The sequence below is a fragment of the Polyodon spathula genome, chromosome 17 (genome assembly GCF_017654505.1).
Source record: "Polyodon spathula isolate WHYD16114869_AA chromosome 17, ASM1765450v1, whole genome shotgun sequence".
NCBI lineage: Eukaryota > Metazoa > Chordata > Actinopteri > Acipenseriformes > Polyodontidae > Polyodon > Polyodon spathula.
Window position 1 is genome coordinate 33263613 of NC_054550.1, and position 126110 is coordinate 33389722.

The following is a 126110-nucleotide window of genomic DNA, read 5'->3' on the forward strand; positions in this document are numbered from 1 at the left end:
AATATTCCCTGGACTGCAATACTAAAGCGTTCCCATCTCCTGAGCAGCAGTGCTGAACTGTACCTGCAGCTCCTGGTACAGTTTCTTCAGCTCCAGTGCTGCGGCCCCCGTCACCTGCCCACTGAAGGACTGGAATCCGCTCAGCTTCCCTTTCCTGAGGTCCTCCAGCTGCTGGCTCAGCTGGTCCACCTTCAGCACGGCCGACTGCAGCTCGAGCTGCTTCTCCTGAAACATGGCGTGAATGTGCTCCACTTCTGCTGCTGTCAAAAACATCACAGAATTAGAATACAAAATGGAACAGCTAAAAACAAAAAAACAAAACTGGATTCTAGTGCTTCAGTAATCTAATGAATGTAATCCAATGAATATTGATAACTTTTTTTTTCAGTAAGAACAATGTTTCATCTTTCTGCAAAGGCCATTTAACTAAACACCTTTGAACGACAGCAGCTTGTTGTCATCATGGTTTGCACACTCAGGTTTCTATAGTGAATTCATACATTCCTACAAAAACTCTTGTTTTGGTTCGTGGGCACTTTCTAGCTGTAACCTGCCCAGCCCAATTCTCTGTGCAAATCCTGATCACCACTAACAAAACAAAGTATTGTGTCAAAAGGGTCGAAACACAATAGATACGAGATTGGGACCAAGCAGCTGACAAAACAAACATTTTAGGAGGGTAACAAGTTTAAAACTTTTATGTTCTATCCCTTAAAGCTGCAGAATCTCTATTAACAGACACTGTCTCTACAGATTTCCTTCAGTATCTAGTAGCATCGCCTTTTAAACAGCACCAGGCTTCCCTATAGCCAATACCTCCTAGCCGCATCCTGAACATAAATACCTTGATAACACTGCATTTTGGTTTTGAAAATACAACTCCCAGATATTTCTGGATGCATAAACCTTGCTACATAAAAGCTGCATGATCATTCAAGAACATTAGGCACAAACAATAACACACACACACACACACGCACACACGAGATGAAGAGTAGAACATGCCAAGATCTCATTAGCTGTGGCAGGAGGAAGGATCTGAATCAAAAGAAAACAACGAGCTGCAGGGATTGAGTAATGCTGGGGTTGCAATCAGCACAGCTGTAGCAACTCCCCTTTCCCCTTAAAGAGATCATGGGGAAAAAAAGAAATCACAAGCCCTTTTTATGAAACACTTATATGCTTCCCAGCACAGCTCGGCAAGCCATGCTGAAACTGTATCCAGTACTTTACTAGTTCAGTAATAAATACTATTCCATACCCTCTATTTGTCATTCTGCTTGATGTTTATGGCACTTTATAACCTGCTGGGATAGGAGGGATTTAAAACTGCAGCACACTCCCCTCCAGCAGTTGCGTTTCAATGTCTGCTCTTGAGATCACCAGTTTGCTAGCTAAGCTACCCCAGCAGAAGACATCATACCATCGCAAAACTACAGTCTGAAATCGCAAACTTTACCCCCACCCCCTCAAGATAAACAGCACATAGTTTGTCGTCCATGTCTAATGACTGAATTGTTTGTGTTCAAAAGAACAGTGTACGTACAGAGATTGCCATTCATGACTTTGCTATAATCCACTTGTCCTCTCATCGCTCTGATCTTCTTCAGTTTGGCCTCTTGGTTTTCTACTCTTTCTTTCAGCTTCTGCAGCTTCTCGCTCTCTGAAATGGACTGCTGCTGCCGCCGCTCCTGCTGTTTCAAGTATCGAAGACGTTGTTCCTGGAATATAAAAAGGGAGCCGAGTGATCCTGTGGATTGGTAATGTCATATTGCGTCTACAAGGTTCACAGTATTCCACTACGCAAACAAATTTCAGAAATAAACTCAAATTAAGCAAAATATCCATTTACCTCTGCTAATCCAAGATAGGTATAGGTATGTCAACGCAGAACCCAAAATACCAATGAACAAACTGGTCTCCTCCAATGTAAAATCAGACCAGTTAAAAAAACAAACAAAACAAAAAAACAACATGCTCTCTCCAAACCAAATATAAATCCAGGAAACGTACTTCATAAAAGTTCAGTCATTTTCCCTGCCAAACATTAAAACGCACAAAGCCCTACCAGAAAAAACAAAACAAAACAAAAAAAAACACCTTTATAAAAAGCTTTATGCTTACCCTTAGTGCTTCACGTACACACTTCAGACTGAGCCATTAGCTCTGAATACATCTACTCTACTTCCAGACAACCCAATTTCCTGCTGCTTGCAACCCTTTCCTGCCGTTGTAAAATGGATCCCAACCCTCCATGACTACATTTCCCAAAGAAAACAAAAACACTGGCAAGCACAGGGTTTAACCTTCCCATGATTAGAAAAAAAAGTCAGTGAACTAATAACAAGAATACATATCATAAGTGCTGGGATTAAATCAATCAAAACCAATAAAATAATTGGTTTGGATTTTAAGGTTAATGAAAAAGTGTCCAATGTTGAAGATGTAGTTTAATGATTTTTCATCCAAAACTTTCCAAAAGTCTGCACAAAGACAGCTAATAAACAAAATATGTCTCATCAAATCTAACAGCAGTAACTGAACTGAACAACAGTTATTAAATTCCTGTATTAACAAAATGAAACAAAATCATGCAGCAATGGGACACTGGAAGTAGTGTGTATCTGAATTTAAGGGAACACATTGTTCAGCTGTAGCATTGTCCCGGATCTGGAAGCCGGAAGCAGTTCCTTCGTCAGAGTCGTCATCTACTTAATATGATCACTGGGAACAGCTACACCCTCTCGAATCAAGAGATCCCACAATGTATCCCATGGGGTATTTAGTGTCTTCCAGGGAATGTTTTCTTAGGAAAAATGTGCTATATCTACAAATCACACATTACTGTCTTCTAAAAGTATTTCAATGGTGGTCTCTAAGAAAAGTAAACATTGACAGCCATGTTGCTGTGTGCTTTTGTGAGATTTCGCTCTAATTGTCAAGCAAGTAAAAATACCTTACAATTCACATATTCTTAAATTAAAGAAAGTGTACAATAAGACAATGGGGGGGCTGGTCCAAAACTGCCCTTCAAAAATCTCTTACAAAAAGGTATTGTTGATATTTCTTGCTCTAACAGTAATTGGATAAAGCAATATATACCGTTATTGCTTCCAGTTGTTTGCACTCTTGGCTCTGGTTTTAGCTGAGAAGACTCCCCAGAGTGATGAAAGCACTACATGAAGACTAGCAGGGTTTTAGACTGGCTTCAATTCAATTCTGAACCACTCCCTGATTTAATCCACCATCACAGTAATAACAGAGACACAAAAGCATCTCAACTGGGAAATACCTACAACACAAAATGAACATAGAAGTGAACTTCTATCTGCTGTCAAGCTACTATTATCCATGCCTGGTTCTTGATCCAAAATGATATTTTCTGTGTAAATAATTAATAATTAGACAACATACCTTAGCAACGAGCATCTGCTGCTGAGCCTCAATCTGCTGCTGTTGTCTTGTGGCCATTTCCTGTAGCTCTGAAAGAGTGAGCTCAGCACGAGGACTCCCAACCTGTGCACGGCAGAGAAGGCAAGACATGTCATTAACTACCAGGACTGCTGGAGATCTGAAGCCATTGGACTGGACCACTTTACCACAACACTGTGCTGTGCTGCACAGGGTCAGTGTCAATGTGGAAAGACACCAAACAAACCTGATAGACAGTAAGTGAGTAATTGATAGAATTAACTTCAATGACTCGTACTGAGCTAAATTCTTCTATAGCAGTTTATGCAAAGCAAGGATGAAATTGTTTTCTTTGCGCGTAGTTCGTTCTGTGCTAAAGCTCTTGTCACGCTGCCAAACAAAACTGCATTAAAAGTGTCAAGGTTTATCTATGATACAAAACCAAGATTTGAAGTATTTGTTTTAATCTGGTTTAGAATAGCTGGTAATGCTTATGCTTAAATATCACTTTGTGTAAACAAAACACCCAGAAACTTTTAAAAAAAGCTTCATTTTAGATTCCAAGGTAAAACTTGATTTATACATACATTTAACAAACAAATACATATCAAACAGAATAAAATTATGTTTTATCCCAAATCCTTAATATCAAGCAATATTTTGTATTGCATAATATAAATCCAGAAAAATGAATGTTGGTTCAGAGCATATGTCTTGTTTGGTATTCCGGTAAGTTTGATTCATAATAAACAAGTTAGCATGAAAATACCTCTCAATTCAATGACATCTGTCAGCAAAATTCCCCACGCTGTGGGAGTTAGAGACCAAAGGAATTCCAGAACTCAGCTATGCTGAACAGCAGTACAATCGCAAGGTTCAGTCTACCCAGCTACAGAACTCAAAAATGTTCTTACAGCATGTATGTAGGATCATTTGGCTCAAACATAAGGTATTTGTGCACCATGCAGTAGGTACCTGTAATACTTATTTTTTTGCATGAATGAAACAGCCCTCTACTTGAGATGTAGATCTCTGCGTGATGCCACTAAAGCACAGAGTACACTTTCATACCACTCCCCTGTAATAAAACATATCTATGCAAACAAACAATGACCTGGTTCAAAACACTCTTACCTTCAGCTGGATAACACATTGCTTTTCATTTTTAAATGACCCAGCTGTAGTGCAATACCAGATTTAATCACCAAGCTTACTGTACAATGGCTGGTAAACTCAGACGGCGATTGTCATTTGTATCCCTTTAACCTGGTCTTAAGAATGAAACTTCCAAAAAAGGATAAAGAAGAGAACTCACTTTGTAGTACTTCCTTTTATCCACATTGCATTCAAATTAGGCAATACGTCTACTTCCGAAAATCACAGAATAAACTTTCCCCAACAGCATGTAACAATTAAACCTTGTGGCGTGGGAGTACAGTATGTGATTTGCCAATGAGCCAAAACATTCAAAAAGTAGAGAAGTGGGACCATCTATGTTTGAAGGAACCCAGCAAAGCATACCATCCCCATTAAAACAATGAGGTACTATAGAATGAAGGGGAACTGATCTCCAACACTCTCTAGATGTGTTAAGAGTGCGTGGGATGTGGAAAGTGAAACGACAGGAGCTGCCTTTGACTGAAGACTTATTACTTTTGATCTGGTGACCACATTAGTTTTCTTTAGCTCCTCATTAACTTATCACCATGGCAACTGCTTTAAAAAAAAAAAAAAAACAGTTCAATATAAAGTCACTGGAGTATTACCTGCCAAACTCTAGAGTAATGAAATCCTCCTAATAATTACTGGGCAAACTCGCAAAGCAAAATATGACGTGTTATTCACATTGCTTTATTACCGTTTTATCACGGATGGGCTTGACATAAAATAAGCAACGAGGACGCATTATTGCTGTACAGTAAACAACATCACTCACAACCAACAGCAGCACTCGGAGGCACAAAGACGATTTTGTACATTCATCAGTTTAGGAATTGATATTTTTTATGTACAGAATGTTCGGGTGCTATAGTGATTTGTTACCAGACAGAAGCTGTCAGTAAGCATGCCTCATTGGCACAGTGATTGTTATAGTACTGAAAATGGGCGTGCACAAAACCATAAATACAAGAATAAAAAAAAAAACTGGATCCTAATTGTGGACAAACTGGGCAGATGAAGGAAGCAAAACCCAGTGGCAACGAATTGTAATGATTGCAACAATAATGTGTAACTGATCATCGAGAAAAATATCAAAACAGGTTCAGTTTAAGTTTCTGTTATATGGTTGGAGAAGTATAGTATAGCTAGAAGACATTATTAGACTTGGCATTTCTAACTCTGCTGGCATCCTTTGGTCTAAGCGCCATTTACCTCAGTACTATAACATTGGGGTTAGTCTTCTGCTTAAAACACTCCAGTAGTGCTTTGACCCTTGACCTCAGTCTTGAACCATACTGCTTCCCATTAGGGGGGAGGTTTCTGCTGCACAGTGCAGGGCTACAGGCAAGGGTTGGGGTAAAGCCCCCTGGGCTAATGTTTCTCATATCAGGTCACTCAGAACTTTGGGAAACAGCAGAAATGTAAAAGCAACAATAATGGTTTCTATAATAATCACCTTTCAGACACTGATCCAACAAACCCACATACTGTATCAAACTGAAGTGTTTCTGTGGGCGACAGTTACTCAGGAAAATGAACAGATGCAGCAAACTGACTCCTTAGGAATCAATACACTGGTAAACATAACAACGAGTGCTTCATTTAAAGCCCAGGTTTAGGTCTGTTTTGATATCATGCGGCTACACCAATTGTCACGTGAATACAAGAATAGCTAGTCTAGCATTTGTTATTATACATGTAAATCTGTCGGGGGTGATATCACAAGGGTCATGTTATCTTGAATATATTTATAAAAGTGATTATTAACAAACAACAGCTTTATGCCATTTTGATAAGTGCTAAACTCACTGCAGGGCTTCGTTTAAGATTGGAAAATGCATACCTACTTTTTTTATAGCCTAGAGCGTTGTTTTGCATTGCAGACGTTTTTTCACATATACTATAAAACTAAGTTCCCAACACACATCATACAACATACACTATACTTACATTACATACAGACACCATGTACAACTGCGCTCTTGTGCTGCAATGCATGGGTAACTCAGTGCCTACAGTTAAATGTGTTTACAGTTCATCTAATGGAGAAACGCTCTACTGTTTGTCTGGGCAAATCAATTATTTGGCCATCTTATTTTTCTGTGGTCTTAAGACCAAGTACAGCAAAACAATTGAAATTCAGTGCATGGTCACCCCACAGCACTTGTCTGATCAGCACGTTGTACTGATGACCCAATTTAAAAAAAAAAAAAAAAAAAAAAAAAAAAAAAAATGGTTTTAAAGTGTACTGCTTTACCTTATGTAACAAACAGTGCAACAGCACAGGAATATAATGGATCATTGTTTCGTTAGTTTTTTGTCTTGATAAGAATGGATGCTTGTTGAGCATAGAATGACACTTTTAGCAAAAGAGGAATACAAATTTTAGCTTTATGATTTCAATCAATTTGTTCAACATAAATATGTTGTTTACTTAGATTAAACTGCTGATTTAATATCTCCCACACTGCCAATCTTGTTGTAAACAGCTTATGCTGATAAATTTGCCAATTTCTAAACTGACATATAAACCATTTGAGACTAAATGCTACACTGCTTTAGCATGATCTGTCAAAACATCAGATGCATAAAGAGAGCACAACTAACTAGTTCTTAAAGTTACTTAAAAGATATTCGAAAGCTGCCAGCCTTTTGTATGGCTACTGCTCTTCACAAGTTTGACAGATAGTTATGCTGGCTGCACAATAAATTTCGATGACAAGAACACAATTCACTAGAGTGGCTCTTATCAAAACAGATCTATTACCTGCTGTGCATCTTCCCACGTAATTCTGCAGGATCGCACCTTCATTTTGCTGCACCGTCCTTCAGTCGTAAATTCCTGTACGGCCTCTACATGCTTCCACTCCATTTTCCCTTTTGCAGCTCCATTCAACTCGCAGCTGTTCATAGAGTTCTGATGAGCCAGGTCAGCCAATGTGTCCAAAGTAAATTACCATGGCATTTAAAATGAGGGCACTGCTCTATCCAAAACTTTTGCTTTGGTCTCGTGGCTAACGGCAGTACTCAATACGCTCTCCTGTAGGCCACACTCCTACTTACAACTAAATGCGTTTGTTTTCTTGTTCTTTCCACCCCCTGTCCTGTATCAATATGAAAAGCCATGCCTCTGCACTCATCAGCAATCAGTGACCAGAAAAGGCTAGTGGATTTCGCTGGCAGTCAGAGAGCTAATCAAAGTGAGACCAAGCCAGCTGTCAGCTCTAATCAGCTTGATGCACTGCACTTTTCAATTTCAGCACAAAAGGTTTATTGTAAAGTTTTGTACTTCCAAGTAAAGAATGCAGTTTAAAAAAAAAACAAAAAAAAAAACAACCATTTAAAGAGAGGTAATCTATATGAATAAAATTATATCTTAGTAAAAGCAACATAAAACAGAAAGCCTACTGAATGTTCAGTCCAATCCGACGCAGTTTCCATGAATTTAACTGAAATGCACCTCAGCCCAAACCCCACACACATGGTTTCTGTCATAAGTTCAGGCTGTGCTCAGCTGTGTGTGAAACCATTTGCTGTGGCTTAGGAACAGGTACCATTAATATGGGCCAGATGTAAATTCGGCTATTTAAATGTTTTAACATTTTATAGCTATTGTTAGAACCTCCACAGCTCTACTACATGAAACCTCTTAACCCCGTGCAGGTTTGTGGCTGAAATTGCTGTGCATTGTGCACCTCTCTGATTTTGCCCTTCGGTGCATTCCAATAACATGCCAAGCTAAATGTTTTCTCAGTAGATAAAATAAAACAAGCATTCTTCAGTAACCAGACTGCCAGCTGCATCTGTATGAAACAAACAACAATGGAAAAGCTATAGTGCAAACCAAGAGCAACATGAGAAATCGAATTCACAGTACATTACCTACTCTACAACTGTATTATAGCACACAGTGATGCCTATTCAATACAACAACTAAAACATATCTTCTTCTGGCACCACCCCCCAAACCAACACCCCCCAATGTATGCTATAAAGAAGTGACAGCTATTTTGTTCACTATTAACTATACAAAGCATTGGTAATCAATGTACATTATGACTCCCAGTATATCAGGCGTGACAAACTCCTTTAAAAATACAGCATTAGCTGTCCTTCAAATGCAGGCGTGCAGTTTACTGCCCCTAACCTTTACAGAGGACTCTGACCTTACCCACCTGGCTTCTACTAAACCAACACAGTTGAGCAAACAGTCTGGGTCAGATAGGGGGCATTACTGGGGAACTCATTACAGCCTCATTAGCACAAGTTCTTCCATTTCAGTATAAAAGTACACTCAAGATGTACTGTACAACTTTGAATCTTCAGGTATAAAAAGCGTGACGCATACACATTATACATAAAAATCTAATTTAAGAAAATTGGAAAGAAAGTACAAGCCTGAGGTAAGAACTCTGTTTCCATGGGGACAACAACTGATCTCACAATGCTGTGCACTTCAAGAAGTCAGGTGCAATTGAACTATAGATTAAAATGTGTGTAAACACAAGCTAAAGTACACAGCATTCCATTTCTCAACACATTCCATCACTGTCCGTAGATATCCTAGGAGCAAAACCCTAATCCTAACCGGCACATCTAATAAATGTGTTTAACTTCTGGTTTAATATAGCTCTTCAAAACCGTGTGTTATGTCTTATATGGCTTTAAACTTCTAATTCAGATCCTGCCACTGAATCTAGAATCCACCACTTAGTTATAATATCAGCACACAGTACAAGGTAATGGTTAGCCTACAGTTTGCTGCTCCCTTCCCGGTTTCACCCATTTTTGTTTCTGCACCAACAGCACTGAAACTCAAGTGTCAATTTAAAATAATCACCTACAACCATCTTTAACATTGTTTTTAAGATCCCAGGTATTTTCTCTCAAATAAATAAATTGATTAAAAAAAAAACAGCTACATACCAATTAAAAATTAAAGTTTATTCACATGGTGTGCATTTGGAAATAAATACATACAGTGTTTGCTCTTTATGCCATAGCCTGGATCCATCGAGAAGAGACTGTGCTATTTGTTCAGCCATATAATGAGAATGCAAGCACTAGTGGAATGGCATTACAGGACAAATGGAAGACCCAACCATATCTCATTCGAGCCAGTTCGGAGGTAGAATATTCAGCCTTATTTTAGTACTGTGATTAGTGTCTCCACTCCTTTGCTGCTTCTTTTTATGATTTAATTACTATACATAGAACAGTACCTAAAAATGTAAATGCAGGGGGCAAGAGTGGCTACTGGCCCTTCTGAGTCATTTGTGGATTTGCAAAATGTAGCCACGTGTTAGAACGGAATCCAAACAAGGTTTCTATTACAGAAATTCAGAAACCTATAATAGGCAATTGCAAAACACAGGGTGTGTGACCTGCTTAAACACCAAGGAGACAACCTCATTCCTACAAAACCTATAATTACCTACTCTACAAAGCGATTCATTCTCAGATTGCCAACAAAGATCCAATAATAAAATCTATGGTTCCTGTAAAGTTTCAAAGCAAAATACTGACTCATTGTATCAGTCTGTTTAGCTCCATTAGGAATGCATGGAAAAATTCACTAATAAAACTTTGGGAAGCTTGATATTTTACAATCTTGTTTCTTCATCTGCGTGCATTCTGTCTCAAACAAGGTTCTGTAAAAGTATCAGTTTTGAAAAGTAGAAACTCTCCTTCTAAGGACCAACAATTAAAATAATGACAGTGTTATATTGACAGGGATTTTCAACAACCTACAGCACAAAAAGCCCAACATGGTCTGACTGCAAAATAAATCAATACAGTACATGCTTATGCAGTCTCTTTGATGCGCTCCTGCTGTTGTGAGATGCTATTTTAATTGTAATCATGTAATAGTGGTTACTGATTAATTATGGTTTAACAAAGAAATGGCTGAATGAACATAAATAACTATACACACACTTTTTTGGAAACGTTATCCTCTAAAACAAAATGAGATATTCTTGAAAAACTAGTACATTTTTTCGGCAGGAAACAACTAATTTGATAATATTGAACATGCTACTCGCATAAACAAACACCCACAATATATTCATGTTTCAGTGATTTTTTCGTAGCGTAATTTGACTACGGCATACTGAATTGCCACAACAGTTTAGTATTCCATCATCCAATATCATTCCTACCATTATTTTAAAAAAGGGCAGTATTATCCAGCCAGGTACTGGTACAGTCATTTTAATAATAAACCAAAATACACTAACACAGTTGAGCACATAGTCAGCTGGGTCAGTTAGGGGGCAAACGCTGCACATATTTTGTAACTTACTGACTTAAGCTGTTCACATACATACATTAGTAAACATGAACATCCTTTAAAAATCATAATTCATTCAATTCTGCTGCTGACGTGTAACCACATACAGCATGTGTTTATTCAGATAGCTTGCTGGAACAGTAACAGCAATTACATGAAAGTATTTTATGTTAAATTGTAAAAAGACAATTTAAATCAAGCATACTTTTTTTTTTTTTTAGCTAACAAGGTTAAGTGTGAAATTCCTTTTTTATAGTCCTTCAGGCACACATTCCTGTCTCCGTGACTCTTACAGTAAAGAGCCCACATTGCCTAGAACAGGCGATTTCAGGAGCTTATTTATTCCCACGGTACAGGGTTTTGGAAGCACAAGTGAAACTTTGTTACAAATAACATGCTAATAAACCACATTCAGATAAAGATAATTGGTGACTTGGAAAGAATTGGAAAGCATTCATGTGATTCTTTCAAGAAAGATCAGAACAGACCACAACTTTCCCTTGAAAACATCAAAATGTAAAATACATAAAGCAGCATAATGCAACTGTGTTCACTTCAAAAGAAATGCAAATATAGCAACATTATTTGCAGAAGCACAAATAAATATAACATGCAGAAAAAAAAAAAAAAAAGAAAAACCTGCCTTGTTCTACAAACAGCAACAATATTACGCATTGCAACAGCAGACAAAATATTTCTATAGTTAGTATACTTACCTCTACTAGCAAACATTCTGATGGGTTACCCTTTATATTTTTGCCAGTGCTTCAAGCATGCTGTATGCCAAACATTTCCCCACATTCAAAGACTGCTAAATAATAATTGAACTGATGTGAAGTGCTGCCCTGCTCAAATGCCCTGTGTTGGCAAGTCACAGGACAATGAAGACTATAAGCTTCTTACTAGGTTATGTCACAAAATTGGTGTAATCCTCAAAATTATAGACCAATGCCAGGGCCGGATGACTAAGTGCTCTTTGGGTTAACCATACTATTTACTCATTAACTGGAGAAACAACAATAAAAATAGTATTATATTAGCAGTCAGAGCAACAGAAGATTATGTTGATATTGACATATCTGTTACCATACTGCTTCCAAGAGCCAGAAAGCTCCAAGCCTGCTGTATTGCAATAGGGCAAACATGCTAAAACAGTTGTCTCCTCTCCAGCAGATGGGATTAAGAGCAAAGTTCTACTGCTAGTTTTTCAAGCCTAGTTTTCACACCTAGAGATATCAACCTTCATTCAGGTCTCCAAGCAGCAGGTGCCCCAGAGTACAGTTCTAGATTTGCACAGACAAACCCTGGACCAATGAGCAAACAAAATCATAAAAGATGGCAAAGAGGGGCTGGGAAACGAATGGTCTGGGATAAAAAAGGGTCAAAGATATTGTGGATAATCAAATAAAAAGACACAAGTAGCATCAGACATCTGGCCCAGGAAAAAGACAACAGATGGATGACGAAAACAGGAATGGTGGCCTAGGCCTTGAAAATCAGAAACCCCCTAGAGATAAGACCAGGAGATGGTGTGCAAGTGCACTGGGAATGGTGGGTCATCAATTCGGGGGGAGATTTTTGTCCAACAACTTCATATGAATGCAACAGATTAAAAAGGGCCAGTACTTGCCTACTTTGGCCCAATTGGAAAGAGCTAAATTTTAAGCTTGCATATAATATACTGTTTATAATGTTGGATTATGAGAAGTACTTTTTGCAGAAATGGGCTAAAAGGTTTCATTAAAGTGTGATAATCTTATTGCCACAACTTAACAAGTATTTTTATTTTTATTTACAGATATTTATTATTAAAGTAAATAAAACCACAAAAATATATAATAGATATCTCGACAACCTTTCGCAGAAATAGCCGACGTGGTTAACAAATCGCTTGGAGCTGACCATATGAGTATTCATGTCTCACACCCCTGAAAGAAGAATTTCACAACCAGCATTGCAAAGCGAGGATGGATTTCAACACCGACCAATTTAAGACTTGACATGTCTATTTACTTCACCTAGTTAACATTAACAGGATTACATTTTTTAAAGAAAACCCATTCCTAAGAAAAAGGGGTTATGCATTCTTAAACATTATTAACAGCGTCCCGATTCCTGGCAAATTCTCTTAATTATAGCATACTTTGGAAAAACCCCAAAGGTAACTCTTGAATTAATGATCATTTCTCTTTGGAATATCAGATTGGAAAAACAGTTCTTAAACACATGTCCTCTGGAGGGGTGTGTGTGTGTCTTTAACAAGTCATTATTGTTCCCGAACACTCTGATACTAAGAGAGGTTTTTTTTCAGCAGATGGTACGAGAAGCAAAAACAGCAGCCATATGATTTTCTGACTAATTAGCGTATCATAGGACGCCCTGTCCTACAAATCATGGGTCCTAATTACTGTACTAAAATGATGTTTCCCACCAGGTTAAATTAGTAAAACTTGTTATTTTTGACCAGGTCACAGTGTGTGCATATATATATAAAAGAAAGAAAGTAGTTCTCCATAGCAGCTTCTCCGTAGGCTAGCACTTCTCTTTTGTAAGACCACAAACAAACAAATGGAGTGGCAATTCCAGTCACAGCTCCATAACCTTTTTATACACAATTCGAATTTGAGGGACTACAGTAACTTGCTTGTTCTTCACTGCAGTTGCTTTATTGTACTAAAAAATAACTGGTCATAGTGCACAATATTCTCATTCAATTGCATGCAGAGGTCAAACACCTTATTTATTATTTTAAAGAGTCTTAAGCCAATTTATAAATGTATATATATATAGCTCGGTGGTTTGTGTTATTCAGTAACTATTTTAAGAGTTGTTCAGTATCTATCTCCTTACGTAAACAAAACCCATGGGTCTTCTTACTTTTACTGTGATAAAAATGCAGCAATTTGTATATCATCTATAAAAGTTGTTTTCAGCAGACGGGACAGCTGTGGCTGCAGGCTTCCCATCACCTTGTTAACATTAACAGGATTACAGTTTTTAAAGAAAACCCAAGCATAGGGGATGCCCGGTCCACTACAACCTTAACACGTTACAAGAGAGCTGCAACTCGAACCCTACTTTTAGAACTGAGGAGGACTTCTTGAAATCTGGTTAAAAATCCTCCTTGATAAACCAGGTCTATTCAACTGAACACTCTAAAGTAAGGTTAGGGAAAGAGAGATATCGGACACATACAAGCTTTGTGTCTACAAAAACACAGTGAAACCCAAGGAGGTGATTCTACTTTAATTCATTCTTTAGAGATCATTGTGCTTAGATAATGCAGGCGGCAAAAAACATGTTATATTATTTCTGATTATTTTATCAAACCACATACACCTGCTTTTAGCTCTACCCTTTATTTTATTCTGAATGTTTGCTTGAAATTGTAACAAATACAATAAAATAATGTAAAGTGTTTTTTAGATTAACTGGTTTCTACTTTAAACCATTAAGTACCACATTATTTTTTCTTTGAAAAAATCCATAACACAAGTTGTATTTATGTCAATTCTAACAAAAAAAAAAACACCAACATTTCCTCATAATATAGTTAAAGATAAAATTAAAATAGCAGGTAGATGATGCCAGTTAATTATAAAAGTATCCTGTCCTCAAATGAAGACAATGGCACTTGGTGGGTTATGGGAGGGAGGATTTGTACAGCTGTTTGGATCAATGAAACAGACCCCAGTGTTGTGTGTGGGTGTGTGCTTCTCTTGATTTTTTACATACCCCGTTTTCACAGTGCTTGTCTGCAGGCATGTTAACTCCGTTTCTTCTGTTCAGTTGATCTTGCGCTTGTTGGCCACCTAAAAACAGTGACTAAGATTACAAATTCTAGCCTCTTAAAGCAGAACAGTTTGCATGAATAATAATAATATCTGTGGGATTTGATACAGCGGAACTAATTTTCTCCAGGGCTTTAAACTCCAGTTTAATATCACTGGAACTGTTACAGTCTTTTCATACATATGGTTGCATAAAGAACCACCTTTGTTGTTGCGCTTTGTTTGAGATGATCTCCAGGTTTGTAGATGGGAGTCACTGTGAAGGTGTTATCAAGATCCATCCATACTATAACCAACACAGTGAAAACCTCTTCTTGTAATCATGTTCTCCTTCATTTTGACTTTTTTTTTTTTTTTTTTTTTTTTTTAAATGAACCAGCGATTCTATTTAGAAAAGATCAAATTACTTTAAAATTAAATAAACAAGTTGGTTCACCAGTTGAGTGAGGTAAACATGTTGTTCACGTTTACTACCACTAGCAGAAAGCATGGAGTAATCCGATTATAGGACACTAACCTCCTTCAATTCGGAGCACTAGAACTTGCCATGCTTTTGGTATTACTTCATTAGTTTTGACAAATAAACAGTGATGTAATCCACGACAGCAACCCAAACCTCAGGATATGCAAACAATACATCTAGTTATAATGTACCTTATTCTTCATTACTTTCATCCGAGGTAAGGCTTGTGTTTAGCCACTTCTGTTTAGCTATAACAGATCTACTGACTTCTTGGGTGGTAAAAAGTGACTCGTGGGTAGAATGGTTAATTTAAAAACAGCTACAGGTTCCCATTTGAATTATTTTAGTTATTTTGGCAACAGGTATAATTATCACCTTTGGGACCATGTTTAAAATAGGATTATGGTCTTTTTACTTAAATTGTGCTAAGGGTGTAAAAATATCCTCGTTATCGGAGTCATCCTACCAGAAAAAAAAAAAAAGTGCTGTATAATTTAAGATCTGACGGTGTGAATTCAAACTGAATCTCCACAGACTATAATCATTTCCTGTCTGTTGAGCTTTTCTGACACCTCATACCAAGCATGAGGGGCACTGAATCCTTGACATCTTTAAAAACAGCACAGCTTGAACACACACAACAGCTTAGCCACCATACTCCAAACCAACAGCCTGAACAAGAAACATCTTTAACGAGGATGAGTTCAAAAACACCACCATGTGATTCGAGTAATGCAAGTCAGGACCTGATGATGTAAAAAAACTTCATTTTTGCTATAGCACCAGTCTATAAAAAGACTTGTATTTGATCCAAAAGTAAAAGGAGTGAGTTTATTCTCACAATTGGACAGACTGTTTTCTCAAACCGATCAACGTACTGCTGTCTCCTAGTAATTTAATTATACATTACAGTACATTCACACAGGATTAATTTCAAGAGCTCAATTTGTTTTATCAGATACAAAAGGAACCGGTTTGGTTTGCATTCTTTCAATATCAGCTTTTGCTGTCTCTCTCTAGCTTAAGTCACACAATTCTTTCAGGGTTCTACTTCTTGCAGCAAATGTTTTATTGTTTCAAAAATAAACTTTCAGTTGCACAGATAAAAACAGACATTTAATTTAGAAAATTCAATAGCGTTTCAACAAGCAGTAGCGTTTCTTTTTCAATCTTCTAGTGGAAATGGCTGCCATTGAATTTACACGAAAACATTTATTTATTCATTTTTTACACACATTTATACACTCTCTCAGACTGGGATCTAGGAGTCCCGCGAGGTTATTACCTAATTTCCAACAGCATAAGTTAACATACGTTAATGTAAGACGGGACCTTATGTCAAAACTGAAAGGGTTAAAAATTTGCTTAAAGAAAAATTTGCATGAATCCATCAAAGCCGCTGCTATCTCTATTATTCACCTACCCTGCTCACTGCTCTCTGCTGGAGACTCCTCATGACGCAGAAAAAACGTCACTTCTTGCCTCCGAGGGCCCCATTTCTGCAGATGTTCGTACATCATGTGATCGACAGGTATCGCTCGCTCTGCCAGGGAAAAGCCTACTGTTAGTTTGCCTTGTCTAACAATCTTGACAGTCTTTAGATGAAGAATTATAAAGCATGAATGAACAGTGGGGCTTTACGCAGGTTCTCTACTGCCCAACCTCCGTGCAAAATACATTCCTGTGTTTAGAAAACATTTCAAACCCATCCTGCACGAGAACTTGTACTACAAGCTGTAACAATCAAAAATACCACACACATACAAGTTATTTTGAAGGCATTTTAATAAAAAGCTGTTTGAAATGCAGAGCGCTGCAGTGCCATGGCAGGTTCCATTATAAACAGCTTTCTTTGCCGAGATGGCAATTTATTCTTAATATTAAAAGAGTGTAATGGAGCACATTAACGCTTTGGATCCCAGAATGCCTGCATCTCTTTCAACATAATTTGTTCTTAACATAGTTATTTTGATTGAATAAGAAATATTCACAATTTACAGTACTAGCTTTAAATATATACATTACAAAAAGCAGGTGTAATTTAACAGCAATACTTACCTACTTTTTGCTGTAATGCAGTAACCCCAGCAGCAGGAACTGCTTTCTCATTTCCGCACATCTACCACACTACAAAGCTTGAACAAACAACTTTTTCTGCGAAACAGGCAGGTTGTACTTAGAAGAGACCCTGCACTCACAAGTGTCGATCTTTGCGTTTAATCCCGTTAGTGGCAAACTAGACATTATCTCAGAGCACACCAGTGAGTCATTTCCTATTACTGTACTCCCAACAGCACAATGGTCAGGGGCTACAGAAACACCCACAAGAAACACCGGCATGGCACACAGTGAGATCACAGCATGATCTTTTATGGATACTCTCCTGCGGGCTCTAAAATAAGACAGGTGACTCATTTGACTGGGAAATGCTCTTGTTTTGAATTACATTTTTTTATACTTTACATGCAGAACTTTTACTATTAGAGTTCACTATTGGTGAACAGATTTATAGATCGGTTGTCAACTTAATAATTAGCAAGCTGGATAACCCACCCCAACCTCATGTAATAAACCCCAACCTCATGTAATTCCAACAGTGTGGTTTATTGATTGAAGAAACACCTCGAACTGACAGGACAGGATTACAATCGGAACATGAGATCAACCTCGTAAAAATAGCCTGTCCATCAAGTTCAGATTTAATATCTACAGCAGTCTTCACCAAAGTCTGGTTTAGACATTACAAAGTGAAATCGGCTATCACTGCTTCAAAAGAAAAGGATCCCCTTCTACAGATGGCCATAGAGTTACTGTACAGTCTGGTTTACAATAAATCTGCAACAAGTTAGAGATACAGCTTCCTTATTTACAAGAAAAGGAAGTGCTCAGCCAAACTGCTAAAGTATTCTTGGAAAGTTGCCCGACTTGAAAAGGACCCACTACTACACTAAAGGGCTTATGTTTTCCATTGGTTTAAGGGATTTGGAGGTCACCGTGAGAGCAGTCTGAAGCCAAGATGATTCACCTCAGACATGTCTACAATGAGTACTCCAGGGCAGGCTGGCTACCTACCCACAGAGGCGCTATACACTCTGCTCAACTAGAAAAACAAATGGATATTGGCTATTAGTCACTTAGCACTGTGCTATGTTAACTCTTTCAGCACTGTAGGAAAGACTAACTTATTTATTATGTACATCTATAGCGTGTCCGTTTTCTTTATTTGTCAGTATAATAAGACACTAACTATTTAACTGATTTTCATGGGGCTGTACTTCTATTGCAGAGGGGTATACTGTATCTGGCCAATTCCAGGATAAGATAGCGCTGGATTTTAGTCGATAGTTTCCCAGCACTAGGTTGCATCAACCAGTTATCCGTGGTTATCCCCAGATTAAGCCTAAAAATAGGTTGTGACATGATCCAGGGTGATTCACCAAGGCAGTAAAAAACTTTAGTAAAATCCAGGATTGGATTATCTCTGCAGGGTAAAGGATGATCAAATCGGTCCCTTGAGTTAAGTGCTCAATAAACTGTAGTAACAGTGTTGTAAATAAACTGTACAGTTTAGACCTGTACTGCCAAATTCACACATCGCCACTTACAGTATTAATCAACACACACACAAGTTTGGTGCAGCCAAAAGTAGAATGAAAGAGATATTTAAATACAAGGCTGTTACTTCATGAATTCAGAGGAGGTTCAGGATGCAAAAATGTCACATGTACCAGTATTATTATTAGAAAGGAAACGCTGCTTACAAAAGGAGTCTACAGGTTCCTGTACCTTACACTTCTGATAGAATGCTAAAATGTATACATGGAAATTGTAGTAAGTGAAAGCAATATCTAAGTTTCAGAAATATAACAAAAATGATTCTATTCAAATTGTCTGTTGCATATGATGCATTAAATTGGTCAACTGCGGCAGCCTTGAAAAACAAAAAAGAGTTCATGGTTAATGGACAATACCCACTAGAGCTAGAGAACCACACAGCACAAAATGCTGTTATCAGAAACCCAAATTGTGGGCAACCATATCAGGTCAAAGTGAAGGGTACCTTTATATTTTGTCCAAGGAATTCTGGATCTAAAACGATTTGTGGAAATATGCCTTAAATAAACAACAACAACATATAGCTTCCCTTTTAGCAATCCTATGTGATCTGGTCATCCCAATTGGAATTATGAATGGTTGGTGATGTTGACCAGTTTACACCAGACTACTCTGTGTCCAGTGGTCCGGTAACTGGAGGTTTTATTTCTTTTGCATATCTCGTGTTAAACCATGGGACTGACACAAATAAAGTGACCAACGTGGTGCTGGATTGGGTAGGCAAGGCTTACTGTTTTCGCATAGTCCTTGCCATACGGATAAAGGGCCCTTTTACTGGGTCACATCATTATAGCATGTGAGAACGGCACTGGCATGGCAGAGGGATTACAGGAACCATGAGGAACGATCATGCCATGACCCTGTTACTCACCTCAGGGAGAAATATATTCAGCACAGCAGCAATAGGAAAGAGTCGGACTGATCAATTGGAAAAGCACAGGGACGTGAGCAAAATTATACAGTTACAGGCTCTTAATTTGTTCACACCTCTTCTGAAAAAACAAACTATAAAAAGGCAGTATAATTATATAATAACATGGTGCTACACAACAGTATGCATGCAAAGAGCAGGTAGCAAGTTTAATAGCACACCTACCATTTCCTCGCCACACCTCTGCTAAATGGCAGCCTGTTTCTCCCGGCTCCTTGCAGAATTCAACCACATCACGACAAGATGTTTCTGGCGTTATGGGAACCTCTGTTAATACCTGCTCATTGTTGCTTAGGTACACGGTTAATATCATCTGTGGAAGAAAAAGGTTGGGAAAATGAAATATGTACTGTATAAACACAATTATCCTCACACATTGAAACAAGGATAATGCCTCTTTTCTCTAGACAATGTTAAAAAATGTAAATGCTGTACAGTGAAAGCAATTACAAATGCATTAGATACCATCTCTTATGAGATGATCAAAGCCAGGCACATCCCTTTCCCAGATGCTGTACTAAAAACACCAGATCTACACTGTATAAGAGCCCATATACTGGAAATTCTGATTCATCATTGCACATTGCCTTTCCCTTTTTAGACGTCCAGGTGCAACGCTGTTCATACTGTAGGGGTGGAGTGCGCTACTGAACTAATTAATTCAAGAGCAGCACAACAAGTTCACCAAAATAGCCCTCCTGTGTTTACACAGCAATAGTAGTTTAGATGTTGGTAAACCTGTTTATACCAGGCTTCACATTCTGACTAGCAAAAGGAAAACATCCCTAGTATTAAAGTGGCTGTGAATCACAGATCTGCTCATGTGACTTGAACAATGAAATAAACACCTGTCATATCCAGTGGCACTGGAACAATTTTTAAAGTGGGGGTGCTGAAAACCTCTGAACAAAACTGTAACCCCTGTGTATGATGGAAGCCAAGCAAAGCACCCCTAGTTTCAGCACCCCAGGTCATATCCGTGATGTCAGTGTGTAATAAACCCACAGGTCTGTGTGGGATGTACTGTGTGTCTCTCTCAATACTCTAGCTGCTTTAACAAACTCATTTCATTGCATGGTCAGATTTCACAGCATGTTTCATTTTGATTTATTTTAATGAAGGCAAAGCCACAGAGACATGCCTTCATTATGTGAAGGATTCTTGGTACAGTAGGACTTGTTTTTAAACAGTGTGTCTCCTTACCAATAGATTTTGTTTCATAGGGCATGCGTACATACAGGGTTTAGCAACGTACCACATTTACTAAAATTGTACAGTGAGCCTGAAAATGCATTTATTAAGTAACTACTATGTAAATACACAGTAAGTTAGAGATACTTAAAGTGTTACCAAATAATATATTCAGTACTCTCCATATATTCTGTAGCAAATCATACAGCAATTGTAACATTGAAAAAAGGCTGCTACACTAACCAAATTCAATTGTTTGCCTATTACAGGGCAAGGACACACTAACAAACGCTGGTCACACATGTAGTCCCAGGTGTACTACTGCACTGCAGCTATTAGGAAGCTAGCTTTGTTAACTGTTATATGGGCCCCTTAACTGCCAAACGTCACAGCAACTGACAAGAACAGTTAGGGGAATTAATGTTCATAACAATCACAACCTACTGGTTGACTAAACATAACAAACTAGCTCTATTTGTTATTGTCCTCATTGAACCCCCAAACACTTCAGAAATGTCAATTGTGAGACCCATATAGGCAGCCAGAAGAGTTCAATACGACGGATGCAAGTGTGGTGTACCTAGTACAGTTTTAATGATGATTTTATGATTTACAGATCATTAGGTTCCGTTGTTAATAAAGCAGATCGGACTCATATGCAAGGGGGCTTAAAGTAGACTGCAAATTCACAACGACTATTCCTGTCGCCACGTCCGTTACGGTTATCTCAGCATTCCTTTGCCCTCAGCTGTCATCCTGTGTGGTACAGCAGGGGTCACCCTGTACCAGACTCAGTGTTTGCGCTGGATCACAACAGCACACCCACTCTGCATCTGCATGGATAAGAAGCCATGCAAGAGCCCCATTACAGCCGAGGCTCTGCACAAGTGCAATTGCCATTCCTGGCAGACAAGACAATTACAGTTTCTCATTCCCCTCATAGTTTAAGTAGCGTCTCACCATGCAAAACGGAAAGTAAATAATGACAGGCCAGCTGAAGGATCCTCCTCCAGGCACACTCACACCAACTTACATTGAAGCATGTTATGAAACACCGATACTGCTTTTAAACGAAAAGCAAGTGCACTTATAAATTACTTGCGCTGGCAGTACCTTATTACAAATGTCTTCTATTTGTTTTTCTTAGTCACTCCTGAACACCAGATAACCTTTTCACCAATGGCAGCCGAATACCTGGGAAAGGTCAGGTAAACATTGCCAGGAAGGCTGATCTCAGCTGGCAGTCAGGGTCTTCTTTAGGCGCTGCGAGTCGATGCTTTGCAGCACTGCAAAATGGTCAACTGACTTTATAAAATCATCCTGTGCATAAACTCTCCACTAAGGGCAAGCACTGACCTGATTGACTCCATTGTTAAAGAGGCAGGGCCCCGTCTAGCTCACTAGAAAACTGGAAAATTGCCACTTCTTCAGGGTAGACTTGAGATCCCAGGCTGGCAGCATCAACAGCAGAGGACTAAAGCACCAACGCATTTGCTTTTCTTTCAGATATTTACAGTAGATCGCTGCCTTACCCCTAGTCAATAACAATACCCTTTCAACCTGTTTAGTCCTTTGTAACTTTAGGAGGATAAACTTAAGAAACAAAACTAAGGGAAAATAAACAAACATCCAGCATACTTTAGACTGCAGAGAAAAGTCGGCTATCTGTCTGTATTGACTGCTTCAAGTGCAATTTCTGTTTGAAGTTTTTTTTTTTTTTTTGCAGACATCAGGCATAAATCAGCACCTCAACAGAAAGGAATTTAAATGCCCTTATACAAGGTAAACCTACTATATCAAGTTTTTGCCCATTTAGACAATCTTTCAATAGCAGATAAAAAAGCGCAAACAGCCACAGAACACTTCATCCATCCTGCAGATGCTTCCTGAAACACTAAAAATCAAACTTCCTTTTAAATATGAAGTACAGTGCTCCCTCGCTTTGACGCATGTCAATGCACATACAGTGAAGCAAAAAAGTAACATTCTGTGAATTAACCACACAAAGCACCATGTAATGAATGCTTTTTTTTGTTTTTGTGAAAAAAAAAAAAAAAAAAAAAAAAGGTAATATTCCCACTCATGGATCATTTTAAGTTAGCAGTTTTTAAACTATAAATAGCCTGACTAACGGCGGTCTGGAGTTCACCTGAAAGCGACAAACAAGCAAACAAAGTGCGAGAAGGAGACCGGATCGGGAGAGGGAATGGGCTCGCCCCAGGCTCGTCTCCCAGAGAAAGCCGCAGCTCCTCTCGCAGGAAAAAAGTAAATACATTAGGAAAGATAACTATGTAATAGGCAGAGTATTTTTTTAGTTATGAAACGAACACTGAATAACATGGTTGTGTTATAAAGTGCCAGTGCACATTTTCTTCAGTTCAGATACTTGTTTCAAAAGGGAGAAACAGAAGTTATTTACAGTTTGAACACCGGTACTGTATTTAATGTAGAAATATTGTATGAATCACTAGTACAGGGAATGGGGGGGACATGCTGTAGGAGAGTTCTAACCAAGAGCCTATAGCAAGGGAGCACTTTATATCAAAATGCAATTGGACATCCATTCCCTTGCCTTCAATTTATCAGGTCAAAGTAATAATCTGATTACAAGAATGTGAATTTGTGTAAAGAGGGATTTGGAGAACATACACCCACAGGCTCTGCTCACAAAATCTAGTTCATGGGAGGTTTCTGTAGCCTGTGGAAAAGCAGGATAATCCCTGTAATCCTATCATTGGAGAGTTTCTAATACTGTAGCAAGCATCACATATACAGAAAAGAGAGTTACCGTACAGAGTAGACTAGCACCTTTAATCAGCTCATTAACAATAACCCAGTGTTATTAAACAGAGGGACTGGAACTCCTGCTGGTTTACCAAAGACTGTCCGTAACTGCAAACACGGATTTGAAAAAAAATCTTTTGGCAAACAAATGTTACAACAGATCGCAATTTTAAGCTTGGTTAGTTTATTATTAATTCATACCAATCTCTGATTTCTTTAACTATTAACTATTGTAGCTCACATTGTTTCTTTATACAGCTTAACAACATTTGCAAACACCCTTATTAATGACATTGCTCTCCCTCACCTCACACATCAGATGTTTAACTACTGGGCTATGAATTGCCACAGACTATAGAGTAAACGCATTACGATTTTAAAAACAGTTTACAAACGATGAAGCGTGCCATGTGAGAAGAGAGCACTTAAATCGTGGGTGTTTCAGATTTATCTCTGAAACCGATCATCATCTGCTATCTGTTATTAAGGAAGCAAAACAAATCTGTGATCATTTACCATCATGCAGGAACAAACACATTAAGATTGAACTGCTGTATTTTTTTGCTTCCAAGAAAATGCATTATTTTTTTAAACCTTGCCAGCCCTATAGGAAGGTACATCTAAAATATACTGCAGTATCATCATTAAGCTTGTATGAGGAATTACGGTAGGATATTACTGCTTTTACCGTTTTCATCTGATGTCAACCATTCAACCAAATATGTTGCATTATTGACCAATAAGGCTTGACAGTTTGAATTTGGGTTAGGGTAAACAGAAATAATATCGCTCCACTGTTCTGGCTGCAGATGTAGCCTGTTAGGTGGTCTGCACTTTGAATGATGATCATGCAGATCTTATGGGTCATTGAATGAAATCAGGGGGTCCTTATTTATAGCCACAGCGACAAACACTATCATATGGAAGAACTACTCTAGCAAAAGCTTTAAAAACACACACAAAAAAAAAAAAAAAACACACACACACATTGGGGACTAGAGTAGGATTCTAGGCTTGAGATTAAAATGAAATCTATTATAATTTTCGGATTTCCTTGACACCTCTTGTTTATCACATAGCCATGCATCTCACAGAACGCGATATCAATCAAAATCACTTGATTTCGGTTTGAAAAGGTTGAATTCAGAAGATTCAGGTGTTTCATTTGTATCTCTAAAAGTAACTGCATGATGACAAAACCAAGACATGGCAGCTTCATGGGTACACTATACTGTACATTTTCAAGAAGACTAGAGCAGTAACAAGGCGAAAACAGTCAAAGTCTTACAATAAATGTATTGGTACAGTAATACCTCATGTAGTGAAACTTGATTCTAATTCACAATTACAGGTCACGCAACCCATGCAAATTCTGTATCATTCTAATCCATTATAAGTATTATCCACAACACAATTTATTAAAAAAAAAGCATACATGCACGAGTTCCAGTAACAGAGAATTGTAAAACAAACAGGAAAAAATTCCTGTCAAGGGATGCAAATTATACATAAAAACCTCACCTTCTTCCATTTGAATGGTTTCCCTGGTTTTAATTCCTCTTTTTTCTTTACATGTGGCTTCTGCCCAACTTTTTGCACTAAACATGATTTGTCATTACTAATTAGACTCTGTATGACCATCATGAAAAACTTCTTCATTAAGCCACAGAAAAAGGAACTGCAGAGCGAGCGAGCGAGCAAGCAAGCAAGCAAGCAAGCAACCAAACTTGCACAGTATTCTTCCAGAAAGCAGTTTCTTCTCTTTGTGGAAGTATCGAGTCTAATCACTTCTTGCCAGTTTGAATACGTCAGTGGGCTGCGTTGGAATGAGAATCCCCAGACACACTAATGACTAGCCAAATGATAAGATGTACCTAATGAAAAAATACAGGCGCAGTTGGGACAACCAGATGATATGATAAATCAAGTGAGGGTAGATCATCCATATTTTCAAAGACAGCCTGGAATATTTTGCTGGCACCATCAAGGAAAAGATGACTCCCAATATAAAAAATAAAATAATTTAGACCTATATAATTTTTTTTTTATCTTTTGAAGAACAATAATATATTCTCAGCAAGTCACTGTCTTAACGTTATTGGCTTGTTCAAGGTGACCTGTTATAAATGTTCCCCAGGACAAAGTGTCATTATTTTTTCTTTCGCATAGCTGGAATGGGACACACCCTGTGTTCAAAGGGTGGATCTGTGAACACAACTTTCTACAGTCCTGTATTCCTACATCTGAAGCTTTGGTCCTGTGATTTACCAATCATATTAGCAATACATGGACTCTTAGAATTGTTCCTAACCAAAACTGGTTTTCAAAATGGCATGGTTTTGTTTTTAGGAGTGAAAATGTTTTTGTGTCTCTCATCATCACCCCACCTAACACAGCTGACAGACAAGAGAGCGCGCCTGCCAGGAAATGGACGCGAGCCATGTATATTATCTATAGAAGCTGGACTAGTAAATAAACAGTTACAATCCAGATTGTATTTTGAATAAGAAACATGTAAAAAACCTGAACCAGGAGCCACCTTTTTACACCAATAACCCTCACTGCCAGCTAAGGGCAAACATTTTAAAACAGTGTTCTTAGCTGTATTTAAATTTAACAAACCATCTCAAGATTTGTTTATTCAAGTCTTTAAGATATTTTCTAATCTAGGCACCAATAATTTGTAATTTGAGTAACATGGCATTTCAAGATAATGGCATACCCTTATTTTTCCCCACTAATGTGCCTGAATAAAGTATTCAAAGTTATATTGGTTCAATAATGTAGAGCTGGTTCAATAATGCATTGGGGTCACTCAGATTATGAAACTTCTCTACACAGCCACTGCACAGATTTCTAGCACAGTATAGCCTGTATACACTGCAATCAAATTGTGAACTCCTACTGTTCTACTGTATTGATTTTACAAAACAAATGGAAAAGGGGGTTTGGGGATTTTTGGGGAGTTCAAAAACATGCTCAAAGAAAGTCCTTAATTGCCTCAGAACAGAAAATACCCTGGTGCAAAAGGCCATTTGGATATAAAATGGAAAAGCAGGAAGCTGGTACACTATATGACGTTCCTCTAGAAAGGGATATAGTGAGTTGAACACAATACTGTAGATGGTCTGCACCTATTGGAGTCTTCCATGCTTTCTTCATGTTAGTACACTCAAAACAAATGCTGTGCCATCATGACTTACTGAAAATATAGTAGAAATTAACACAAGGGTTAAATATTTCTTCTAATAGGTACTGTATTGTACAGTAGGGATATTGTACTCCATCTAGCATAGACAGCAATCTGCTTCTGCACCAACAAGACAAGGGCCCATTCTTTAAAAAGATCAATTTTTGTGAAATAATGAATGTTTTATCAAGAGGAGAAGAAGATTCATAGTGTCATCATTTTAACCCAGCTGAATAGTAGAGAGCAGTAATATGCATGCCTCAACAACATAGCAAGCTTACTGAAACCTTGAAGCGTGCAGCAACAGTATATTTTATCATCTTTCAGCCCACGCAAACAAAAACCACACTGGTACCCCCAAGACCTAGTTAAGAGAAAAGTCTGTTTGTTTCCACCAGTCTCAGCGGCACTGTAGCAATAAAAGATGACAGTCAAATGAAATTAATGGACAAAAGTATTTCAAACAGTGGTTTAGTAATACCTGCTAATGATTAGCCAATTGGATAACCTGCAAGTGTAACATTCCAGATCAGCACAAACCTAAATGAATAGGTCAAGGTTTGAATGGATGGCTGAGAGTTTAGCTTTATTTAAAAAAAAAAAAAAAATGAACCTGCAGTAATTCTTCATAGCAATTCTTGGTTTGAATGCCAATAAAAAGCTGCAACAGTAAACTTTTACACTGTACTTCACATCAAGTTTTTGCAGTGACTTCATTCAGAACACTGTAGCAGTGTTTAGTGTAGAGTTAAATGTTTAAACAAGCCGCATACTAAAGCTGTTATTTTTGAAAGGATTAAAAACAGTGCCTCAACATCCATGAGATAATATGCGGTGAGATAGATGGTGGTGTCAGCCCTTTTTTGTCAGACACTGAAAACAACATAAGAGCAATTTCATAACAAAAACCTCACCAGCCACAACACAGACTGGAGCTATACATTTCTGACATGTGCTATAAATTCAATCTGCAAAACACAGTTCATTGTTCATTAATCCCTGGGATACAACCCTGGACCAGCTAGACAAACAGATAAGCCAGTCCACACTGCAGTGCCATGGGAACTTTATACTCTCATTCAAATGACTTCTGCAAATTCGAATGAATCACCGATTAATATGACCTAGAATGGACATTTTCTTCCTCTTATCTTACTTTTACGCGGCAAATGTTACAAGGGTGGAACATATGGGTGCCTCATTTCATTTTTAACATACTCATCAGCTGAACAGGATACACAGCACAGCAGACACCACCAGATTACACTTGCAGCATATTAAACAAAATGTAAAACAAAATTAAAATAGTAGCCATGGGGCTGAATGCAGCTCCAAAACTAGACGTGCCATTTAACAAGTTATTGATGCAACATGCACAGTGCAAATTGAATGGAGGACGTACATATCTAGCTAAGTAAACTGTCCTGCAAGATAAGCAAATAGCCATAAAAGCAATTATGTCAAGTACACCGTACATAAAACATTTGTAATACTTTTAGAATTGACTTTACTTCACTTCGAGGGTGTGGTATCCTTTATCCAGATTTTGGCGTACCCCCGGAAAGCTGATCATCAATATAGACTTTTCAAAAAATCGAAATCGTATCCCAAATCTCGCTAATAAAAAGGACAGTTTCATCCAAAAAAAAGAAAAAAATCTTCTGATCACAGACGCCTGTCCTCAGGGTTCAGACGTGTATTTGTCAGTAACGTTGATCATGGTTCTCCCTAGACTCTGGGAAGGATAGTGCTCCACACTTGGGTGTTTCATATAGTCTCATACCAAGTGTGGCTAATACAAATCACACTCCCCAGTGAATGGTCACACCTTTACTGCCATCACCCAAACCTGGAGTGCTCTACAGTGCTTCATAAAGAACCCTGGTTTGGTTTACTGTACAAAGATCATAGGAGTTCAACAAAGGACATCGAACATTAAGATTCTAAAGATCCGACACTGCATTAGGTTGGTAAGATTGCTGTGGCATGCAGAAATATTTAGAAGCAACGCCCCAAAAAACACATCAGAACATTCACCAGAGCAGTGAAGAAAGTTTCTGGCAAAGAGAAAACTTCCTGCTATGAGAATAAATTGCCGAGAACATGCAACATATCACAAATAATGTACATCTTATCTGTTAATCAGGCGAGTCGCTTGGCTTCTGACACTGCAAAAGATCCAATCTGTATTAAAGGGTCTGGTTCACTCACACTTCTGGAATATGCGATGTATGTACTGTACAGAACACCGAGGATACAGCAAGGACAGGAATGAAATCCTGCTGCCAGTGCACCTCTCTTACCTGATCTGACAGCACAGTGTAACCTTCAACATCTCAGACACATTTCCAAGCAATCGTGGCACAGTACAAATCAGTCACATTGCAAGCGATACAGTTACACAGTAAAACAGCAAGTAACGGCACTAATGCCGTTTCAGCAAAAAGCATCAAGTGCTATATTATATGGACCATGGAAAAGCGTATAAAATGTAAACAGAATTTAAAAAACATCCAGTGAAGGGGGTTGATGGAAAAATATGGCGTTTCAACAGATTCAATGCCATGTGAACGTATAGCACTGAAAAGCACACAGCCTCTAAACTGTAAGTCTGTGGCTTCAAACTCATTGCTACCCTGGGGTTTATCTCCTATAAGCTCACATACACTTGATCACTCTTTCTGAATGGTATTATTGCAATTGTATGTAAAAAAATGAAGACGATGATCATTAACATCAAATATGTTGTTTTTTTCTGGTTTGTTTCAGAAATCAAAACAGACAGCATAGAAATCTAATGTCATTTTTTTGTAATGTTTCATTTGAAAAAGTTATTTTAAAAGATGATTAATACCCAGAACACTGTTAGTTTGACTCTTCAGATTTAAAAAGTACACAAAACTCCAGGATTACAGAACTAAAACAAGCAGCCAGCATTTCTCTGTACAATTGTACCAAAAACATGAAAGTTTGACACACACAGTAAAATATGTGCAACCACATGTCAGTCAAGAACTCTGTTCCCAGGACTTTATTTTTTGAGGTTCTTTTTGCAACTGTTAGAAAATGCCAAGAAGCCGCACACACACTTTTAATGTTGAGTACTTTGATAAGATTAAGTTACAGTCAAATACTAACGAATCCCAATCTTTGTGAAAGGTACAGCAGAAACCCTCTCGATTGTCTGCTAGTTTATTCACTTTATACTGGACCCAGCCTTGCTGCCAGGCACCTGTTGGCAGTTCAGTGCTTTGAACCAAAAAGGATTTGGGTGTAGACACTCAATCACACTCAAAGTTCACAGCTCACTTCCTAGCTTCATTTCAGATTAATGTTTGCAGGTGCTTGGATTGCATTCATTATTTTTAATAGGCGTCTAAGAATTAAACATGCTTTATGAATAAGGGCCCTAGTTTCTATTTCTTCTGAGGATTTTTTTTTTTTTAATATTCAGTCGAGTTAATTAACACAAATTCTTCATGTTCCTGAAACAACGGGAACAAACAAAAAAAAAAACTTTAAAATTAAGCTTCCAAGGGTAAACAATGAATCAAGAAAACAAATCTGTCGTTTTGTGTATATCTGCTTAGATCCAGGGCAACAGGTGGAAAACTCAGACATCCACTCAGTGTTGAAGAGCAACCCCAGGGCTTTAAGATTCCTGTCTTATGATCAAAGTCTACAAAATGGCCCAATACCATCCATCCACACAACCCTGACTAGATGTATGATATCCCCAGCAAATTCTTAACAATCTTCATTTTTTAATTTCCTGAAGACATATTTTGCATGGAATTTAGCATTTAGTAATGTGCAGTAGCAAAACACACAGTAACAATGCTGGCTGACCCGGCAAAGCACTTTAACCTTAACTTTTATAAATAATCTGCTGGTGCCCCTTTATGTGAAGAAATATTGATCTATTTTCAGCATTTATCTAATTTCTCTGGCACCATGGATTAGCAAAACTATTCGCAACAAACCATAAATATGTCTTAAAAGGCAGTTGACTGACCCACCAAAACACTGGGCAAACACATTTTATACCAGCTTATTAATAAATTTGGTTAACCAAATTACTGTTTAAATAAACAGACCTGAACATGAATAGTCAACAATTGTTTTTTTAAATTGCTTGAAAAGTAACCTCAACAGCAGTTCTATGAAAACATCATGCAGAATTATGAATGCCTCAACCCCCTGTAATTTTGCCATGGTTACAAATAATTGCACCTCTCATTTAGGTTCTATATTAATAAGGCTGGAAATATCAATGCTGTATTTCCAATACTGACAGAGATGCAAGCAGGGTTCAAGAAGGGGGAATGTCCATATACATGAACTACCAAGAGACAATGTTTTCTGACAAGAGTGCAAAGCATGCTAAAACTACAGAAACATGTAGAAAACAAACACAAACAGACTTAATATTAAATAATATTTAGATTCAAGTCAACGTAATCAGATTGGTGCCAAGAGATAAAGATTAGCTAGAGGGAAAAAAAATCTGCAGTGCCCCAAACTGAGACTCTGTTTTGAAAGAATTTCTCAGTACAGTGATATCCACCAACTGCGAGTAGAGGGAAGTTCAGCAATGCATATTCTAAAATAGAGGAGGTCATTGTTGGTCTCTTTGATTTAAAAACATTCATCACAGCTAAATGTAAAGGGCTGATAGGTAAAGGCTGGCCATTATCAAGCTAGGTTAACAAACAGAGGTGTGCGCCAATAAAGGATTAAAACACACATTTCACAATTAAGACAAAAAGCCTGATTGTCATTGCAGCAGGACTGCATCCCCACTCCAGCTGCTGTACCACATGAAGGGAAATGTGTAGAAATTGTATGGGACAAATATTGATAGAGCTGTATTCACAGAGATTCAGCATGCTTGTAAACACATAGTGCTCATAACATAATACCAAATGAAGTATAGTTACGGAAAGAAATGTAAATGTGCCAGTTAACCATACGGTATTAACTTGAACTGAGTTTACTGGGCATTTGGTTTCTGTGATTTCACATTGCAAAATGAAATTGAAAAATCGATCAACAAAGTAAATGTATTACTTGTTAAACTATCACTCTGTTTGGCTATAAAAACAATCAGGCAGGCCGGGTTCAGCAAGTTTTGAGTTTCCAATATAATGTTTAGCATGTTTATTTTTTTCTTTTTCCACAACAGTAGCAATATCCATCACAACATTTATAACAAATTAAAACCTTGAAGTACTTTGGACACCCATGTGGTTCACAGCTTCCTGTTGGTTAGCCACACTTCAGTGAATAGCGTGTCCTGTGGTCATTCAGACTGTGACATTCCAGTTCATTCATTTTTAAGTACCCCCTCCCCTGTCAAAGCCTATTCAGTAGAACATAAACTACAATTTACAGGGCTTAGAGATTTTAGCAGTCAATAGTTTGCATACACTGCTGTATAAATAATAATAAAACACGTCCATTCCATAATTACCCTAAAACGCTAACTGTTAATTATCAAAATACTGCAATGATAGCTGTGGAAAAATACACAAAATATAGACTACTCAAATAACAGGGGATTTTATATACAATTACTTTATTTTGGGTTGGTTTGCTTGGTTTTATATTTATTATTCCAGGTCTCAATTTAGTACAAGTTTAGAGACACAACTGACAGACCCTTTTCTTACTGTCTATAGTGGAGAAGAATTATCCAGAGCGTTAATTATATGAAATAAATAAATAAACATTAGTAAGCCATTTTACAAATAGCAATACGTTAATATTCTACAAAATGTATATTATACTAGTTTTATGCAACCCAAAAATACATTATAATACAACACTATATGTATACGTGTATACAGAACCTTTAAGTTCCAATACATTGAGATATATTTTTTATCGCTATCCGAAAGATTTGTAGTTTAAATCCAACAATACAAGAAACACACATAGCGGGAGTCTAAGGGAGATTAAATATAACCGTCTTCTAATAATACTTTGAGTTGCTGTACAGTATTGTACATTATAAACTGGCTTACCGGCATCATATCTGAAATCGTTTCAGAGGAAGTCCGACATCAGAAAATGTCTTCCAGAAAGGCTTTATTCTTCTTCGGACCCGTTCAGCTTCACCGAGGAGGTGTGGGATACCCGGTTCACTGCTGCAGCAGGCCTCTCAAACAGAACAACGACGTGGGAAGATTTAATAAAGCTTGCCTCTTCTCTCTAGGCCAGACTGGGTCAGTGCTTGTACAGCACACAGGTTAAAAACAAACAAACACGCAGGCTCCACAACAAAGACACTTGCGGGTTTTGTGAACGGCGATTACAGTATCTCTCAGTGTGATGTATTCCCGAGGACTCGGTACTTCACACACACAGGGTAAGGCGTGATCACTTCTACTAGCCCGTTAAAGCCGCTTTTCCAGTCGAATCCCACTTCTTAATCTCTGACCTTGTTGTCTGGTTTGTTCTGTGATTGTACTTCAGTAGGAGAACGAGGCGTCCTCTAAAAACACCGGGTTGTGTAATACTATCAGGGCGCAAGAAGAAACCCACTGGTCACAGTCAATCGGGCACTTCTCTGTTATATTCCCCCTGTTGAAAGGGGCAGGGCCCCCACCTCCGCTCTCTCACAAGCACGCTCGAAATATTATTACACGCCAAACCCAAAACATCAGATATGAAATATTACAACAGCCTCAGTCAAGGCATTCTCATTTTCCGTTCCCCGCCGAAAGGAAGGCTTTGATTATGGGTAACCAGTTACTCGCACCTTCAACACAAACACCTATTTTAATGTAAATGCAGATTCTTCAGGTGTGATGTGATTGTTGTTATGACAGGTAGACTGGCGAATAGACAGCACGGCGATCAAAATGACGCTAGCAGTCGTAGGAGTGGTGACTAGAAAAATTAAAGCACCGTAATATCCGCTTGTATTTTTGGTTTGTTTTCCTTACAGCTCGCATTTACACTCCAGTGAAAACGTAAGTATATTTACAGCAACGGTCTGCGGTTAGAGACATATTTAATTGCTCCAGCGCAGGTAACGAGGAAGCAGTGACGCCACACGTTGACGCGGAATGCCAGGAATGTGCAGTTTAAAAGATACACCAACCCAGTTTCCCCCAAATCAGGTCATTCGCGAAACAAGCGGGTTAGGTGCAGCGATTTTTTTAAATCAGGAGCATTAGTACCAGGTGGCTCACTTGCTAATCGATCTCACGTACTTAGTTATATCCACATGCATTTGATTAAACTGAGCCCATACTAGGTGTTAATTGTTGTTTTCGCTAGTAGTAGTTGTTATCACGTTTTGGACAACATGTTTACAACCCGTTTCAATAAATCAAGTACAAGGTGATTACATTTATATGCTACTAGCTGATTTGTTTATTATATACACTGCAGTATTTGATATTTAAACGCGTCATCTATTTTAGACGCAGGTACTGTAATACATGTACTTTACTGCCACCTTGGTATATAATGCGAGAATTACAGCGCTGACTGTACCAGGAGATAAGAGCCTGCAGTTTGAACAAAATCCAAGAGTCAAGGATTCCATTCTAGCCTATTCATCATCACACTTGCTTACCCAAACTGTCCCTGTCCGTTTTCATCACGAGTTATAACATGATTTGGAATCACAATGAATGCCAATGGCACACGGAATACATATGCGTACATTCTACATGTTTAATTTGTATCACATTTCTTGAATGTGTTTTAGAATTAAATGTCTGCTTTTGAAAATACAATTATGCTACTGAAGCACAGCGGTTAAAGTTGCAAAGGATTCACCGTTAACTTTCCTCTGTATTTTTTTCCTCCCCAATGTATTTTCAAAGTTTGTTTGTGCAATGGATATTTGCAACCTACTGTGCTCTCCTGTTTGTTGAAATGACCCATGTACACATATATTATTAACACTAGTCTTACACATGCCTTCTACATTTAACATATGGTTAATATATAACCCCACCTTTTATGTTTGTCTTTACTGCTCCCAGTTTTCTTTAAATGCCAAGAATAGCACAGCAATAGAACAGAATTTCTGCATTGGCCCTTCTTCCATAGTATTAGTAAGTATGCCAACTATGTGTTTCACTGTGTTGGTTTGATGCATTGGCTACATTTTTATCTTACATGAGTCATTAACAGTAGCAGTATGATCACCATTTAAAATGGTAATAATATTGTATTGTATGGCACAACCATTGCATTGCGTTTGGAAGAACTGCAGGAGGATCTCAGAAAGAGGTACAACTCTAAACCTTATTTAGCCTGTGTGACAGGGTGAGGGACATGTCGTTGTGAAGTTTGGCCTCCCAACAGAGGTGCTAAAACCATTAACTTCCTACCCTTGCCAGGATGGAATAGATCACTGTCTGTGGCTGGTTTATGGTGGCCATCTTGGTAAGGTTAGCCACATAGATGCTTTCAGCCTTCCCTTGTCTAATAGAGATTAGTGATACATCTGCCAACTAGTGATAGGCGTATCAGTGATTGGAGAGCCGCAAAAGTATTTAAGGGGACTGTGATGGCTTGGGAGTCAGTGGTGTTTGGGAAGCATAGGAGGACCGCTGACTTGGCAGAGTAAGTAATTGTGTTTATACAAGCAGAACGATAGAGCCCACAATCCCACCTGTGACCCGGCGGCAGACCAACAAGGGAACCTCTGTGACCAGAATCCAGGCCCCTTGTAAGCATGGGGGAGAAAGGCCCTCTTCTCTACCCCAAAATTTTGTTTATTCTTTTTTTGTTGTTGTTGTTGTTGTTGTGTGTGAATACAACTTTTGGACACTGTAAATAATAATCACACCATTCTTCTGAACTTCTATTTCGGAGTTTGTTTTGTGTACCGTTCACTGTCACCCAACTTGAAAGAGAAATATAATAGCCAACCAATATCCGCTTTGAAGCCTGTATTTAGGGGATACAGCAGGTACATATCAGTTCAACTGTCAAACCCAAGAAATGGTTTTGGAAATCTTTTGTGTAACATGTAATAACCCCCAAGCATTATCCCTGTGTTTTTAAATCGTATGATTAGACAGTGCATCATAGATGGCAGCTCTGTGCATTTGCAAATGTTTCATATTGCGATGTGATAAGAAAACTTTGCAGCGATCTCCAGTTTTGTATTTAGATTCTCCTAATGAAAATATATCAAACAGTGACTCCAAATGAGCTTCTATCAATTTCCATTACAAGCTCATAGGTGAAAGTAAGGGCACAGTTACATTGTTTCCAGAATATTGAAGATAAGAAGTCTGCATCTCAAACAATTGATATATTAGCAGTATCAGATTTACAAAATAAATAAGTTACAGAAAACATGGAAAATGTCACAAGTTTGTATTGCACCACATACCATACATGCTGCTTTATGCAATGAACCAACTCCAACATTTTACAGTCCATTTTATTGTTTCCAAAGTACAGACAGGTACAGTACATACAGATGGTGGCTATTCAGATAGGTGACAAATAATCATGGGGGGGGGGGGTCAATGTCCAGGCAAGCTTCTTAAATTAATGATGTCCTGCAATAAAAAAGGAGGGGATTCAATTTGTGCTCCATAAAGTAATGTATGAACAGTAATACCAAGTTTATACATTTATTTTAAAATAAATACTTTGAAAATATTCAACATCTTAAATGTATCGTTTAAATTATTCTACAGGAAAATTATCATTATTGATCAACTTTATTTGACAGGGTTTGAATGAAAGTGTCTGCTTTTGAAAAATAGATACATGCATTCAAATGAATTAAATCAATAACCTAATATCAATTTAGAAAGAAAGGGAGGGGGAGAACAATCTGCATTTACATACAAACCACTAGGAAAAGAAGGATTCAATGAAGGGAACTGTTTAGCAAATTAAAAATACTTACTGTCTTTCACAGCTTTCTTTCCTAAAATACAAAGAAAGAGTTCAGATTCACAATTCATATTACAGAACGACAACCCTAAAAAATGCATCTACAGAAAATAACAACTTTCACAAAGTCAGAGACGAGCTTAGTTTACTGGTCTGCTGGTTTGGATGGTTTTGTATTTGCAAGAGCTGAATGTAGCTCTGCAGCGATCGAAATAACAGAAGTTTAGATTTAAAGTGTTTATATAAGAATTCAGAACCTCCTCATGATGAATATGCTTTCACAGATTTCTGGAAAATGTGACTATGTGAAAAAGAGGTTTGCCATGTGTCTTGTGAACTTGGTTCCTATCCCAGTTCACCAGGGTATAAGACTATCTGTGTTGAACATGGAACTGTATGTGGTGTCCAAAACCCTTCTTGGGAAGGAGCCTTTCAGAACCCTGCTTAAAAATCAGCACAGGTGCAGAAAGATAGGCCAGGCTTCTCAGCAAAGGGCCAAGCGAGAGAATCTGCATACCCAGCTCAAGATTTAAATCAGTTCCTAATTTGGGTTAGGACAACGGCTCAAAATGAACATTTCATGTGTTCAAAATATAGTACAGTTTTACATTGGCCTGACTTTCTGCACGTATGCCTTCATTTTTAACATGCCCAAACTGAGAGTGAGCGATCTGACTTACCACCGTATGACACTTTGTAGTACAGGTATGTCATAATGCCCACGCCAACCCACATCTCTTGGTATGCTTGAGTGTAGTATGGCCTCATCTTGGACCACCACGTTGCAAAAGCACGGCCTGCCATCTGCAAATACAAAAAAGAAAATCAGGTATCACTTTAAAAAGCACAGAACGCAGTACTGGGTTATACGAGTTCTAATAGGTCCAGTCACAACATCTGAATGTGTCTTGACACGCAAGTACTGCCTTTGTATTAGACTTTGCAGGACAGCAGCAGCCTGCAGTTCAGAGAATAATGTTTTTTTTTCAAGAAAATGTGCATTACCACTTGTTCTCTGAAATCCCTGAAAAGTGTAAATTATCTTCCTTCAAGGACTCACTGCTCAGGGAGGTATGTTGATGGCGCAAAAAAAAAAAAAAAAAGAAAAAAAAAAAGAGGTTTGCAGTACTGTCGAGTGTCAATCGCACTGTACATTTTCCTAACAGATTTAGTTATGCTTTCTGATTTTTTGTAAATCATACAGCATGCTCTCTTAATCTTACCATTCAGTGGCATGATCAAACAACACTTGATATGTTTCGTGGACATTCTTAATTAAGCGTCCTATACATTTACGTTGGTTACCCAGCGCGTTTTAAAAACAATCTTAGCATTTTACAAAGGGCGATTTTCAAATGAAATGCAAAGGTCGGTGCACAATATATTCTTATGTCATTTACCGGCCAAAAACGTACCAATGACTGCTCAGTAAAGTTTAAGTTAGCTATAGGCTAGGCCTAGAACCCAATACGGCATTGTGTATTATCTAAATAAACCGTTTAATTTCAAATTGAACAGCTCTTGCTATACCAATACATTACATATAAAGACTGCCATGTAATAAGTATTTGACAGGAGAAACGGTGCTGTTTCTATTTACTCACCTTGTGTATGTGATCTGTACTCTGCTGCTAACACCAGCAATCAATTCAGGAAGGTCACTGCCTGCTGCAGGAATTACCCTAGTGTTCTGCGGGAAGGATTTGGTAAGCTTTTAACGAAAGTAATTTTTAGCAGTGCCCTCTGCTGGGGAGGTCTTATACGACACTCTCCAAATCCTACATAAATGGTCAAGGGCTAGTTTCAGAGGCGTTCATTAGCTATAATGTTTAATGACTTTACCCAAATACTGTAAATAATAAATAGTCCAACATTACTGTTTACTGGTGGTCTGTGAAACTAGCCTCAAAGTTGTAAACGTTACACAGAAATCTAAATTAACGGCTTTCATCCGTTTATTTATTTATTTATTTTTAATGTACTGTGGGTTCAAATTATTAACATTTTTGAGGGAAAGCTGTGGAAAGTAAATATTTAAAGAGCCGCTTAAAGAAAGATCGTCTTCAGTCAAGATTTCATTTTTGTTTTCATTGTTTGTTATTGTTGTTTAAGATTCGGCATTTCAGTCTATATCAGATCAAATCTAAATCTGAGGGACATGGTAAAAGTATTTGACATGACAGTTTGTAGGTCTCCCAGGAGAGCCTTCAAACCAAGGCTTTCGAAAAAATTGAGATCCCTAAGTAGAAAAAGATCTCTCTCTTACTACGACTACGACTACTACTAATAATAATAATAATAATAATAAATTCATAAATCATCATGATTTTGAAATGTATTATTATTATTATTATTTATTATTATTATTATTATTATTATTTTCAAATACAGTTCGTTTTATTTAGGGCAGGACTCAAGGTGACCTCTTAATGACCACCAGATGGCGTACGTGGAAGGCCATTTCTATCGAATGTTGACAACCTCATAAAGCAAAATCATTCCATCGGACCCTTTCAACCTAGGAACAGCGCTAGTCTATTAACTGACTCTTTACACCTGTAACCACTGACTAGGAAAGCCTACTACTGGCCTTCAGATGGCCGTTGATTCCGACCATTCTGTTTTTGATATCAAGAATTCTAGTTTTGATATAAAAAATATTATTTAGAATTATTGATAGAAAAAAAAAAATCTACTTTTGATATCAAGAAAACATTACTGATATCAGTAATAGAATTGCTGATATCAGAAATGGCGGATTATGTATGAAGGGCTTGCCATAATTACTAGTATTTTCACACGAACTTGTAAGGTGACCATATGGCTCTGTGTTCAGCGGGACAGTTCAGGCTTTTCAACTCGCAACCCAATGCATTCTGGTAAGTGTAGTCCTGCTTCTCTTAAAGGTAAGATTGATACCTGAGACAGGTAAAACATACCAGAATGCATTCGGTTGCGAGTTAAAAAGCCTGAACTATCCCAAACTGTCCAGCTGAACACGGGGCCATATGGTCACCACATTATGGTTCCATTTCAAGCTTGACTTCGATGATCTGCTGCTCCGTACTAGTACTGTTAGGTTGTCCACATGTGTGGATCAGGTCCTATTGGGTCATGATGATTTTCTTCAGTCGAGAAACATTTATTGTTCATGTACAACCACTAATGCATACTAAGCAAAACAAACTCGCCCAAGCCAACAAATGCGTACAGTGTTACTAGCAGTTCGTTAACACGAGAGCAGAGTTGGAGGTTAGCAGTGGCGCTGCTGGAAAAGGTTGCACATGTTGCCTCGTTGATATCATTGGAAATTCAGTATAGCTAAACGGTCCCCATGAACCAAAATATCACAGCGGAACAAATCAAAGCATGGTTTACAGTTGGAACACAGTTTGCCAACATCAAGATAAAGGATGCTGCACCAGCGGGGGCCAAAGATAAAAGCGTTCACCTAGACGCGTCAAATAAGGAAAGGTGAGTTAAGTTATACTAATTAAAATAAGAGTAATGAAAATTAAACAGCATACATGCAACGGACTGTGTTGTATCGGTACAGCACATGCAGGCTATGTTCTTAAAAAATAAAAATAAAAATCTGTTTTTTTGTCAGCCCCAGCATGTTTTTTTTTTTTTTAAGTTGCAGGCCTGAGTGTAACTACTATGCAAAATAGTGTATGATTTACGTAGTTTTTAAAAAATGCATTTACAATAAGCAATAACATTTTTGTTAATGTGTGTTATTCGCTTGTAACTTAACTGTTTATTTTCGAGTTTAAATTTGGTGCAAAATTTAAGTTACGGTAAAAGAAAACAAACAAACAAACACAAAACCCACAAGCGTATGTGAAATATACATTTATTGTATTTGGGGTGCTAGCATTCCAGCATTTTGAATAACAAGATCTGTTTTCAGTCAGAAGGTTACAGTACGCTTACTTTACAAAGAAAACCACACCGAAGTCGAAGGAGATATGAGGCAAAGAGTAAAACGTTTTATTCTCGATTACAGAATCCGCAATGCACCCCATCTCTTACATGTATTATTAGTGTTCAGAAATGCAATCCAGTCGAGAAATCGGAAAAATTACAGCCCAGACATGAATATCCTCTTCCATTGCATGCAAAATGAAAAAAAAAAAAATCTTTGAAATGAAGTACCGGCTTGCTATTAAAGACAAACTTTGAAAATTGAAGTAAAGGTTGGAATGGGCCTGGCGATGAAACTCAAATTCAAGGGTGGTTGGTTCCATGCTGCTGGCTTTGTCTATGGAAAGGTGCTGGTTGTCCTTGGATTGAACATGATCATTCTTGAAGTTAGAGGCTCAGACAGATTCTGCTTGAATGTACCAGAATGTTGATGCAAACATATAAGATGGTATAATGAACTACTTCAGGGTCTGGATGAAAGTTGAATTGATTCAGTTAAACAATTTAGAACAGGGTTGGAACAAAGACCAAGTCTGGAAGGGTTAACAAAGGCCTCCGATGAAACTGTTAATGTTACAAAACCAGCCCCAAGAATCTTGCTGAATGGATATTTTCTAATCTACCAACAGATTATGGAGACAGAATGTATGTAGATTGAATTTAACAGCATTTTGTAGAGACATAACTTTACACAGGGATGGGGTTTATTGCAGAGTGACTTCTGTAGTCTTGCAGAAAACAGTTGCTATTATTAACCATGACTACAGTGAACTTGCTTTGAATGTTCTGCCAGGCTTGGAAGTCACCATTGCAGAGACCAGTTTTTGTGGGGGTTAAAGGAAGAACAAACACCCCATCAAGTCATTCCGCAAATAACACGATCATTGTAAAGCATGCCACTAACAAACTTCAGAACAGTACTGTAGAAAGCAAAAAATCAAACACTACACGAGTTCCATAGGGTCAGATTGTCTAGGAATTCTTTTGGTAACCTTTTAGCTAATGAATTTGTCTACAGTATGAAAGGGATGCATTATATTGTGGCACTGTATGCCTCCGAGCAGGTGCAGTGAGCGGGGTAGTAGTAAGGTAAATCCCAGATTCTTTCAACAAAATATGGACATTCACCTTGCATACTTTTGTCAACGTAGCTTGATATTGTGGGGATCTCCTCTTTGAAAGTTTCGCTGCAGTCAGGGACGGTGCGGGTAATGAACCCCAGTTTCGTTTGATGTCTGTTGGTCCAGGATTCCATCAGCCGTATTTGCTGCTTTTCTTCCTCATTTTGTGTTATAAAGTCCTTCAGGACCTGCTTGAATACGTAGACTAGCTCCCAAGGCAGAATGTCGTTTCCTGACAATATTTCTCGGAACCTGAAAATAAATAGACGGATGGGTAAATAAGCAAACTGCAGTTACCAGGCTTAAAAAAAACAAACAAAAAACAGATTAAGGTATTAACAATTAAGGTAATTTGTTGTACTGAAAGGTAATGCAGTCATTTTTTACTTTTATTTTAATGCTGGATGTTTGGTTGGGGGGTTTGTGATTGCCAATTCTGCAGTGTTTATTCATAGTAAATTAATTTTATAAAATAGCCTGTAAGAATAAAATACAGATGGAACCTGTTTTCTTTTTTGGCAGCTCCTCCTAAAATTGTTTGCTTTTGATGAACCCCATTATTGATAGAAGATCATATCGTTGTTTTTTAAAAAGGTAACCCTACTCTTGGATAAGAGCTCTTTGTGCATTACCGGGACAGCACGGAGGCAGTGTGGGAAGGCTGGATCTGGGAGCAGAGGTGCTCCAGCTGCCTGCGCTCTGACGGTGGGATAAGGAATTTCAGGCTTTGGTAGCTCTGCAGCCACTTGTATTCCATGCCGCTCTGCAAGACCCTCTGCTCCTTCACCATCTCCCGGATCAGACTCTTTCTCTCCTCCATGTGCCACAGCAGCTCCCTCATTAAAGTCTTGGTGGGCACCTTGCTATGCTTCTGGTCTGGACTGTCCACTTCGGGTTTAGACCACTTCATCCAGCCAAACAGAGGCATGTTTCAGGCTAGCTGTGGGTCAGATAAACACTGGTTTCACATGGTAACAGGTCTGACCTCGGTGCATTTATACAGTCACAGTTTTACAGAATGTACACTGAATGCTGTGACTGTCCAATAAGCCTTGCAATGAGTTGAAACTGTTTTTCAAGGAGAGTCTTGTGGGTTATCCTGTCAAAATATTTTTCCTTTTGCTTGCATCGTCTATAGCTATTAAACCCTGTAACGTATTTAGAAACATGTTTTGTCTTGCATATCAAAGGAAAGCTTTTTCCATGTTTGTTTCATCCAGAAGCATTAGCCTGGTAAATTAGTGAATGTCCAAGCTAGATTTTTCTTATCATACCTTTCGTTTGGTGCTTTTCATTTACATATTGGGGTACCTCTAAACAAGCATATTTAAAATGAACGCTGTGGGTAGGGGAGTCCTACATGGTTAGAAATCAGACTGGTAAAAGGGTATGGTTCCACTGTCTGGGAATAGTCTTCTGGTATTGCCTGTTGAATCTCTGTGCTGCTGAGTATAATATGTAGGGATATACAGCAAATCAACAAACATACATCTTCATATATTCCCATGACTATCTTATAAGCACAGGGGATGCTAGTTCCATGACAACAAACAGAAATATAAGTTCTTAAATTGCACGCAACAGAACAATAAATTACTTTTGTTTTTGTACTGGCGTGTAGTGATTTAAGTTTCTATGTGGTTGATTAGCATGGTAGCAGTTTGCTGCTGTGATATAACAATGGAATTTAATAAAAGCTTTAAAGACCGTACTCTAGAAACAGACAAGAAACAAGATAGATGAAATAGAAACAAACAACTTTTTACCAAGTAAAAGATCTACATATGTATTACACATCATCATTGACACATACCAGAACCCAAATCCAGATGCATATTTACTATCACATTTTCCAAAACGTTCCCCTCCAGTATAAAAGTCTGGTATACTTACATTTGAGATCTAGTCTTTTATGTCCGCTTCTAAATATTCTTCAGTCCGGAATGACATTCAGATCACTGTGACTGATTTTAAAGAGCGCGTTCTCCCATCGCTTTGCTCCATGTGTCATTTCCACAGAAAGTCATTTTGCCGCGGGTCTTAATCAGCCAAAAAATGTACTGCCTGAAAAAAATGGCTTTTGCCTTTTGATTAATATACCCAAAAGGTTGTTTTTTCCCCCGTCTTTGAAAGAAAGGAGGGGAAGTTGCTGTTGAGGTAATGTGCTGTTTCTGTAGTGACTAAACACCAAGTCCACTCTGAGCCGACTGTGTCCTTACCTCCAGTCAAAGTCTGCCTCTCTAATGCGATGTCTCGCTCTGCACAACCCTGGGGTGCGGGCTTTCTGCAGGAAGCAATGCGAGGCAGCGCTCGGTCGGGAGCACGCAGGAGTGAGACGTGTCCAGTGAGGAGGATAAAACAAAGAACATGCTTCTTCCTACAACACATTTTATCCAAAATAATTGAGAGCTGAAATAACTGTCCTTTGCATGCTAATACAGGGATGGAAATAAGACTCCCATTTGCATAGAAGTTTTACCCATTCCATCCAAAATAATTGAGAGCTGAAATAACTGTCCTTTGCATGCTAATACAGGGATGGAAATAAGACTCCCATTTGCATAGAAGTTTTACCCATTCCAGGGTTGAATACATGCTTGATAATCCAGAGTATAGGTAACAAGCCAGGTATGTCTTATTAAACTGTAAAATATACATACTGGTACATTATATATATAAAAAAGTGACGTGCTAGGGTTTGGTTTTGAAGTTCCTGTACAGTAGATTATAAATCGAGGTGACAGGGGGACACATTGAGTAATTTGTTTCTAGGCATTATAATCTTTAGAGTGCCTTTTTTTAATATGTTCTGCAGTAGCGGAGATACAGCACAGCACATGCTAATTATATCGATTTCACAGATCTGTTTGATCTGCAAATATGGTGTTAACAGCTTGCTTATCTGTAATTGTTGCATAATTGTTGATGCGAAGATAATACAATGTGACAGTGTTTTATTTTTTTCCCCAAAGACTGAGAATAAGCATTTTTTGTTAATATCCATGATTCTACTTCGATGAAAAATGAAAGTGCACACGTGTATTTTATGTATTTATTTACTCCTGTTCCATTTGCACTGACCGAATCTCAGGCCATTTAACGATAAGCGGGATATAACTGTTTAGACTGTGTTTCCAAAAAGACATTATAAAAAATATAGACTGTCACGTATTGTCAGTCTTAAGCCAAGCAATGCAGAATTTTAAGATGTATAATAAATGTTGTATGCTCTTCATATTGTACCCTAATGCTAAATGCACATATCCCAAATCAGCAAATTTTCTTAATCAAATGAATTTGGTTCCCTGCTGTCACTTCAATATGCAGGCTAGAGTGAAGTGTATTGCCACACTCTCTTCAGCAACATTACTGTACCCTGCTTTACACTGAAACGCAAGCGTTATTACTGTGTATTATTACCGCATGTGAAAACTAACATAAATATCCTGTTTGATTTCTTCTAATTTGAGGTCCTGCTGCCTCTATCTGTTTGTTCTGAAAAGCTGCAGACTCTGTTTGTTCTCTGTAGAATTGACAGTAACGTGTTGGAGGACAGGGGTTATGCGCAGAGCGCTTCGGTTGCCATAAAACATAAAGGAAGGCGTGTTGCTCTGATTAAAGTTGAAATCGCTTGTATGCTGAAAAATGAAGTTGTCAGGATTAATCAGCTTCCACTGAAGGCTTTTCACATTGGCTTTTATACAGCATTGTGAAAGATGGTAAGAACCTGGGCTGGTAGTGAAAGAGTTTTTCTCCAATCACTTAAAATTATAGGGCAGTTCCCTGTGGCTTGCAACAGCATGTAACCCTTGAGCAGATGGGATTATTACTTTGAGAGTTAAAGGGAAGATAATTATGGGAAAAAAAGCTTTGTACCCTTTCTGACTTGTAGCATTTGTTTGAATAGGTACTCTATAGCTGCCACAATTAAAAACAAATAATAAACAGATTGGTTTATTTGCAATATTTAATCATTTAAAAAATGCATTCTGACAGTAACTGGAATGTTATGAACTGTGCAGGAATCAAAAGCAAAGCTGCATACAGTAATATGAACAATGGTCACATTTTTCCTAAGGCAAAAACCTTCAGTTTAGCTCCCCCCCCCTCATAAAAAAGATTTTGTAACTAGAGGCTTTTTAAAAAAAAAAAAAAAAAAAAAAAAAAGGACTTTACTGTTGGCCTAGATAAGCCCCAGCATGTGTGGATATAGGCTAAGCTCAGTAAATTTGTGCCAGACCTGTAAAACATATATTCTTAATGTATGTTAATATACATTCCCAATGGATGTTAATATACCAGAGTGCCTCTTGTATAGGAAGGACACGCTGGAGTCTTTACAGTAGTTCTCGGAACATGCATGTACCATGGTCAGTCAAATACTGTGCTAGTCTGTTTGAGATGCACATGATTTTGATGTTTAGACATGTTAGGACATGCTCTTCTAAAGCATGTAATCTGCTCTGTGTGTATTTAAACCAAAACAACTGTGTGTGTGTGTGTGTGTGTGTGTGTGTGTGTGTGTGTGTGCGTAATAGGTATGTACCGAAGAGTTTCATAAGTATTCACCCCCTTGGACTTAATTAGGAGTTTTTGCCACTGATCAACACAAAAAAAGTCCATAATGTCAAAGTGAAAGAAATATATACAAATTGTTCTAAATTAATTACAAATATAAAACAGAAAATAATTGATTGCATAAGTATTCATCCCCTTTGCTATGACACACCTAAATAAGCTCTGGTGTCTTTAGAAGTCACAGAATTAGTTGAATGGAGTCCACCTGTGTGCAATTAAGGTGTTTCACATGATTTCAGGTTAAATACACCTGTCTCTGGGAGGTCCCACAGTTGGTTAGTACATTTCCTAACAAAAACTACATCATGAAGACGAAGGAACATTCAAAGCAAATCCGGAATAAGGCTCTTCAAAAGCACCAATCAGGTAGGATATAAGAACATTTCCAAGGCATTGAATATCCCCCGGAGCACAGTAAAGTCCATTATTAAGAAGTGGAGAGAATATGGCACAACTGTGAATCTGTCTAGAACAGGCCGTCCTCAAAAACTGAGTATCTGGGCGAGAAGGGCACTAGTCAGGGAGGCCACCAAGAGGCCTATGGCAACTCTAAAGGAGTTACAGTCTTCCACCGCTGAGCTGGGTGACACTGCATATGGCAACAATAGCCCGGGTGCTTCACAAAACTGGCCTTTATGGGATTGTGGCAAAAAGAAAACCATTGTTGAAAAAAACTTGCATCAAATCTCGGCTAGAATTTGCCGGAAGGCATGTGGGAGACTCTGAGACTAAGTAGAAGATGATTCTATGGTCTGATGAGACCACTCAGCTTCCCCAGTACATTCTGGATTACTACAGTGAGAAGGACATCCCATGCAATATTGTGGTGACCCAGCCCCGCAAAATAGGAGCCAGCAGCATGTCCCGCTGGGTGGCAAGGGAGCGCAAGTGCATGCTGGGAAGTGTGGTGGGGCATCAGGTAGGGGTCACAAAGAAGCTAATAGGATTGGAGTCAGTTTTGTACAGTTACAGTAGTCATAGTGAAGGATTCTGTGTTTATTTTTCATAAGCAGTGTTAAGGACATTTATTTGGGTCAACTCCCCTGGAGGAATGCATTCTTCTCCTGCCAGAGTCTATTGGAAAATGTAATTTGAAGTGCTGTCTACAGAAGGGGGAAAAATATAATTCTTTACATGCTTCACTGCTTTCAGATTGTGTTGTCTTTTAAAACTAAAATAACAAATGTCTGAGAATTGTGTACTGCTACTTTTAGAAGACATAGATCATAATGTCTATGAGCCTAGAGCAACATTTAAATTTAATAAATAAATTAACATTTAATAAATAAATAAATAAAATTTTCAGGATATGGGTGTTTGGTAACATCCATGACACTGATATTGTCATAATTGCTACACATGTAAAATTTAACCAACACTTTAATTTGGCTTGATCAGTGCTGCAGACCACATGCTTTGAAATGCTGGCTGTACAGTTGGTAGACAGCTCTCCTCTTCGAATCCAGTACTTTTGTCTATCTTTGTCACTTGCCCAACATTGATCATTTTCGATGGATTATTTGTTTCTGGGGGTGGACGAATGTAGACCTCGCTTTTCCAGAAATGTACTTGTCTTTCAGTCGATTTCCACACATCTATTTCAGTAACAGTTCTAACTTGACTGTTGACAGCGACCAGCTCTGTACCTGGATCTACTATAATCTGTGCCAGTAATATCACTTGTTTGGAAGGATGCTAAAAACAACCAGACAAGTACTCTTGTTCTTGGGCAAGTGTTTTAAATGCCCACAGCTTACAAGGCCCTGAATTTATTCCTCATCTGCAGAACATAATTTCTTAACAGCACACATGATCCTGGGGGCAGATAAATGAAGTGAATTCAGCTTCAGTACCACTTTAAAGCAGGTTTTTAACCAGTAACCTTTTGACCTGAAAGGTAAGTTGAGTGCTTTACTTACAGCACCCTCAGCATTTCCAGTGTTCCTTGGGGCTGTCTTGATGAAACACATTGGTGGTGGTAGTGGTGGGGGGTTTAAAAGGTTTCCTTTTATATTTGTTCTTTTGTAATATACATATACGTATAAAGCATGTGTATGGTTGCACCCCCTTTGTTAGGTTGGTTTAGAGAAAGTTGTGACCTAGCATACCAGGCTGATTATATGACAACAGGAGTGCTTCTTCAGAAGCTGGTCAGCGCCAAGAGTTTGACAGAGTTTTCACACATCTTCATTGATGAAGTAAGCATGTGAGCTGTTTGCTGTCCATTGAAGTGTTCTTTAGGAGCTCTTGTGGAAGTTGCACAAGCAGGTTAGATTTTTAGAAACTCTTTACAGTACATGTGGACAGCAGGACAGCAGGGCTTCTTGTCTGTTGCACCAATACATCCTGTGTGTTGTTGTTTTTTTTAGGTCCATGAGTGCACAGAGGAACTGGATTTCTTGTTGCTGGTAGTGCGTAAGTTCCTTTGCTCAAATTCATGATATGTGAAGGTAATTCACATTTACTTTAACAGCCCAGCTTGCTCTCCCCCCCCCCACCTCAGTTTAGGCTCAGTTTAATTCTGTATTGCAGCATTGCATTCTGCAGCGCTTTTCTGACTTATTCTGTTGCTGCTTCCCAGGTAATTCTCATGTCTGCAACGATAAACTGCAAGGAGTTTGCAGAGTACTTTGGGACCCCCATCCGAAACCAGATGAACCCTGCTTACATATTTGTAGTTGAAGGTGTGCTGTACACTGTAGATGAATATTACCTGGACGATTTGAAGCGCCTCATGCCTTTTAAAGTAAGGCTTTTACTGAGGACCTCCTTAGTCATTCTCAAACTATTTTGTCTTCACTATAAGAACGACTTCATAGCTGTGAGTGGTGTGTGTTTTTTTTTTTTTTTACTACTTTGTTTATCTGTTATTCTTTGCTTTAAGTTTTGTTTTTACATAAAATTGTCTAACGGATGTAGCAGTATAATGAGCTTTTGATTGAACAGAGGCAACTAGATGTTTTCATCTGTCAAATCCTTCATGAATTTGAGCAGCTAATAATGGTAAACCAGTCAGTTCAGTTTGGTTTTATTATTATTATTATTTATTATTATTTCTCAACGTATAAAATATAATGCTGTCTGGGACCAATTTGAGACCTAAAGACAAAATTAAAGAATTATTGGAATTGGCTAGTTTTGTAGAAATATTTGACCTAAAGCCTCGTTCTCATATAAAGTAGACACTGATAAGTGATAGAGCCATGTACAATGTCTATTGGATGGACATGACATCACTGTAGATTAGGGTTACTATTTATTCATTTGTATTTCTCTTTTTTTTTTAGTGAGTAGTATGTGTGTTTTATGCACAGTAAACAGTGTGTTTTGATGTACATTTCTTAGGTGTGGAATGTGGAAATGTACAATGTAGCAGTTCACCTCATTCAGGAGTTTGAGCTGGAAGCAAAAGAGCAAAGGTTTGAAACCATGAAGCATTGTGATGATTAAGAATATTAAGTAAGATTTCTTGTTACTATTAGATATGTATGCATATCTTGTTACAAAATAGTAATGATGATAATTACAATTAATTTCCACTATTGCAAGCGGAACATGACAGAAGACTACGTCTCTAGGTGGCCATGCTGAATGTCATTATGTAAATGTTGTTTGCTTAATTTTTGCTTTCTTTCTGCATGGCACAGCATAGCAAAATCAGGAATGGTGATTATTCTCTTTATTTAATGACATTTAACAGGTCTGGAAATGATGGATCTACATTTCTTACAGATCGTGGAAGTGTGTTGGTATTCCTTCCAGGTAGGCAGAGGTCATTGGCTAAATATTAGTTAAGTCCCTAAATTTTCCTTAGTAAGTTAACGCTGTACTTCAGGAGTTTACTAAGCTTACACTGTGTGTATACTATACTTCACCATTTTACCATACTTCTCTGATCAACACACTGCATTCTAGTCTTTGAATACTGTTATATCACACTTGCATTGGATACTGATAGCTCTCCCCCTCCCTTTTTTTTTTTTTACAGCAGTGAGTGAGAGATGTATACTGCACACTACTTTTTATATGCACTAGAAACCTCTTGATGTGGTCGTGTTTGTATACCGACATTGAATTGACAGCATTTTTTTTAAAACGAGCCAATAAGATCTGTTTTCTTCAGGTTTGGGAGAAGTAAACTACATGCAGGATTCCCTGGCTAAACTGGTCTGGATGAGGTAAATTCAATAAACACCTGGATGCTAGAAGGCAACACTGTCTTTGAATCTGGAGGTTTTAAATTGGCATACTATAAGCTTGGAAAGCATTCTATCGATTTTCTAATGAATTGGTTTCAGGGTTTTCTTCAGCTGTCAGAAACAATTAACATTCTGTCTTCAGGAAAGGTCAGTCATCATTAAGGTACCATTTTATATATATAATATATATTATAGATTATATATAATAATTATATATATATATTATATATATTATAATATTTTATATCGATATATATCTTTTAGCGCAAAGTAATTTTACAGTCCTATGATACATACAAATTAAATCGTTTCAGTGGTCTTAAAAATATTTGAAAATGGGCATACCTAGTACCTAGCAGTCCCTGTTCAGACAGTGTGGCCAAGTGAAGTCTATCTCGTTTGACGGCTCGAGGTAAGCAGGGTTGTAAGACAAGCTTACAGTATCATTTGGGATCTGCTGAAGCATTTGGTTACACACAGGACAGTTTTGTGTATTTTTCTTTTTTCCTCTTCACTTGTCCTGTACAGAGCCTATGTAGAGTTCCTTCAAAACATCGTCAAGACGGCAGGAATCCTCCTGGAGGTGGACCTGGCCTTGAGGATGGCATATTTTTGCCTGCCCCTGGAGCTGTTTTGTGCACCCAGTAGAGGAAATCGAAGCGAAGGCAGGAGAAAGCGCAGTCTCTGCCCTGAGATACGCAAGGTATTCCTTTACAGGTCTGCCGGGGGGGGGGGGGGGGGGTAGGTAATGAGTCCTTCGATGCCGAGCTGGCCTTTTGTGTTTCAATTGTGAGGTCATGAGTTTGAGCTGCAGTTGACTTGAGCCTAAAATGTAAATATAAGTGCAGTAATTTCACGAAAAGTGACATGGGCCTATTTGCAGTAGGGACCTGGATGAGGCTTTAAACATTGATAGATGCCTATTAATTGATATTTGCTCCTCCGATGGAAGTAAAATATATGGAAACCCTTTTGTTTTTACAGGGTATTAAATCTTGCCGGAATTTGGCATAAGACAAATGATTCTACATACTGCAAGCCTCCTGTTGCAATAATATTTATCCCTGCTGCACAGATGTGCTTCCCAGACCGCTAGCTAGGTACAGTATATGGCAGCTTCATGGCTCCCTCCAGTGGACAGCTGGGGGATTTTACAAGTGTCTTACCTTTTACTACCTTTCAAATATGCTATATTACTGTTTTCAGAGGGAACAGGGTTAGCAGGAGTTGCCATTATTCATGACTGTTAACTGCATTGTTGTGAATTATGTTGCCCCTTGGTTAGAATGCATTTAAAAACAGCAGCTTGGGCATGGAAAGAATAGTCACATTGGTTATGGTGCAGCTGTTTAGTACCGAACATTAAAATCTCCACAGCTGAGGGAAGGTGCGTTTCTTTTATTTCAGGACTGACAAGGGGAGGTCTCACTTCACTGGTGCACTCTGTGGACTGGGGTGGAACAGAGTGACGAGTGCCCCGATACTTCCAGAGCACGATATTGAGCTGGCATTTCGTACGCAGTTCAATGTGGCTGACATAGCAGCGGTAACCCTTGCAATGCATAACAGGCACAGCAAAAGCAGCCCCAATGCAGCTGTCATTAAAAATTAGGTCACCACTATGTCCTACATCTGGGGTCTATAACCCTGGTCCTGGAGAGCCCCAAATCCTCTGGCTTTATAGGGGTCTATGTCATCAATTACTAAAGATCTGGAACACCTATTACTCTTGAATAATGAAGCTGATAATTGGTGCAATTAAGTAACAGAGCTCAATTGAATTGAAAACCAGAGGACCCTGCAGCTCTCCAGGACCAGGGTTGCAGACACCTGACCAACATGAACTGCATTCAGAATAGCAAATTGTTTAAAAGAAAGAATGTCTATACAGAGTTTTTGATAAATTTATGAGGACCCTCTATAAGTGTGCACACTGGTTTTTGCATTATCTTAGGAATTCTAATTTGCTTTAATGTTAATTTCAATGTGTAATTCTAGATAAACGGTCTGCGCAGTGCCATTAACAAGCTAGTCTGTCAGGGTCCAAGTGGCCCTTTACACCTGAGACGGGAAAGGATTGCAAAGTTACAAGAAGATGCCTGTGAGAAACTTATCAGGTAGGAGAAACCTCATTATTCAGAATATGCATCTTTCTTCTTGAAAAGAATAGCAGTGGCTCAACAGGGGATCCATTCACAGTTCAGTCCTGTTTCACATTAAAATACTGGTGCTGGTGTAGAAATGAGAGATCAGGATTGATTATGGAGTTTCATCCCTGCCCTCCAGGAATTGATTGCTCTGCCAGAAGCAAATATTAAATGGTTAAAACAACAAAGAAATGTTCTTTCTAAGTCGACTTCAGACTACTTTTCTGATACTACTTGATTGATTCATATGTTTCTGTGTAATATTAAAGGTTGTTCACCAAATCGCCAACCAGAAAGAATCTGATCCCACAGTATTATGAGAAGCCAAACAATTGGAACCAGTTGAGATTTTGTTTTTTAATAATACTTTTATCTGTGATTTTAAAAGCTAACCCCCTGGTTTAAAAAACACATTTTCTTTCCTAATTTATTGGCTTTGTTTAGCCATTTTGTACTTGCTCCACAGAACACCTTTCATTGGTTTGTACTGGTGATTTGTGTTTTCATCTTTACTAGAAAAAATAAACACAAAAAACCCACAAGTGTTCCATGTAATAGATAAGCACATTGGAGAGGCTCAAGTGGCAAACCATTGTGCCGTTCTCTGTTTGACAGGTGGATCTCAGTTTTAATGTGGAGGTGACGCACAGGGACAAGGAAGGGAGAAAAGGAGTCCTGTTCATGCTGCATCCTGTCGTTCTGTTGAACACATGAGAGAGGTGCAGTATTAACGCACTGCAGTTAAAGCAGCAAAGTGACAAAGTTTAAGTTGGTTGAAATAGTGCACTGTTTTGTGCTGCTTACTGCGCCACTGAACTTGAAAGTGTTTTTGTTTTTGTATCTCCTTGCTTTAAAAAGTTTTGCACTTGTCGTTAAGACATCTATACAATGTGTGTGCGCGCAAAAGGCTTTCAGAAATAGCCTGCTTGTTATGTTTTGTTGACGGTTTTCAAAAGTAAATGTTATTTCAGCATCCAGAACACAGTGTGATTGTTTTACAGTTGAGAAACCATAAAAAAAAAAAAAAAAAAAGACATGGGCTAGTTTAATTGCTAAATGGACATCAAGGATTTGACTAATGGTGCAAAAATACAAAGGATTGTGGGACACAGCAGCTTTCAATTCCGATAACTGAAAATACTTCCACCTTTTTTGATTTTTAATATCTACACAAAAATTGGAGTCGCAAATTTGTGCATTTGTACGAACCCCACACATAACAAGTAAGCCCTGTATATTCTAACACTGAAAACCTAAACTTGCTTGCCATGTCCTGTAGTTGCATAGCCAGCGCTGGCAGCTCTGACAGATCTAGAAATGAAACAACCTGTGTCCTGTTTGATTTTTTGGTCTACAGCTGCTGTGGCATTGAGTCGGTTGTTGGGTACAGGTAGCAGTTTTTTTAAAGGTGTGTTGTTATTTATTTATTGTATTTATTTATTTAACTACCAGCCCTAATCCAGGGTCCTTTCCCTTTGAAATATACATTGTGTCAGAGGTTTGGTATGGAAGCTATGGTTTGTTTTGATCTTCATACACTGTACATGTCTCTAGAAAAGAGAAAGCACCAGCAAGCTTTATACAGAGATTCCCCTCGTGACACAATATTCAGATGTTGCTTGACAAGCATTTTTCAGAAGGCGGTGTTTTGGTGATGCTGCATGCTTACCGCACCCATGTGATCTGTGGAGCTCCTAACAAGTGTTCATCCAGTCCAATCAAAAAAGGACTGGCTACAGTAACTCTGCCAATGAGATGCATTTTACACCCACTGTGTAATCCTGATAGTTTGATCAAATTTGGGCGAGCTGTTCTAAAGATATGCCATAGATTCCTAAGAATGAAATTGAAGAATGATCTAGACTTGAGTGGATGTTCAGAGTCCTCGCAAGTGATGCCAAACTCCACACCCCCCAGCACCCCACTTAAGAGTGTAGTTTGGTAATCATGATGGAAAGTTATTTATCACGATACACCCAATCTTCTAATTTTGCAAACCTGTTGTAAAACAGTTAAATAATAATGTTAAATAATACTACTACACTGCTGTTGGGTGTCATTTTTTACATATCTTGGCGTAAGTTTATCTTGGCTGTGACTATCAATTTTTTTTTTTAAATCATTTTTTCCTTTTGGTGTCTTTGCACAGTCAGCTGAAGCTTCGTTTTATGTATAGGCATGAAGAAGCCTAGAGCCTTGCAAGCTGGATTTTATGCTTGACATTTAAAGATCGCTTTTTGAAATGATTTTCAGTTCATTTTGGATTGTTCAAAATTTCAGTATAGCACAACAGAATAGTGGTACAGCTGCACACCTCGATGGCGTGCCGTCCATGCATGTCGCCTCAGGAGAGGAGCATGTGTATTTTGCTTGCTTTCGTTTTGTTGCTCTTACAGCAGTGATATGCTTTCACATGTCAAGGAGGAGCAATGCGGTCCAGGAAGGGCCATTTGTAAACCAGGTTTATTAAGTATAAAGAAACAATTAACTGGGCAATCGCTGACTTCGAGGATGAATTTTGTTTATATAAAAATATTTGTGTTAAATATCTGTCTTCCGGCGAAGGTGTAATTTAATTATGCATTGTGCTGCTGTGACGGTTACTTCTTTTTGAAGTTGTAATACCAAACTGCTTCCACAGGAGGGCGTATGGTCTCTTGCATAGATGACTCAAAGGTGGAAACAGTGCTTTAAAATTCAGGGTCCTCTCTGTTACGTACAGCACGGAATTTTGGATTATAATTCCTATTCAGGGCTGGATTCACAGAGGGGAGCCTCCATTCTTTCTGTAAATACAGCAGGGTTATTTGAGTAAGAGACCCACTTCAACATTACTAGATGCAATAAAAGTACAGTGAAATGTTTATAAACGTTAGGTTGGTTGTGTTAAAATCTGCCACATAGACTGCATGGATTTACAGGTGATAATACAACTTCAAGATAAGTTATGCTTCTGCTGCCCATGTGTACACTGTAAATGTGATGCTCTAGTGACATGTTGGTAATCCAGTACGTACTAGAGTTAGCAGGAGAGGGCATATTCCACTGGCAATAGTTAATTCTTTATATACTGAATTCAAAGCACTGCTGACGTTGTATAGGTGATGGGCGGTAAGGACAAATGACAGTTGGAAACCCCCCCCCCCCACCAGTGATGCGAAAATAGAAAACGTCTTACAATTAGGAACATTTATTTTCGCATTCATTAATGAGTACATAATAAGTGCAAATAATTAGAGTCCATGACCATGAAGAACTACATTGAACATTGTGCAGCGTTGGACAGATTTAACAAGCTGGCAGTCTCGCAGCCGAGCAAAACAGGCTCCTTTTGTTCTTTGTTATCATGGTCAACAATAGTACCTAAAAACAAATAATGTAGTTTCCTTATATTAATACAAAAGCAATGGTATACGTTTTGATAATCATACATTTTTTTATTTTGTGCTGGAAAACACCAAAACATTTAGTCCACATATATATATATTTAATATATAGATATATATATATATGTATATAATATATATATATATATAAGCCCCACCAGTGACATATAAGCAATTTAAACTATTGCAGCATTGCACTAAAGCAGGAAAAGCGTTTGCCACACATTTAGAACATCAAAACTTATCAACACTGCTCAAAAGTAGCAGAAACACAAAAGGTATATCAAATAGTATTACTCAAGACTCCTAACATGCACTTGATAAGCAACACAAAAAAACACATCTAGTACAATTTTTTTTTGTTTGTTTTAACTTTTATTTCCTTACTATAGTGCTTGACACGCGTGATAAGTCGAAGGTTATAGAGACAGCACTGGTAGGGGCTGCTCCAGTGCTGTGTGTTTCCATCACCAAGGTGCTGACGAATGGTACCACACTCCAGTTAATTGGGAATTTGGAAGCCCTTCCGGGTTCAATTCTCCCTTGTTCTGGGATGACGGCACCCCTTGTGTCATGGTCTCTACTCGGCCTTGCTCTTGGCACCTGGAATTTTAGCCTGAATCCTGAAAAACATGAAATTGGACGTTGCATGAAAATCTGAAAAAAAGTACAGTTGGCTTGATGTCTTTTCCATAAACAAAGGGATGCATGGTTTAGTCTTGCCTATTCAAAGACTAAACGCTCACTCCTTCTCTAGTTGTTCTAAAGTAAATGTCTGTCAGTACTTCTGAGTCACAGTGATATTAAGAATTATGTTAAAACTTACTTTCCAACCACAGAATTGACGTGAGTCCTCACAAGCCCCAAATACTGGTCAATCTGTGCCTGTAATAAACAAAAAATAGATTTGAAATTCATCTTGGATTTCTAATCATTATCGGTAAGAATGTTACCCTTTTCAGGAACAGAATGTGAACCTACCTGGTATTTCTCGTAAACCACAGGCATAGTAAACATGGAGATGACAGCTGTGGAAACATTATTATCACACAGTTATCTACAATTGATACTGCATTTTTCATTTTATTTAACCTGTCCTACAGAATTCAGAAATATGGTGATTACTAAAATCAACATAGCCCAGTTTAAACTATACGTGTGTGATTTGAAGGGCATCGTCGACTAGGTCTTCTTATGTGCTGACGATATGTTTCCACATTAGGCTGATTGCTGTTTGCATGGTACATTAATGATTTACCAGAGAAAACCATAAAACCTTTTAAATAGTAAAACCTGAAGCTGTGTGTTCATGATGCTGGATTTTTCCATGTCTGGGCCATTTTAATTAACAATCATTTTAATTGACACTGAGAAATTATAATTAAAATATCTCAGATGTAATAGTGTTTTTAATTAGCCAAAATACTGAGGTAACCGCGAAAATCATTTTGACAGCCATTCATAAAGCAATACAGAGTATATTTAAAGGTAAAAGGCTAGTTACCCATTATGAGCAGTGTCAAGCCATTGAAGAGAGCTCCGACGTACGTCAACAGCCACATTAGCACTGCAAACTGAAGAGAACAAGTTAAACCTTCAAGCTGTGCTTTTCACTCCCATGGGATACCTTGGTTTTGAGACTGAAGGTACATCCTGTATAATACCAGACATGTGTCTCTTACCCCTTGGTTTCAGCACGTTAATGCTATATATTAATGATGAATAGGCTTGAGAACTGGAATCATTTTGGGTAACACAAAAATAAATAGACATTTACTAGATTATAAAAACAGAATTTTTTTTTCTGTTACCAATGTGTGGCCCCTGTTTTGGTTTGAAGTTGTTGGCAGGTTCACTCTTAAGCTTGTGTTGTTGGACACTTAGCTCAGTTCAGCCACTGAACTTTTGGATGAGGATGCATGGACACCCACTGTCGCACCTCTTGTGTGGACACCAAGGTGCTGCTGGTAGCTCACGATTTGTGGCTGACTAGTTTTGCATTAGGTTGTGTTCTCTTCTCTTACCTTTAAAGAGTCCACCAGGTCCTGCACCAGAAAGAGTCTCCTGAGCTCCTTCAAGGTGCTGTTCAGGTACAGCTGGGCGTTGTCTGCATATTTCTGGATCTGTTCCTGGGAGAGGGAGATTTCCAGGTCCAAATAGGCTCTGTGGGGATCAAGTGTGTTTTAAAATGACAGCCCAGGACTGGTGGTGGTAGATTAAGAGTTAAATAACTTTGAGTGCTGTCTGTTTGCACAACATACAAATAAACAACCTGGAATATAAATTATTTGGTCCTGTTTTGTTTTATTTCTAGCACGGCCAGGTTTTACTGGAAATTGTTTTTTTTGTTTGTTTTTTTTTAAACTAAATTAATTCGTATTCCAAATTCAGCAGTTACAATATTTACCAGATATGTTACAGTACTTCATAAATGTTATTACATAAACCTTCACAATCTGGAACATGTCAGTTTCCAACTCGGGGAAACCTGACAGGAAAACAAAAAAACAATTGCCTTCAACACGTTATTCAAAACCATTTACATTTCTTTTTTTTACACTAAATGCCATTCAAGGATTTACATTTTCAATCGGGGCCGTCAAGCTTTTAGGACTAGGATGAAGAAGCTGCTGTAGGAAACTTTGCCCTGATTTTTTTCATCACTTACTTGAAAGGATGCCCGTCGTCAGTCTTCTGTATGGCCTGCAGGACTGACTTGTAGATTCTGAAGCTGATGGTGGCTGAGAGGGCAGCGAGGGCAAGGTATGCGATGACACTGACCACGCTGAACTGGGTGAGGGAGAAGAGCAGCAGGAGCAGGCTGCCCAACAGGATCCCTGTCTGCTTGAGGTCACGCCAGTACAGCAAGTCAATGGCTGCAAGACAACAAAACCCACACGCTCATCTCAATCCCAGGCAGTGTCAGAAATATGCAGTGCTATACCGATGTGCAAGCTGGAAACTAGAAGAGACACATTCAGATAGTTAAATGAAATGTGATTTATCACATGCTACTTGTAAAGTGTAGTACTATCCTGCCATCATCCTCTGGATTAGCACAGTGTGTTTTCCTTTCCCCATTTTCAGTGCAGAATAAACTTTTGCAGTGAGTGAGGACCATTTAGTGATGTATTTAGTAAAATACTGTATAGTCCTTTTAATGCTGCAATAAGATGTAACTTTAGAAAATCCATTTACAAGTGATATTGGTTAATTATATTTGTTTCAAGAAAGGAAAAATGAAATTGCTTCATTGGCATCAAAACTAATGACTAAATGAAAACCAAGGCTCAAATTCATCAACTTTTCTGTACAGCATTTGTTGCAGAATACACTATATTGACACAGACTTTAATAACAGCACTAAGTAGTCTTTATTGACATCACTGAATGGGAAGCAGGCCTTCCTAACAGACTCAAGGGTAATGGCTCAAATGGTTCTCTAATGTTATTTCACTGAAACGATTCCTTGTTGCTGTTTTCTTCCATTTGGGGTCCTGTCCCTACAGGGCCAGTAGAGAGCACAATATTTATCAGTCCCACATCGTTTCCCTCTCATGATTCGGTGCCTGGCTCTTTCACAGGAAACAAACCCGGCCATCCTTTTCTGTGAGCAAACATTTGAAAGAAATCCCCCAAAAAAAATCACCAGTCTCTTCAGACCCAGGCTATATATACAACATGCTGTATTTTTATTCACTGCCATTTTATCAACCCATGGAAAGGGCGATGTAACATTAATAATTCTGTAGATATGCATTTAAATTTAACTTGTAACTTGATTTTATCATCAGTTATGGTATAAATGTTCACTATAAAAAGACATGTTTCATGTGAGGTTCAGAGAGCTAGTCATACATCATGTGTGGGCATATGGATGTGTCAAGTATGGCTCACGTTGCCATCTGTACTTTTATGTGTGGCTTGTGGTTAAACTGCTGTCTATTTACACATTAATTCTCAGTAATACAAGTTTTTTTTTTTTTTTTTTTTTTTTTACTGGGGTGATCTACCTAACCCAATCCCAGCATTCCATTCAAGTACAGTCCATCTTGTTTGTGTGAAGCATTGGTTGCATTTACTGGTACTTTAAGCCTGCGCCTGTCAGAATAACTTCACGCAGTGACTCTCGTAAATGGGTAGATAAGAACATGTCTGGTGATTTAACCCTAACTGAGATGTCGGCTAGTCTAACTACCTACAGTACAGAGCCACCAGTAGCAGGGTGTGCTTGTATTGTACCATGATGTTACCTGATAGCCATGAAATTTACACATGTATTTTTAAACTTCACGCCCAAGATACTCTCAAGTTGTCAGAGGAATGTCCTGCACAATCTGCTCAATAATTCCAAGGACACTGTGCTGAAAAGATCAGTCCTCCATCCATGAGATGGCTACCTCAGCTTTGTTACTTTGAAGTTTTATTGTAGTTTGTTTTTTGTCTGATCATTTGCTAGTGGTTCACCTGCTTGACGGTACACCTGGCATTGTTACACACTTTCTTTAGAACCTGAACTGGCAGGAGTGCAATGCAATGTCTCTACATAGTCTCATAGTCTCCACTACTTCCACTGCCCTATGAGCGCTGCTCATGCCCCTCTCATTGTGGTGAGTGGTAGAGAGACAGCATGCCTTTAGCTGCCATCTCCTGGGGAGCTTGGATATGTCCTGTTCTTCTCATAACACGATCCGTCACTCATAACCACCGTATTACCATTCATGTAATGAGAACAGGGCCGACACTGCGAAACATCCGCAAACGTTCCTGGGCGTTTTGTGGACTTGTTTCTTTTGTTCAAAGGGTTAGGGTTACTCAAGAGGAAGTGTGGGATGAACCCATTCAGAAAACCAATGGGTCCTTGAGTGCAGCCAAAGACATACACAAGATTCTGTGTGTGTCAGAGAAATTGTAGTAATTTTAATTGAATTCCATTTAAATTGAATTATTACTATTCATTGTACTCATAACAACAGCAAGAGTACCCAGCAGGTTTGTTTGTAAAACATGTCTCTGATAAATGAAACGGGAGCAACCGGTATTAAATCACCTTTGCTCCCCTATGAGTCTACCTGCAATCACAGGCTTTCGCAGCTGTGCAAAGCACTACTCTATATGTGACAGCATGCGCCAGTTGTTTATGCTAGAGAGAGCCTCGTTTCAGCACGGCAAATATCAACCTGCTAAGGGTTAAAAGAAGAAATGGCTTTCTTTCCGCACTCCAGGGTTGATTGTTGCCACCTGCGTCCGTCACAGCAGAGACTAAAAATGATTGCAGATGCCGACTGTATTCTGTACGGTTGAAAGGCTTTATTTCTTTTCCGTTCTAAGTTCACATTTGTGGAGAGGGAAGAATGCTGGGAAGGTCACTTGTATGTCTAACACGGCGTCCTTCCAGCCAGTCTAAATTTAGCACGGCGCTGTTTGTTGCCGGTGATAAAGCAGCCCACTACCCCCCTCTCTTCTCAAAGCCTGACTGGGATGCCAAGCGCACTCCTTTGTATCAAGTGACAAGGAAAAAAGGGAGGGACGCTACCGTCTCCTCCACCAGATCACTGCGAAGCGCTATCTGTAGAAATGAGCTGCCCCCCTTAGTCGTGTAGCATCAGTACGACAGACAGTAAGCAATCAGTAATAAAAAATAGATAAAAAAAACGGATCATCAGAGGCATACAAAGCCAGAATGATTCTTAGAATTTAGGAAATGATGATAGAACCATAAATGATCCGCATTCATAAAATGCTTGCATAAACTAGTCACCCAACTAGAAATGTAGGACTTACACATTTTAAATCTAGGCATCTAGTGAAACATATCCACAGCATCCAGCTATAGCCTCCTCCCCATGTGTAATGCTAACAGTACAATATTTATGAATACGTATGCACACACTTACAAAGACCTACAAATAGCTGTACTATATCTTTCTTGCTGTCTGACTCCTGTGTTTAAATACACACAGACACACATGTATTTACTGACCTGGCTTTCCCATCTTTAGAGGATGCAGCTGCACTATTCCTAAACAAAGAAGCAGGTCTGCTCGCAGTGTTCCTGGCTGCACTGTGTGTGTGTGTGTGTGTGTGTGTGTGGGAGGAGCCTCACTGGCACATGCCTTGGTTTACTAATCATTACCAGCCAGGGGTCAAGTGCTAAAAAGTTCAGTATCTACCAATATAAATAATTTCAAAACCATTTCAATATCAGTATAAATAATTACCCCTTCTTCCTTACTGTAACAGTGTTTTATTTTTTATTACCTCTTCCACTGAACAGCATTGTGCCCCCTCTACCTGCCTTGGGTTTAGTCTTACCAGCCTCCTAGCTACTCCTCCCTCAAACTCAATTACATAGGAGCGCTGAGTAATACAACACCACAATGTTTAAATGAAATATGTAAATCACCTCCAGAACCCGCTGAGCCAGACTATGCTGTCATAATGGTACCCTCTGTACGAGGCTGCTGATTGGCTGATTGTACCATTTGATGTGTTACAATTACATGTTGATCTGTCAGTCTGGCTCTTGAAGTGCAAGATAAGTGACGCTGCTATACAGAGTAATACATCTGCAACAAATATGATCTGCATTTGATCTATAGTTTTTGAATGTGAAGAAAGCCCAAACTACCTTACAGGAAAAGAATACCATATAAAGAGGGGAATATTGGTAACCATTGCCTGAGCTCAGTCTGGCAAGACTTTGTCTACATTGAATTTAAAATTCTCATTTGTATGAATCGTTTTCATTAAAGTTATTTTCCTGTGATCTCAGGGAAACTTATCACAAAGGCACTGGCTGTCATTTTGTTTTTGCTCCTTCAACAACCACTGCTCGTGCTAAAATGACTATCACCTAGGAAACAGAACGATCAGCCTCTCCAGCAGGTAAAATGGACATTCCAAGTGACTTGCTGTTTACTGAGCTAATATAAAAATCTAAGGCTTTACAGTAATAAAGGCAATTAACAGACCGATATTTTAACTCTGCTGCAGCAAACACAGCCCCATACAGTATGACCCTGTTTGTAATTGTTCTGTAAAAACGGATTGTTAAGGACTGCTGCCTAGCAACCTTAAAGGTAACCCACAAGCAAGTTCAGGTTTTTTGCAGGAGTGAGAAGATTTGTGATTGGTCTTTACTCAGCAACTACCTTTTTTCATATTCAGCATGATTCTTTAATCTAGTATAATGAGAATCCTAGCATCATTTTTAATTATGTGTGATGACCTAATATGTGCTCTGGTGCCAGCTCCCCATGAGCTGTGACTAATACAGTGGGTGGAAATGAGTTTCTCTTTATGTGCATTTTCTGAAAGTGGTCCTCCCAACATTTAAGTACAAAATAATAATCAGAATACGTTTTCTAAGCAGTTGGTGTACATGCCAACAATTCAAGAGTTTTTCAGGAAACTGCAACATGAACATCAAGGCAGTGATAGTCCTGAGGTGTTTACTAGATTATTATGTTGAAAAATCTAGTGTTTCCTGTAACTTGTTTCATTTTTTTCATTTCTAAATTTGACAGTAATGACCTCCATTATATTTCAGTGTGAAATTCAGCATGGATTTTCTCTTTATTGTGCTTTAGGATTGTTCTTATTCTGTAATGTTGGGGGAACAGAGCAGGGAAGTTATTACAATAGAAATGCCTCAGGCCCTGGTTTATGATATATGTATTTTTTACATTCATTTTGCCATCTATTTTTACAGCTGCATCCCTAGTCCCAACCGATCTATGGACCAATCAATGAATCAATCCAGTCAATGAATCAGTCCAATCTCCAAAATTGATCCAATCTGCAGTAAATATCTGATTAGCTAGCAAGCTTTGGCCATCATTTAATTAACAGCATTTTATATTAGTATCAATAACAGCACACTAGTTTAATTAACACACTGCTTCTTTAATCGAGGTGTCCTGGCTCGGCTTCTGTTCTCTCTGCCCCACCCTCTCTCTAGGTGGAATGGGTTCTAGATGGAATGTATGTGAGGTAGAATGGGTTCAATGTATGCAAGGTTGGAGTGGGATGTTGTAAAAGGGTGTGTTCCAGAAGATACTGTAACAATCAGTTTCTGGGTTGACAAACTACAGTGCTCAAGGTCAGCAGGGTCGTCTGGTTTTCATTCCAACTTAAGGTCTCAATTAATGTCATTTGTCTAATTTTTGGGCACATTTATTATTTTTCAAGGTCTTTTACAGATGGTAATATAGAAACTGCACTTGATTCAAGCTCCACTACCTGTGAAACCTTCTGAGGCCTGGAGAGAAGTGTTACACTTGTCCAATTAATCAAATAATTAGACCAATTAAGTAACTGAGCGCTCGGGTGGAACGAAAGCCAGAAGACACTACGGTCCTCCAGGAACAGCGTTTCACGCCCCTGGTTTAATCAATTGAGGGTGTGTAAAGAATGATTGAGGGTGGAGCTGTAGGAGCCTGCTTGCGATACAGGAATACTGTTTTCCCCCCTCCTTTCAGGGAACCATGACTAAGCAGAATCATTTTCACCATTCCCTTGATTAACATGGTCAATACAAATCTCCTTCATCAACCCTATACAGCAAAGGGCCACCTTTGGGAGTTTCATATAACTCAAGCTTGATGTAAAAAAAAAAAAAATCAATCAATCAATAAATCAATTAATTTGCAAATAAGTAGGATTTGAATGCAATCTCTCTCACTGTTTATAAAAGTCTGTTTACAGCATGCATTTCTGTAGATATTCACATGTATGAGTCATACACACATGGATATTTTTGTTTCTTTGTATCTCTGTATAAACTGTGATTCACTGACTACTTACATGGCCTAATTTCAATGAGGACTAAAACACATTTGTCGAAGCCAGGTACTTTAGATGCATCTGCTACAGCATGATGAATGTTGAGCTCTGCAGTGCTATATATGAAAATATACATGATGTAGAAAACAGTGCGGGCAATAAAGCTGAGACAATCATTCAGATTCTCTACTCAATATGTTTGGCTCTGATGGGATTTTTTAAATTCAAATTCATATTTGTCTTTTGTTATCATAATTTAATTGTTATAATCCATGTAAACTTTTTCTATCTATTAAATTAAACAATTTGTTTTCAAAGTTAATACTTCATAACTGCACAACTAACATACATGCATCTTATTAATTTTCCTAAAATGGATGTCCGTGTGTAACCTATTTGATCTTGGAAAAAATTCTCTACCAGTATAATATTTTGATTTCCATGGGTTATAAAATGTATGTGTTTATTTTTAACTGAGGGCTGAGGGCAGTGTGAAGTGGCCCCAGTCAATGACGTCATCCCTGTTATAACGTATCAAACACAGGCTTATCAGATCATGTGGTACAGCCAGAGAAACAATCGCAAGTAACGACTTCTTCCTCTGCCACGCTCCCATCTGATTCTTTTATCATTTTGCAAATAAAGATAGAAAGTTTCAAATGGTGGTGCACCTCTGTCTCCGGTAGAATTTTCCAGAATTCTACACCCAACCCCATCCCCTTTTTCCAGCCCAAAACAAACCTACCTACAGCAAAGCAAACAAACATAAAACATTAACACTATGTATGTTTTGCTATCTACTTTCTCCATGAGGAAAAAAAATAAGAATCATTTTTGTGAAAAGGTGATCTACTTAAATATAATACTCTTGTTTTTAATACTGGCATATATGGGTCTTATTTGACCTTACATGCTGATGTTCATGCAGCATTTCAGCTGGCACCTGTTATTCAATGCTTCCTAAAGATGGCCATACATCTCGGCTGTCTTACAAAACCATATCTTTCAACCAAAATAAAAGCTAAAAAAATCACTCCCAGTTTTCCAGGATGAATGAAGTCTTACAAAGTGGTGCCCTCCCATGAAAACAAGACATGGTAAACTAAACCGTACACTGCAGGATGATAATGAAAGAAAATGGAAATATGAAATACTCCTTTAAGCTTTCGTCATGACAATCTGCTGGATGTAGCATTTTATATTGATCTGATCTTGATACAGGCAATAGGAATGCCTGCAGAATGAAATCCTCCCTACATCCGATTCAAGACATTAACCCTTTGCACCACTAGGGAAATAACCAGTGAAACAAAAGAATGGGATCTTGTCTCCACTGCTAAGCACTATTACCCTGCATTTCCAATGGACTGTAGGTAACCCTTGTATAAACCACCATCGCTGCCCTACAGTGTGCTCCCTGACAGTGAGTGGATTAACCACAGCAACACCTTCAGCCTCCTCTCAGCATGACGCTGGAAGAAAAATGGCTGGAAAGCCTTTTGCATGCAGGCGGGAGAAGTAGCCACACCCATAAGTGAAGTAGGTATTTTTTTTCCCCCCATGATAAAATACGCCAACCAGACACAAAGAGCAGCTTAAAAAAAAAAAAAAAGTGGAAACACATTGTCTGATAATTTAAAAGAAGACAGACAGTTGTCTAACCTCATCATTTATACAAGATCATAATAAGAGCTGTGTGCAGGCATTAGGAGAGAAGTCTGTTCTGCTATTATAATTTAAGTACTGGCCGGTTTTCTCTCAAACCGCCGATATCATTTGATATGGAATATTGATGGGTGTGTCCCTTCGAAAGGCCCCCTTTGTATCTCCAAAAGCCTAGACCGGCTGAACCTGCAAATCTCAATGTTACTGATGCTACCCTCTGGCTTCTAAGAACAGAGCTATGCATTTCAATGTTATTAACATCAATTACAATGTGATGTACGCCTACAAAGCCTGACACAACAACAGCCAGTTCAGAAAAAAAATCTAACGCAATGAAGGAGATTAAAGACAGTAATAACTACAAATGTTCTATGGGAGGATGCATAAGCTTTTATTTTAAAATAGAATATAAAATATAAAAAAAAAAAAAAAAAAAAAAATAAAACTTTTCTTTAGAAAAGCGTGATGGGGAAAAAAAAACCTTAATAAATGTAATAAAAACAAAACAACAACTACCATAACAACAAAAAAAAAAACAACATGCAAAGGCCCACGGGGCCACAATTCAGGTTAAACACATTGTATTTTGCCAGCCATCACAGCCCATCCCCAGTTCTAGATATACAATGAAAAGCACATGCATGCAACACAAATCGTCTTCTATACCCTGGCCTTTCCAGTTGCTCCAGTGGCACTCCATCTTTGTAGAATCGGGGCTGGCCTGCATCTTGGGGCACAAAAGGATTCACAGCTGCTTCTTCGGTGGCACCGTATTCTCTCTTAAGCATCCCAAAGCATGAATGGTGGAGGGTGGGTGTGTGGGAGGCAACCACAGTGCTGCCTACTTGCAGTGCTCACAGACTGATGCTGTCAGCAGAACAAGCAAGAGGAGGGAGGAGGGATGGTGCTGGAGAGGGGAGGGGGGCAGATTGTAAACACCGCAGTCTCCACTGCAGCAAATCAGCAGTGCGATTGTGGCTGCCTGAGGGAAACGCTCTTTTCTTGAAAAGGGGATGAGGCACTATTTCACATTAAAAGCCCCCAGTCTTTAGGGAGGTGGGGACGGTTTGCTGGGTTATTTCAGCTATTCAAATGGTTAATTGGGGCTGGCGGTGGAGAACGCTCGCCGAATACAGCACTGCAACAAGACTCACATTATTCTGTTTTTGGTTGGTTATGTTAAAATAATGTCTGCATTTATTATCTCGTAAAATAATATTGCTTTTTGAACCCCCTGCTCTCCAGGTGCTTGAAAAGAGAACCCAACAAAGAAACAAATATTTCTTAGTCACCTTACTCTACTACTGCTAAACACCTTTGTAAAGCATCTGGCAAATTCGATTTCTTTGTGTTTGTGAAAATTACAAAGAAATCTGTGGGACACCTGGCTGTCGATCAGGGGCCCTGGGTGTCACTGTGTGTGGTCATTTCAGAGAAAGAACATCTAAAAGTAAGGCTCTTACATCATGGCAGAGACTCAGTTATGTTACTCACCACATCACTGGGATCTGGGGGATCTTTTGTCAAGGACATTAAATAAGACAGCAAGCTTAAATGAATACATTTAGTAAATGCAGTGCCATTAGCTACAAAATAACAACACTTCATCAGAACTGTGTCTATGATCAGTGTATTTGGTGTTTCGCAAGTTTAAGTACCATTATCCCCATGCTTGGTCTCTGATTTAGTAATGGAGCGTCAGGCAGTCTAACTGTACCCCTATCTATAAGGAATCAAAACGGTTTTAAGGGCTTGCACTAATATTAGGGCAGCACCTAGCTGTCTCCTTGATTTGCTTTCCATTGTCACTTGCAGATCCTTTTCCATTTTGTCCATTTTTGCTTGTCCGGTTCCTAGTAGCTGATTGTTCTTAAAACTTTGTCAAGCTGGGTCTTAAAGGACCCAATTGATTCAGCCTCAACAACAGGACTTGGTAACCCATTCCATACCCTCACCATTCTGTGTGAAGAAATGTCCTTCACTCTGTCCTGTCTACGTTCACTTAATTTGCTTGGCTCTAATACAATTATTTTGCGGTAAACCGATGCATTTTTAAAATAGAAATACCTGCTGTCAACCTACGTATCAGTTCAGGAATCAATCCCTTCCTGAAGCCACAGCTATCCTTGCTTACTGTACAACATTACCCAACACATGTAGGAGTCAGCGTGCTATTCTATACGTGAAGGCGTTATCTGAAAGACTGGCTTTTATTGTGAAAACATGCCCTGAAGACAGGCAGATGCATTTCTCTTCAGAACATAATGTGCACATAAACTGAACGCAAGACCAACTGTGTAGTTAATTCCAGCGAGCACGCTCAGAAAGATTTCTCATTTTACTGGAGGTGTTTACTGTAAGCCTCAATGTACAGTATACTACATTTGAGAATCCTGCCAGTAAATAACCTCTCTAAATCAGTCTTACTGTATCGGGACTGGCAGAAGCCAATTCCATAGCCACAGTCCAATGCTGTTCAGTGCTGGATTCAAGTCTGACTCAAGTGAAATGAGTTGTGTGGTCTTGCCTGTATATTTATTCAAGCACCCGGTAACTAATACCTGCACACCAATACTGGGGAGATGGCTGCTCAATGGTGCTGTATGTTTCTACAGTCAGACACCCTAAAGGTCTATTTGCATTGCATTTTTAATGGCATCTCCACATGTGTTAATTGCACACAAGGCTCCTGCCAAAGGTTTCTCCAATGAAATCTTCTAATTTAAAATAACAATATGTAACCTTACAGGTACTTTTTCAGTGTTATTAAAATGAAAGGGTTCCTTATTTGTGCACTCATCAGTTTGTTTCAAATTCCTATTTAAAAGAAGTTTCTTCCAATAATTTAAAACCAAAGTGTTCATCGTTTGAATTATAGATTAACTAAACGGGAATTATTACTGTAAGTTATTTATGCAGGTGCCTTCGGGGCGATAACAGACATGTTTTCATACTGAGAATTACAAATGCAAGGATTGAACCAAGCATGTACTCTGTATGGCTGCAAAAGGAGTTGTCTTTTAAATGGGTCTTTTTAATTTTCCATGCTCAAGCATTTCTTCCCACTTCAACACTGCTAATCTGAAACAAACATGCAGTCCTATTTATAACAATGTATTTTAATTTGAATTGCAAACACTAACGCAAGCACTGGTGACACACAGCAGAAGCATGTATTTTGTAATTAATATAAGAATATAATTTTTTAGAAGGAACATACTGTAAAGAAATAACCAAAACAGTGAAACAGGCTGGTTTATAAACAGTCCATAATGAGGAATCTAGCTCACAGTGTAACAGCAGGGCAGCAACCACCTTTGATGTCGGCCTTCAGTAACCATAGCAACAAGCATAGCAATAAGCATAGCAACAGTGGCAGGGTAGGCTTAGAGACCAGCAGAATTGTTTTCTAATAGAAGACACAGGTAGGAAATAATTTCAAGCACCCCAACTGATGCATAGCCTGTGCATGCCTGCAATTATCCACTGCCATTTTCTGTGATAGATAATCAATCAGATGTTGGCTTCCTGTCCTCTCAAAATGCTGACCCAAGCCAATGAGGACAGCGAATGGTAAAACCTGAAACAGCTCTGTGTTCCAGCTTGAATTCAAACCCTGCACCCAAAATGATATAAAACAGCAAAGCCTACAACAAGGTCACTTCGTCTGTAATTCCCGTCAGCAATATTGGTATCAGCTGCCATTAAAAACAAAAAGTGGAACACTGTGACCTAAACCCCATAGCATGTGGAATAGAGTCCTATAACAAATGCTTAAAATCAGGCCAGCAGTCCACAAGATATAAACATTGAATAGCTCAGCCATTGCATTCAAGTCTAACAATTAAAACAATAATAACGACAGTTCTTCACTTAAGTCAGTGAAGTGTAGTATCTCATCAGGCCTGTGATGTGAATCATGACATGTACCTGTGTATCATGATATAATGTATCTTGATTCGTCACATTTCTGTACATTTTCTTAAATGTTCAGGATACCACAAATTAAGTTTGTATTTAACTGTGTGTTATTAACACCCCTGTTTTGTGTGTTTGGTGAAATATTGCTAAAACACAGTATATGACACGGTGATTCAGAAGTGACTGGACAAATGTAATGAGCAAATTTATACAAACACGTAAGTTACACATGCTGTTCAAACTTGTCCTTTTATTATATATTTATATTAAATTGTGCAGCAACCTAATATGCTAAATGTTTATTTCATTATCCCATGTGTCCTAAACCCTTGAGAGAGCTCTTTCAAGCTAGCACAGGATGCCAACTATTTTGTATCCATGGTTACTGACAGTCTGTGCCATATAATAATGGAATTGGCAGACAGAAGCAGCCATGGGGAAAAGGGTGATGTGTCTGGTAGCTTCCATTACAGGAGGCATTGCCGAGGCCAACCTGAACCTACTGAGCACATTCTAGAATTCTCTTCCAAACAGTGCTGCACTGCCCCCTAGCCTGGACTGGTCTGCTGTCTTGATAGCTAGTAGATTTAATAAAGCAATCATTAAGAATCATATACATGAGTGCAGACTGTACTGCCTAGTAGAAGAAGCACGCATTTGCTGTGAAGCAGTGGCAAGCAGGTTTCAAGGAGGGGAGAGCATATGTCCAATTAGGTAAAACTAAAACCTTTGGGAAATTTAAACACACATAATTATCAAGGTAACAGTGTTGAGCATCTTAACCACTGAAAACAATTGAGGGCTTGCTGAGCTTAGAAATCCACTGTGGCAGCATCACTGATAAAAGTACAACATGGGACAGTGTAGCTTTACATAAAGGGGTCTCTTTAAAAAGCTCAAAGTTGGTCTTCCTCATATCTGTGCCAAGATCAGCCTGCACATCTTTATTGCAGTGCTCTGTGATTGGCTAAAGTGTTCAATACTAATCTACCAGTTTTACCCTTTACTCACTGCCTAGGGGGACATTTAAAACTGAGCATGTGCCTCTGAAGAAAAACAGTTTATACCTTAAATTCTGGATTAGGCAATAAGTTGACTGGGGAAACTGCAATGAATTATCAGGAAACTCCACAGGATACAACCTAGTTAGAGTGCCATTGTTAATAGAACAGGGTTCAAGCTGCTCTTGGCCCTTGTGCAGCTGATGAAATGGGTCCCACTGAAATCCAAGAAGGCTGCAACAAACCTTTCACAAGACGTCCTGCATGTCCCACTGCAAAGCATTTCAAAACGGAAGTCTCCTGTGCAAGCCGACCAGTTCAATGCTGGGATTAATTCAGTAGGCTAATGTATGTAAATTCTGCAGAGATCCCTTCATATTTTTGTTAAGCCTAGTTTGGTTTAACCAAAACTAGACTAGTACAGTATCTATAAAGCTCTACCAGCTGTTAGTGATCCCTCATGGTCTCTAATTCACTGCATGCACAAGAAAACAAGAACAGGCAGTAAACAGGACAGCTTCTCCTGGGATCTTCCAAAGGTCCTTGTCAGGGGAAGGCGCGTGGTGGTGCTGCTGTCCCAGACAAACAGAGATGCAGTTATGAAGGAATCGTTCTCTTTTAACTAGGCGGTCAAAATAATCAGGACACTCACATTCGCTTTGCCACGTCTCACAATAACACAAGGACAAAATGGAGGACAGAAGGGAGACTCTGCTCACTGTCACAACTTGAGTGTGGAGATCACACTGCCGATGCATTTACGTATTTTGTTATACACAGAAGAATCCCAGCTTTCGTTATATATATATATATAATACTATATATATATATCTTATATAATATATATAGGATATACACAAGGAGATATATGGTACACCTGGTGGCCAAATACTGTAATTACTATGTTTTAAAGTAGGCTCTGGTTTAAGGTTTTGGCTCCACAATCTGGCATCCAACAAAATGCTACTGTCCTCATCCTGGCAGTCACACATAGCCATAAAATGACCACAGTGCTGTCTCTTCTAAAAAACTTTACCTGATAGCTGCCTGTGGGGGTTTTCACATATTTACACTACCACCAGACACCTACAAATCAGCCACACCACCAGACACTTTCCTCACAGCGTTCTGTCTCACTACCTCAACAATCCTCTCAGTTACATTATTGTGGTTCTATTTGTCTGCAGCTCAGGGAGCTGACAGCCATCTGTTCCTCGGCACACGCAGAGACTTGTGGTCTATGGTTACAGTCTCTAAAATGCCCCAAGTGACACAGAGCTGCCGAGGCACTGTGGTTCTCGGCACTGGACGATGTCATACCCTTCAGATCTCGATCACAATAATCACTGGGTGAGACCGCCCGCCACACAAGTTTGTTTTCTTTGACTGCTGGGTAATGACACAGGAAAGCAATCAGGGATTTATTTAGTTTGATCTGTTACAATAATCTGGACACATCAGGCAATACTACCAGAATTTCTAGTCACAACGTTCACCAAAGTGATACAGCCTTTATTTATTGTTTGCTGCAGCAACATGACAGCAGTATTAGTAACTTGTTTAAGGCATAGCAAAAGGATCGATAAAACATTATGGAACTGGCCTTAAGATCTTGGTACTGTCATTCAATATTAGACGAATGTGTGTAATTTATAGTACAAATCCATGCAAAGCTTATGTATATATAATAATAATCTTTATATAGCACCTTTCATAGTGGACCACCATTACAAAGTGCTTTACAAGATACGAGACTAGGGTATGTGAACTATGCATCAGCTGCAGAGTCACTTAGAAGAACGTCTCACCCCAAAGATGGAGCAAAAGGAGTTAAGTGACTTGCTCAGAGTCACACCGGGGACCTCCTGGTTATAATCCTGTTTCTTTAACCACAGGACCACACAGCCTCCTTAGGCTCCTCTAGTGTCACACAACAAAGGACTTCAAAGTGATTATCCTGGCAGGAGCTTTATATCCATAATTCCAACAAAGATATGAAGTAGGTGTTTAAAATAACTTTGGGTGCAAGGAATTTGGAACATTGCTTTTGTAATCCACACATTTACTCTGCCATACATAATGTACTTTTGACATGTAGTCTTTTCAAAGTAAAATATAGATTAAAGTACAAAACACTAATAAAACATCACAGAACAACAATGACTTGGAAGGGTTTTCAGCTAAGGCTGTAATCATTTTTAATAATTGTTAACGCTGGCAGCTAGTCTTTCAAAAGAAGAGGCTGCAGCATTTGTTGTTCTCCTTTGAATAACGCAGTTCTAAACATGCTAGAGAATAACACTGTGGCTATAGTCAGTACCTTTATCTTTTAAACTGCTAAATTCTCCTTGGCAGATTATAACAGCCAACCAAGTTTATATAATCCTGTTTCCTTGTGTAGATTCTGTGTAGATTTGCTTGAAAGGAATTAAGTTTCATATTAAAGTGAACAGAGATCTGTGCAGAGGCAAGCATTTCTACAGCTTTCATTGGTGTAGCTGAAATTTTTTTTAGTCAGAATTAATTTCTCTATATATTAACATACAAAATTAAATACATATTTAAACAAATCAATAAACATAAATATTTCCATAAAGTCTCCATTTCCAAGAGAATTAAAGACTGCAATCATGCAACGTCACCACATGATAGCAGAGTAACCTGGGAATGTGGTAACTTTACAGAAAGGATTAAGAGCTGGTTAACTTCTATAGCATATTACTTTATACAACATTTCTATGTGTATAAACTGCCTGCCTGGCATAGACTCACTCCTAAGACATACTGTAGCACTAAAAAGATACTTAGACAAAAGTTTTCGACTTTGTTAATGTCCTGTGTGTTGTTTTGGATGTTGTTGAATGTTATAAAGCGTGTGTATTTCATTTTCTATGTATTTGGAATGTCAAAACAATCCTTTTTATTTTGAATCAAAATTATTCAGACTTTTTTCTTTGGCAGTGTTCACAGTGATCCACAAGAGGGAGTAAAGTTTTAGCTGCAATTTGCAAACTCAGATCCAAGAGACTTTGCGCCGAGGGCTGGCAGTAGATACAGACTGACAGATGCTTCCTGCATATCCGGGACTACACGAACATAAATTTAACATGATACTGACCATAAAAAAACTCTGTTCATTCACACAATATCAATTACAATGTGGATCACATAAAATGAAAGAGCTGTTGGCTGACGTGTGAGCCAGCATAAGAAGTTGGAGCAAAACAATCTAGTAAAAACAGTGTTTCTACCTAGGGATTGAAAGGTAGGCTTGAGTTTCGGCGTTCTACTGCAGACAGCACTCCAGTGACAGCCAATAAACACTGCTATCTACTCAGCTACTTCTAGTCCCTTAACCCCTCCCTCACAAGGGCTTTTCCACAAGGCGAGGCACTCTTGGGAAGGCAGAAGACTTGTGTGGGTGTGCGGACATGCGGACCTCTTTCAAACCCCAATACTGTGCTACCAATGACACGTAGAAATACTTTACTGTGTGAAAGATCTGTCAAGGGCTTAACAAAATCTTGCCAGAGGATTATGGAAGTCAGTACAAAAATTTGTACATTGTAAATATTCACTAAACTTAGTTGAAGCCCTGCTTGTCAGTTTGAAAAACAGAATCCTGTAGGTAAAAGAAAGAAAGTGGAGCGGTTTTTGCTGGATCTGTCCCAGGGGATGTTTTGAGGGGGGGAAAAAAACTACAAATCTTTTTTTTCTGTGACAAGAATAAGTACTAAACAAGCAATAAAGCCAGCCTCGTGCAATTAGGGAAGTTATGAAATACAGCAGTAGACTATTCTTGATGCTTTACAATGACAATAGATGGCCAGTTGTATGTACAGCCTAATGTATTGGTCCATAAGTACAGGGTCCTGGTACGGAGCCAATTTCAAGTTAAAATGGACCAAGCTTAACTCATTTACTCAAAAACAACAGTCAGCGGTCTTTTTGAGAAATCTTCTGGAAATCGTGGCTTTTTGTTCCCAGTTTGCTTTGGATCTGAGCATGTCTGGCATCAAAGAAATATATAATCAGCTCGAATGATCACTTGAGCTCCACTGCAGAAATGCACAAAAGCTTCTAAAACTTGCTACTTTACTAGCAATGGAAAAGAGCAGTTTGCATCACCCTGTCTTAATGACTCTCAAAGCAGCCTTTAAAGACGTCCACTGGTGTCTCTAGGCTGTTACACAGCTATCATTTTCTATTGTGTTCTATTAAGGAAAGGGTTAATTGAAAAGTCTGCTATGACCACTAGATGGAACTCGGACGAATGCATCCCCAGGGATTGATTTGCTGAAAGCAACAAAAATGTTTATGACGGCTGGTACCCAAACCAACACATAATACAGCTAGTATTCTGGGATATTCCCAATGCCACTTAGCAGATCAGCTAATGGGTTTTGTACAGGACTTGCATTTCCTTGTGCCGCTTTCTTTACATAGGGCCAAATGAATGTATGTAATGCAATGGAAAAAAAAACTCTTGTAGGAAAACATACAAACAATAAATGATGCAAATGTAAAGCAATTATGATTAGATGAACACCTGTGATTATGAATCAAAATAAAAAAAATAATTAATTTGTATTTTCCAAAAACCCCTTCCTAGCTAGAAGTTCATTGAACCTGACACTTGGCTTGACAGACCCATGGCAGAATAGTTCTAAGTGGTGTGGTTCAGTTATGAGGTGCTTTGCATAGCACCTGACCCAATCTGAGTAACACATCCACAAGCAAGAACACAAAAATCATAAGAAATATTGTAATTAGAAAAGGGAATTCAGCCCATCATGGCTTATCCCCTTTTAATGCGTGATTTCTCAAAGGGTAGCATCATATCAGCTTTCCGATTGACCCAGAAGTTGAGCTACACTTCGAAAACAGGCATAGTATAAAACTATGTACACTTATAAACCTGCCACTCAAGCTTAAATCTGCTTTCTTACAAACTGTATCACAGTATTCTTATATGAATACTATAGTTAAAATGTAAAAGCCTGTGGCTATGCATAAACATTACACATATACCAATATAGTGTTAACATGAAAGTTTGTAACAATAAAGTCAGCAGCACTGTATAGCGTGTTTTGACCAATGCAGAAAAATGAAAGCAATGAACATTTTGAATTACAAGACACCTACTCAGATCAGAGGTGATATTAAAGCAAGGATAATGCGGGTGCATGCAGCATGCTTTGCATAACATCACAGTGTAGCTGTACAGTAAATACAATCAATAACAAAAAAGCTTCACAGTGTAATTTTGAGAAGTGGTCATTGTAAAAGTACTACAGGCAGTGATGTTGTTAATGTATGCTAATCCAGTTTGAATAAAAAAACTCAAAAATAAAATGGAATCTCTGTTTTAGATACAAGTTTATAAAAGCAAATGTCAAGGACAGAAAAGAAAAAGTGACAAAGAGTTGCCTGCGACAATGAACAGGTTGGCAGACAGGAGCACAATAAAAAGGTTAAAAAAACTAAACAAAACCTACGGCAGATGGATGAAGAGTATCTTGAAATGAATCCAGAGAAAAAGTGAAAGCAATGCTTTATTTATTTTACCTTTCTGCCAATCAAACAACTCCTGGGAGGCAGTTTTTTCAGCTCCAGGCTCCTTGACTTGTGCCTCCTTTTTGCAGGCTGCTTCTGCCACAGCAGGTTTGGTTTGGGATGCTTTCCTTGACACCTTCTCCTCTGGGAACGGATGCTCGGCACTGACCTCCAGGGTGACGAAACTGTGCTTTGACTTGGCAGCACTGTCCTCTGAGTTTATAACATTTTTCATCTTTTCGTTGGCTTGTTTCTCTTTCAAAGTGGCTGGCTGAAACTCTGTTGCTATCGAGTGGCTCAACGGCAGACATTCACTGAGCTTACTGTCCCCAGCAAGGGGTTTCATCACCGGGGAGTCTTGTTCTCTCTTAGGGCTTTCCTCAGACGCAGACGAAGCGTCACACGACTCGATGATGAGCTCGCTGTCAAGCTCCGCCTCTCGTTCCTCCCTAAGGATGCTGTACTGGATGGAAGGTGACGCGGGAGATGGGAGAGGTCCGCCAACCTGACCAAATGTCATGTAGTTGGTTCTCCCCAGCTCTTCTGCAGCCAGAGGTTCCTCCGACACCAGCTCTATCTCCGAATCCCCAGACTCTGCACTGCTCCCTTCCTGATCCTGTGACGACGGGAACGATGACAAGGCAGGAGGTTTGGGGGAAGCTGTGTGTTTCCCTGTGGTAGGACTGGGAGGCCTCTGGGCTGGAGGAGCCTCCTGACCCATCACAGGACACCCAGGCTGCTTGTTCTCCCCCATGTGGAAGGCAAACTCGCTCGGAGAGTCCGACTCTTCTGAAACAACAAAGGAGACAAATGAAGCGAGCACAATGCCTGTTAGAAACAACCCTCACCGGCCTGCTGCTGCTCCACACCCATCTCCCTTTCACCATGGACGTCTCCAGGAACAAGCCCCAATGACTGCTTTTGACTACTACCAATTAACCCTTTCTTAAAATGGAAAGGGTTTTTGTTATGCAGCAAACAAGAAACTTTCTGAAATTCTTGGGTATGCAAGGATCTTCTGCTTTTTTCATCCCCTATTTAACAAACTCAAAATATTTTGTTTTTGTAACTCTTATCAGTATAACTGCTAAACCTCAGATTCATATTAGGATCAACAACGTGAGGGACTAATCAGGCTAAATACAACATGGCATGCAATGGTCTATATCTTGATTGAAAAAGAAAAATTCAGTAAGAAAGTGTTACCTGTATATGGTGGGGTTGAGGACCCTGGGCTGTCATCTTCTGGCTCCGACAGCGTGACAGTTGGCATTCCTTCTAGCCCAATACTCAGGATGCTGTCCCTTTCTGACACCATAACCTTGGGTTCCACTGCGGTGTCTATCTCTGTGAGTGTGATTTTCACAGAGCTGACTTTCTGGGGTGTGCCCATGATCCCAAAAGACTGATAATCGGAAAGATCTTGATCAGATGGTTCTTCCACGTAGGGGCACGAGTGCATCTCTAAAGCCGCCCCCAGTGTCTCAACCACCTCGGATGGCTTTTTCTCAGAATAATCCCCTAAATTAGTCAACATTTGGGAAGCGGTTTTCACTCCACCTGTTTCCTCTGTCCAGTTTGCCTTTGCCTCCTCCTCTTCCTCCTCCTGCTGCTGCTGCTGCGGCCGCATGTCTTCGGAGAAGCTGATGTCAATGTAATTGTAAGCCTCCATTTTTTCTGACTCCATGAGTTTTTTGGCAACATCAACAGATTCCCCGGGGGTCATCTCGATTCCCGAGTCTGAACTAAACATGGTGTGGGATTCAAAGCTCGGGATCTTGTTCCGGGAAGGTTTAAATTCAGGCGTGTGCTCCCTTTTCACATCTCCTGTGAAGTAGGAGGTTTCCTGCTGGTTTGAATAGCTCTGGTTGGAAAGCAGTGAAGTATATAGAGCCCCGTCGTCCCCGGTTGATTTTCTGGAGGCCAGTGGGTCGAGGCCATCAGAGTACATGTCCTCTGGATCTTCTAAAAGGAAATAAAATAAGGCATGAAGGAGAAGTTAGTAGATCTGAGGTTGATACCAGATTTCAGCATGCACATCCTGAACCCACGGCAGATCCCAGGAAACAGAATGATGCAGGCGATTTGTGATGGCCGCAAATGGACAGATGAAACCAAGCTGGTTGGAAGATGTGTTGCTTATGGAAGAAAAGTCAGAAAGAAAAGCAGAGCCTGCTTTAAAACAATATCAGAGTAGCATTTTTCCTCCTAACAGATCTACTTGTAAGATTGTCTAACCTAACACTAACCTCTAATATGTCTTTATAGATCACAGACATGGCTAATTTTACTTTTTACTAAATAAAACAACTAATGAGGACCTTGGAAGGAATTTGAGAAATAAATACAACTTTTTGGGGGGTTTCCTTTATAGGTTTTCTGGGTGAAACATGGACTGGAATACAATCACAGAGCCTTACTGCACTATAACCCATAAATTTCCATCAAGACAGCATTCAGTGCTATAACAGAGACCTCTGGATATTATCTAAATTGCTGCTAAAACAGCAGGAAAATAAAAGCTTCCCATACATGATGTAGTAAACACAATGTGCCCAAATATTAAACCTCTTCAGAATGTCCCATTTAATTGCATGATTTAAATATTCAACCATCAAGAATATCATTTCTTATTCAAGAGTCTGAGCCTTGAATCACAAAAGATAATATACTGTATTATAAATATACACTAGTATCAGTTGAGTACATTTCAAATGTATTTGCTCCTCATGAATGTAAATGCACATTTGTATACATTAGGATGATGCCATTGTCTGAATGTTTCAGCTTATCTGATATATGAATTGAAATAGAATGTATTGCATTTTGAAATGCACACAGTATTTTACTCTGCAGCGCTAGCCCTCACCACTGCACAATGCTTTACCGTACTGCTTTAAGGATGGCAATTAAAGTAGCTAAAAATAGACTTTGTTGCTCTTTAAGGGTTGAACAGTCCCCTGCCTGCCACGCTTCTTATTGCTTGCAGTGGGTACACGATGTGTTTCTAAGCTGCCAGAGCTCGCTTAAAACGAGATCCAATTATGTTAGAACATCCTTGGTCTTTTCAGCCTCCTTTGTTCAGGAATTCAATTACTTCTGAGGAAACAAATATTGTTAGCAATCCAGCTTTCAAAAATGGAATGATAATCCCTTTAACCTCAATGCACTTTTTATTTAACCCTGTAAGCTGTAACTGTATGCATGTATGTATGTATGTATGCATGTATGTATGCATGTATGTATGGATGTATGTATGCTTTTACTCTTTTAGGAGTCGCTTAGTTAGTAAGCCTAAATAAAACTGTAATCTAAGCAGAAACGTCAATATAGCGGATATAGAGAAGGTAAGACATTTAATATTAAAAATATATTATATATAACTTCTAAAAAATATGAATACTTTGAGTACTGAGCCAGTGTGATGTGAAGGTTATATAGGTAACAATAAATGAACAGCCCTGCATCCTGTCCTTTCAGACCCCCAATGTGTGTTTGACAACAGAGTTTGTTTTATGATGAAGTCGAGCGCCTGTTTATAATGGAATTTTGTCAGCATGTATTTTGTATGTAGAGCAATACATTAGAATCTCTGATCTGAACACCTTTCCCAGGCTCATGGGGTTCTTTGGGGGGGTGCAATGAAATTAAATATACCCTTTGTGTCCCTTTCTGCGGTGCATAGTAGTAAAGCACAGTAAAAGCACAATGACGTCACGGTAAACCACAGGCAAGCACGAGAAAAACAGGTAGTGAAATCGAAGATGGCAAAACCCACAGTAGAAATGCATAGATAAGCACAGGGCATTTAAAATAACCATGAAAATTTACCACGTAAACTTTTTATAGTTTATGCTCGGAAAATAACATATTTTTGTTTTTTTTCTGTTTGACTTGTAAATGTATCAAGTGATTGTAAGACTTGAAAAATCGTATTACTCAGAGTGCTAGAATGGGAGAGAGCTGCTTCAGAGATGTATGAACAATTTAGGTCAGCCCACTTGGGGGCTCGTCTTAGATCTTTGCATGCATGCAAGCTGATGGTTAAAAAAAAAAAATACATGAATACATTAAAATGCTTTACCCTTGCAAATGTTCTCTTGTTTCTCCTGTGTCTACTACAGCAGCACATAATTGTATCAAAACCAGTCTTTTAACATGTTTGCAGGTGTTGCCAAAAGCACTTTGTATTTCTTTTTGTTCCACACAGCACGAGAAGCAACTGAATGAGCTGGCTCTGCACTTTATCAGATGTCTTAGATATCTTTTTCACTGGGTATCATGGGGATTCTATTTTTACCCTACTATAGCAGAAAAGACTGCAGAGATAATCCATTTATATCTTGAAAAATAAACATGCCTTAAAGAGCATCACATCGTGTTTCACACCAAGCCGTGCTTTATTTAATAGAAAATTACAGCTGCAGATGATTCCGTGAAACTGAAACTCCTGTATACTGTAAATTCCATCTGAGGGTTTGCAGTTTTTAAATATGTAACGGCTGATGTATACAGCTGGGCTATACCTGTAGCTCCTGTATGCCACTGATTGTTCATGTCTATTACTTTGGGCAGCAAACTATGGAATCCTAATGGACCTGCATTGTACAAGATCACCTACTACTTTATAAGACATTATTTATGCATTATCACTTAGAGAACAGATGTGGCTCAGAGGAGGGCACCCCTCCCCATCTTACACTGTACCGTTATATCCTTGTTGACTTGATGAATTATAATGGGGTATCAGGTAGGCACAGGAGATTGAAAATGACCCGAAAAGTCTCATTATTCCTCATGATCCTCACTGTCATCAGCCACATTACTCCTCCGACAGAATCCGGAGCAAACAGCGGTGTCCGAGCATGCCATGTTTTTTTTCCCCCAGCTACCTAGAGATGTGGCTTTGCTTCTTGTCTCTGAATTTTTCAGGAGCTTTCACAGCATCCCCAGAATGGAGCAGCGTATTACACTGCACTGATATTACTAGGGCTGATAGAAGCAGTGTATTACACTGTACTGATATTACTAGGGCTGATAGGAGCAGTGTATTACACTGTACTGATATTACTAGGGCTGATAGGAGCAGTGTATTACACTGTACTGATATTACCAGGGCTTATAGGAGCAGTGTATTACACTGCACTGATATTACTAGGGCTGATAGGAGCAGCATATTACACTGTACTGATATTACCAGGGCTTATAGGAGCAGCGTATTACACTGTACTGATATTACCAGGGCTGACAAGAGCAGCGTATTACACTGTACTGATATTACCAGGGCTTATAGGAGCAGTGTATTACACTGCACTGATATTACTAGGGCTGATAGAAGCAGTGTATTACACTGTACTGATATTACCAGGGCTGATAGGAGCAGTGTATTACACTGTACTGATATTACTAGGGCTGATAGAAGCAGCGTATTACACTGTACTGATATTACCAGGGCTGATAGGAGCAGCGTATTACACTGTACTGATATTACCAGGGCTGATAGGAGCAGCGTATTACACTGTACTGATATTACTAGGGCTGATAGGAGCAGTGTATTACACTGTACTGATATTACCAGGGCTGATAGGAGCAGTGTATTACACTGTACTGATATTACCAGGGCTGATAGGAGCAGTGTATTACACTGTACTGAGGGCTGATAGGAGCAGTGTATTACACTGTACTGATATTACCAGGGCTGATAGGAGCAGTGTATTACACTGTACTGATATTACTAGGGCTGATAGGAGCAGTGTATTACACTGTACTGATATTACCAGGGCTGATAGGAGCAGCGTATTACACTGTACTGATATTACCAGGGCTGATAGAAGCAGTGCACACAACAGGACATGGCTGCTTTGATACCTGAGTACACACTGTACTGTAAGGAGAGTTACTTTTATATCCCCTTCAGTCACTGCATGCACAATTGTACCACGCTAAGTTTCCCATCTATGCACCTATTGTATAATGCTTTTTTTTTTCTCAAAGTTTTGGCAAGGCAATTTCTCGAACTCCATAGAGTTCATACAAACTGTATAATCAGCATGAGGAACAAGATCTCACAAATAAAACGTTGAGCCAGTGACAATTGCACGCCCACGAACCAAGCATTCATTAAAATATAAATAGAACTGTAAAAGCACATTCAAGTGAATTTTACACCCAGTTTTCAATGTGTAGTGATTGAGACTCTGCAGGACCTCTCATTGATTTTTCTTTGAGGCATTCCAATTAAGTGTAAAAGAAAGTTCTTAGTACACAATTAGTTTAAAGTTTTATCTCTCTGTAGTGTCAAGGCAATCAAGTCTTTAGTTCTAATTAAATATAAATTAACATACATGTAACACATAAACTAATGTACATAACTAGGGTATGACTTGCACACTTTCATTGTGAAATTAAGTACTGTATATCCTTTGCCTTAAAATCAATTTAGATAAGAGATTTGTAGCAGGGCGGTAGGAAAGCCCTGCTGTTTATTCGTATTATTTGTTTATTTTTAGAACGGGGTCTCCCCCTCCGCCCGTGTTGTTATTTTGTATTTGTTTGTTGTTTTATATTTGTGTTTATAGATGAAGGTGAACCTGCGTGTGTTTTGTTTGTTTATTATTTTGTATGACAGCGTAGCTGTGCTTTTAGTTTTGTTATTGTTTTGCAGCGGGGATGGGAAGCCCCATCCACATTACGAAACTCGTGCAGAAAGTGGCCATCTCCCGAATTAGTTAAGTGACTAATTTGTTGATAATCGGGAGATGGTCACCTGTATAAATACCTGCAGCTCTCTGCGCTCCAGGTGGGTGTTCAGAGGAGGAACGCGAGGGAGCAAGCAAGCAAGCAAGCAAGCAAGCAAGCAAGCAAGCAAGCAAGCAGAATATAAGGATCTGTGAAGGCTACTGCCCGGCCGGACCTTAATTCATTATTTGTGCTCGAGATTTATTTTGTGTAATTGTTTTATTTCTGCTCTGCGAGCAAGTGCTTATTTTTGTTTAGATATTTGATTTATTTTTGTTTGCTTTAAATAAAACGGCGCACGTGCCACTGCACTGTACCTTTTGTTTTTGTCACCGCAACGCCATTTCCTGCCACAAGATTATTTTCGACCATTTCTGCTGCTAGTAGAATTTTACTATCAGATGTTTTCCAATGAGGCTAAGGGATTCCAAATAAAATATTTGTTCCCATTAAACTGTATTTTACAAGAGGAGAAACATTTCTCAATGAAGTCAGCTATGACGTCTGATCTGCCAGACAGAGCAATCCATCCTAACATTCCACTATTTACTTTCCACCTACTGTAGGCATCTGTATTCTATGTATTTACAGCAGTATTTATTGTTAGTAACAGAACCAGGTCAGGAAACATGTGTTTATAAAAACTTAGCCTACAGTATATCCCTACAACAACCCAATCCCCATAGAGCTTTCATTTGCTGTATTAGGGGTGCTGTAGAGGGTGATTTCCCTTTCACTGACCTGGATAAGACTAGAAGATGTCTACAATTACTATCACAAATAATGACAATTTTTCAGACAAAAGGAAATAGCAATCAATTTCATGAAAACAGGAGGTGTATGCTTTCAAATGAGGCCAGAAATATTTAGTCAAATGATGATATGAAAATATTGTACACTGTACTGTAAAAGCAAATATATTAACTATAGTTCTACTAACTGTAATAACACAATGTCATAAAACCATGAATAAAGGGAATATAGGAGACATATTTATACAGGATTTCTCTAAAGCATAAAATTTAACAAAAGGCGACCATTTTTTCTCTGTTAGTGAAATATAGATTCACTTTCTATTTACTTACACAGACTGGCCTTGTAAGACAGGATTAAACCAGAAGGAAGCGAACTTTGCTCCTGAAAGCTCTTACAGTAAGTAATGTTCAGGAGCCAAGATGCTATACAGCAGAGGTGTGTATGTTGCTAGAATACCAAACAGGAAAGCATAGCATCTCACCTTTCATCATCCCCACTCGAACATACACACACACACACACACACACACACACACACACACACACACACACACACACACACACACACATGCATACTCTAATTTTTTCTGACAGCCCTGCACTTTCTAATTTTAATAATGCAATAACTTTTCATGGGAAATGTACCTTCCCTTCATATTGGAGATGGAATACACTGAGTACTGCAAGGATGGCATTAGCTTCTGCTTTTCCTTCAAAGGGAAAGCTTATGTAATATCAGTGATCCTGCAGTGCTCAACACTAAACCCTTTCTGACTCATTATACGAAGCCTACCAACACACTCTATTTACATGCATTTTAAAAGCGTATACAAGTTCAATGTACTTTCTGCAGGGCCAGTTCCTCTCTCATGACATTCTACTGCAGTAACATCTCCAATAAGACCCATGTCTGATCGGCTCCTTCAGGGTGCTAACTCAGACCAGCAATGTGAACCATACAGGCGGTGTTTACATGCACAAGTCATGACAGTTTCCCTCACAACGTGTTTGCTGTACTTTTCAGGAAGTGCATTGCTAAGCAGTTCTGATTTAGGAAAAAAAAAGTTGCTGGATTGTTTGCTTCTTTTCTTCAGAAATATCTATTTAAATGTTAATATATTTTAACATATATGTAAAAGGTCTTGAAGGAATGTCAAATGTAATACGCAGTAAATCAATTAGAAATTGAAGTTTTGTGAACAAAAACAAAACATCCCCGGGGGCATTATCTAAGGGGTACGTCATTTATGATTGAATGGTTTATAAACATGTAAAAAAAATGTCCAGAGGTTAAAATACATTTGGCAGCAAAATGGCAAATTTCTACTTGACACCACTTGAAATAGAACTTTATTGAGAGAATCATAGAACAAAACCTTAGGGATGAGATTAGAGTTAGGGTTAATACTAAGGGTTAAGGGTTTGTAAAATAAAAGCAAAGACAAAAGTGAGTATACTGGCCTGTAACAAATTCTGAAAATCATATGAAAAAGGAATTCTAACCCTAAACCCTAAATGAAACCCAAATAAAATGTAACCCTACTAGGACTAGGTTTGGGTCTGGGTTAGGGTTAGGATTAGGGTTTGGATTAGGATTTGGATTAGGGTTAGGGTTAGAGTTGGACTAATACGGCTAGCATTTCATCTAGAAATAATTACAAATGTATCTTGAAATTTAAAAAACCATGAGTCATAAACAATTTCCTCAGTGAAAATTTTATATCCAGACCACATTAAACAAATTATAATGACCAAAGTCTGAGTCTCACTAGGGCCTCCAGTCTGGTGGATTTGGGTGTTGGCCAAACCCCAATCTACATCTGTCTTGGATCGAAAGGGAACTGATCACAGCACTGCTATATTACATGGACTTTATACACCATTTTGGTTTATTTATGTTTTAAAAGAAATTTTGTTTTTAAATGAACATTTCTCTTAAACAATAACAAAAAAAACCCCATCAAATAAAGATGATGTGCAACAGTATGTGAAAAGTCTGTACTGTATTTTTATTCTAATAATAGCATGCCTATTTTGTAATTGCTGCATTGTTATAAAACAGCAGCTGCTTTTCGATAACCACCAGGCGCCTCTATAGCTTGCTGGTCCACACCTGGTGTTGTTAAGTTCTAGAAATATGACACGAAGGAGCCTCAAAGAGACAATATAGATATTCATACAGATTATTATGAATTTTGCAAAGAAAACTATTGAACTGGACTCATTGTGATCTGGTGCAGTGTAACTTATATTATAGCTTTTATTCATTTAAATCAGGAGCAATAATAATAATAATAATAATAATAATAATAATAATAATAATATATAATAATAAAGGAAAAGTGAAAATCTGTTCTGCATACAGGAGCCACTAATCTAAAAGGTATGAAACTTTAGTAAAAGTTATAGAGAGAAACTCCATCGCTCTGTACTGTACGTGATCATTTTTCACGAACTTTGATATTCTACTTACAGTGCTGGCAGAAGATGCATGGTACTCATTTACTTGCTTTTGTTGGTGAAGTTTCGAAGAATGGCGCACATACAATTGAAGATGGTGTTTCTCAACTAAAGGCTGACGTGCAGATCGAACTTAATTCACTGGCCAACATCAGCCTAGATTTTATTAGACTTTCTGGAACTCTACCACCAAAATAAACAATAAAGCCAAAACAAAGGGCTGCCTCAGTGTAACACTGCTGTCAGGACTGGGGATTATCAACGCTAATGATCTTGCGCATTGTCTTCCTCTGAGCCAGTGTGTGTCAGTTACAGAGATGATCTTCATCTTGAGCTTGCTGCAGCTGCTGATCAGTCATTCCAGGCTTTGCGACTGTGCTGTTTCTAAACAGGAAACAGTAGAAAAAGAGAAATCGCTGCCGCCTTTGGAAATGTTAGAAATGTACCAAGGAAGAAAATAGTACAAGAAGAAAACAAGGAAAATTAGATTTTGAAATGCTCGGTAAAAGGCACACAGAACATGTCAATCAGCAGGACAGCAAACGACTTTCTATTGTCTAAGAGGGTTATTTATTTACTCACGTCAATGCAGATATGGAGTGTACATTTTATTTGTGCTTTAAAAAAATGCATTGGAGACATCACAGTCTTCTGCTTGGGAAAGTACTTCCTTAACCCTTTTTTCCCCTCTTCTGATGCCTTGGGGTATTAAGGGGATGTCTGTTTATCTTTATTAGCTGTCAAAACTGTTTTGCACTGTGTTTTTCCAAAGGCAAATGTTTGCAACTTTCTATTACCTATGCATAAAATGTGCAACCTGTTCATAACATGCTGACATTGTCCTAACATTTGTAAACAGGCGCATGTTATACACTGCAAATTACAGTACAATCTGACGTGGTTGATATGACTAATAAAGTACTGACAACCCTCTAAGAAACCATGCCCCCTCAATTACAAATCATTTTTAACCACAAATGCAATGCAGAAGGTATGCCCTTAAAGATCACCAATCACACACTTGACTTGAGAAACTAAAGAAGCCTAAACATTAATTGCGGGACAACAAGACTAGACAAAGAAAGACTAAACGAAAGACGAGTAGCTGACCAAATGATGACGCACAACATATTTAATCATGTTATTTGGGAAAAAGAGCATTTACTTCCAGAAACTGCTACTTGGTAGCTTATAAAAGTACATCCAACTATCAGGGTCGCTTTTATTCCTGTAGGAATCCTGGGTATCAGGACAACAAGCACATGGATTCACCAGACAAAATGTCTGGCATCTAACGGACATGAACACTACAGCTCCCACAAGATTAAGGCCTCGGCTGACTAATCAATGTGGGAAAAGCTCTGCCTAGCAACTAGCCTTTGATCGGCCTCAAACTACACAATCGCTTACACTGAAAACACCAACAAAACTTTTTACTCCCAGAGCACTGTCTGCTTGTTATTTTTGTGGTGTGTGAAGCTACATGTACTATAGTAGAGGCGGGAGCATGTACATACATCACATATTAGAGACTACTGCATATTTATAGGGAACTGCTTGTCCATTCTAGGAACCTTCTTTCGCACAAGTTATTGAATGTATCACAATCTCAGGTATATGTCAAAGTGCCATATCTCTGTCCAACTGTCTGTCAGTATGTCACACTTACGTGTTTTTATATATCTGGAGAGTATTATCCATTTATTATCACAAGGTATTTGGAGTATCTGAATCTGGAAGTATGTATTGTGTACATTATTACGTGATACCATGCTGCTATGAGTGGAATGAAATCACATGATCACAATGAAATAATGCAAGACTCCAATTACAAGGAGATTTTAGCCATTCCAGGTTTTCCTGTGAGCCTTACACGTGCTTGTAAATTATCTCAGTCTATAAAGCTCACAATAAAAGCTGGAATGGCTGCAACTGCTATGCAATGGTATTCTAAAATACCTTGCTTACACACACTATATACAAAAGTATATACAATGGCTTGCAATATTATTAGAACTACCTCTATGACCATTATCCATCAACACTGTGTAGAAACAAGTGCTCAAATACAGGCTTCAAGAAAGGGCAGTGGAGATGATTCTAAAAAATGAATACGCCAATTAGACCTACACTCAGTAGTGTTGTGTTTCGTTAATGCTGATGCATTAGTGATTAAATAAAGTACTGTCCAGCTTCCCGCATGGAGAACAATCATTTGACCAAAGTCCAAGTTAAACCAGCGTTGACACTTTCCATTGTCAGCATTACTCATACCTCATTAGCTAATTGCAAAAAGTTTCAGAAGACAAATGATATTTCAATTCGACTGCCAGGTCAGCTGACAGCAACAGAGTAGACTTAGAGGCACTTTAGAGAGCGCATTTCTCTGCACATTCCTCATCCCCGCAGTGCAAATGTAGCACCGTCGGGGCCCGTCAATATAAAAAAGCTCTTTCTGTTCAACAGCAAAACAAAAGTGCTTCTTTGTCCTATAGTGCTATTTTTGGAAAATGCCCCGGAATTGTGTGTCCTTTTGCAGGAAACCTTCAAGAACAGAAGGTGCTTAGCGGTCTGCTTTAACCCTTCTCTAACAGCACAGGAATGATTTAATCTAAACCAGAGAACCGTTTGGGAGACAGAAAGAACATAACATGCGTTTTTTAAATATTTCAAAAGGGAAGTTGGAGTGTGACTGATTCAGCTTGAATTAGGGGATTTTGTGAACTGTTAAAACACAACTCTTTTCAAACAGTTTGATAGTTGATTTGTTGATTTTTTAGCAGATTTTTTTTTTTCATGCCCTACATTCCTACTTTATCTGGCTTGAGAAAAAAAAATCTAGCCCTGTAAAATGGAGTAAAGTTATTCAGTTACAGAGTCCAGCAGGATGACCCTTATGCAAGTTTGCCATGGTATTGTTGCACTTTTACCATGCTGTTTCCATGGTAATACCATGCATTAACTATATGTTTTACCAAACCTCACTGTTCTTTACATTGCTTTGCTATGCTTTTCCATGCTTTCGCTATGCTTTATTATGCTTTGCTATGCTTTTACGATGGTAAACTTTTATAAGGGTTAACACTGTTGCCTTAAAAAGTATACGAGGATCACGTCCGAGTGAAGCTTTTGAGATGAAAACAATATTGCAGATGGGCCATGGTGTGTCCCACAGTCATATTAAATGTAGAAAGGGATGTGCAAGTTTGATACATACCGTCCTAAGATAGTGGAATTGGAAAGAATATGGGAAGAAAAATGTAAATGGATGTAAGGTGGTTTCCCTTTAGTTTTGACCTTAGAGCAGCTACATGAGCAGCTGCTTGGCAAAGGTGCTGATAAAATATATCCATTTTGAGAGTCTAATGAGGACTCCGTTTTCTCTATGACTGATGGCAAAATGTAAAAAAAATAAAAATAAAAAAAATATTACAGAGTAACACAATCTGGCACCACTTAAAGCTACAGACTTGTCACATTGCTGTAGCTCAGTTATGCCTATTTGAAGACGGGGCAAATATGGAAGAATTGAATGGAACAGGTTCAGCCAGGCAGATGTAAGACCAGTCACGTTGATACATTGTATCCAGCTCTTACAGACAGTGTCTCCTCTGGTTCACTAGGAAGATGTCTACAATAGGTTAGAGTGTGCCTTTTTTTTCAATTAGTAAACTGAGCCATTTGTGAAAGATCAACAATATGTTTGCCTATTTAATGGAAAAGCCACTCTTATTATGGGATTGGCAGTAACTGCATTAAGCTTGCAAGCTTTACAGGCTTAATACAGTATAATTTGAAACCCCTATTTTATCTGAGGGGCTATAAGATTTTAGCACAGTGGGTGTGGATGTCTGGAGGGAAATACACTTCCTGCTAGCGGGGAAGCACAGCTTGCATAGTTTATCAAAGGCATGTCACCCATGAACCAAGTGCTTTACTAATGCCAACCTTCCTTCTTAGTCTCTGGTACTCTAGCACACCTCTCTTCAGACAGAGTCAAAACGACTCAATCGCCTTTCCGTCAATTCAAAAATGATTTCCCTGCTCTACAGACAGATAGCCAGCCAGCCTGGGATTGAACAAAACCTCAGGCACAAGCGTTACAGAGTGAGCGAAGTTCTCTTCTCATGCTCCCACCTCCAGCAATGCTTGTTTTTCTGTTCCTGCAAAACTCCACTAATCGAGAGCACCAGCTTTTACAAGGGCAGCAAGGACCCTCCAGTATGAATTTACAGCTCTTCTGAAATTCCCATGACATGCTGTCTGTATGACCTTGCCCCTTGGTAGCTGCATTCTGAATGTTACATTTTAGAATCTTACTTTTTCATTTTTTTTTTGTTATGTTTAATAATATATTACACACATATTTCCAGATATGATTTAAATATCTATCGTATACTGTTTTTATAATGCATTTTCAAATTATGTATCTCTTACATTAATGATGAAGTTTGAATAGTATATATTTCCCATGTCTCATTTTACATACTTTAACAAACAGAGTAAACATGAAATACTCATGGGGGTAAATATGACTCTTCAGTTAGTCTAAAAAACTAAGACAGCCCAGTCTAGATTTGATATTAGAGTCTCTTCATTAATATAAGTGCAAAAGTCAAAGCACTTTCCTTAGGGCCAAAACTTAGCTGTTCAAAACATTCCATATTACAACCACTGACTCCTTTTTTTAAAATATTTAATATGTGGCATGGACAGTCTAAAACTCTGGACCTTGTCCTTGATGAATTGTGGCATTACTCATTTTCAACTGTTTAACAATATTACACTATCAATGACTGTGCATTCACTATATGTGGAAGAACCCGTGGTTGGGGTTTAGTAAAATAAGACATGCTTACAAAATACAAAGGCCTGATGGACACTCAAAGTTGTATTTAGAAAACTAGTACAAATTAAAAAGTAATATTGCTGCTTTGATTGAAACTTGACTTACCTAATGCTAAAGACCACTCAGCTGTTATTATCTTCAAAGTTATGGCAATAAAGTGGACATTTAAAGAGATTAAAATGTACCTTGTGTGGTCAGTTTCTGGAATAGTAATGAATCCCCCCCTGAAAAAAAAAGATAACATTCTGTCACCGCTTCTCTTTTAATAAGATACATTGATCTGCCTATTGTCTACTGCGGTTTAATAGTCAATACTTCAGGGAATCAGGGATGTGTGACAGAAATAACTAACAGACCCTGTAGTGGATCAATAACGTATGACTCGTTATGTTTTGCTGGTGCAGCAACTCATTGTTTTAGTTTGGGTTCAAATCTAGCATATAATCAAAGCATACAAAATTGGAGTCTGGGATTAACAATATTGACAGATATAGAACGGGTGTCCCTGCTGCTCTACCAAGGTTACTCAGTCCTGCAGGGGAAACTCCTGTAGGTGAGGAGAGACCGTGCCCATCGATCTTCAGCTTTTCTAATGAGAGGCTGCAGGCAAACGTGCCAATTAGTGTGAGAACATGAGTGTCCAAGTGCCAAAGTGTAAATCAGTGAACCACATGAAGGATGCAGGCAGCAAATTTAAAGAAAAGTTTTTCTACATCGTCTATCTGTGACATTGGTCTCCTTCTTGAAAGCCCTACTCCAGACCTACACATGCCAGAAACTCCACTATGAACCTGTACATCTACGCTCACGGAGGGTAGCAGAAGCATGCATGCTCCTGTCCAAACAGCTACTGTACATTCACTAGCAGTGGATGTATACTGGTATCTGCAACCAGGATTTTTTTTTTTATTGTAAGTTTGGTGAAAAGCTTTTCAAAAGAGGTCATAAAATTATTCAAAAACTGGTATTACACTAGGCTGAAGGAAGTTCTCAGTTTCTTTGTCTTGCTTTCAGGAAGTTTCTTACTGTTTCAATTCCAAAGTTATTTCACCTCAGCAGGATTATCACGGTCAAAGCAGGTCAATCACAAGCAGCTGGTTAGTTAATGACAGGAAATAAGGCGCTGAAGGAGCGGAGAAAACTTTGCTCTCCATTATCCCCAGGGAGGAATCACACCAGAAACCAAAGATGCAGATCAAGGGGACGATAAACTTGCCAGTGTGGCATGAATCCAAAGAATGCCAATTCCACGCAAAGAGTAACTTCTTTAAAAAAAATTTAAAAGTTTAACAAAATGTGTTATTCGGCTAAAATAAAAAATATGGAAAAAATATTTCCATGTTCTACGGCGACTTTCAAGCCAACTCTCAAGAGGTGCAGAATGTATTAAATTAAATTATATATAGGGCTTCTAGTTTTCGGGTTTTATTTCTGATCACACGATGTCCCTTTAAACATATCTGGAGCCGATTTGCTTTTTTAATCAAACACCAATTACAAAAGTTAGTTGTTTCTCATATCTTGATTGAGTTATATCACCATAAAACAAATAAATAATGCAGGTGCCTTTTGGTTATAACCCTGATGATATTTTTTGTTTTGCCTGAGGATGTTTGTACAGTACTAGGATTGATTACAGAAAGCAAACACATCATATTATGACTTCATGTTGTGGCTTGAAGGTTAACTGTGAGGTCTTTGAGGGGCCCCGCTGTCAATGCAGCAGCTAAAACAGCATGCCAGATATGCTGTAAATCAGCATCTCTTCATTCCTAGTAACCATAAACATAGAAACATTTACACTTTTTCAGTTCAGACCATTCCAGAATCGTACTTTACTAAGTTACTGTAGTGGTCCGCACAGGAAATAATCATCAAAAGCTATTTTATAAAAACAAAAAACACACACACACAAATACAGTCATGAAGGGTTAGCAATAATTTGTAACCCATAACAACCATGTCACGTGTATTTTATAAAAGGAAGGTATTCTTCCTTTAGGATTTTGGATGTTCACACTCTTCTGAATACTGTGTATTTTAAGTATGCATATTATTCTTGTAACATCCCTTTAATAAATAAACAATTAAAAAATGGTTGGTTCCAGCCATCACTTGCCTTTCACAGCAAGCATGTGGGAATTAAAATATCTATATCTCAGGACGCCTAAAACCAAACTAAGAATGACCAACCAATTAGCCTCCATAATTGAATTTGTAATGAATCTATTATCTCTGTTCATCTTGACATATCTGGCCTGTGCGAATGTTTTAAAATAATACCAGAAGCATGAACCACCATAAAAGGCCCAGTGATTTGTAAACGGTTTTTACCATACTGGCTAATGATAAATCAAAGGCTTTATGCACAACTATTAAAGTACAATGTGAATCTCCAGAAAATATTGGTTGGCAGGCTGGTTCAGAACCTTTTTATTGTCATGTCATGTACAGTAGAGGTCCCTGATTGCCTGACATTCAGCATGATGTGTGCCCTCCACAAGCACAAACAACAGCCTGGCAACATCTTGGCAAGTTATAAATCCGATTATCCAGTTCATAACTGAGTCAGTCCCTCCATCAACTGAACATGGATTTCAGGAACAGGAATATGATCATAAGTTGCTTGTTAGGGGATATACCATGTCTTAGTTAAGCATGCTCACTGGGGTATTTCCTCTGTTTAGTGAGTCTAATTAAGCACAGTAAAAACTGGAATGGCTCAAACTGCTTTGAAATGGGAATCTTAATTTCTTACTTGCTTCGGTGTGAACATATTCTTTGCAAGTTCTATATGACCAATGTTGTTGGTTTTTTTTTTAAATGCTAAATTCTTACATTAAAGGCCCCAAGGTGAACACATGATTGGTAACTTAATCTGACTGTCATGGAGAGTGTCATTCACACATTATCTAAAACACAAAATGCAAACATTTTAAAAAATGAACCATTTAGAAAAAACTAGGCCTTCTTTTGAATCAAACCCAGTTTATAGTAATATGTGTGAATGGCTTCATTAAAATTCATGGATATTGGCTGTAGAATTTAAGTTGTACAATATGTACATAAAAAAAAAAAAAAAAAAAAACAGACTTACATAAGAACAGAAAAAATGTGCTTTAATAAAGCAGATTGTCCTTATACAGTACCAGTTAAAGCCCTACATGTCATGCCATACAGTATAGGCCTATGTATAGAATTATCTCATACAGGGAAATAAAACGCTATAGTGCCAAGCTGGAAATGTCCCTGCTGAACATAAAGCAAGCTGTCTTTAAACAGGATATCATTTGCAATTATAATGTAAAAAGTTCAGGGACCTGTAACATTACTGTAATACAGTAGTCCACTTTTTTCACTTTACTGTATTTATCAAGCAAGTTCTCTAACACAGACAGGCAAACAACAATGAGATGTTATTATGATGCATTCCAGCTCAGACCTTCACTGCCCCGTTTTACATTGTTCTAAATGTAAACACAGACCGATATACGAAACAAGAATCCCAAAGTGCAAGGAAACTGCAGTTTGCCTGTCAATATTAAAATGAAAATCCATGCTGTCTGCTTTATTTAACTGCTCCAGCCTCCCTGCAATAAACATCCGAACTATTCAACGGGCTACTGAATCCAAAACAGATCCTATTCTCATTGAACAGTAAACATTGCATTTTTAACGTTAACTACTGTACTAGCATCTGACCACTGACTGGGGAGGCAGAACTTTAGGAGAAACCCAATGAATTAATTACAATGTATTATTTAAAAACAGTGTCGTGGGATTAATGTTTGAAGTAATAACTGAAGGTTACTGTGGTAGAGCAGCACTGTGCCTTTAAATCTACATCTAAAGCCCCTATCTTGCCAAATCCACACCCTACAGTCCTAGTTATTTGTCCTCGGCCATTAAAAGCATAAACGTCTCAATGCAAGTACACTGCTTTAGCTGACATACTTAATTGGAATAACGGGTAAGCATATGCTGCCAACCAATTCATTCACGAATTACAGTATGTGTATGCTATTCCAAAACCGTCTTGCTCATTATTCTTGGTTTGTCTAACTTTGTCAAGGTGGTAAATCAGTTTTAAAAATGCACGAACTCGATACTCATACCGTTTTCAAAATTTATTTCACAGCATCCTCAGTTCTGTTAAGAAATTACAAAATCCAAAAGCAAAGGCACTAATACGGCACCACAGTTAAGCTAGCCTAAATAATTACCTTTTATTTTTGTGCCGCCTTAAAATAGTGCTTTCAAAAAAAATGTCTACTCCTAGTAGACGAAGTAAGATTTGGAAACTAGTTTGTGGAAATTTCTCCGTTAATTAAAAAGCTGGTTTTGGTCACGCGGGGGTAGGGGGTTCTCTGCTCCTTACCTGTAGATGCAGTTTCCATGGTAACTGGAGCAGGACTTTGCTGGTTGCTCTCAGGTTGTAATTGCTGCTGATCTGCGGCCTCATCTTTCCAGCTTTTCTGCTTCAGGTCAGCAGCTAGCTCCGCATCCGCCTCTCCAAACCGGGGTACACTTCTCCCAAAGCGGTCTATCTGCTCGAAATCCTCGCCAAACCACTTCCCTTCCGAACCAGACCCCTCACTCGGGTTCACAGACATGGTAGCTCTTCAATGTGCAAGACCACGAAGAAGAGAAAGTCTGTTAAACTGGTTCAACACGCAGCTATTGTAAATTTCTTTGCAAGGCTTTGCACTCCACTAGAGCATTACGCATGTGAAAATGGGTTGTTTAGTTCAGTGTTTCAACACTGACGTCATCGTATCTGTGGATTATGCCTGGTATGGATTTAGGACAGAAAGTCTATTGCATTCGGTTAACCGTTTGGAGTAGGAAATTCAAATGAAATACATTTTGTAGGTAAACTGGCCTGTATCAGCTGTTGTTCTGGAGCGTTTTGAAAGGAGATTGTTTCAAAACGATACGCAAGGTGAATTGCAATAGTAGGTATGAAATTGGGTGTAGCAGTAAATTCAAATGCTGTACACTGTTATTGTTGCAGGTATGACTATTCCGAATAGAACAAAATATGGACCTTTTTTAGGTACGGCTGCTAATGAAACCGTTCATATGCAAAATATCGATTCAACAATTAAGTCAATAACCCTATGTAAATTTGCTGTAACGATGCTATTTACGAAAATTCTGGGCTCATAGAATTATGTAGACTATATTTAGATTTTTGATATTGTGAAAATATTTTTTTTTTGGCTGGGGGCTATCAATACGATTCTAACAGAATGCACAGTAATAAATACTGCAAACTGACCCCTGCTGCAGTAGTTTAGGTACATTACATGGGTAGCCTAATGTGTTTAATTTGTAAATTTGTCCAAAACTGTCTATCGACAGTGAATGCCAGGTGAGCTTTGAGATTAGTAGCAACTATTAGCTATAATACCACTGGTAAAGAAATAAGAGTAGCCTATTTTTAGTAATTTCTAGTAAAACGTTTTTTTTTTTTTTTTTTTTTTTTTTTTGTGAGCTCAACTGTTTACAGCCCTCTTGTGGATGCAAACGACTACTGCACAAATGCAGTAAAGGTACTGTACCATTAGCTGCTGTACTAGAAGCATACCTGCCGATAATTCAATCAATCTCTATTTAATATAGCGCCATTCATAGTGGATCACAAAGCGCTTTACAAGATGCAGTACAACAAGAAAATCCATAATACTTTAAATACAGAGAAAAACATAATACATTAAATACAGTGAAAAGTACATAATACATGAAATAGTACACTAAATACAGTGGAAAGTGCATAATACATTAAATAGTACATCAAGTACATTAAAAAAGGTATGCTAAGAATGTAATAAACCGTGGACTTGTAGTATAGCGTATTTTCTTAAATGTACAGTTATTTTATATCACAGGCAAGATGTTGCTATGGCAGATGGATCTTTTGCAATAAATATAATGTAGCTATATAAATAGATACAACGCCGAGATAACAGCCTCAGAATGGAGCTCAGAATAGAAGGAAGTAGCACACACACACACACACACACACACACACACACACACACACACACACACACACGTAGGTCGATAAAGTAAAGAACAGCAACATTGTATCATGTGAATGAATCAATATGCATTGCATGTGCACAACAATGCTGTGTTGATTGAAGATAATTGGGTATCTGTTTATTGTCTGATGCTCAGTGACGTGTACTCAAGTAGGGCGGCATGTCAATCCAAATATGAAATCAAAAGCAATTATTAATCTGATATGGTTTCGAATGTGACTCAGCCGGACACCGGACACCTTTGCGTTGTCAAAAGAAGGGACGCGATAGGGACGTAATTGGACTATTGAGACTGACATAGTTTGACACGATTCGATTTTACAAATATTTGAAATAAAATAGTCGAAACAGATCAGGCAACAATTAAATTCAGGTTTTAAAATGGTAAGCTCACGTTTCCAGTTAGATGCACAGTAAAATTGACTGGCAGGTTCCAGTGCAGAGAGCTCAGGTTTGAGCATCAATGTGATTCCCTCAGGCTGAGGGAATGTGAACTTTAACCTCTTTCTTGTCTCACATCCAATATGGCTCCCGAGCAACGGAGACGCACACTTCCTTAGAAACGGAGTACACACACAGCGTTGTCTCTAATGTCGGAGAAATAAACTGCAAAAACGATGAGATTTCTTATGAAAATGCATATTCTGTAGCTCGAATTACAAGGTAAGATTGTTTCCAAAATATACAATAATATAAATCGATAAACGTATTCACTAGTGTATTTTATGATGTAGGTAGGATATTTCATATGTGCTTGGCTTTCCATACAATGTAAATTAATTAAAATCAATCGTTTCTATAAATGCACAGCAGTAAATACCTAGACTAAGGCGTCTATTCAGATACGTAGAATAGTGGCTATTACATTTAGGCAATAGTGCAAGGGAGCATTTCAGGACGGGTTTGATCTTGGCACGAAATACATTAGAATTATAGCTGTTGTAATTCTAATTCTGTAGGCACCATTTTGACAAGCTAAAAGTAGTTTAAAAGGAGACCGTTTTCTACATTATTTACACCTTATGTACACACTACTTAAACATACTATATATGTATAGATTTTTTACCAATAGTTTGTTCAGATCTTTCTTTACAAACGTATTGCATTCTTTGCCGGCACTATATCGCTCTGTGAATTAACTTATTCCTGCGACTAACCTTGTCAGCATAAAAGGGTTATGAATGTCACTGCAAGAAACACTCACTGCAGCAAAACACATCATGTAAACACGAGGCCATCTTTTTCAGGAAACATTTTAAAATAAATATTGTAACCTGAGGGGGATAGCATACGTAAAAAAATACGTTTATAACAATAACAACAGCACCTGCAGTGCGATACCATTAACTGACAGTATGGGGCACTGCACCTTTAAGAACAGCATGTACTGTATTTCATTTCTCCAGCAGGATAGCTGAGTTCCAGTGGCAGGTAGATATCTAGCTTGTAGCCCTCCATTGTATGTTTTAAGTATGTACAGTGTATTGCACTATTCCTGTGTTCACTGTACCTTTCACACCACTTTGCTGTAAATCCACATAGATGTACTCATACTTTTGTTTTGAACCCTTGTGCAATGCTGAAACATGAATAAAGTTAAAATTACCTTTTACTACTTTAACAGAAATGCAGTGGTGCCAGTCAATGCTTAGTGAACAGCTTACCAGTCATTTCAAATGTTATATATCTATTCCAGACCCATACTGAGTTACAGTATGATGCAATGTTTGTTATAAAACTGTACCTGTAAAGTATCAGTATTAGTCCTATGTGAATGAAATGCTGAGAATTTGGATTGAGTGGCATGGCATACGAAAAAGCAGCAGGAACAACAAAGAAGAAGAAAGGAAGACCAGTGTGTACAATAGGAGAAGGGGTCACAGTGCACCAGCAGATGCGCCAGTAGCTTGTGTACAATGGGAGTTCAGAAATGCCACTGTACAAGAGCCATCCTGTGAAAGAAAAACAGACAGTGGCAACAGAGCAATGCAAATGCAAATACACAGAAAGAGCAGTGTGCTCACAGTAACTGGAATTCAGTCCCAAACTGGGGTCCAGATTTCTCCGCAATAACAACTAGTCAGCTCAATAGTATTACTGTAGTATCTATTTTATGATAAGTGTACCATTCACTTTAATTGGGATTTGGAAGCACAATGAAAGGGAATTGCAGAGAAATTCCACTTGTTATATATAGCAGAAGAGTGTACTTCATCCCAAGGTTTTGCATGATACACATGAGATAACTAATGCTGGTTCTGTTATGCTAAGATATGAAATGGGAAATACGTTCAATAAAAGGGAAAAAAATAGCTCACAAATGCATTTCTGTAGAACCACTATAACACAGTCTCAACTACTTATACTTCGTACGTTTTTTTAAAGAAAGCTAAAAATCAGCTCCAGTTTTTGTACTCTTTTTACCTGCAGTGCTGCTTGTTTTTTTTTTTTTTGTTTTGTTTGGATTGCAGTGAAGTGTTACATTGTTTAATATAAAAACAAATAGATACCGAAATAATAAAAAACCTGGATAAGATTTAGAATGTCATGCTCCTGTAGTTTCAGTAAGATGCGATTTAAAAGGCCTGTTTCTATGGCAGCCTTTTGAGCAAGGTCTCGTGTAGCACAATATAATTCTAGAGCTCAGCTAGACAAATAGAACTCTGTACCTTCAGCAGAAAAGATGCCTCTGTGTCTTAAATGATCACCCATTTTAGCACGGATTCACACTGTATTTAAAAAACACAATATTGGTTATTTGTGCAGCTTAGTATTAATGGGCCTGTGGACTGTTGCAAATGGCTGCAGTCTGCTGTAAAGGAGTCCCATTCCTAATCTATTGCCAGTTATAAAATTTCACTATTTTGTGATACTGGTAACCTTTCATGATTTCAGAATCTGTTTCAGAATCTGCTTAAAATTGATATTTTTCTGACTTTCCTTCATTCTCATCGTAGTTCATAACACCACCCCCCTTAAACAAAATATTCCAGGGAAATTCAAAATGACGCAAAGCGAAAAGCAAAAACAAAATGGAAATGAAGAAATCATTAAAGAGTTGGTGAGTTCTGTTTATTTTTTAGATTTCCTTTCTGTGTGGTGCTGTCTCTTATGTGTTATTTTATTATCTTGAATAGTTCAGAACATATAAATTGTGATACAGTTAGATACAGCTACCTTATCAAAAACTGTGTACAGCAGCTGTGTTTGTAAAATGAATGCTTGGGGAATGTCTTGGTTCTTAACAGTGCACTGGCAATGGGATATCCTACGAGAAGGTCTCCCAGGAAGGTGAAGGCGTCACTGTTCTGGAAATGTTTTTCTCGGGGTATCCCCGCATGGTGGGACTTTCTTACTTTCCAAACCTGACCACCCTAATGCTGGTAGGACAGCACATTCAGAAGATCGAGGGGCTGCTCTCCTGCCCGGTACTCAAGGAGCTCTGGATTATCGAGTGCCAGCTGACTGTGAGTTGAGCCTTTAGTAATTAAGTGTGTGGTGTTTCCAACCCCATTCTAACTATTGAAATGATGTGGGAAGAGCACTGGGATTACTGTGTTGCTTGTCAGTGTCTGCTTTTGTTTAAGCATTGCCCCCCTGTGCGATATCCCAAGGATTTGTTCTATTCCCTGAGAGCAATCCTACTTTCTCAAGCCTGGGCAAACGACGTCAACTATATTGCTGCACATGTGGTTAAATTCCATGCTGAGACTTGTAATTTGTTGTACCGGAATGCTGAGTGTAGACACAGCTAATAATCCCAGACTTTCAATGCATAAAATAAGCATTCTAGCTGCCCAGAATGGTATAGTGGCTTCACATATACACTATGCATACAGTAGTGGCAAATTAAAGGGACAGTGCTAGATTTTTGCTAATCTCTGTGTTGCACATTAAAAAAACACTTTTTTTTTTTCTTATTTGTACATAGAAAATTGCTGGTCTTCAAAACTGCCTTCGGTTACAGAAACTCTTCCTCTATGACAATAAAATTAATAAGATTGAAAACTTAGAGCTGTTGGAGAAACTAGAGGTGCTTTGGCTTAACAACAACCAGATTGCTGCCATTGAGGTAAGACCTTCATTCATTCAATAATATCTGTGCAGCCTTTTTGTATTTTAGTATTCAGTGTATCCATAGCTAGTGACTCACCACTCTTCAGTGTTACTTACCTCTGTAGCATGCAATACGTAAGCAGTAAGACCCGACAGAGGGGTCGGTTTTGGGCAATACCATCCACCCTGGTGAATCTGATTGCACTTAGAAAACGGGCAGCTGTTATGAAGAAAAAAAAAGACAGAAACAAGTTTTGTGGTTTAAATTAGGTGGCTCAAGGATATCTATCCAGGTGAAAAGGCACTTATGCTGGTACTTTTTATTTCCTGGTCATCTATTGAAAATTAATCTACCCTCCTACCAATGGTACTAGCCAATGAGATGCCAGGAAATAGAAAGCCCATTTTCTAAATTGAATTAACTGTTAAGGTTCTTGGACTATAACCATGAGGTCCTGACTCCCTCCAACTGTGAATCCAATCTGGAATGAGTTAAAAGGGTTGGTGTAAAGAGACCTTTATTTTTTCTTTCTCTTGTTTATTTATAGGGGCTGACAACACTAAAAAACTTGGAAGAGTTAAATCTGGCTGACAATGCCATTGAAAAAATTGGTAAGTTTGAAGAAGAATCTGGAGTTGTGGCAGCGTGGTACTATTTGTCAAACCGAGAATATACAGTTGCTGTAGCTTGATTAGTAGAACATTTGTTAATTGGGATTTAAAGAGCTTTGATCACATGGTAATATTTTCCCTTTGATTTCATGCAGGCCATTGCCTTGAACCAAATGAACTCCTCAAAAGGCTAAACCTTTCTGGGAACAAAATATGCTCCTTTAAGGTTTGTGAGAGAACTCTTGCAATACTTTTTTTTAAATGTTTTTTATCCCAACATAATGTTTCCAGTTACAGTTTCTAAGAAAATCTATGTAGTGTAAGACTTTAATGCAATATATATATATATATATATATATATATATATATATATATATATATATATATATATATATATATATATATATAATAGTATGTATGTATGTACATGTATGTATGTACATAATGTATATATATATATATATATATATATATATATATATATATATATATATACTATATATATATATATAAGTATTTATTTAATAAGTGTTCATATTTTATGTTTATTCTCTGTCTTCATAACCTTTAGATGTTCAGTAAATTGATGGCAATTGTCTGCATTGATTTAATTTTAAATTATTCATTTTTGTTACAGGAGCTGACTCACTTAGCAAGATTGCCTTGTTTAAAAGAGCTGGGTTTAAAGGACCCACAGTACAGCCCAAACCCGGTGTGTTTGCTGTGTAACTATGCTACACATGTGCTGTACCACATACCCACGCTACAAAGGCTGGACACATATGATGTGTCTAATAAACAGATTAAGGATGCAGCAGAGGTAATATTATGTGGGATTTAGCAGAGAGTGATGAATAACTGGGGAGAGTGGGGCTAGCATTCGATTTTATTTGTGCAAATAAGTTCAAACGGAATACTTGGCAAATTGTGAGGGCGGCATTTTAATGAAGGGAGTGTTGTAAAGGGGGAGGACACTGTAAAATGCTTTTGCATAGTTCTTGCCATTGATCTAGCTTTGGTGAGCTTTCTTCACAACTAGTTGGCATTTTGCATTGTTTAGTCAGAAGTGTAAAACAAGTGTAAAAACACTTTTAAGTGTTTCATCATTTGGAAACATCCATGTTGCTTTACAGTGACGCTGTTGTCTTGCCACAGCATTCTGCACCGTCAGATCAGATTCATGTATTTTACCAGACAATGTATTATTTAGATATACTTACTGGCTTGAATTAACATAGAGAATAACATGTACATTATTATAGTGAGATAATGTCCTGTCTCTGTTTTTGTATTCTAGTCTACAGTGATGAAAAAGATGATGTATTACAACATGCGAGTGAAGACCACTCATCGTCGATTGGCAGAGATGCTTACAAGACTCACGAAACAAAGAAACCAATTGCAACAGCATCCGGTGGAGCAAATAAGAGCTCTGAACTTTGCTCTAAAAAATGTAGGTAAAAAAAGTGCAGTGCAGTATAATGTAGAATGTAATTTAATTGTTTGTTAGGAACACAGCACTAATGTTAAATGTAGATACACTGTTTACTGTATACTGTATTTTGGAAATGCACTTATGTATAGCATATAATGTAAAATATAAAGCTCTTTTTGCATTACTACAGCTGAAAGTAGACTGCAGACAGAAATACGCAAGGGCAGGTGGGTTGCTGCTCCATTATTAGCACCTCGTGACCTGCACTCATATATTCTAAACTCTGTATCCATTGTGCTGACATTTGCGCTTGAAAAAATGAATTTTTAAAATACGTTATTTATAGATGTGTTTTTAAGTGATGCATTTTCTTTTTCTCCTCTCAACAGCTGGAACGTGAATTATCTGAGATCCAATCATCTTCAAAAAAGTGCAGTAGCAAAGAGTCCCCAGACTCCAGGGACGAGCAGAAATGTGTGATGGAGGGATCCAGCGACAACAGCAGCAGTGCTGGGGACAGTGTGGGGGATCCCGGCCTGGAGCAAAAGCTGTTCCGGAAACTTGATGCCATTAAAGACAGGCTTGCATTCTGGAAAAGAAAGATGGATGAGTATGACCATGGGGCAACCCTTTTTGTTTGGGCACTTAATACTTAATACAAATACTGGACATTGCCAGTTATTATAGGACACCAGCAATACCTAATTGCCTAATACAGGATTCCCACAGAAATGTGCTCTCTCCATAGTCCAAGAACGTTGTTACCCTCATCATACCTGATGCATTATCTCTGCTTGCCCTAGAACTAGAAGTCTAGATTATATCTGGTTTCATGGAACCTGAATAGAGCAGCGCTAATACGGGTCTACAAAACCAGCCTAGATGCAAGCCCTAAATAGTAGTCTGTATATTATTGTATATAATAAGTATATATAATAAGTCAAATATTATTGTAGCACTATAAAAAAAAAAAAACAACATATGCAATAAAAAAAGAATACTCGGCTAGACATTGTAAAATCTTTTTGTTTTGCAGAATAGAGACAATCTACCAGCAGGAAGTAACAAGAGCCAATGAGTGTAATGACATGATGGTGCGATTTCTGCTGATTGAGCTGGAAACAGTAGGAAATATTCGATTTGAAGAAGGCTCCACATCGGATGTCTGGTAAATTTAGAACTGAAATGCTCTCAACTCAACAGTTAATGTGTTATTACAAATCCATTGCGGTATGTCGATAAAACATCAGAAGTGTGGTCTAGTGCTCTTATGACTGAGCTATTTTCCCACACCATAATCTTTATACTCAACATAAGGATATACATTTCAAAGCCATTAGCATGATTATTTTGCCTTTTCCCCCATAAAGGTTCAGTTCCTGCTATGACTTAGTCCTCTCCCGGTTCTGTGCATGGGATTTCAAGGCTTATGGAGTTACAGGAGTCAAAATAAATCGTATAATCAGGGTCCATAATCGGATTTTGAGACTCCGATTTGAAGAAAAACTGCACTCTCTTTTGGCAAATGAGGAGTCGTCCATTTTCTCTCAGTAAGTCTGCCAGGGTGTTTAAAATGTCTTTCCACTCCACTGGGGCTTGTGATCTTGGTTTCTGTTTTGATGGATTTCAGGAGCAAATTATGTAACGTGTGGCAATTGCTTCCAACAGCTTCAAACTACTCAGGTTAAAACATCAGGTCTGGGGTTAAATAGAGTGCTTATTTACGTCAGACAAAGACATTTTCTGCATATTACCTGTGTAGATTAAACATGTTTTTTACTTGAAATATATAGCAGAAGGCAATTGAAGCTAATTCCCGTCTCTAAACAATGGCATTACTGTTTCTCTATACTAATCCCACTGGTAGGATATTTTGGCTTAGCCAGTCTGTCTTGTGACTGAGTATCTGGCATTGACAGCTGGGAGCTCACTGCCTCCATCCATCTCTTCAAACAGAAGTCTGTGGGCAGTGTGAATACAGTGCCCCCTTGTGGATAGTCAGTAGTTACAGCGGTTCATAAAATGTTTAACAAACAACACAACACTCCCAAGTCTTCATGTTAGTTTGATGATGGCATTAGCGCACCACTCAAATCAACAACTTAAAAACATAATTCACTGTATCATGTCCTTCTCAATTATCCTGGGTACGATATAAGAATAAGAATGAATGTTTTAAATTTGACTGTTTACAGTATCATTTTACAATGCTACAGTTTGTTCAAATCTGCTTTTCTTGTTTAATAGAAACTACAAAAAGTTGCTGGAATACCTGTTTTATGTCTGTGATCCACAACTTCCCAGTGGGAAGGATGAATTATTGCACGTGCTGGAGAATGGATTTAAAACTGCTGACGCATACAAGGTATTGAAAAAATCCAGTGGTTTACCATATATGACATCCACCTAGATAAATATGTGCTGTACTGTAAAATATTACCCCGTGTCAAGGTGTGGATTTCAAATGCAATTGCTTTTGCATTCAAATCATGTCAGCTTGGGAATGTGCAGAGAATGTCATTTTTATGCTTAAGTCATACTGCATCAGCAAAGAAAAAAAAACATGTGAATACTCATGAGACCCATTGAAAATGAGATTTTCTAGTATGTAATCTGGTAATAATTGTGCAAACCCACTGTATAAAATGAAATTGCATTGGTAGGTTTCAGATTCAAAGTTGTAATGTAAATATTTTCTTGGTAGGCTTTGGGTAAAGAGAGAGCAGTTCCACTCTCCAATAGTATAAGTCTTTGTGAGCAGCCAAGAATAGAGTATCTACAGTCGCAAACCAAAGCCTGGGGCAAAACTGTCATTGATCCTGTTCCATTCAGACACGGTAAGTACATCTGCATTCTGTACTTACAACGGAAATGTGCAGTGTGCCTTTAAATACTCCAGTGCTTCTGGTAATAAAGATTGAAATTCCGTTTTAAAAATATATGAGCACACACCCGCGCTACCTGTGTGTCAGTTAATCCGAGTAACAGTATTACAATGTCTTTCCTACTTTTAAGAAGTGTAGGTTTAAAATGTTTCACAAAGGCTTCAGTGCCCCAATTGCTGCAAGCAGAGGAAGAGCATTAATGGAAATTTTTCTAAAAATAACAAACATTTAGGAAATATACAATCACTGAAAATCATGTGCAGCCCTGGTCCTGCAGACTTCAGCTGGCTGATACAGTAGCCAATCACACTATTCCAATTCTATGGTATTTATTTCAATAGTTTCTCTCATTGAACATTATGATTTTTTTTTTTTTTAATGCATGCACAGTATGGTACTTCTGTAGTTAACTAGTAAAATATTAAGGTTGTGTTACAGTTAATGTTATTTTTTGTAACTTAAATTTAAACATTTATCTTTCAAAGGCCAGATTATCGTTGCCAAAGTCTTCCTTGGTCCTAGCGTCCAGGCTCAGAAATCAGAGCCAATTGATCAGGTGAATTACCCAAAGGCTCATTCTGTCTTCCGCACACGGAAAGTGGAGAAAAACACAGGAACCGGGGAAGATAAAGGTACCGTGTGAAAAAACTGGAGTTGATCTGGGCTTGTTATTCACCAATCAGAAAGATACTAAGGGTCAGGCAATTTACTTGAAGGAAGCCATTCATGTTACAAAACTTAAATAAACTAAGGCAAGTGGGCAAGCGTTTTGGCCAGTGTCTTCTTTAGCACAGGTCTGCTTTTCAGTAGTTAATTGTCCTGTATTTGTTTATTTTTTTATTTTGTATTTTATTTCTTTTAGAATTGGCCTGTTTTGCGAATCAGCATAGCAACTGTGACTGCAGCCTGAGGCAAAGTGAATGGTTCGTCTTTGACCACGAACTTGTCTTGCCAGAATATATCATTGACTTTGAGTATATCACACAGGTAGGGCCCTTCTTTTTAACTATCAAAAATAAAATTAGCACAAAGCTATAAAAAGATATTTGGTTTTTCAATTTTTATATAATTTATGTCTATTAAAGAAATGTATGTATTCCGATTTTTTTTAGATTTGTTTTGAATAATGTGACATATTTGCTTAGTTATTCATAAAATTAAGTGGGGTGTAACCACTGTACCTAGCTGAAGAGCTTGCTGAGATGTACTGAAAATGCCTTGGTGTTTAATAGAAGAAAAAAAAAATGCCTGGAATTTTCTGCCAAATGCTAATAGGTCCTCTTCTGGTTTCCTCTGAATTAGGACAGGCCACAGCCCCTATTCACTTCCCTGCTTGATAAAGGGACCAGTACTGGTAGTGAAGAGCCATCATCTGCACAAGCAGTGCCAGCGTCTCCTCCTGACATGAACGTCGATGAGAAAACGCTGAACATGGAGCCACTTATCAAACCACGACCCAAAATGATCAGCCTGGAGGAAAAGACTGTGCTTGAGCTGGCGAAGGCAAACATCCTCAGCCAAATCACAGTGAGAAAACATTTATACTACAATGGATGTGTCTACAAAACGGTATATTGCAATTATGATACATTTTGAAAACACATTTAGTAATAGATTTAGATATATATGCGAATTACACTAGAGAGTCTATCATCCGGATAGTTAGTTAACCTGACTGCAATAAAAGGAAGATCTAGCAGCACTATGCTTTTATAGCAGACAAAACTGGGCATCTGACCAGACTGCTTTGAGCCCTGCTTGTTCTGGTTACTGGATGTTGGACTGCACTAGAATTGGGATCAACTGATAGACTTGTTCATGCATTGTGTTTTAAAGGTTCTGAATCTTCATGGAAACAGTCTGAATAAATTAAAGGACCTCTCTCGTCTGACGGCCTTACGAAAACTTATTATCAGCTTTAACGACTTCACACATCTGGATGATATTTCACATCTGGTGAGGCTTGTGAATAAAAGTTTTCATAGTTTTTGTCTGTCTGATCTGATTCTGTCACAGGTGTGTGTGAATGATCTATTCTAGTGCAGAATAGGCAATAGCATCCTTTGCAGATATAAAACACTGCCTGTAGTTTTATATGAGAGATTGAATTAGTCTTCTGATTTATTATGTTTTACAGCTCGCGTGTTCTACTCATTTTCATGTGAATAATAAATATGTAATACAAATGTTTGATAATATTGATAATTGTTCATTCTTTCCTTTTAAATTTCTGTTAATTAAATGTTATTTTTCAAAATGCTCTATTCCTTGGACACATGTAGGTATTTTTAAATGAACAGGTTTATGCCTTATGGTCTTTTTCACAATTCAAGATTTAATGACGGATGTTAATATGCAGTCCCATTTAGAGTATGTGGATGCTAGCTATAATCGAATCCAGACCCTGGAGGGATTGAGAGGGGTGAACAAGCTAAAGCACTTGGATCTGAGCTGGAACCAGTTGACTAGAGACAGAGATGATATCGGAGTTCTCCGCAAACATGCTCCAGCACTGCAGAACCTGGACATCAGACACAATCCCTGGCACAAAGCAAGTACACCGGAGTTTCCTGAACACTGTGTATTGAAGTCCTTGCCAATAGCGAGTTTTTCGTAGGCAATGTGTTATAAAACTCCTTTTAAAATAAAAAAAAAAAAATATCAGAAATCCCTTATGCAGTTTTGACCAAAGATTTAAAACTCTTTATAAGCAGAATGATTTTGTGAACAGGAATTATTTCAATCTAGTTAAAAGAAAAATGACAAAAACAGTGCAAGGGCAACCAAAATGTTTTAAAAGCATTAGTAATGTTAACAGCAAAACAGCAACAAAGAACAATTTGGCTTAACAGTTGAAAAAAACACTTGAAAGTTGGGCGCATAAAAAATAAATTAAAAAAAAAGTTCAACATACCCTTCTGAGGTAAACTGCATAAACTACTACTATTTACTATTTAAGCATAGATTTAGCATTATATAAAAAACGTATTTAACTGGCAAGAAAATTAAAGAAAAAGTAACTACCTCTTGTACACGGTGTTGTTGAGGCAGAATCACTTGGATCCTTTCAGTCCTAGCATGACAAAGTTCTGAGCTCAATCAGCTCCTAGGAACCGGATAAGCTTTGTACATTTTCTTTAGTAAATATAATGCCTTGGCTAAATGTTATTTAAAAACATGTCAGCCTTGTTCAGACTAGTCACCTTTAGTTTCTAAACGTAAAGCCTGAAGCTGCTTGCAGTCTGCTGCACTGTAAAAGAACATGTGTTGCCCATCCATGTTAGTCTGTACAGGGTTCTCAACAACTGGAAGCCTAATTCTGTTCTGCTCTCTTTCGTCAGACTGGATCCCTGCGCTTGACTGTAATAGGTCGACTGAAGACACTGGCCCACTTGGATGGCGTGCTTGTCAATGAAGAGGAGGCTGCAGTGGCTTTACGAATGGCTGTTGGATTCAGAATTACTCAAGTAGGAAAGGATTTCTTTTGAGTATGAGAACGATTGTGAACATGCATGCCTGTATCCAGATCCAGCTTTAATCTTGGTATACGGCATTAACACTATCGGGTAAAGAACAGCACATCAGAAGAGTGCAAAAACAAATAACAATGTGAAGCGTAAAGACATTTAATACAATAATAAAAAAAACAGTAACACATGAAATCACCTATCACAGTACTGCTCAAGAAAATATCATTGTTACCTGCTACAGAGTTAAAATAGCTTCCAAAGCAATTATTTCACAGGAACTATAATTAGATTAAGCATATCATTCCCTGTTTGTTTTACTTTGAGTTTTAAAGGAAAAGATCACGCAATTTGCCTCTCTCCCCCTATGTTTGTTCTAACATACTTTAGTCATAAGCACTGGCCTGTAAGTTTTTTAATGTGTTTTTTTTCCCAGGGTTCCCTGTTGGTTCACTCTCGGACCGATCGAGCCCGGCCACGCAGCCTCAGTTTACTCTCATCAGCCCAAATACTGACCCAGCTCAGCAAAAACAAACTGGGCACATCTGCTGAGTTAGAACCAGGCTGGTACACGAAGGTGAGCACCTGTAGTTACACACTGCGTGGCTGCTTTAGAACAACCTGCTACCTCTGGAAACAGCGCTTACGGTTTTGTGTTTAGGGGTTAACTGAATTTTCCTGGTATTACACCTTTAGATCACTGCCCTGAACCTTGACGGACAGAAAGTGGTGCGTCTTGTCAACCTGGACAAACTGCAGAACTTGCGTTGGGCATCTTTTAATGACAACATGATCAGCAAGATTGAAGGCCTTGAGAACTGCCAGCAGCTTGAAGAATTGTCTTTAGATGGAAACTGCATTTCACGGTTGGAAGGTTGGATCATACATGAGAGAGATTTGGGGGGGGGGGGGGGGGGGGGATGTTCTCTTTTGTTCTCTTTGAAAAATACTGTGAAGCCATAAATATCTGCAAGTCTTTTTACTATGTGTTTTTCACGTATGAAAAAAACATTTTTGGCACAAAATCAAATTCCACTAACAATGCATACTTTGTATCTTGCAACGGGTCACCAACATTTCTGGAGCAAAATAGGTTTTATGGTTATGATTCGCTAAATATTTTGGCCACAAATATCTATGGCTTTGCAGTAAAAACTAGAACTTTTATTTTTACCAGTTTTTAAATATCTGGCTCTAGTTTCAATAACAGCATGTGCTCTTTGAAATATACACTAACAATTCAGACACTGGGCAATTTTAATGTATTAAAAGTAAATTTTTTGTGTCTTTCAAAGGAATTTCAAAGATGACCAAATTAACCCGATTCAGTCTCAATAAAAACCAGTTGGTCTGTCTGAATGGAGAAATCCTAGAGAAACTGACTCACCTTCACTACCTTTCTGTGGAAAACAATAAAATCCAGTCATTAGAAGGGGTGGAAAAGGCATCTTCATTGATCGAATTGTACATCGGAAACAACAACATAGCTGCAAACCGGGACATCTACCATTTAAAGGTAAAAATACATTCATATGTGTAATAATATTTGTTTCCATAAATCTGGTGTACAATGCCAGAAATGTACTGCTTTACTGTCAGGCAGATGTATGGTACTGTATTTGAGACATAGCTGGAGCAAGCCGAGAAAGCAGATACGAATTTATAGGGTAGAAAAAAATGTTTCTACTATGGTCTAGAACTACATATCTGATTAAAAACGCACATACAAACTGCATACAGGCACTGCAAATGAACAGTACAATACTGCATTTAAAACCCATTTCAGAATATTGTATACACCCCTGTTCTTCTTTTTCTATTAAATCTGCAGGCAGTGTATTCACTGTATGTTTCTTTATAGGGCCTAACTAACCTTATTATCCTGGATTTATATGGGAACCCTTTAATAGGGAAGCAAGAAAACTACAGGCTGTTTGTCATATTCCACCTGCCTGCTCTGAAAGCCCTGGATGGAGATGCCGTGGTAAGTGTGTTTCACAAAAACCTGTAAATCTGACAGCTGCTGCTCATTTTGTTTGCCTACTGAAAAGGAAAAAAAAATCTAAAACACAGGTATTGTTGATGTTGTTTTAAGGAATTGTCTGAATCTGAGAATGCAAAGGATGTGTTTGGAGGCAAACTGACACCTGATATGGTCGCAGAGAAGCTGGGGCATTCAAATTACACTGACATCCTTCAGCTGGACTTACCGGCATCTTCAATTAGGTAAAAACAAATGGTATTAACACAACAGTATTAGTGGAGAGGTTTTTTTTAACAGAATGCTCTGTATGTTTTATTTGCTTTAGAAGTCTTTCCACTCTCTGGTTCATAGGACTGTGGACCTCTCTCCAGCAGATCTGTTCAGGCGTTTACGAAGCATCAACTTGGAACACAACAACCTGACCTCTTTCAGTGGCCTCATTTTTCTTCCTAATTTAAAGGTAGGTTCCCCTGCCGTTTTCCTGCCTGTCACCTGTTTTTTTTTTAATTGCTGCTAGAGACAAAGCAAGTGAAAACTGCCATGACTTTAAAATGTACAAATAATTAATTTTGCAGAACTTGCCTTCAACTGACGCCAATTCCTACATTCTTCTTCTGTTAATAACAGAACATTCCAGCTTGTCCCTTGCTTTGCCTGTAGAAGGTTATGCTTGCTGGATTAGTTGGAGAATCGCATAATCACATGACCCAGAGGAGACACAGTGGTTGTATTCTATTCTATTCTAAACATATTTATGATTTTGTTTTTATTGGTTTTGTTTTTAGGTTCTGTGTCTCAATCATAACCATATTGATTCCATTCTGCCCAGACTGAAAACACAAGCCCATTTAAGTAACAGGCAAATGCTGTACCAGAAAGTGAACTCCAGTGGCTACGGGCAACAAGGACTTTCAAAAGGCACCAGGTATCCACTCACATGCACTCTCTGTCATTGCACATGGCTAGTTCTTAGAAAATGCAATACTTTACTGTTTCAGAAGGTGGCAGTGTTGCATCAGAACTACTGTGCTGAACTGGAGTTCTTGTGTGAATATCAACATATCCTGAATTAGGTTTAGAATGTACCTGATATTCTTGACCTCTTAACCTCCATCCATTTTGGCGTAGTCAATGAATCTGCAAAGCCGCCTGTTTCTGTTGCCCCCAGTCTGCCTTTGCTGCAGTCAGTCTATAGAAGAAACATTTAGAAAAGCCTAATGAAATTGTTTTCAGTGACCTGAATGTATTGTTTGAAATCCTTCAGAGATCCAGCGCCCATTGAAAGTTTGGTCCCAATAATGCAAAGTTTGGAGGTGTTGCATTTAGGCTACAATGGGATTTCAAGTCTTGCTAATCTACAGCTCAGCAGGCTTACAAATTTAAAAGCACTCTTTCTACAAGGTACGCCTTTTTTATTTAAAAGTTAATGAATTGCTTTCAGGTTGCAGTTAGTCGGTTTAAATCAAACCACCCATATACTGCACCTTTTGTCTTGTAAAATGTATTGTTTGTAAGTTTTATATTTCTTTCCATATTCAAGTATAGAAAAAATGATAGCATGTGCTGAAGAACTTCATAAATAGTTTCTTAAAAGAAGAAAATAAAAACATCTCTCAGCAATTATCTGGAAGAACTAATTGGTATTTTTTTGCAACATTATTGCAGCAGAAAAAAAAAAAAACTATTCATTTTGAGTTCACGGATTTAATCATTTATTATGTGCATGTCAGCTGTGATCAGAAAGACAATGCAGTGCGTGAACTGCTAAATTGTACTAAAATAACAGCCAGCTGTGAGAACTGTAAATATATAATGAGTGCCGTCAAAGAGAGTGTGGTGCCTTCTGTTCTGCAATCTTTGTTTGTTATGTAGCTCTGTGACTGTTTCTTAAAGCCTACAGTGTGTCTTCACACTGTGTAATTGTATTAGTAGATTGTGTACAAAGGGCTGTACATGCTGTTTGTTCCAGGTAATGAAATCAGTCAGATTGAAGGGCTAGAGGGGCTGCAGTATCTCCGGGAGCTGGTGCTAGATCGAAACCGGATCAAAACAATAAACGAGACCTCCTTTGTAGGCCAGGTCTCTTTAGCGGAGCTCCATCTCGCAGAGAATAGGATTCGAGAACTGAACAACTTGCAGCCTTTGATGGAGCTTCACAGACTCTTTGTGGGAATGAATAAAATACAGGTATAGTATAGCGCATCAGGGCACCAGAAACAGCTTTGAATCCGTAAAGCCACACGTCTTAACTATGTTATAAATAGAGATCCAAAATGAAGACAAGAACAATGTCATTCACACAATCCAACCTTTTTGTAAACTGTGAGGCTTCTAAAACACATTATTTTAAGTGAAAGTTGTTTCTTTTGGGTACAAATCGTATAGGAACATTTTGAGTTAAGTACTAAATGACGGCTGGATGCGTGATATGTAAGCATCACTGAATTTGTGGGAATAAGGGAGTTTGAGGCTATTTTCACTCACCCTTCTTAACCTGAATCAGGAGTATGCCTGGAGATACGTGAATGTAATTTGGTCTCATTTGTTCATAGTTCAGTTCTCACATGCTTCATTTCTTAATTGGTGCCTGTAGAACTATAACAAAAATGTAATCAAATCATGCCATTTATGTCCTTTTTCTAAGAATCTGTTCTTATGATAAAATTTGTGTAAAAACCTAAAAATATATATTTTGAAACTTTTATTAATTTACATTGGATCAGTGCAAGCAGACAGCATGCATATACATTTTTACACTATAATAACAAAAACACAGTATAGTTTCATCAATTAAAAAATGTATATTCAGCATACTGGAAAAAGCGTTTAGGGGTGGAATGTTTTTTGCAAGTTTTATGCCACTCAGCACTCTTGCTGACTAAGTGAAGATTTTAATAAGCAAGATATCCCATAAAGGACTAAAAAGAGGTATCTGATTGAATATTGTACCAGCCTTTTTTTGTTGGGTTAAAATGCAGAATCTACTGATTTTGCATCAGAAATTTAAAAAAAAAAAAAACAAAAAACAAAAAAAAAACCTAACTTTTTCTAACCTATTCTAAAAGAAGATGCTTATCTATTCAGTGATACCCAGATAGTTAGTAAACACCGTAAGCGGTCTGAGCAGTGGGGTAAAAAGGCAAAATATGTCGCACCTCAATGACCGCAAACTATCACAATTTGTTATTCAAATGTTAAGCTAGGAAGATGTTATTGACCCTGGTCTGTGAAGAACAGGCTTAGAATGCTGTATAAAAAAATGTACTGAACCAATTCTGAAAAGGGGTTCTAAAAACTCAAAAACTCATCTCGTCTTCTTGCAATAGTTCAGTGCCAAAGTAAGTATAATAATATTTCAGATAATTAAACTTCATTGTTATTGGCAGACTTGAACCTTGAACTGAAAAGCACACAGCTTCTGCTCATATTCAGATTCTGCTCCATTATTCATGCTGATAGGTTTATTTCAAAGCAACTTAATTTAGTTACTTTACAATTTCAGGATATGTCAGAACTGGAGAAACTGGATACTCTTCCAACACTGATAGAGCTTTCTGTTGTTGGAAATCCTGTAAGTATGCATTTAAGAGCATCTGTTAAATAGACACGTATGAACTTATCATTTCTGTGGTTCATTCATTTATATGACTCACAATATGAATCTGTGTATTTATTATTATTTATTCTTTTATGTTAACCATTTGGTATATGATGCCAAATAGAAACTATTTAAACTTGGCACTGCAAACCGTTTTTAAAACATTATCAAGAATGTGTCTTTTAAATTTGAGTGAAGTAATTCACTCAAATTATAGAACAACACACAGTTGGACAAACAGAGAAAGTACAATATGATCTCCAAAATGACCACCAAAGAGGTGGTTATGACAAAGAGGGAGTTCACTGGGTCAGGTCTTCATGAGAATACTACATGAAAGGATTGTTAATTGTCTGTTAGTACTTACACTGGCTGCTGATCTGCTCCAGATTAAAGTGATCTAAAACAAATCCACAGACCAAATGGTGTACTGGCTATGGTAGAAACCATTGGACTGGGTTCAGAACCCATCTGGCGTCAAATCATTTTAGAAATATGACAAATGTAAAGTGTTGAATGTTAGCTATAAAATCAGTACAATAGGACAGCTGCATGTCTGTCCCTCAGGATATGTAAATCCTACTTGGTAAGAATAAAATGCCCTTTGTGAGAATCACCCCGACTGTCAGCTCATAAGCCCATTCGGGCTCGGGTCTGTAATGCTGTAGAGACCGCTATGCCAGTGAGATACAGAACGCCATGCTGTGGTTCACAAAACAGAATTCTCTGAGAAGAGACATTTAAGCTGTGTTGGAAAGTGTTGCCTTGACATTGGAACAGTTTAGCCCAGTGATTTATAATGGGCCCCTGTGAGGTCGTGCCAGTTTGTCTGTGTTTGGTGCCTAGAGTGATCCCGGGTTTATCCAAGGTTATCGTACAAGTAGATATCTTGTCTTGTGTCCCTGTTAGATTGCACGCAAAATGATGCACCGCCCAGCAGTGGTGCTTCGACTTCCTGGCCTTCAGGTCCTGGATGGGATTGCAGTGAGCATGGAGGAGAGAACTCGAGCTGAACTGCACTACATGGAGCTACAGGTACTGTGAGCAACTCCGGAGTCGTGTGCATAGTGCATGTCATTATGAACTGCACTACGTGGAGCTACAGGTACTGTGAGCAAGTCAGGAGTCGTGTGCATAGTTCATGTCATTATGAACTGCACTATGTGGAGCTACAGGTACTGTGAGCAACTCCGGAGTCGTGTGCATAGTTCATGTCATTATGAACTGCACTACATGGAGCTACAGCTAGTGTGAGCAAAACAGGAGTCGTGTGCGTAGTGTATGTTATTATGAACTGCATTAATATGGAGCTACAGCTAGTGTGAGCAACTCGGGAGTCGTGTGCATAGTGTATGTCATTATTTAAGCATGCCCCATAGTTTAGCCACAGTCATGCAAGAAAAACATCAATACATCTTGCAAAACAGCACTTGACTTCCAACCTAGCATGGCGGTTATATGACAGTCATGTGACAAGAACACACCTCTGTAGTTTTATATACATTCACATAAGATAGTGCCACTGGGAGGCTTGATTTTTGTTTTATGTAGCTACAATTTACTGAAGCAAAACCTTATAATGGATAACAAACCTTCTTCTAGTCTTTATATGGGGACATGTGGAAGACACAAATGCATGATAGCCTTATATAAGGATGCCAGTTTTTCCCCATATAAAGTAATGGGGGAAAAAATTTATGAAAATTGTAATGCAAATTATATTTATTATGTGTCATAACTACTTTTTTAAAATCTATTTTCAATATTTGATGCTTGAAAGGGTTAACACTACCAATATACTTTACTTTACTGCAAACGCTCACTGTTGATCAGTTCAATTGCTCGGCTTCATTATTACAGTATTATTTTTGAAGGGGGTCACTCTATTTTCCTGTTGCAATAAGCCTGAAATCTCTCAAGGGTTTATTTGTATAAGTCTTGAAATGAGGGCAAACAATGTCAAGTTCAAACAAAAAAGTGTATTCCAAATACAAATATAAGAGAGCTCTTTAATATATATGTATTCACATAGTGAATTAGTGGATATTAAGCCTTGCTTCATCTCACTGATTAGATGAAACCTCTACTCCCAACAATACATCAGTGGCTTTGTCCCCTATTAGCTTGGACAGAATCAGTATCTCATCTCGCTAAGTAGATGAAGTTTGGCAGATAACAGAGCCTGGAAAAGCTGTGCTCATTAAACCCCTTTCTCTTCCGTCTGTCTAGCTGTCATGTTAAAAATAAATAATGTATCCTGTATGTCCAATAACTGCATTACCCTGAAGATGCTAATGTTTTGCTGATATCTTTATCACCAGTAATATTTACTAACAGAACCCAATCCCTTTGGTTTTAAATGTTTTTTAATCTTTTCCAGGAAACAAACAAAATGTAGCAAAAAAGAGGGTTTACAGGCAGATAACAGCAAACGCATACAAGATTTTGAAAGCTGATTGGTAGAGATATGAGTAAATACAGGTTATAAATACTCAGAATCTTAGCCTGAGACTATCAAAAGCCAGTGCTTTGGGGTGGACAGAATAATTTCACTGCTTTATGTTTGCGTTCCCTAAAGGGATATAAAAATGTTCTTTTCATTATTGTTATTATTCAATTTCTTAGTGTTCCCCCACTACCAACCCCGCATTAGACATCAACATACCTGGTCTCATACCCACCTTGGCGAAAGCAGCCCCATTCCGTGTGACCAACGTGCATCTAACGGGGGGACTTTATGTGAGCTCTGACTTCCTCCTGCCCCATGAGTTAGAGGACTCACCGCAGCACCAAACCCCAAAACGTAAGAAGCTTCAGAGCACCACTTTATTCTTATTTATTGTTATTATGTAATATATAATACTTCCTAAAGTCATGTTTCCCTTCCTCTCTTGTTTTAAATAGACACATTGTTGACTCACACGTTGCTGTTTTGCAGATAAAAAGCTGAAGCACACCAGCAGGGTTTTTTCAACCAATTCTCGGAGCCTGCATGCAGAAATTGCCTTCAAGCAACTAAGAGGTGGAACAAATTTTCCACCCACAGGTTTAATGCAGCAGAAGGCCTCTTCTCATCTAAATTACGCTTATCCTAACAGCCAGGAACAAGAAGGAAGGTATGAAATGTGTTGTTTAGCCTTCAGAAAACGGCTTTTACAATTTCTGTTAACCTACGACTTAAAACAGATCACTAGACCTAGTAGGCTGAACAAAAACAAGGTAAATCAAAAGGGACTTGTGTACTCCTATTTCAATTACGTGCATATATAAAACAATATGTTTTCTAGTTTCTAGCCTATATTTCGCCATGGCGAACTACAGTATTACAGTATTACAGTATTCACTGACCCACTAGAAAATAGCTGACCCCAAAGCTGTTCCTTCAAACCAGAGGGACAGATGAATATCTGCTGGGGGCAAGGTTGGAACTGAAGACAGGCAGCTCAGACTGATATTATAAATGAGCATATAATATGTATTTCAAGAGAGCACCAGCTATTGAATACACCTTAGCAAAATATATAAAGCAGGGATAAAGGGATTTAATATTAAAGCCAGATTCAGTGAGCTTTTAAAAATGTATTGATGTGTTGTTTCTCATTATTACGTCAGTAGCTTGCATTATGGTAAGGGCAAAGTTGTTTTAGAAAACTGCTATCAAATACAGTACAATACTGTCAGTACGATATCTGTCAAACTTGCTTTACGGTGTATTTAATGTACAATGCACCAAAATAACCACTTAGTAGTTACACTTTTTTTTTTTACGTTGGTTTATGTATTTTTTTCATATGCTCCATAGATAGAAACTATTATGCAATTTCTATTATGCAATAAAAAAAAAAAAAGATTCAGTATTTCAATTCCAGTTTTCTTTATTTATAAGGTTTAGTTTTCAAAGCAATACCCTTGCTTCTTTTTTTAAAGTATTTTTACTTTTTGGATAAACAAAACTGAGTTGAATGACCTACATATTTTTCTAAACCTTATTTTAGGTTCCACAGTAATAGCGCTCCCAGACCTGCACGAATGTAGTTAATATGACATGGAAGATACTGTGTTGGTGGAGGGGTTTTTAATGATGTAAGTACAACAAGAAAAAACGAGATGTAACCACTGGAAGGGAAGACCAAACGTGTACATTTAAAAGAAAAACATTTGGATAGGTATGATTATGAAAGCACGCTTGAGGAAAAAAAATGTAATTAATCATTTCCTGCATTTCAAGCAAATTACTGCTGCAGCAACAAGAGAATATGCCACCAGCAGTCCTCTTTTCTAGTCTGTGTTAATATTAAGAGGTTTGAATTAGTCAAAACAAAATGGGTTGTTTGTTCACTGGCTTTATCATTAGAAATGGTCACTTTTAAAGGCCAGCGCTTTCGTCGCACCAATTATAATTTCTGCTTGATTTTCATATATGTTCTCAAAAAAATAAGCACACTTCTAGATGGTATAAAAATGGATCTTGAAATTGAAGTGTATCTGCATGAAAAGAGGCGGAACATGACAGTGTTGTGTAAAGCCCTCCATGGTCATGTAATCTCTAGGCATGTCTGGGATAAATTAGTTGTGGTCAGTCAGTCGAGTGGTTTGAGTGACAGGCTGTCTAAAGTTGCTGTCTTGTGTGCTTTCTGGCAGTAGCAGAATAAAGTGGAAATAAACCCTGTTTAAAAACAACCACAGATGCTTGGCCTGTGTGCTGTGTGCCAGTGGGTCAAATGGATACCCAACAAACAGATAATCTGGATTTACCACACCTTTTGAAGGATGTCAATCTGCTATCACTCAGATGAGTCTAAAAATACTGATTCAATTGCAAGCGCAGTTTTTATTTCTTATGTCTTGAAATACAGTCCTGCTGTGTTTCTTTGCATCTCGTCACTGTTGTTCAGAACTTGTTTTCCATTTGTGATTGGTAATAGGGAGTGGGGTGTCATTCATCCCAAATGGAAAAGAAGTCAAATGTTACCACGATGGGTAACTTGCAAGATCTTTATTTATATGTTGTAAATATTTTAAAAGCCTATCAAGTCCATGTAAACAAGTTCTGTTTCTATGTTGAAATAAATGTTTGCATTTTAGAAATACGTCTTTTCTTTGTAATGAAGCTGTAAGACTCTCTTCACACTTCTAAGCCTGGGGGTGAATTTACTGTTAATTTGACGGTATTTTCTAACCACACATAAGGCAGGTTTCTGGCACTGGAAATGTCACAAGTGTGAAAAAAGCCTGGGGATAACCTTGACTGCACTGTATTTGAAGGCATATATAGTGAAGTCACATTGAATTGAATTGAAATCACTGCACTTTAAAAAGGGGTTTAAATATGTAGTAAGAAGAGACAACCACAAGATGGCCTTGCTTCACTGCCTCAGATTCAGCAAGCCTGTGGTCTGCTTGTACAGATGGAACAAATTCCTCTTCTGGACTGGAACTACTCCTAAAAAAAAAAAAAAAAAAAAAAAAAAAAAAAGAGTGACATTGAAGGAGGCACTTGCCAAAACACGGTTCTGCTTGACTTGCTTTCCTATAGTTTTACCTTCAAATTCAGATTGAGCGTTTTGAAGTAAGGCATGATTTCATATCTCTTTGTAGACGGGGCCCAATGTTTGTTCTACTATAAACCTTAACATTTTTTTGAATGTTGAGTTAAACGCGTTGCATCGTATTACAACCTTTGTAGTACGTGTTTATTTTAAAGCATTACTGCAAATGCGCGATTGATGAGAACCACTAAGCAAGAGAAATGCAAAAATAATCAATGATGGTTTTTGAAATCCCTTGATGAGACTCCTAAGGCATATAATACCGGAGATACTGTACTGTAAAGTCCCAAACCTCCTACAGTGCACAGTGAAATGTGTCATTTTAAATATCTCAATAATTACTGGGTATTTCATTCACTAACCATTTTTATTCAGTTTAACTGGACAAAAGTCGATTCTCCCCCCCCACATTCCTGATCATTTGTAAGTACCTGTGCTTTTCTAAAAGGCTATCTGCATAAAGACCATGAATTATTCATAGCTCCACATGAGAGAGTGCAAACACACAGCTTGGCAGAGGCTCAGAGCTGATGCCTGTGTGTCTAGCACACAGCTCATAGCTACTTTAATGGGATGGAAAGTGACAGGTTATGTTTCTATCTTCCTGCTATGGACCTTGGCTTCTGAGAGAATTCCCATTAGCTGCCTGCATTTTATCATCAGTCCTGTTTTCACTTGTTTTATCTGTGGGATACTTGCCACTGAGCCCCTTATCCATCTCCAGTCATTATTGCCAACCTGCTAAAGTTAAAGAGACAAGTTATTACAAGTAAAACTTTTAAAAGCCCTGTTAATAATAAAAGGTCTGGATGTTTTCCCCCATACAACCTACTTAGTGTTCATAGGAAATAACTACATATTTGTGACATGCATATGAATGGAAATTGTACTAAATGAATTATGGGTTTGCTTTAAAATGTTCAACAGATTAAAAAAGGTACCCTTGTTTATCTTGCAGTTATATTTTACTCAATCTTAAAAACAATGAGCCTAATACACAAAGCCAGTATGATTTCCATAGTAATTGCCATTCCTAAATCTTGATGTATTCTGACATGAATCACATGAAAACAACAAGCATTATACTGATCTGCCTTGCATACTGAAAACGTCCAAAGGGCTGTACAGATACTAGGGTATAAAGGCTCCTTGTTATTGGACCACATTGGTTTCCTGATCATGTGAAAGCAGGTTTGAAAAGAAGCAGTGCTATTTTTATTGTTCATTTCTTTTTAAATGCCATACTTACGTATGTTGTTTATCAGGAAGAGATGTGTTATTGATGTAAAAAAAACAAAAAAACCTGTTGACAGAAACTGCAATGTACATTCAAATGAAACATGATTGTTTGTATAGGGGCTTAAAAGAAATGTGTTTCTGATTTGATTATACACTAGGAACGACTTTACTTTGATTGCCACATTTTGTTGCATTATTATTATTTTTTTTAAAGGATCTGTGCAGAAAGGATTATTTACTTGAATTTAAAGCTTTGCATTTTCCACTTTCCAATTCAAGACAACAAATAGTATGGGGGTATACAAAAGGGAACCTGAAAAGGTAGAAATCTTGTTATGTTGCCTGTTCAAAATTGTCATTGTGCTATTGTTGCAGTTTGTGATTTCCAGGTACTCAAAGCAATGTTGCACACAAAGACAGCAACAGCTTTCAAACCACAATAATTCTGTTCCCATCATACTGCTTGAAGAGAACAGGTATTTGCCAACACTGGGGTAATTTGCACTGGACCCTCTATTTGTTAAAGTGCTCAATCAGTCTGAGAAATGCATTTTCTGTTAAAGACATGGACCAGTGAGAAGTCAAATTAGTTTTGCCATTAAATGTGGGCATTCATGGAGAATAATCTGAGATGGCGTCAGAAATTCCAACACCTTACAACATTTAGTTGGTATAATCAGTAAAATGGCATTTATGTTTACACACAGTAGAGCTTTTAAAACCAATCTGAAATGTAACAACCCAAACTATTTAAATTAGAAATAAAATTGAAAAGCATTTTTTCTTCTTCTTGTTAAAATGTTAAATACAATCAAATTGCCACAAGGATAAAAAAAGAGGTCACGTAACAATTTCTTGGATGGAAAATAATGTTATTTTGACTTTGAGTAACTGTGTTATTTAAATAGTTACATTTGATTATCTACAATACATACTCTTAGAGGGGAAGTTATCAAATTGTTTGTTACTATAGCAATATTGCATGGAGCAGTTTCAGTGATGGATCAAATCTACAAAAACATACTGTACCTGCTTAGCAAACTATACAGTTAAAAAAAAATGTAATGAAGCATCTAGTGATCAACTCTGTATAATTTAGAATGGTCATAAATTGCCAGACAGAAGCTGAATCGTTAATTAAGCAGTGTTCACAAGACAAGAGCATGCGTCCTTGGGTCCTTGGGTCCTAGTCATTGTAAAGGCAAGAATACAGTTCATGCGTGTCAGGGGTGCACAAAGTCACATTTGATCCTAATGAACTATAAAGTAATCGTGCATGTGGGCAGGTTATACTGGAGGTGAAACATTGTATCAAACCTCACAATTCTACCAAAAATTGATGTTTTTCACAAAAGACATTGCACTTCCAAACAAAGTCATCAGGTCAAACATGTAGAACATATATGGAAGTAAATTACCTTAAACCTCACGCCTCAAACAATATGCAAGCTTTATAGTTCACATAGTAGTCATATTCAGAAGATTCAGGAATATTTATTGTTCACCAATAATTCGGGACAAAATCCTTGCCTTACTGAAAACCATCTATAGTAACAGCAAAAACACTGGGATGATAAAAAAAAAAACAAAAAAAAAAACATTTAGATGTGTGAATGAGCTTCAATTGGCCAAACCTTCTCGTTCGCAGTATTTAGTATGTTCCTATCCCAGAAGAGCCACTGGGTTGAACAGTGAAGTGAACAATAGGAATGAAACTAAAATACACACAATATAATCGTAGATCCATTTAGTCCTCTAGTCCTCAGTCTGACATTTACTGACCATCCTTCCTCAATACACTTTATAAAATCAACAAGACGGGGATTAAGGATTGAAAAGCATCCTAATCCTAGAAGAGGATTATACTATACAAAGACAAGAACGTCTTTCTACTGACCTTTTAACGGAGGGATTTGCTATCTGGGAATTTATTCAAATTTGAAATCTTTTTCTTAATTCTTAAGGGGGTTTAGCATGTCGACATGGACCCAACTTGATTTGAGCTATGCCGGGATTACAAGATATATAGGGCTTGAGTCTGGTAGTTCTTATCTCACCCATTCCTAGACAACCATAGACTGGTGCCCAAAATAAACAATGGGAAAATGAAAACCAAGGGTAATCTTCTTTGATCTACATCATTATCTTCCTCACTTTAATATTGAGCTTTTCTTAATAATCCAGCGATCCCAGTCTTTAAAGGAAAAATAACTGGAGGTCGATGAGCCAGAAAAAAATCACTCCCATCAAAAAAATATTAAAATAATAAACCAAAGGGATTTGCATTCAAGATTAAAAATAATAATAATAATATCATGGAGTTAAAATGTAGTTTAATATGTAATATGTTGTGTCTTTGTGCACATAAACTCAAGGAATTAAAAATGAAAACTGGTAGTGAAAATTACTAAGAAGAAAACATGCCATAAATTAATATTAATGTTTGATAGAATCGTGCTCTTATGGATTACTACACATTTAATTGTGGTGTCATGTAAAGAAGAATGAACAGGATTGTGTTTATGACGAGAGGTAAAAGACCCACTCTGGCTTAGTGTTTAGGATTATATCAAATAAGGTTTATATTAAATTGACTGTCGTCTTGCAGACAGAAACACATTTTCTGCTGGTCAAATTCACTGTTAAAATATTTAAGAAAAGCAATCTTATGTAAGAACCATGCAAGATTTACTTTTCCTATAAGTATTAATGTGTAAAATATTGCGTCAAGTTTTCTTAAACACTTTTAGCAGCCGTTCTGCTTTGGTTGTAAATGAATACATTTGAGGTACCACTGCACTTGTGGGATGCCTTGATTAAATCTTGTATCTGTTTTTTTTTTGAGAAGGGATGATTATTTCGCAAGATATTTAAAAAGGAAACTATCTGGTGCCCCATCCCTCAGCATCACAAACCATCATGGGCCAGAGTATCTCAGATGCATTTATAATAATTCATAACTGTGCACGAACCCAATCTACTTTTAAAGAAAAGCAACCCAGCAATCTTCTACATATTATCTGCTTGACCATTGAAAGTTTATGTGGACTCTGTCTCCATGGAACCACAAAGCGTCATGTAACTCAAGAAGGCACCCCCTACTGATCCTGTTTACCAGCCAGCTCGCACCTGACGAGGGATGTTATTGGGTTATGTTCTTATTGTTGCTTCTCAGCAGCAGCCACCTTGAGTAATAAGTGCTAACTGCTGCATCTATGACTAATTATAATGATGAAGAAATGCAAACCCTGGGAGAATGCTCGTTGCTAGGTGTCACAGTCAGAGTAATACCTGAAAAGGGTTTACCACTGTGGTACAATTAGATGTTGGTCCGAGGCAGGGGGCCTTTTTCCATCTGCCCCAGACCCCCCTTTGACTGTGCCAATTTGTGCTCCTGTGGGACCAGTTATAAGGGCAAGACCAGGCGCAGGTGCT

General features: G+C 38.2%; 5 protein-coding genes across 20 annotated transcripts in view; 1 reads left to right on the forward strand and 4 right to left on the reverse strand.

Moving 5' to 3' along the window:
* The window catches only part of LOC121330314 (apoptosis-stimulating of p53 protein 1-like), a 45083-nt gene extending 11239 nt beyond the window's left edge, over positions 1-33844 (reverse strand). For 5 of the 11 annotated variants that reach the window (XM_041276745.1, XM_041276741.1, XM_041276744.1 and 2 more), the window contains exons 1-7: positions 25161-25358; positions 19830-19977; positions 16542-16661; positions 14600-14676; positions 3415-3516; positions 1547-1721; positions 64-260 (exon numbers count right to left, since the gene is read on the reverse strand). In XM_041276745.1, coding sequence (XP_041132679.1) covers positions 64-260; positions 1547-1721; positions 3415-3516; positions 14600-14676; positions 16542-16661; positions 19830-19977; positions 25161-25298 — 957 coding nt within the window. In that variant the 5' untranslated portion in view covers positions 25299-25358. Of the gene's footprint in view, positions 1-63; positions 261-1546; positions 1722-2124; positions 2214-3414; positions 3517-7339; positions 7460-14599; positions 14677-16541; positions 16662-17176; positions 17318-19829; positions 19978-25160; positions 25360-32855 lie in introns of those variants that run through there. The other 6 variants (XM_041276742.1, XM_041276740.1, XM_041276746.1 and 3 more) reach the window with 6 other exon arrangements.
* A 2387-nt stretch (positions 33845-36231) lies between these two features.
* atp5mj (ATP synthase membrane subunit j) lies at positions 36232-38416 on the reverse strand. The gene is made up of 4 exons (XM_041275354.1): positions 38316-38416; positions 37392-37515; positions 36725-36745; positions 36232-36368 (listed from the first exon to the last, which is right to left on the reverse strand). Exons 2-4 carry the CDS (start codon positions 37513-37515, stop codon positions 36358-36360), a joined length of 156 nt encoding a protein of 51 aa, XP_041131288.1. The 5' UTR covers positions 38316-38416; the 3' UTR covers positions 36232-36357.
* A 3255-nt stretch (positions 38417-41671) lies between these two features.
* rd3l (RD3 like) lies at positions 41672-42687 on the reverse strand. Its single transcript, XM_041275554.1, has 2 exons — positions 42392-42687; positions 41672-42011 (listed from the first exon to the last, which is right to left on the reverse strand). The coding sequence occupies exons 1-2, from the start codon at positions 42685-42687 to the stop codon at positions 41672-41674; spliced, it is 636 nt and encodes a 211-aa protein (XP_041131488.1).
* A 13499-nt stretch (positions 42688-56186) lies between these two features.
* LOC121330008 (reticulon-1-A-like) lies at positions 56187-96528 on the reverse strand. 6 transcript variants are annotated; one of them, XM_041276198.1, is made up of 10 exons: positions 96181-96528; positions 91988-92026; positions 78207-78965; positions 77013-77789; positions 58738-58945; positions 58094-58232; positions 57574-57643; positions 57051-57097; positions 56896-56954; positions 56187-56692 (listed from the first exon to the last, which is right to left on the reverse strand). In XM_041276198.1, exons 1-10 carry the CDS (start codon positions 96413-96415, stop codon positions 56650-56652), a joined length of 2376 nt encoding a protein of 791 aa, XP_041132132.1. In that variant the 5' UTR covers positions 96416-96528; the 3' UTR covers positions 56187-56649. The 6 variants fall into 6 exon arrangements, with proteins under 6 accessions (XP_041132132.1, XP_041132133.1, XP_041132134.1 ...); XM_041276199.1 differs by lacking the exon at positions 91988-92026; XM_041276200.1 differs by lacking the exons at positions 77013-77789; positions 78207-78965 and having other exon boundaries at positions 56192-56692; positions 96181-96521.
* A 1857-nt stretch (positions 96529-98385) lies between these two features.
* Positions 98386-119621, forward strand: LOC121329541 (leucine-rich repeat-containing protein 9-like). The gene is made up of 32 exons (XM_041275152.1): positions 98386-98512; positions 100808-100911; positions 101099-101317; positions 101782-101922; positions 102455-102518; positions 102674-102744; positions 103156-103338; positions 103816-103971; positions 104343-104563; positions 104990-105121; positions 105324-105503; positions 106201-106318; positions 106658-106790; positions 107324-107470; positions 107701-107825; positions 108141-108365; positions 108675-108794; positions 109198-109389; positions 110180-110305; positions 110742-110882; positions 111002-111179; positions 111601-111821; positions 112167-112289; positions 112401-112531; positions 112641-112749; positions 113075-113214; positions 113554-113690; positions 114259-114476; positions 115792-115860; positions 116797-116922; positions 118513-118690; positions 118826-119621. The coding sequence occupies exons 2-32, from the start codon at positions 100855-100857 to the stop codon at positions 119155-119157; spliced, it is 4713 nt and encodes a 1570-aa protein (XP_041131086.1). The 5' UTR covers positions 98386-98512; positions 100808-100854; the 3' UTR covers positions 119158-119621.
* Positions 119622-126110: the final 6489 nt, after the last annotated feature.

What these genes read in the sequence shown, in the direction of transcription:
- rd3l (XM_041275554.1), bottom strand. Translation starts at nt 42,687, where the DNA reads ATGCCTCTGTTTGGCTGGATGAAGTGGTCTAAACCCGAAGTGGACAGT. An exon ending in ACTGCCTCCGTGCTGTCCCG is followed by an intron (nt 42,012 to 42,391) that starts GTAATGCACAAA and finishes ATTTATTTTCAG; the next exon opens with GTTCCGAGAAATATTGTCAG.
- atp5mj (XM_041275354.1), bottom strand. Translation starts at nt 37,515, where the DNA reads ATGGCAGGCCGTGCTTTTGCAACGTGGTGGTCCAAGATGAGGCCATAC. An exon ending in CTACAAAGTGTCATACGGTG is followed by an intron (nt 36,746 to 37,391) that starts GTAAGTCAGATC and finishes TTTGTATTTTAG; the next exon opens with GAAAGAAAGCTGTGAAAGAC.
- LOC121329541 (XM_041275152.1), top strand. Translation starts at nt 100,855, where the DNA reads ATGACGCAAAGCGAAAAGCAAAAACAAAATGGAAATGAAGAAATCATT. An exon ending in GGGACATCTACCATTTAAAG is followed by an intron (nt 111,822 to 112,166) that starts GTAAAAATACAT and finishes GTTTCTTTATAG; the next exon opens with GGCCTAACTAACCTTATTAT. An exon ending in TTTTTCTTCCTAATTTAAAG is followed by an intron (nt 112,750 to 113,074) that starts GTAGGTTCCCCT and finishes TTTTGTTTTTAG; the next exon opens with GTTCTGTGTCTCAATCATAA.
- LOC121330008 (XM_041276198.1), bottom strand. Translation starts at nt 96,415, where the DNA reads ATGTCTGTGAACCCGAGTGAGGGGTCTGGTTCGGAAGGGAAGTGGTTT. An exon ending in CATGGAAACTGCATCTACAG is followed by an intron (nt 92,027 to 96,180) that starts GTAAGGAGCAGA and finishes TTTTTTTTTCAG; the next exon opens with GGGGGGATTCATTACTATTC. An exon ending in GACGACGGGCATCCTTTCAA is followed by an intron (nt 58,233 to 58,737) that starts GTAAGTGATGAA and finishes TGATCCCCACAG; the next exon opens with AGCCTATTTGGACCTGGAAA.